A 122,778-nucleotide genomic window follows, 5' to 3' on the forward strand; every position below is an offset into this window, starting at 1 on the left:
AGATATGAACTGTAAGTTATTCAGTTGTCACTACAAAGCATGACCCAAGTACATGCTCAGTGTAGATGACTGATGGAGGTAGTCCAGGGACTGTCTTTTGAAAATTAGAAAAGAGCTGTAGAATGCTCTTTTGATCCCTTCAAGAAGAGCTTTAGAAGAGCTGTTTGCACCTGTGGCCATTAAAGCATAATGAATTTTAAGTATTATTCAGATTTCCTTTTACAAATTAACCATCACGTATACGTGCACGACGTCAAGCATGTGCATTGGACCAAGTGCAAATAATACGAGCTGGACGGCTACAGTACGCATAATTTGTAAAACGAAATCTGAATAATACTTTAACTAGTCATCTAGAGGAGCTATAAATCACTCTTGCAAATGCAACTTAAGAGGAGCTGTAGAGGAGTGATTGCTCTAGCTCCTCTCAAACGGCAGTCCCTGTAGTCTACCACTGGACTCAGAACTTGAACAAGATGGTCATATAAAAGCAGGCCTTAAGTACGACTACAAGATCACATAATGGCTAGATGAGGAAACATAACATCTTAATTACAAAAGTGAAAGCACCATAGTTCTTCTATGATCTATGATACACTGCAATTATCATATTTCTTCTAAGAAAGTCATAATTAAGTCACAATTTTGCACAAATAAAAACATATTCAAATATATTTTCAGAGCATGGTATAAATTCATATTGATAACAATCAGAAAGGTAGCAAGAAACATTACACAAGCACCTGAAATTCCTGATTTTAGTGATTTCAAAGAGTCTTTACAGAAATTAAAAAGTAATACTGAAAAAGGCGGCAAATTTGTGCATGAGTGTGCCAAATGAAGCCCAATTTTGGCTCAAAAATTCCTCAAATTGACTAACTGTAATTACAGAATTGTAAACTCTTGTGTGCCAATTTAATTTTCACTGGGCCAAAATGATAACATATGGCAGACATATTTTAATCATAAAATCCAAACAACATATTAAGGCTGTTATACTTCAAAAAGTTGGTTTAACTTTAAGGTTTCCACCAAACGTTCATTTTGAAAGAGTAACATGTTGGAGATGAGATTGCTAATATGCAGTGTTCGCAGGTTTTTGCAGCAGGTGAAAAAAAACACGGGTTTAACTGCTTGGCAAAAATGGCAAAAACTAAAAAAGTGATTGAAATGTTTAGATTTTTTATCTCAAACATGTCAAAACGAATAATTAAATTAAAAAATTAATTTCCTGTGTGTAGCAAGGCCAGATTTTGTTATTATAAGTTAAGAAATTAAATGTATTGCTCAGTACATTTAACAAAAATTTGGCATATCAAATTCAAAACTTTTTCATTTTAAGGACTTGATGAGACAAAAAAATATGCTGAATGATTCATTAAAAGTTGTATATTTACTGTTTATGAGCTTTCTGTGTTACTTGTTAATATTGAGTGACTATATACATGTTTTTACCATTTTTTGCCATTTTTGCCGGTTTAAACCATTATTGCCATTTTGCTGGCAAAAACCTGTTTTTGCCAGCAAAGTGACAAGAACGGAACCCTGCTAACAACACCATTCTCCTTCAATATAGCACAACACACATTTAGCATGAAATATCCTCTTTAAAAGTACATAGACAATTTACATCATGATAACTTATTCAGAAAAAAAAAGTAAATAGAGTCATCTACAAGGAAGAACCAGCTTCTATGCAGATTTTAGACTTTTTGTGGTGAGTGATAACTGTGTCTGGAACAGTAATATCACATAATTATTCAAATATTGGATATTAAAGTCAGCCTACATATGAAGACTGCTCTTCAATTATTAATTGCATAATATGGAATTTATCAAAAAGTTTACCAAATTCTTTTCAACTTGAACAATTTGTTGTGTTGGTACATGTACAACAAAGATGTATCTGCAGTGGATACCTTTATATATATTAGTTTTTGCTATCATGTATGCCAGTGGCACAGCCACGACTACGAAAATAAGAGAAGGAACACATTACACATGTATAACAAAAATTTGACAAAAATGTCATTGAAATGGAATCAACTACACCCCTGGCCAATTTTGTGCTTATTTTTGCATTTTTCTCAAAAATAATAGCTTATTGGTGACAAGTAATATATGTATATTATAGAGGCAAGGACTACAACTACTGCACTGGAAATTTTATTTCAGCACAGACAACAGTTGTGGAGTTATAGTAAAAATGAGGAAAACCAATATTTGATCAATAAATCAATAACTACTTGCCTTGAGTTGCTGAATATTCAGTGCAGTAGTTGTAGTCCTTGCCCCTATAATATACATATCTTATTTGTCACCAATGCACTATAATTTGTGAGAAAAATGCAAAAATAGGCACACAATTGGCCAGGGGTGTAGTACCCCCTTAAAGCAAAGTCCATCCTAATCAATTAATGAGGGCTAAATGTTTATGAGACAAACTGTAAAGCTTAATATGCATCTATCAAAGCATAACTTTAAAAGCACAATTGTAGAAGCTTTCACATAAGTACTGGGGCATATTATTTGATGCACAACACAATTAAAGCTTAAAACAACGCATAACTTTAAAAGCACAGTTGTAAAAGCTTTCACATACCCACTGAGGCATATGATGAAATGCACAATTAGTAAAGCTTAACACAATTGACCCTCATGAATATGCAAGAAAGACAGCTGCCATAACCAATCAGAATCCGCGTCAACTAGACTTGACAGCTTAAAAAGGGCAGTACTATACTACGTTCAAATTATAATAAAAGTCAACTTATGCGCATACAACGTTCTGTACTCACAATACAATGAACATTGTAGGACATAATACTAGCAGTACTCACAAAGGATAACTTTGGCAAACAGCTTACATAATATATCAAAATTTAAGTATAAATACACTATCTTTTGCATAATCATTTCTACTTGTTACACATAAATTGTAACCTTCATAGACTTTCGGATATGCCATTTCTATGGTTATGAAAAAATGCCCTTAAAATTGTTAAATTTGACCTTTTCATCTCTTTTTAATGTTTACACAGATCAAAAAACACAAAATTCAGGATAAAAACTAAAAAAACGCCATCTCAGTATTTGAGAACATACAATTTACAACACTCAGAATGTCAGAGAAAATTTTACTTTGAAAGTTGCAATTATCTATGGGTGACATCGTATGTGGTATGTCGTAATTCTTACAATGTAAAATTGCAAGATTCAAAACTGTCCCACGAAATGTAATCATAGAATTAGATTGGAGGAGGCATATTCTGCAGATGTCAATCATGGAGCGCCAAAAGTGTACCTTCTGCTTGTTTACAGCTTACCCAACAAATGTTGATTGATAGTGTGGGCTTGTTTGAAAACAGCGAGTATGAGCTTGTTTGTAGTGCGATAGTGCAAATAATGCCTGCTATTCCTAAGCCCTATATGCGCACATTTTTGTAACACTCATGATTTCTAAGACAATTATCAATTTGATTTCAGCCCTTATTGACAGATGCATACTTTTTAAGCCCCAAACATGACAGTCCAAAATGGTCAGTTCCTCCTCATATTATTTCATGTGCAACTATTATGGAAAGTTTTCTCCTTCATAATTCTACGGACACAAATACAGTTCTTGACAATCTATGAAACACTTATTCTTTAGAACCAAATCGTATATAAATGTACTAAAATATCTAGCAGGATTGCTTTTACAAGGAGTACATGCTTGACATTGGCATTTGCGAAATGGGAGGGGCTTAATACTCTTGATGACTATTGGTAGATCGTGACAGTGAGCAGTCAATCAGCAGCCCTGCATAATTACGAGTTCAAGTACGCACACTTTGTAAAAGGGACCCTGCTTTTTATGTTAGTATTTCTAAGTGTACTGTCACCTCTTCGTTTCATTTTTTCCATTTGTGACACAAATATAAGATAAACAATCAATTTGTTTAAATTTTGTCCAATAAAATTTGCTAACTGAATACACTATACTAATTTGCTAACTAAATACACTATCTTTTGCATAATCATTTCTACTTGTTACACATAAATTGTAACCTTCATAGACTTTCGGATATGCCATTTCTATGGTTATGAAAAAATGCCCTTAAAATTGTTAAATTTGACCTTTTCATCTCTTTTTAATGTTTACACAGATCAAAAACACAAAATTCAGGATAAAAACTAAAAAACGCCATCTCAGTATTTGAGAACATACAATTTACAACACTCAGAATGTCAGAGAAAATTTTACTTTGAAAGTTGCAATTATCTATGGGTGACATCGTATGTGGTATGTCGTAATTCTTACAATGTAAAATTGCAAGATTCAAAACTGTCCCACGAAATGTAATCATAGAATTAGATTGGAGGAGGCATATTCTGCAGATGTCAATCATGGAGCGCCAAAAGTGTACCTTCTGCTTGTTTACAGCTTACCCAACAAATGTTGATTGATAGTGTGGGCTTGTTTGAAAACAGCGAGTATGAGCTTGTTTGTAGTGCGATAGTGCAAATAATGCCTGCTATTCCTAAGCCCTATATGCGCACATTTTTGTAACACTCATGATTTCTAAGACAATTATCAATTTGATTTCAGCCCTTATTGACAGATGCATACTTTTTAAGCCCCAAACATGACAGTCCAAAATGGTCAGTTCCTCCTCATATTATTTCATGTGCAACTATTATGGAAAGTTTTCTCCTTCATAATTCTACGGACACAAATACAGTTCTTGACAATCTATGAAACACTTATTCTGTAGAACCAAATCGTAGATAAATGTACTAAAATATCTAGCAGGATTGCTTTTACAAGGAGTACATGCTTGACATTGGCATGTGCGAACTGGGAGGGGATTAATACTCTTGATGACTATTGGTAGATCGTGACAGTGAGCAGTCAATCAGCAGCCCTGCATAATTACGAGTTCAAGTACGCACACTTTGTAAAAGGGACCCTGCTTTTTATGTTAGTATTTCTAAGTGTACTGTCACCTCTTCGTTTCATTTTTTCCATTTGTGACACAAATATAAGATAAACAATCAATTTGTTTAAATTTTGTCCAATAAAATTTGCTAACTGATGTTGGCGACATTTGGATACATTGTACCCATAATAAAATGCCGTTCAAAATACACTCTACATCACAACTGACAAATGAGAATAATTTGCAACAGTTTGGTTTACTAAAATAAAAGGAAAATACATTACAATTTCATCTTAAACAATACAGGAAAGTACTAATATGTTACTAATACTTTGGGTCAGCTGTTAATGTGCCTACATGCTAGGACATACTCCTGATTCCGTTAAAAACAGTATTTTATATTTGAAGGACATATATTTGAAATGTCAATATAATAAATCATTTACATTTAGTTATATGAGCATGTAAAGGAAAAAGTTTACATCACGGAAAGTCAAATGAGTTTTTTATTACAGTGTTTTTTTTTCTATAAACAAAATCAGACTTGTGTCAAAGACTAGTTTCAAAATGCAATTTTAAAATAGTCTGTTATTGATGCATATTAAAAGAATTGTGCATTATTTAGACTCCTGCACAGTCTGGAACTTTCTTTCAAAATCCATTCCAAAATACCCAATTAAGTGCCAGTATTACAAAAAAAGTGCAGTGATTTAGAGTGCGCTACGCACAAGCACAACGCCTAGACGTTGATCCACAAGCCTCAGCACACTTTACAAAACAAACTTCATTTACAATTCACTCACACTTCAAAATTACCACTAATTATAGGATTTTGATTTTCACCGTTGCAAAAACATGTGCCTTTGCATTTTTTGAATTCAGAAAAATAAGTGTTTATTTAACAGGAATCTGGAATATGTAGCATTTCATACATTTTAGTACTGACTATACGCATACCGCCTGTCCAACTTGGGGTGGGGTCTAGGCGATGACGTCTGCGGTGGCGGTGTTTGTTGTGGAGGGGGTAGCGTTGACATGGATGCTGTCGGTGACACTGGAGTAGAACCGCCGGCAGGAGGCCACAGCGATGCCGACTGCTGCTGTCGAAGACCTACTGGATCGCTCCATTGAGGTTGCAGGGGTGCGTGGACATGAAGTTGCTCTTGTGGAGGTATTTGGAAGGACATGGGTGGGTTTTGCATTGACGGTGAGGTTGGCCGTTGCCAAGCAACCTTTGGTGGCCAAGTTCTCATTAAGGTTTGATCCTGAAAGGGAGAGTAAAAAGAAATCATTTGACAATGAACAATAATGATGTGCAATATTCAACAATTTGAGAAAGCTTGCAATTTCCGAACGTATGTTTCACACGTCCGTGCATCTATTCAAAATCACTCTCGTGTGACAGGATTTTAAATACCGTGACTGGCCAGTATAGTCCCACCCGCTTTTGGGTGAACATTTTTCAAAATTGGGGGTGGGACTATACTCAATTTCAAAAAAAAATGCTAGGGTCATTCATGGTTGACCTAAAAAAAAAATTAAAAAAAAAAAATTTCAAGATGTTTTGTATTTTTAATATGAAAATTGATAATTTGTTTTCATGTCATACTCTATTAATGATTTCAAAATGCATTTAATTCCATGCAGTCTTACACGAATGATAAACCAAAATCTTTTAACTGATACAAACACATATACCCCCTATATATACCCAACCCACCACACATATATGTAAACGAAACAATGAGGAAAACTAAAGAGTACCGACTCTGCCATGTTTGTGTGTCGCATATGGAGGGCAAATAGTGTACCTTCCAATGAGGTAGAACCAAAGAGTACCAACTCCACCATGTTTGCATGTCACCCATGGAGGGCAAATAGTGTACCTCCCAATGAGGTAGAACCAAAGAGTACTGACTCTGCCATGTTTGTGTGTCGCATATGGAGGGCAAATAGTGTACCTTCCAATGAGGTAGAACCAAAGAGTACCAACTCCACCATGTTTGCATGTCACCCATGGAGGGCAAATAGTGTACCTCCCAATGAGGTAGAATCAAAGAGTACCAACTCTGCCATGTTTGTGTGTTGCTCATGGAGGGCAAATAGTGTACCTTCCAATGAGGTAGAACCAAAGAGTACCCACTCTGCCATGTTTGTATGTCGCTCAAGGAAGGCAGAAAATTGTACCATCATATTATTTCACCTTGCGCCTGGCAAACTTGAACTCAAAGTGTTTGGTTGTTTGATATCTGTATGCAACACGCTGTGCAAAAAACTTGTGCAGAGCACTGCAGGTGCAAACTAATGTAACACTCAAGCTTAAGGGGGTACTCCACCCCTGGCCAATTTTTTGCCTATTTTTGCATTTTTCTCAAAAATTATAGCACATTGGTGACAAGTAAGATATGTATATTATAGGGGCAAGGACTACAACTACTGTACTGAAAATTCAGCAACTCAAAGCAAGTAGTTATTGATTTATTGATCAAATATTGCTTTTCCCTCATTTTTGACTGTAACTCCACAATTGTTGTCTGTGCTGAAATAAAATTTCCAGTGCAGTAGTTGTAGCCCTTGCCCCTATAATATACATATCTTACTTGTCCCCAATGCACTATAATTTTTGAGAAAAATGCAAAAATAGGCACAAATTTGGCAGGGGTGTAGTACCCCCTTAAAGACACAAATTACGCTTTGATTTCACTCTCTTACTTAATAAATGTCGGAGGTACACTAGGTGACCTCCATAAGCAACACAGTGGCAAATTTGAGTTGGTACTCTTTTGGTATAATCTCTTGGAACACACACATCCCTCTTTGTACATACTTGCCAACAAGGACCTTATTCTGCATATGATTTCATCCTATCTAACCGAGGACATACACATACCCGATTTCAATCGACAAACTGTGAACCACACACCCCTGACAACTTACTTTCCAACCGTGAACCATCCTGAACACTTTTAAATGCATTTTTATGTTATTTGCCCTGCCCTGGTTAAATCCAGCATCTGTGGATGTCCACGATTGCAAGTGTGTCCATGTTCGTAATGTGTGCATGCTGACCCTGATGTACACTGTAGGTCCACATTTGTAGGTAATTGAAAATGTACTATCCCCCAGACACACACAATGTTAAGAGAGATGCAACTGTGCTGACTTACTGCATGTATAACATCCAGATATTTCATTCCTGTGTCACTCGGATCATATGGTTTGCCATGTAAGGCATCTTCACCACCGCTACTATGTCTTCTACTGAAAGAAAAAAAAGGGTATCAGCCAACAAAATATATTTCCAATTTGGCATAATGCTACTGTTTCACATACCAGACAGTACTATAGTCCATCAACTCAGAAGTACAAAGTAAATAGATCTTGGATACTGGAGGTATGAGAATAATTATTTCAGTGCAATGAGTGTGTAAATGCTTCTTTGGCGCGCCAACTGTTGCGTGATTTGTACTTGCAGAGCGCACCACGCTCTTTATTTGTCACATTTTTTAACACGCAGTGCATGTGACGCAAAGCGTCGACCCCTGATGCCACAGATTTACTTTGTACTTCTGAGTTGACGGACTATAGAGAAATAATGTTGGTAAAATTGGGCAAAATGTCGGAGGAATGCTGTTTCAGCTAGAGATAAGGGATTCAGCTCACATCTGCATATGCAGCAGATGTATCGTTGTTACACGATGAACAACAGTGAAACATGATTGAATCCCTTTTAACAACAAAAACACACTAAAGATCGTCTAATTCACATGATTATTTCACAAAGAATATCAGTTAGTCATTGCCACTAACTGATCCATGATTTCTCTGTTGATATCAACAATAAAACTACAGAATAAAACAGCGATGTTAGCTACTTCCTCCATTAGATGACTCATCGCTGGAACTACCAGGAGAGTCATGTCCTGCATTCCAACTTTGTGGCAAATTTTCATGCTTGAGGCTTAAATTACTCCTTATTGTACTCACCTTCTTGTGACCGATACCACAAAGTTAGGTCCAGTAAGACCAAGACCCATTGAATAAGCAGTGTCACCGTTAGATGACTCGTCGCTGGAACTCCCGGGAGAGTCATGTCCTGCATTCCAACTTTGTGGCAAATTTTCATGCTTGAGGCTTAAATTACTCCTTATTGTACTCACCTTCTTGTGACTGATGCCACAAAGTTAGGTCCAGTAAGACCAAGACCCATTGAATATCCTGCACTCCAACTTTGCGGCAAATTTTCATGCTTGAGGCTTAAATTACTCCTTATTGTACTCACCTTCTTATGACTGATGCCACAAAGTTAGGTCCAGTAAGACCAAGACCCATTGAATAAGCAGTGTCACCATTAGATGACTCATCGCTGGAACTACCGGGAGAGTCATGTCTTGCATTCCAACTTTGCGGCAAATTTTCATTCCATGTCGCTTAAATTACTCCTTATTGTACTCACCTTCTTGTGACTGATGCCACAAAGTTAGGTCCAGTAAGACCAAGACCCATTGAATAAGCAGTGTCGCCATTAGATGACTCATCACTGGAACTACCGGGAGAGTCATGTCCTGCATTCCAACTTTGCGGCAAATTTTCATTCCATGTCGCTTAAATTACTCCTTATTGTACTCACCTTCTTGTGACTGATGCCACAAAGTTAGGTCCAGTAAGACCAAGACCCATTGAATAAGCAGTGTCGCCATTAGATGACTCATCACTGGAACTACCGGGAGAGTCATGTCTTGCATTCCAACTTTTACGCTTTTTTCATGCATGTCGCTTAAATTAGTCCTTATTGTACTCACCTTCTTGTGACTGATGCTACAAAGTTAGGTCCAGTAAGACCAAGACCCATTGAATAAGCAGTGTCGCCATTAGATGACTCATCACTGGAACTACCGGGAGAGTCATGTCTTGCATTCCAACTTTTACGCTTTTTTCATGCATGTCGCTTAAATTAGTCCTTATTGTACTCACCTTCTTGTGACTGATGCCACAAAGTTAGGTCCAGTAAGACCAAGACCCATTGAATAAGCAGTGTCACCATTAGATGACTCATCGCTGGAACTACCGGGAGAGTCATGTCCTGCATTCCAACTTTGCGGCAAATTTTCATTCCATGTCGCTTAAATTACTCCTTATTGTACTCACCTTCTTGTGACTGATGCCACAAAGTTAGGTCCAGTAAGACCAAGACCCATTGAATAAGCAGTGTCGCCATTAGATGACTCATCGCTGGAACTACCGGGAGAGTCATGTCCTGCATTCCAACTTTGCGGCAAATTTTCATTCCATGTCGCTTAAATTACTCCTTATTGTACTCACCTTCTTGTGGCTGATGCTACAAAGTTAGGTCCAGTAAGACCAAGACCCATTGAATAAGCAGTGTCACCGTTAGATGACTCATCGCTGGAACTACCGGGAGAGTCATGTCCTGCATTCCAACTTTGTGGCAAATTTTCATGCATGTCGCTTAAATTAGTCCTTATTGTACTCACCTTCTTGTGGCTGATGCTACAAAGTTAGGTCTAGTAAGACCAAGACCCATTGAATAAGCAGTGTCACCATTAGATGACTCATCGCTGGAACTACCGGGAGAGTCATGTCCTGCATTCCAACTTTGCGGCAAATTTTCATTCCATGTCGCTTAAATTACTCCTTATTGTACTCACCTTCTTGTGGCTGATGCTACAAAGTTAGGTCCAGTAAGACCAAGACCCATTGAATAAGCAGTGTCACCGTTAGATGACTCATCGCTGGAACTACCGGGAGAGTCATGTCCTGCATTCCAACTTTGTGGCAAATTTTCATGCATGGCGCCTAAATTAGTCCTTATTGTACTCACCTTCTTGTGGCTGATGCTACAAAGTTAGGTCCAGTAAGACCAAGACCCATTGAATAAGCAGTGTCACCGTTAGATGACTCATCGCTGGAACTACCGGGAGAGTCATGTCCTGCATTCCAACTTTGTGGCAAATTTTCATGCATGTCGCTTAAATTAGTCCTTATTGTACTCACCTTCTTGTGGCTGATGCTACAAAGTTAGGTCTAGTAAGACCAAGACCCATTGAATAAGCAGTGTCACCATTAGATGACTCATCGCTGGAACTACCGGGAGAGTCATGTCCTGCATTCCAACTTTGCGGCAAATTTTCATTCCATGTCGCTTAAATTACTCCTTATTGTACTCACCTTCTTGTGACTGATGCCACAAAGTTAGGTCTAGTAAGACCAAGACCCATTGAATAAGCAGTGTCACCATTAGATGACTCATCGCTGGAACTACCGGGAGAGTCATGTCCTGCATTCCAACTTTGCGGCAAATTTTCATTCCATGTCGCTTAAATTACTCCTTATTGTACTCACCTTCTTGTGACTGATGCCACAAAGTTAGGTCCAGTAAGACCAAGACCCATTGAATAAGCAGTGTCGCCATTAGATGACTCATCACTGGAACTACCGGGAGAGTCATGTCCTGCATTCCAACTTTGCGGCAAATTTTCATTCCATGTCGCTTAAAGCGGCTGTGTACTCTAGACATTGTTTCTTTCGCGAAATTGAGCTTTTTTGAAATGTATTTACTTTGTTATGTTTTTTATAAATACAAGGAAAGAAAATCCAGATTTGTTAACTCCAAATGCTCTTTTTGATGGATTTTATTTCACTATTTCACTCGCTTCCGCAATTTAAAAGGAAAGAAAATCTTTGTTGTACCATCGGGTATACGCTGCGAGACAACGCATCGCGTTTTGTAGACGCGCAATTTGTTAACGCACAGATACGCTACGCATACGCACCGCTTATCTGCATGCGCGGCGCATCTTATGGAAGCACCACAGAAGCACTGATTTCATAAAAACCTTGCGGTCAAATGGGTCCGTTTTAGCTGATAAAATGTGAATTTTTTCAAGTTCTTTCCCCCGATTTAAACACCAAGATATGAATAGATTTCGCTCAAACTTCTCAAGGGGCTGTGGATTTACCCGATGTTCACGTAATGTAAGGTAGAAAAACGAGAACTGCCGTATTCTCATGTGAGCTTCGATCAAAGTGCAAAATGTGACCTCTTTAAACTTCAACGGCCTTTATTTCAATGTTCATTTTCTCGGTAAAATGACGATTTAGGTACACGATAACTCAATAAATACAGCATCTATAGGTAAGCAATTATGCTCATCATAAAAAGCATGATCGACTTAAGAAACGGTTTTCTCATTTTTTTATATTTTGGTCTATTTCCGATTTTAGGCATCATTTTGTGCAAATAGGCGTTTGTGAATTTTAAAAAGTTCATTTTGATGCCTTATATGGTCAATATCTAAAAAAATAAGGTCAATATCAAAAACTAAAAAAAACGTTTTTGGAATGATGTCTGAAGATTAAGAAAAAAACAAAACAAAAATTTTTGGAAAGAGTGTTTTTTTGTTATGATGTACCCAACAAAAATAGCCAAAAACTCACTTTTTTGTGATTTTCTTCATAATTGTTGTTTTTACACCAAATCTGTATTTATATTAACATTCATTGATGTATTGCCTTTATAAAAATGTATACTTTTATATGTCTTGCGTTAATAATTACAAAGTTATGGCACTTTTACTACATGCATGTCTGAGAGTACACAGCTGCCTTAAATTACTCCTTATTGTACTCACCTTCTTGTGACTGATGCCACAAAGTTAGGTCCAGTAAGACCAAGACCCATTGAATAAGCAGTGTCGCCATTAGATGACTCATCACTGGAACTACCGGGAGAGTCATGTCCTGCATTCCAACTTTGTGGCAAATTTTCATGCTTGAGGCTTAAATTACTCCTTTTTGTACTCACCTTCTTGTGACTGATGCCACAAAGTTAGGTCCAGTAAGACCAAGACCCATTGAATAAGCAGTGTCGCCATTAGATGACTCATCGCTGGAACTACCGGGAGAATCATGTCCTGCACTCCAATTTTGAGGCATATGTTCAAGCCTGGAAGTATCAAACACATCAAGTAGAAAGATTGCAAATCAGGATCTGACATTATTATATTACCGGAAAAGTGGGAATTTTCTAGGTACAGTATTCCCTCTCATTGACGCCCCTCTAATAATAAACACCCCCCCCATCTTTTGCTTTTTTCATATAAAAAGTGACCGAAATGCAGACATTTCCACGGAATAGCATGAAAGCATGGTAAGTAAGGGTTACAAATGGCATGTCATGATCGAGAAATTGCATGATCGCGAAATTGAATGGACAAACTCTATTATAACTTACATTTTCATCCATTTCATCGCCACATTATAGTAAAATGTTCACATATAAATTGTATTTTTGCATAAAAAAATGCACTTACAAATCTAATTTGGTAGTATTTTCCAATAATATGTGGCCCCCGCATGATAGCCACCATGTTGTATTTCAAACTGAAAGTTGTATTTTGCAAGTTCCGGATGTAGTATTTTGCTAATTTTTTCATTGAAAATTCATTTCTAACGAACGCCCCCCTTTTTTGAAAATGTTACACCCCGGGGATGTTGAAGCAACTACCCCAAAAATAAAAAATGCATAAATATATTTTTCTTGTGTATAGGTCAATGTAAGAAAGCTTAGAATATAAAATTTAAAAACTAGTGCAGCAATTAAAAATTGACAAATGGCAAAAAAATAATCATGCAAAAATATCCACCGTTACAGTATCAGAATGATTTTTTTTATTTATTAAAAAAAAAAATTATTTAGAACATTTGGTACAAGGCCAGGCAAACCCAATATTGAACTAGTCGATAAACCCTTCCAATTTTATTCCTATTAGTCAACAATGACAGCTTTAGTAAACATCATAGCAGATGCTGTGTTATAAATTGGGAGGCAAATAATTTTTATCTTTTTGCTCCTAGTTACATGCAGCTTTGTAATTAACAAAGCACATACTATATGTAAGAGTGATGTTATTCTTTACTCTGATCTTTATTCTTAACTCCTTCTCTTTTCTTTTTGTCATAGTTAAACAAGGCAGTAACTGCAGTTATCTATAGGATCCACAACTTATAAGTTCCCCCTAATGCTTTTTGAAATAAATTGAGAAATATTTTACAAAATGTACAAATTTAAAAAGGTTTGTGTAGCCTTATCTGGACCAATTTATAGCACCACCCATCATTGCGTTCTGCCACAATGATTCTTTATGTAAAAAAGAGGCCATTTTAAAAGTTGCATTTAAGTCCATAGGAGTCAACATTCCTTTACAAACACATGAAAAGGGCTTGCCTACTATATTGTTTGAGAGTTGATACCTATGGACTCAGATGCAACTTTGGTTTAAAGCCTTAATGTATGATTTCCGTCAAATTTTGATTTTGTTATTCTTTATTCAAAATGTTGAAATAATATTAGTAGTAACTGACGAGAAGGGTTGCTGTCCATTTTAGGTTGAAATAACAAGGTAAAGTGAAAGAAATCCCACTGGTTCTTTTGGCAATTTAACACGCAGTTCTATGGGAGGACATATTATCATAATTTTTAAATTATGATAATATGTCGAACTTTGCTCTGTTGACCTACAAAGACAACAAATTTGGCCGATTCCATTTAGGTGCAAGTTGGGACATGTGTAAACATTACAAATATGCAAAAAATCAGGTTTGAAATTTTTTTTTTCATATTATAAGATCGTACATTATGGCTTTAAACAAGAGTTTTTTTTACATAATGAACCATTGTGACCAAACGTAATGATGTGTAATGCTATAAATTGGGACAGATGTGTAAAACAAATAAGGCTCACTTACCTTTTTACATTTAGTAAATTATTTTTTCCCGATTTATTTCAAATACGGGTAACTTATAAGTTGTGAATCCTATATTACCAGGTAGTGTTATCAGGATACTTACTCTTCATGTGTAGGCCATGTCCTATTCAGTCTATCCGGGTATCCCCACTGACCATGATTGCTTGCAACATTCAAATCTTCAGGGTACCCTGTTGCTCGCTTCCCCAGGAAATTCGCTGCGATATATTGCGCAAACTCTGCATCGTTATTGTTCTCAATGGCCGACATCACCCTCGTATTGGGGTCGCCGAATGCATGCGGAGAAGTAGCTGGCTGAAGCGGGCTACTTGCCGTGGGCCATGTGCTGCCCCCAAGATGATGCACGTCAATTTGGCCAGGGGATTTAGCCATATCGTGGCTTCCGTCGCCATCTTGAAAAACAGGATTATAGTTGCCAAATTTGGCAGAGTTTCTTTGATCTGGTGTCCATCCACCCGCTCCTCCTCCACCTCCGCCACTGTCCTTGCTGGAGCTACTGGAGCTGGATGTGGGTGTGATACTGTCAAGCTGTGGGGACTTGATATTAGGGTCAAGGAGGGTCGGTGGTTTACGTACGCCTGATAGAAAGTCTACAATGTCTTGTACCTCTGCATCAGTTACCAGGCGTTTTGGATTAATTCCAGCATCTGTAAAAGAAAGAATATAAATCATGAAGAGCAATGATGCAAATGTGTGTGTGTGTAGGTGGAGTATTGGTATTGGGGTCGAGTAATTAGTACTGTATAGCATTCATACACTCTGAGATAGCGGGAGCCAATCAGAGCAAGCGTTAGAAAAATGCAAACCATGCATTGATTGTGTATAATTGTGTATGCTGTATATAAACCCCCAACATGGAAAAAGGAGGCAGGGAAGACAGAGAGTACTTATCCCCAGAACATCACAATCTTAATCAACAGGGCTGTTACTCTTTCCCCAGCTGACATCAGAAATACAGCTCAGGACAGATCTTATAGGAGGAAGCTTGTGACTGACTGCTTTACAGCCCACTGATGATGATGATGATGATGATGATGATGAGTTGAAATCCATACACTTCCTATAGCAGACATGACTTTAATCTCCCAAACAGGGGTGTAGATTTCAAATAGAGTCACCCATTTAGGTAACCCCATATGAAATTCATACTCCCTGTGTGGGAGATTCAGGTCATGTCTTCCATAGGGGGTGTGTGGATTTCAACTGCAATAGACCACTGTAAATATAAAGTGAAATATACACCACTGGTAGAGATATATCTTAAGGTAAGGCTACCGAATAAATCAATGAAACTCTACTTACCTATCGATATGGGCGTCTTGCTCCAGTGATAATGCTCCTCTGTTGGGCTACTCTCTGATGTGATAGTTACCGTCGGGTTCACCATGCCTGGTTTCCATCCGGTACTCGTAGGTATACCGCCACTCATGTCGTTGTTGTTATCCTCTGGAATCTGAAAATACAAATTAAGTAACCGATGGTTAGGCGTAAGTCAGTGACTAAATTGAACACACAATTTGTAATGTGCGATTATGTCATCGCTATCATCCTACGTGTCATGTGTGACCCTTTGTGACCCATGAGATGAAGCTTTTACATTGTTGTCCATCTTCTGTCATACGGTAGAGGGCATTGAGAGAATGTCCTTTAGCCAGTCCATCTGAGCATGGGTCTTCCTAAACATATTTCTCTCCTCAACAATGTCGACCTATGTGCAGAACTACTTTCAGAGCAAGATTTTCTGCTTGAATAGGAAAACATTGATGTGTGATCGAAATAGAAAGGACTGTCTCTCTCCTTTTACAAACTTACCTCTTGGTCAAATGAACTAATACTGAGCTGTTTCAGTCTCTATAGAAACACTGAATCTCCAACTTGTCTATAATTTATTCCTACAATTATATCGACATGGACGGCAGAGAGTCCTGTACATCACCAACTTAATCAATAGGACTATAATCCTTCTCCCAGCTGAGATCAGATTGCAGCTCAGGACCGGTGTAATTGGAAGCGTATCATGACCAACTGCTTCTAAACAATGTTTATATCGTCTGCTTGACAATGTAGCTACCAACTCAAAATGATAAACCACTTATTTGAATATTCATCACTTTCTAAGTATGACAGGGGTTTTCTCCTCAAAAGGCTATTCCACATGAAATCTCCCCTCCCCCTGGAAGATAGTACTGTCATCTCCATTTCAGTTGCATAAAATGATCAAATCAGCTGAAATTTTGCCTGTTGAATGGTACCTTTCGGTGTTGGCAGGAAAAACCTATGTGTTAATTGGCCCCTGAACATGTTTAAAGCAAAACCTCCTATGTAACCTCTTTGCAGTTTTGTTTTAAACATGTTCAAGGGCCACCAGTACATAGGAGGTTTTTCCTGCCCAACGACGCCTTGTAGCTGATTACTTGGGAATATTTATAATCCTGGTGGATTCAATTGACCAAATTTGTTCCTACTTGCTCAGGAAAATTTTGCTTTAAAAACTCAACCTTCCTTCAATGTCTTGAATAACTGTTGGTTTTTACAATGGTTCAATCTGTTAACAGGGGGAGGGGGAATTTCACATGGAATAGCCTTTTGTACTGTCTGTGCATCAACATTGAATCTAGATGTGAACCCTGGATGATCAACAGGATGTACACTTTCATGAATCTGTAATTCTTGCAATTCACACCGACCACTGCGTGAATATTTGATAGTAAACAAGCAATACAGATACTTGAGAACAAAACATCCTTCTTCACTGCTGCGTAATTAGCATATTCTGCTTTAAGTGTGAAGCAGAAATAGCTTGTTTATTTTTGATCTTGATTTGTGCGGGTTTTGACAACCCTGGATAACCCAAGAAATCCTCTATTGAAGCTTATTTCCACTGGGGTCCATTTGAACACCGGGGCAGGTTGGGAGCAGTCAGGGGTTAACACCCTGCTCTTTTTTTAACTGGCTGCGAGATACATGTCCAGGTATGGCTCTCTGCACACGGCGCCGACGGCTTAAAGGCCCCTTCACGGAGTACTTTCATGATTCATTTACCCAATTCTAAATGAACCATGGGGAGAGCGGAAGTCTGAATTTAATCTACAGAGGTTGCCAAATAATTTCAGACTTTTTTTTCCAAGTCAATATCCGGGAATTGAATCTGGGACTTCATCCACTAAAGGCAAGTACCCTAATTATAACCATTCGGCCACGCTCTCCACTTTGAAACAGTTGTACAGTTACAACAAACATGACAGTATTGAAACAATTGCTCAATTTAAGTGCATGTTCTAGTCAAGGGAGTCATAATACCTCCGTTTCCTGAACCCCGAGCCAAAAGCGTATTTGTCAGAAACTAACTGAGACTGGTCAACATGTACAGTTGGCAGCACCAATTTTCAGGATCTACACATCAAAGTTTACTTTTGAACAAAAATAAGTGAATGTGTACTTGATTATCTTCTTTTCAACGGAACGAGAAACAATCCATTTCATTGGTTGGATTTTAATTCTACCAACTCTATCTGCACACAGTATGCGAAGTGTAATCATACATTTTCAATACACTCCACATATATTTCTAATGTATATCCTGATTGGCTATATGGTTCATGGAGTGTTATCTGTACAAACTCACTGCATTTTAAAATGGTACTTAAAATTGATTATGTTTGACTATGGTAATCATCTAGGGTTTCCTGCCTTCTACGAAACCATACATGGCAATAGATTGAAGTCAACTATATATGGCACTATTCGTCCCTGGATGTAGTTTAGCTTTACTCTTATGGGCTTGACTTTTTTTATCAAGTCACATGCGCGTAGCTGGCGGGTGGGTTGAGGGAGGGGAGATGCAGGAGTACAAGACCCCTTCCCCTTTCAGCTCCACAAAACAACATACTTTTATGTTCACATATATGTTAAATAATGCTCTAAAGGGGCCAGATTTAGAAGACAAATTCACAAAATGTAAATTTCCATGAGTATTAAATGCCCAATGACCCTGAAAAAGTTGACTTCAGTTATGCAGAGATGCCAATGGGTTATGAAAAAAAAATCTGAAAATTGCGAGCGTAGGGAGGCCAGCGACAAGTCTCGCCACCACGGCCGGGGGTCCAGGGGCCAGCTTAAGGGCCCCTGGTGGGATCAGGGGCAAAGCCCGTCAGGGGATGAGGGGCAAGCCCCCAAAGCCAGAGGGGTTCTACACATTTTACACTGCAGGAGACACCATTTCTGAGGGTAAAATTACATTCAAATGGATTAAAAAATAAGGTTATTTTGAGAAAACAAGCCTAGATAGCAGTATTGAAGACTATCTATTATACATGTAATATTCTTCAAGGCTTGTTTTCTCAAATTTTAGCAGAATTAGCACCCCAAAAGGCCATTTTTAACATAAAAACCAGTTTTAGACTTTTTTGAAAAAAATGCTTCCTTCATCCCAAAAAAGTGGTTTTAAATGTTCAGTTTCCTATACTTTTGCACATGAGAGACCATTTTCCAAAGTATTTTTTGGCCTAATAACATGGCCTACATGGCTGAAATGGATATATATAATGCGTAATATAAAAACGATGATTCATCAAATTTTTGACCCCTTCCTATTTTTTTGTTAAATTTTCAAAAAAATCCAGTTATATGCCCTAAATTACTTGTTATTTAATGTTGGAAACCATAGAAATACTGCTACTTCAAAAAAAAAAAATTGCCAATTTTATTTTACAAAGTTGGATAAAGTTGTACATTTTAATTACTTTTACTTCTACTGAACAGCTAGCAATGTATATAAAATTCAATGTGTTCCTGACTGTTCAATAGAATCAAAAGTAATCAAAATGTACAACTTTATCCAACTTTGTAAAATAAAATTGGCAATTTTTTTTTTGTTGAAATAGCAGTATTTCTATGGTTTCAACCTTGAATAACAAGTAATTTAGGTATATAACTCTTTTTTTACCAAAAATATTTTTGAAAATTAAAAAAAAAAATTTTTTTTTTTTTTTTTTTTTTAGAAAATCTGATTTTTTTTGGAAAAATACAAAAAAAATCGGAATTCCGATTTAAATCGGAAGATTGGCATCTCTGGTTATGCAAAATTCTTGCCGGCCTTTCATCTGCTCCTAATGTATTCACTCCTCATTCGCGTTCCAACTCAAGATGTAACCATTCCCGAGCTCTTTACCCACCTTTCAGCCGCCTCACACTTTGTCAAAGAAGTTTCTTCCACCTTGGTCCTATGTTATGGAATGCGCTGCCAGAAAATGTTGTCTGTTGTCCCACCTTGTCCGCTTTCAGGGCTGCAGTTAAAACCCTCCAATAGTTGTCTTTTTTATCTTGTTTTTGCTTTTCAGTTTATTTTTGTTCGCTTTGTATGTAGGGCTTCCTTTAATTTAGTGCTCTTTGAGCACTATTGGGTATTGCCTGTGCTTTTTGCCAAATGTTATAAATGCATCAGCATTTAAATCCACTTTCAAATTCAAATTTATACAACAATGAAACACAGCAAAAAGTAGCATTTTGAATAAAGAGGCATAGTCTGAGTTTGTATGCTGTTTTCTATCTTATATTAATGCCTACCATTATGAAAACATGTTTCCAAATATTTTGAGTGGTATTGTTCCAGCAGTTTTGATATGAGAAGCAAAATCATGAACAATGCCCTATATTATAGTACATAGATCCTTCCGGTTGTGGTATATCACTATTCACAACGTTTTTGTTCACAACGTTTAAACAAAAATTATCTTGGGCGTTAAATTTTACTGAGATAATGAAAAAAATATCAGCTTTCTTCTGATACCAAAATCTACGCTCCCAGTTTTGATGAAGAAAAATAAGGATTGAGGCTGTCAATCAGGTGAAGGACCTTTGAGGCAAGAAAAACACCATTTTCAGAGATTTTGCATGCTTGGCATGGAATGACCATTAAAGTAAGTAAGCAAACAAACAAACATACAAACACACAAACAAACATATTGAAAGAAATCATGTAATACTCACATCCCCATGATCCTCTGTTCCCTCCTTGGCCCCCTGTGCATTCCCAGCAGGTTCACTTAGTTTAATATTCTCAGAACTTGTAAACTTGGTGTGCATTTTGTGCAGGGATCTACGCAGGTGACTTGAGGTACACATCATATCAGGTTCCCGATGCGCAGGTGGTGGCGCTGTTTGTGTTGACGGCTTGGTTTGTTCATTTCGGCAAAGTTTGACTTTGATTGTTGGCAGGTCTTGTTTTCTGCATAAAAAGGCAAAGTTCAAATACTGTTTAACCCCTTGAGCACTACCAGCCGATCTAACATTGTCTATGATTGGTCAATTATGTGATATCTTCACTTTAATCACCAATCAGAATGGAGCTTTGCAAATAATTCACCCCAATTTTTTTTGTGTGGTGAAATTACTCTAAAAATGCTGCTGATTGGTCCAATCGATAATGAAAACTTCTTTTTGGCCAATCGGCAGGTAGTTCTCACAGGGTTAAAGTGATAAGTTAGGGGAGGGGTTTTATTTTGGGCTATGATTGTTGATCAAAGATCACCTTCTCAGAATATTCTGGTATCCTGATTCCTGAAATTGCAAAACTTGTTTGTTTTTAATATTCTTTTTTAACCAGTATGAGAATGGATGAATTTTGCCATATAGTTAAAGCTTACCGTATGCCATTTTGCCCTCATTATATGATATACCACAATGTTGGAAATAGGTGGCCCCTCCCTGCAATTCACACTGATCTTACTACACACAAAGGTGCAGCTGCACAGTATTCTTTTGTTCAAAATTTCCTTCTGTAAAAATTGTGGACAAAAAGGTATTTTTCCCTAGTGTAACCTCAGATTGTTCTCTCCTATAGAAGCCTTAGAAGGCATATCATGAGCTTAATCTCCTAGATTTCAAATGGAGTCACCCATCCAGGTAACCCCAATCAACGTTAACATTCCTTGTGTAGACGATTTGTCATGTCTTCCATGGGGTGTATGGATTTCAAATTGAATAACCATTCTGCAACCGACTCTAAACTTTAGAATTAATACCATCACTTTAAGAAATGAAGATTAGGTTTTGATTTTTTAGGATAGGGTTAGGCCAAAAAAAAAATTGTTTGTTTGTCCATAGAGGCTTATGAAACAGTTGGGTCGGTAGGTTGGATTTTTTTTAATTTTTTTTTACAGATATTGCACTTGAAACTGACAATTTGAAGACTGGTAAATAAGTCAAAACACACAGCACTTCACTGGTTTAACTCTTGAGATGGTTCTGCATGTTATACTGTTCATTTTCTTTACATTTTCTTTCTTTAAATTTGTACTAACCACTGTTTTATACGATGTCCCATCGATGCCAAAAAAAAATTAAAAAAAAAAAAAAATTAAAAAAATTAAAAAATTAAAAATTAAAAAAAAAAAAAAAAATTAGAAAAAGAAAAAAAAAAAAAAAAAAAAAAAAGACACAGTCGGGACCAGGGTACACGGTCGGTCGGACGTGGACAAACAAACAATTTTTTTTTTTGGGCCTTAGCTTTATTTTTTAGGTTAGAATAGGTGATTAGGGTTACTGTTATTACAATTGTACATGGTGACCAATATTTTAAAAAGTTGCTCTGAAAATTGGCATTGCACTGCTCTGAAAATTGGCATTGCACAGCTCTTACAAGATAAAAGCGATACCTCCCACCCACTTCACATTTATCCAGCTGACCAGCTCATTTCATCTGGAACCCCTCACATTGTGCCGCTAACAATAATAAGCCATAATGGGCTATTCCAGTTGAAATCCATATACCCCCAATGGAAGACAAGACCTTAATATTCCACACAGGGAGTGTGAATTTCAAATGGGGTTACCTGAATGGTTGACTCCATTTAAAATCTAAACCCCCAGTGCAGGAGATTAAGGTAGAGTCCGAAGTTTACCGTTTTCTAAAATCCATTTTCCGTGTTGTAATCTGTGTTGTAAAATTTGTAAATCTGTGTCATGAATAAAGCTTAAAATGTATAAACAAAGTGTTCCAATATCGCGATCAATATGCTCTGATTGGAATATTCTCACGATAATAGGCCGACTATTACGATGTTGGGAGGGATATATGGGATTCATGCCTTGGTAATATACCTTTATTTTGGTATTATTAAATGGTATTTTTATCATAAAAATTGACATACACAACTCATGATTGTTTTTAACATTCATTTCTCGTATCTTTTAACAATTTTTGTCACATCATAATAAAATGTCATTTTCCGTGTTGTACCTCCGATTCCGTGATTTTCTTCCGTTTTCCGTAAAACGGAAAACTTCGGACTCTAGATTAAGGTCACATCTTCCATAGGGGGTATATGGATTTTAAATGGAATAGCCCAATGATATCATCCTCAATGGCATAGTTCCATGACCCCTATTAAACATGCACATTTCAAATTTTGACCTCAAGTTGTAGAGCATGAGTTTATGTACCCAACGCATCAAAAGGTTATTCTTTGTGTGCAGAAGCATATTGGGGTTAAGGAACTGTGTCCTAGAGATTGTAATGTTTGAGACCCAAGTGTATAACTTAAATAACAGTCTGTGATACATCTTATCAATTTGTTTGCCACATAAGAAGGCACTACCAATCGCAATAATCAAAGTGACTTACCAGTAACTTCATTGTCTGCGGGGCACTAATGCAATGTTATGAAACCTCTAATTAATTTAGCCTATGGCGAGCCAACACATTTTCCTGTGCTGTCTTCTTGGTGTGGGTGATAAATTGTTTGCTCCCAGTGATGCCAACGCTGTGTTTTAGGTGCCAAATTGGGCTACTTAAAGAGAGTTTGCCATGATCATGCTGTGACTTGCCTAAAATTGGGCTACTTTTGTGAGTATCAGGGCTGTGTTAGTGGTTGTGATGTATTTTAAAATGTGATGTGATCAAGCAAAATCAGTCAGAAGTCAGAAATATTGATTTTTAGATATAACCAAATAAAGGAAATATTTCCTTTTGTTTCCTACTGTTTTGGAAACTCTTTAACTGCTCATATCTTTTGAACTGGTTGTCCAATTTCAATGGGGTTTTCTGCAAAATATAGCTTTGAAAATTCCTGTTACAATCCAATAAGAAACTGAAAATTGTTTATGACTGACTTCAGACTGATTTTGCTTTATCACACCACATATGATTTTCCTTTTATTTTGTTGGATTATTAAGTTTTTTGGAGTCTCTGAAGTTCAAAATTGCAAGTGTAATTTTACCATTCAAGTGATCTTCCCACCCAATTGGGCGATTTATGTTCTAAATTTGGGTAAAACCACCCAAATATCCTGTATTGGGTTACTTGAGAGTCAACCACTGTAGCACAATGAGACAATTTGCCGCGCCTTAGTACTGAAAAGTTCTGGCAACACTGTTTGCTCTAGGGGCTTCTGTGCTGCAACTCTGCTTTATTACTGGTGTGAACTTGAAATGGTAAACACATTGGTTATAAACGGATTACTTAATTAGATACTGTTAAAGTTCTATGTGTCTTGTTTGAAAAAATCTATTTTGTCATCAACAATATCGAAAGTGATCAATTGGGCAGAGGAAGTTCTGCATGTCTCGTTCAAAAAATCAATACTGTCATCAAAATTAACAAAAGCGATAAAATGGGAAGGTTTATAAAAAAAAAGATGAAGTTAAGGAGTGTATGAGGGAGCAGGCAAGAGAGAGAGAGTGTGACTGAGAAGGAAAGAGAGGGTGAGAGTGAATGTGAGAATGCAAGTGAGAAAGAGAAAAGAGTGAATGAAAGCGAGAGTTACAGCAGGAGTGGACAAGAGGAGGAGGAAGAGAATGAGCAATGGAGAGTGATTGTGAGAAAGAAATTAAATAAATAAGAGTGGGGAGAGAGTAAATGATAGAGAGAGGGGAAAGAACGGTATGGATTTTAACCAAAATTGACCAACTTTAGAAATTTGACCCATGTGTTATCTTTTTATGTCAAATTTGAGGCCTTTTGACAACTTTTATGAAAGTAAAATAAAAGATTCGGAATCACTAACAAAGAATCACTCTCAAACCTTTTGTGGCTTTCTGTGTAGACCCCTTCATATTTTAAAAATGTCTGAATTTTTTATAAAAAATTTCAGTCAAAATCAAAATAATTTCATACAGCTATAAAAAACACCCCAAACTGCAAAATCTGGGTCGGTCAGGCAGGAGAACAGGGTTTTTCCGAAGTCACCTAAGCAACAATCCATTTAATACCACCACGGTGTTAGCTAGCTACTCGTTCCCCCATAATTTTGGATGGGCAGTTTGCTCCTGGGACAGGCAAAATTAATGGCTGTGACATATGCTAAATTCTATGCTTGAAAAACTGTTGTGAACTCAAAACAAGACCAGACTAATAAATGAAGGTTATAACAATCAGCTATTTGAACTGACTGAACCCCCAGTAGGGACAGAGGTCTGATCTATGTTTTCAGCGTCAAATTTTGGACTGGCAGTTTTGGTGAAAATGACAGGCACTTGGTAAAATCCTAGCTAAGACCCTTCCACTCACCTGCCATCCAATGCTTCAGGTAAACTGATTCTAGCACAGTAAACCACCTCGGCTTTAGCCAAGTTAGAGTCTACACCTGCTGTCTGCTGTAATTGTTGGCATTCTGAGTGACCTCCTATGGTCCATAATGTTGGCACTTCTATGGCAAGGCTGCCCTCTTGTGCCGATACCTGGGCATATTTCTGATAGCCTCCTTCAAGTTTGGCTGGTCTCACTGTCACCTGGAAATTAATTAGATACAAAATACATCCAAGGTTTAATTGTATACACATTTTATGTCACACAGACTACCACATGTACAGACTATTCACCAACAGGCAAAGTCCCTGTGCTTTGTATGCTGTAAATTCTCACATATTCATGAGGGACAATCACTGAATAGGCCAATAGACTAATATCAGCAAGAGTTTTCACTGGCATAAAGAGAAACACACCTGAATGTGCATGCTGGGGTAAAACTGGAAATTGCTATTAATTTTACAAGCACTGAGGTGATTTTTAACCAGCAAACTCGAAATAACCGTAAACAGTAGGTTATCATCGGGAATTTTTCTAGAAAGCATACCTGAATAGAAATTACAAATTTCTGCATGCTCAATGGAAAATGTTAATGGCCCAACACAATGTTTTTTCATTGGATATTTTTTATTGGATATATATTGTTGTGGCGTGTGGTGGTGAACTCAACGACATGTAATCGTGAGTGCGCACTGGTTTGAATCCGAACGGTTCTGATTTTCTCTTTCCTTCATTATAATGTCAGTTTGTCGGAGACTGAGCTCCATTTCTTCATTTTTTTAAGTGAACAAAAACTTGGAATTTTTTTTTTCTTTGGAGGTCTTGCACCAATTCTTGAAAGCTCTGGGCCAATTGTGTGCCTAATAGTCAGGAACACTGGTGCAACACTAATCTTGCCAATAATGACACCTAACTGTTATTAGATTGCTTACCAGATATGATCTTCCAAATAATAACTGCACAGCCATCCTACTTTGATGATGTGATACACTTGGGCTAGCGTGACACAGGACACATAATGTTGTACTATCTACATCAGCACTCAGACCACACTGTTGACAAGCTTCTTGGACGGCAGTCTTCACAGCATCCTGAAATAAAGGATCAATGCTATTATGCTTCATGTAATGCTTTCCATATCGTCACAATGGTTACAGTACTCACCTTTGGTACATGAGGTAATGCTCCCATGGAAAGACCCCTGGTTTGGGATCGCTCAGCTCCAAATTACCCCCAAGTTGACCAAAATAAAGTACTGAAAGACCCCTGATTTTGAAATTTCAGGTCTAAAAGACTCATAAATTGCTCATTCCTCACATTCTGTTTTTAAGGTGATTTTCAACCAGAAAGTCAAGAAAAAAACTTTGATCATTCGCAGCCCCAAAAGACCAACCTTTACCAGTATGCCTTCAGCTTTCAAAGATCCATCATCTCCAAAATCAGGGGAGCATACCACCACCTAGATTTACTTCAACAAACCTCAGTTTTAACCCATCACAATCACATACTGTAAGAAGCTCATAGAATGCTATGTACATAGGCCTTGCTGTCTAAATTTTAAAGGTGAGTGGTTAATCACTTGCTAGCATGATGCTATGCGAGTGGTTGAATCCCTCTCCAGTATGATGCTAGGCGAGCGTTGCCATCTTTCCTCTTGATATTGGATTCAGTGGCTGCAGAAGCTATAAGGGGGAGGGGCAAGCATATTTTGTTTGAAGCACGAAAAAGTTTGCATTTTTCCTCTATTTTGGCCCAAAACACACTGTTTTCCTGCTAAAAAGGAAAATGTAGAAGTCAATAAATATTGTTTTATTTTTTCTTCTTAGAATTGTTTTTCGAAGGTTCAAAACACTGTGTGTTTTTCCGGCTAAAAAGGAAAATGCAGAGGTCAATTATTGCTTTATTTTTACTTCTTAGAATTTTTTTCAAAGCGTGCAAAAGTTTGCAATTTTTTGCTATTTTGGCCCAAAGCACTGTGTTTTTCCGGCTGAAAAGGAAGATGCAGAGGTCAATTATCCCTTTATTTTTTCTTCTCATTTGGGGGGGGGGGACATCGCCTATGGTTGTATCCAATCCAGTTTTCTGGCAAGGTCTGCGTACAAGTATGTGAAAGTGGTCATGAAAGAATTCAAAAGATAACCTCTGCCCCAATAATCCCAAGCTATTGTCTGAAACTGTTCCACAGAGTATGTATCATAAGAACTCAGTCTTCAAATGATAGTCATTTAACGACCAATAGATAAATGACTGACTATCATTGAAGACGAGTTTCACAGCCTAATGGTCACCCTCAATAGCTTAAAACAGCTTTCCAAAAAATTGCTACATGTATAGACCACTTGATGCATGTGACATCATTGCCCAGCAGTATGCGTGCAAATTATGGCAACGTACACCTTGTAGTTTGGTCAGGCCACATGCATTTTAAATCGCCCACCACATTTCATAAAGTACAAGAAAGCCATTGAACAGTGTAGCGGTTCCTTCAAGCATATCGATAGACCAGTCCTTCACCTTTGTTGTTAAACAATGATGTCAAGTAGTCTATAGCAATCAAAGTTAAATAACCTTACCCATTTAAACTGAAAGCTTTCTGCAAGGTTTGCTCCCTTTTTACACGGCTTCCCTTCAACCTGAAGCACTATATCCTGTAAATCCTTCTGAAGTGCACCTTTCAAATCATCCAAAGACCTGCCTTGTGATTGGCTACCTGCGCCGGATCCCATGGCAGTATGTGACAAGATGTTTGATTGGTTGGCTGCAAGTTCTTCAGCCTCGCTTTGTGTACATATTCCTTTAAGCACCAAGGCAAGGGTTTGTGGGTGGAGGTGGAACCCTCCCCGAAGAGAGTACTCTGTGCTAGGTAATGTGGATAACTCATACCTGTAGACCTGTAAAAAAGCAAAGAGAAGAAGCCACAAAAGCTTGGTTATTAGAGTCATATGTTATGCTTTTTGAAGCCCATAAATATATGATCAATTTGGGTGCAGACCAATGAAGTAGAACCAAAAAGTACCAACTCTGCCATGTTTGTGTGTTGCTCATAGAGGGGAAATAGTGTACCTCCCAATGAGGTAGAACCAAAGAGTACCGACTCTGCCATGTTTGTGTGTCACTCAAGGAGGGCAAATAGTGAACCTCCCAATGAGGTAGAACCAAAGAGTACAGACTCTGCTATGTTTGTGTGTCACTCATAGAGGGCAAATAGTGTACCTCTCAATGAGGTAGAACCAAAGAGTACCGACTCTGCCATGTTTGTGTGTCACTCATAGAGGGCAAATAGTGTACCTCTCAATGAGGTAGAACCAAAGAGTACAGACTCTGCTATGTTTGTGTGTCGCTCATGGAGGGCAAATAGTGTACCTCCCAATGAGGTAGAACCAAGGAGTACCAACTGAAATTTTGATGAAAAACATTGAACTAAGGGCACATTTTCCACATTTTAGGAGAACATTTTGAAAAAGCATGCTTCTCTAAATCAGTTTTCTGACATATTTGACCTGAGTATAAACAAATCTTAAAATCCCTGTACAGTACCCACACCTATACAATCAAAATCACCCCCCCCCCCCATCTCAGCTGTGCTAGTGATACAGTATAGCGGGAAATGTTCAAAGTTTTTAATTTTCATGCTCTTCAAGGTTATTGTTAGAATCACAAATTTTAAAACCCCAAAAATATTTTTCACCCGTAGGCATTTATATGTAGCTGTTTGAAATCACGAATACAAGAAACTGTAAAACCGCTCCTAACCGGACTCCTAACAGTTCAAATCACGAAAAATTAATATGGCTAAAATACCAGGCTATACAGTACTAGTCAGGCAGGCAAGTAACTAAGGTTTATGGGTACCTCACATACCCAGTCATTGAATTCATTGTATGTTACCATTATGCCCACACAGAGGAGCAAGACAGGTAGGAGATGTTCAACATTATCAAATTCAGCGACATGTTTTTATTGCTTTCTTGATTTTTATCACAATTATAGATGGATGTACATGTAGTGTGTTGAATCTGTTGATGTCTGTGAAAAATAAATTCTTCTTTGTATGTTTTTGATTTATCTGATCCCCCTGTCGGAACCACTGTAATTTAAAAAGAATAATATAAAATAAAACTCATCAAGCAGAAACCAAAGAAGATATCTTACACTTCCCACAATGCATTTCTTCAATTTTAATTTTCTGTACTGATTTGCTATCTAGTACAACATTAGTCGATAGTGACAAAAAGTACCACTATGAACAGAGCATATATCTCGATCTTGCAAATTACATTATTTCTTGACTATGGACCCATGTTTAGCCAGTCTACTCTCAAAATGGAAACAAAGGGAACCTGCACAAAGTAATAGGAGTGTCATTTGAAGTAATGAGATGATGCATCATCTTGCAAAGGATTCTGGGAAGGGTACAATATCTTCTCTGAACAGACACACTCTAGTGCACTTTTGCCCAATCCAAGAAAATGGTTTGCAAAAGCTTTTACAAAATATGTAACATGATCAAGGGATCCAAGTCTAATGTCAAAAGTATTAAATCTCAAATTGTTTGCATTATATATATATATATAGTCACAAGCCCTTCAAAAATACTATGCAAACCTCATGGAAACTACATTTTGGTACCAAGTTATAGTTGATTTATCATATGTAGTAAACAATAAGTAAAAAAAGAATTTAAGCCCATTTTTGCCAATAAATCAAGATCAATATTAACAACAAGGCTCATTTTTCCTTCAAAGCTCTTTTACGACACAATTTTGATCCAATAGGCTGTTTATCCAGAACCAGTTCACGATGTCGACTGCACACATCTCAGTCAGAATGCAAAGAAGGCGTCTAAAAATAACCTCGTCATATTTAACCAAACCATTTTGTCTCTATATTTAGCCACTTCCCATGTTTACATTTCTGCACGGCAGTGGCAGTAGGTACTATATCCTCTTTTATCTAACCGACAAGATCGAGTGCTCGCCAAATCGTTCCCACTTCATCCAGGAAAAAAAATTGCAAAAAATCATTCTAAAATTTGATTGTCTGCAAAGTTGTGACTGATTATTATGTACACTTGATCAATCTACTTCAACAGGAATTAAACTGTAGAATTTGCTTTGAGGATTAAAATAGGAAGAAGGAAAAGACACGATTCGGTTCGTATAGGTTAAAAGCATTTGGTGACTACATTTCATCACTTGCTGCATTAAATCTAATTACCTCCCACTTATGGTATACGCGCATACTTAAGGTGATGCCGAGCTATACGTTTTGATTATGTTTAATGATCTTTTTAAAGAAAAATTTGCAATAACAGCTTGATAAATAATAAATTGATTTTACTGTTTAAAATGATTCCATGATATGAATTCATAAACTGCATTCACCAGTCATCAGGTCTTGCAGTTCTTGATAAAAAAGTTTAAAATAAAAATTAAATGGGAATTTTTGCATTTAGCTCAAGAACCAAAAGACCTGTCTTACTAGATAAATTTCTGCACCTACCTGTTTTTATTTTTTATAGAAAAAATTTTTTCGTACAAATTTGTTAAAAAGCTGTCCAATAAGTATATGACGTAGGTTGATTAAAATCATAATGATTTAAATTAGCAATTTAAATCAAATGTTTTTTGTGATAATCATATATGCTTTACCCTGACTTGAGTGGTTTTAATGTGGTTGGGAAGGGTAAAAAATACCGTAGATTTAAATAAAAATTAATCTTATTCTGATTTAATTTTTTCTTTTAAATCACCACCCTGGTATGCCTGACCTTAAAAGAAATTCCACCACAGAAAGCGCCTGGTGAAGACTTACCAGCTTTGCGATAAATCATAATAATCCACCGCCTTAAGGTAGAACAAACTACGGTCCGGTGTTTAGTCATATAACGGATGACTGCACGGACTTACGGCAAGAGGCAATGGATTATTCAAGTTGAAATCCATAAACCCTCCATGGAAACCATAACCTTAACCTTCCACATAGGGAGTGTGAATTTCAAATGGGATTACCTGAATGGTTGACTCCATTTGAAATCTACATCCCATGTGTGAGAGATTAAGGTCATGTCTTCCATAGGGGGTGTATGGAACTCAACTGGAATAGCCAAATCACTATGAGCCATAATATCCTCATAACCAGTGACACAGTCCATTAACCTCTATTTAACAGCCATAGCTTAAAAATTTGACCTCACACTATGGAGTATGAGTTTTTGCACCCTACTCATTCAAAGGTCATTCAATGTTATGTACACACATATTAGGGTTATTGAACTGTGTACTGATAGATGAGCATGCTTACAGCCCCAGTGAATATTACAAGGTGCAATAATTTGGTTTACTCTCCAATACTTGCATCATAGAAATTCAATGATGACTTTGATTTATTTTTGCCATCTCTGGTTCACATGGTTAGAGGGGATGTTGGATTGCATGGATGAAGCTTGTTTAGATGGATGTTGGAGGCATCAGCGTTCGTATCTTGGGGACTGTGAATCCATTGTTGATGTGCGTTTGGCATACTGTAGCTTGTCATCAACATAGGGCAAAAATATTAAATGGAATAATACACACACTGTGACATGCAATTCATTTGGCTTGTAGATATGGCCACAAAAATGATTTTCTTATTGTCAATTTAGATGAGTTGACAGCGTGTAGTATCGCAACGGAAATGGTTTTAAATTTCCTAATTTGACAAGAATGCACTACTGTTGGTATCATACCGACACTATATGGAGAATGTTATTTTGGTATCACAATACAGTGAAAACTCATGTAGTAATACCTTGGAATAAACATACTGTATATGTGACACGATCTCCTCCACGGGGGCCAAAGAAGGCATTTTTGACAATTATGTTACTATAATAATTACCTTAAAAGACTATAAATACAAACATCAGGCCATCACATATTGAAAACACCAAAGGTCTAGCATACTTGGTTCTAAAGTTCTGAAGTTTTGTGATGTCTATTTTCTTATGTATTTTATTGGTTTTTACTAAATATTTTGACTTTTTCTGAATTTTAAATGTGTCACATTTGGCCCCCATAGACCACTCACAATCTATTAGTACATGTCATGTGCCTGTCAATAGACCCCCCCCCTTTTTGAGGCAAACTCTACACACAATAACCCCCTTTTTCACAAGCTTACACGCAATGACCCCCTTTTTAATGACGATAACAAAAAAACTTTTTTGCATGTGAAACTTAAAACAAATTCCAACATTTTGATTACATGTGTCCAACAATCACGCGAGCGTTGCGTGCCTTCGCGTATACATTGTGGAGAGACCGTAAAAATATGTGGTATGTGCAAGGCAGTTTCGTCTGTCCCATTTCATGGAACGATTGGCCCTCATTATCGGGTGATGCCGGGACTTTGACTGATTATAGTTCATCTCAGTTAGTCTGTGATAACGCCATTTGTTTTCTATGGTTTTATAAGTTAACATCTGGGTTATATTATTTTTTTCTTTTGCCCAACTCAAGTTTTGTGATAGCGCTGATAATTTGACAGACTTGATGGATTAAAAGGAGCAAATTTTAAGCGTTATCATCTTCTTTAATGATAAAGGCACCACATCCATCACAATTTCTCCATTTTTAAACCATCAGGCACCAATGGTGTAATGAAACATTTAGTGTACATCATATTGTTATTAATCCATTGCAAACCTTAGCACACAATGGTTCTTATTTTCACTTAGTGCCAGTGCCTATTAATTCACCAAAATGGACTAATTTTTTAAGTATTTTCATCTCAAAGGTGCTATAATGAGGGGCTGAATGCGAACCAGACCTCAACAAATGATCAAGGGCGCCACTCAATAATAACAGCCCACAAAAAGTTAATTAGGGCAAATGTCTTGGGTTCATCGTCCGGATCATACAACCCGATTAGCGGTATAAATATGTCATACAGTACTGCAAGCCACCATCAGTGCTGAAGAAGTGTTGCTCAGATGAGCCATGAATATTTCCTTGCTTGTGAGAAAAATTCTTTTAAATCTCTCTTCATTATAGATGCAAAATACAATGTATTTTGGGGAAAACTTCACTGATCATGCACTACCGCAAAGAATCACATGATAATGGCGCTATGGGCTCCCACCAGCATGCAAATAAGGATACAGAACCTTAATTCTTGTTTGGATTAAGAGGAGGGAGCTCTCTATTTGCACATGAAATTAATCCAACGGCAAAGAAGCCTAAGTGCATCATTAGGTGAATCTTTAGGGTATTCAGTGGCGGCGCCACGGGGACATGAGGGGCAAATGCCCCAGTAAGAACTCTTGCCCCTGTTGCCCCCCCAGTAATAACCCAAATTACAAAATTTCCACTTTTTATGGCAATTTTGCATAAAATTTGTTGATTTCGCCCCCTGAAATTCACTTTGCCCCTCAATGCCACCCGAAAAAAAATTTCCTGGCGCCGCCACTGATGGTATTGAAGTACTGGAAGTATATATTTTTTAAAGTGTTCTTCTGATCAAGTACATGTATGTGATTTACTTGCTGCCTTTGGGGTAAAATAACCCACATTGGGTTATCCGAGTGCGCCTTTGTAAGATTCCTGGAAAAGAGGGGTTCTACCGTCATGTATTAAAGGATGACGGTAAGATTTAAGGTTTAGAGTTCAGGGTTTGAATTAAGGTTAGGGTTCAGAGTAAGCATTAGTGTTATAGGGTTAGAGATATAAAATTTATTGGATGCTTACATTAAGGTAACACCAAATTATAATTGAAGTCTGAAAAAAAAAAAAAAGAGGGGCTTTCAGGGTTATGTGGAGGGCTTAATGGCAGGGTTCGCAGGTTTTTGCCGCAGGTGGAAAATCACGGTTTTAACCGCTTGGCAAAAACAATTTTTGCCAGTTTTTGCCGGCAAAAATGGCAAAAACTAAAAAAGTGATTGTTAGTTAAGTTTTTTCCATCTCAAAACAAATCAGTAAGTTACAAGAATCATTTCCTGAGTGTAACAAGGCCATAATTTGTAATTATAGGTAACATATGAAGAAATTAAAGGCATGCGTTTTCATTGCTCAAGTGCATTTTACCGAAATGTGGCATATATCGGATTCAAAACTTTTTCATTTTAAGGACTTGATGAGACAAAAATTATGTTGAATGATTCATTAAAATTTATGTGCTACTGTTTATGAGCTTTCTGTGTTATTTTGTAATATTTGAGTGACTTTATGTGAGTTTTTGCCATTTGTTGCCATTTTTGCCACTTTAAACCAGGCGAAAACTGGCAAAAACAGGTTTTTGCCAGTTTTTGCCACCGGCAACGGCAAAAACAGGTTTTTGCCGGCAAAAACCGAACCCTGCTTAATGGCCAAAATCCCCCAAAAAGGCTGATTTTACATGATTTTTAACAAAGTGTGGGGGGCTTTAGCACTCAAACCCCCCTGGACAGATGCTCCTGCATTTAGCAGGATTAAATTTTCAGAGGGGTCACAGTGGCCATTAAAACTTACTCCAACAAGCATTCACACGATCACTACTCCAATCAGCATCTCCGACCAGAGCTACTCCCAACACTTATGAATGCCTTACTTCCGACCGTGTGAACATGACTTGTGGCACATTGAGGATCTGGTAACACTGCTCTTCTTTACTTCCTGTTTCAGTTCTGTTTTGGGTTTGTCGTCATTAGAATCAGCAAAATCACCCAACATTGATGGTTTGTGTGTGTTTTTTGGATGCCCAGTAACAAATTGGGCTTCTTAACAGCCATTTGCCATAGCTTGGCAGAGTGATTTGCTGCACCAAGGCATTGCAAGTTCTGGCAACACTGTTCATCCTGTGAGTGCAGTTTCCTATCTATATGCATCCCCAGATCATCACGTTACTGCACATATGCGTGGGTGATGCATAAAGAGTCATCACACAAATACTCATTATCTACTGAAAACAACAAAGTTATTTTTACATTTCTTTCTACTTTCTATAGATACTAGTAAGACTACAATTTATTTATAATAATAAGGCTTGTGAATAAATTGAGGAAACACTGCGAAGCAAATATGTACAAAACATTTTCATTTCTGGATGTTTTAGTTTTAAGTAAGACTTCAACCAACACACCTGAATGAGTTAAGGAGATTTTAGGCAGTTTTATCAACAGGAATTAACCAATCTTGCAAGTCAAGAGTATGTAAAAACAGTCTGTTGAATCGAAGCAATTAATTAACTACCATGTTTGCTAGTTTTCATCTCAAATTTTGCAAGGTTTCACAGATCATGGATATAATAATGAAACCAATGAAACCTTACATGAGAGTTAAATTTATCTTGATCCCGGATCTTGATCTACTAGTATTTGACTCTTCCCGCCAAAGTATTAAATGTGACAAGATCTGCTCCATGGGGGCCAAAAGAGGCAATTTTGAAAATTAAGTTACTATAATTATTACCTTGTACATGTAGTAACATTAGGCTATATACTGAAAACACCAAAGTTCTAGCATACCTGGTTCTGAAGTTATGAGGTTTTGTGATGTGTAAATGTATTTTATTGTTTTTACTCCATTTTGCCATTATCTCAATTTCAAATATGCCGCCTTTGGCCCCCATGGACCAGATCATGTCATAAATTGAGAAAAAATCACAAAATGTCATCTGTGTTGTAAGTTAAGTCTTATCATTCATTATGTAGTCTTGCCTATTACAATTAGCTGGACAAAGTGTACTACGGATGTACATCTCTAAACAAGATAAAGCCTTGTATTTCTATAGCTCCCATCTTGCTCCTCACATGTCCAGGGTTACAAAGTACTTGTTTTCTTTCATTGTTTATAATAATCAATCAACGAATGAATTAGCTGTCAAAGCTGTACACACAAACCCGTCTTATATTAAATGTTTCCTGTGTCGGCCCACAAGTTCCGAGGTGAACGAAGACAGCAAGAGATGCTACTATATCTGTGTATAGGATTGTGTTACAGCCTTAAGGCTAGGCATTAATCTGTACATAATTACTACCAGACCTTAAATGAGCTGGTATCACAGTATCACAGAGCAATTTCCTCTCCAAAATTGACCTGTTGTGATGCACCTTTCGAATCTAAAGTGCGCAATTGTGATAATAAATAATAAATAAATAAATTTTGGATTTATATACTGCCTTTTTTCCAGATCTTTGAGGATTCAAAGCACTGTAATTTTGCTCTCATGGTGAATCATCACAATCAGATCACATCATCTAGGCCAGTTGCAGCCGAACCTGGCACAAACCTATCTGCACTTCTACCAATTATCTGTGCAGCTCCCCAAATTCCATTGGGTGATGAAGGAAGTTTTTTGATAACCAAACAACTAATCACCATTTTTTTTAAAGCAGGCGGAAACCAGAGATCCCAGAGAAAATCTGTGAGAGTGAGCATGAAATCGGGACAAACCAAGTGCACATACAATCCTTGGGCATGGCCGGGGCTTGAACCCGGGACCTCAGTGGTGCAAGGTGAGGGAACAACCGCTGCGCCAACTCGCTCTAGTTCTTTTTATGAATCTGTTGCATTTTGCATTCCTCTTTCGAAGCAATATTGTGAACTAACAGACCACATGTCACAGCGTGAAAATTTGGGAAAATATGCAAAAGCATCCAAATCGCTTTAATCACAATATGTATACAAAAAAAGCTTACAATTGCATAAAATTGTGCTAAATTCTACTACATGCATATCATGGCTAGTACTCAAGTTGGATATATCACATGAGATCGTGCTAAAATGTGGCAAATATCAGGAAATTGCATCAGATTCTGATATATTACCTAAAATCGTTATAAATCGCATTTAGTCTGCAGTACAAAATGTACCTTGCAACCGAATTCTGCAATATTCTGCTAATAAATCAGTTCAAATGGCAATATATTTCATGTCATTTCCCCAGTGACATGGCACCAACTTAAGTTAAAACTGCAGATGCAAATTTGCAACACATCATAGAATACAGTTATTATTTTCATTACATTTGATGAGGCATTTGTACTAAGTTGAACTGCAGAGACCTGATGTTTGCCATCTGTACTAAGCCACACTGCAAAAACAATATGTTTTACATCTCAAGGACCAATGAGTCAATTACAATGGCATGCATTGCCATAAGGGGAAGGTGGGCGTTTGTTCCCTCTGCTAAAGGATCACCCAACAAAAGTCTTAGCATTGAATGTCTTATGAGAGTAAATATGTCATGAAATTAGAGTCTTTGGGTCAAAATGTGGCCACAATTTTTTAAAGAAGATTTTATTTAAGATTAGCAACTATTTTAAACTGTTGTGACTTGGTAGTTCACAGCATCTTGCGAATGGTAGTGAGCTTTGACAAAAATTGCATTGATCATTTCATAGCGAGTGTGTAGAAGATTATTCAAATATATACTTTTGTAGGTCCTGCGGTTCTTGAGTTATGTTGTAAAGACGGCTGAAACAACAACACTTTTGTAAAACATACATAACTCATTCATAACAATAAATCAAGCAAGTTTTCAAAGTATATAATTTGTAGAATAACTTTTGCAAAACATCAAAGTGTTATCTTTCAATAATATATTGATTTTGATAATGAAAATTGATTTTTTTTTTGGCTGCTTCGACTAACAATACCTCGTCTACCCTTAAGAACCTCTTTGTCATGCCAAATAAAGTCTACCTTTTTTTAAATCCCCTTCCCTTTGTTTTTACCTGTGGCTTTATCTTGCAGTGCTATGTTAAATTGTCCACAAATACTATACATTTTGTGGTGTTCTTGGTAAAAAAATCCAAGGGGTTACTTTTTGGACATGTGGTGCTCTACATTGTATAACCCTAACTCAATCAGGGTTGTTTGATTGGAGTGCCCTATATCTTGCCCACACCCACCCTGCCGAAGGGGAGGTGCCCATATTGTAGTATGCTGTGTTGCTAGGGTTAAACCATAGGTCTTCAAAAAGGCAGGGGTGATGGTACACTGTGTAGGCTTTAAAATGTAGACACCCACACATTATCGTTATTAAGCTTTGTGATATCATCAATCATCGCATAATTGCAAAGAGGTTGTATAGACATGGTAATGAATTTGTGTCATATCATGATCTGTTTCTTATCAGTGCAAACTAGAATTTTCCACAACTTTATTTTCACATTATTTGCTGATGTGTATAAGCAACAATACTTTGGGCTATTCCAGAAGGTACATACACCCCCCATAGAGGAGTTTGGATATTTGGAAATCCAGGTTTTTCATTATTATGTTTTGATGAATCCAAGTGTGTGAAAATATTGGATCCATAACGTAATAATGATAAAATTGGATGCTTTACGCCCAATATTTATGGGTCTCGCTATGAGTTTTGAAATAATGGACTAGACTATGTCTTGCCCAATATTTTAAAACTTCATAGCCCGACCGGACTCAATCGATCAAATTTTCATCAATAGAGAGGAGTTTGGGAATCCTTGATTTGAGGACTGAGAAGTCCACTTTATCTCTAACCCCACATGGTTGGTTTGGATGGGGTGTCCATTGTGTTACCTGCTCCTGCCTCAACTTAGGGGTGGCACCCAGGGTGTGAGATTTTATAGGATTGGGTGAGGAAAGTACTTAGACTGGGAGATTCCAGTTGAAATCCATATACCCCAATGGAAGACATGACCTAATAATCTTACACACAGTGGGTGTAGATTTCAAATGGAATCACCCATTCAGGTACCGGTATCCCCATTTGAAAGTCACACTCCCCTGTGAGGCAGATTAAGGTCATGTCTTCCATAGGGTATAGATTATAACTGGAATAGCCCAATTTTGGCCTATCATTTTACCGGACATGGAATCACTCAATCAGGTACCGGTATCCCCATTTGAAAGTCGCACTCCCTGTGTGGGAGATTAAGGTCTTGTCTTCCATAGGGTATACAGATTTCAACTAGAATAGCCCATTTGGTCTGTTATTTTACCGGACATGGTTCCTGTGCCAGTACTGCCAAAGGTATCTATGTCATAATAAGTTAAGGTTTTTTGGGGGATTTTGTTTTTATTTTTCAGGAAGACATACATATACAATTTGGATATATATATAACAATATTCTAGATTTAAGCACAAAATTATTATACTTGGTTCATGGATGCTGTGCTTTGAATTTGATATTGGAGAAAAAGGTTGAAGCTAGCCAAGTTGAGTGCCGGCTAATTTTACTGTCCAATTCATGAATTAGAGCGCAGGCTTGGAGCACAACCTAGTGAATGTGAGAGATCAGGGAATAAGCTACGGGGCAATCACCCTCCCCCAAAATGTTGTTTTTTGTTTTTGCCTTTTTATGATATGAACAAATCATGTGTTTTGTGCCGGTTGGCCAGCGTCAGTGCCGGCCGGCCCAAACCCCAGCCAGTGTAGCTACAACCCTGTTCGAGAAATGCACAAATTTAGTTTTTCTACAACCTCTTTTCAGACTGCTTATTGTCTGTCTCTCTTCTAAGTCTCCTTAGCCTTGTTTTATGCATTCCTCATCGATTTGTCTCTCTCTCTCTCTCTCTTCCACTTTTCTCATCTTTCTATCCTCTTCTAGATTCATTACTTTCAACCCTCTTTCTTTAAATAGACAACTTATGTCCTCTCTTTCTCTCTCCCTCTCTATTTTCCACTTTTCTCGTCTTTCTCTCCTCGTCTCCTTTCATTTTTCAATCCTCTTTCTTTTAATAGACACTTAATGAATAAGTAATTACAGTGTCTCCTACGGGGCATCTATATTTATACTGTATATCTCTCCCTTGCTAATTTGCTAATATGTAACACACACATCACGTTTTTCTTCGTCTTAATCAGAGTTGCCAGTACCGTGGATTAGTAGCCCAAATCGGAAGGCTCACTTCTTTGAACAATGTTAATTTAGTTATCTTTTAAAGTATACAATAATTTTCCTTTGTTTTTGCCTATTGTTTACTTGTTTCTATTTTAACCTCTTACCAGAGGTGCAGGACTGCCACTTGAAAACATTTTATACCCGTTATATACCTTTTACATAATCCGCCATTTCAAATATTTTCTGAAAAACGTTTTGTGTTTTCTGAGTAACCAATACTATGTTTTAATTGCGCTTTTCCATTTAAATTCCACACTCCCCCTGTAGAAGATTTAGCTAAAGTCTGCCACAGAGGGAGTATGAATTTTGAATAGAATACACAATTGGGTAACTTCCATTTGAAATACTTACTCCAGTTGTGGAAGACATAGGTAAAGCCACAATACAGGGGGAGTATGGGTTTCAAAATGAATAACTCTGACCAATTACATTTGAAAAACATACTCCCCATGTACATACATATTTCCAAAATCTTCCACAGGAGTAATGTGGATTTCAACTGGAATAGCCCAATTTGGGAGAAAGACAGTCTTGATTAGTTTATTTCAAAAGCCTCCAAGTATTTTTTTTTCTGTATCAAATTTGTACGTATGTAAATAGCCTCACTGTGAAATACATTCTTTTAATTGTTTGACTACAGCTCGGGAGCTTTTGGGGTACCTCAAAACTTGGGCTACATGTACTTGAGATTTATTTGTCATGGATTTGCAAACCAATTCACGGCAAATTGACATTCACCGAGGGGTTCTAGCAACACTGGTGCTAATGCACAGCGATGCAACAGTGCAGCATTGGCAGCTAGGTTAGCATGTCTTCTTAAATGTCCGGCTGCTCCTCGACCCAACTGCAATATGTGTAATGGATCTTTCTAGCTATATTTAGATGAGACTTAGGAAATCTTGAAATGATAGTCAACTTTATTCTCTTTAATTACAAACTCATTCAGGCTTTTACATGAACTAGCATGTTCCTGGTACGCAAGAACGATTTCTAGGACGTAACAACAACCAGTTCAGATTTTGATTTATTCAGTATGAATTTTGGTATGGAGTTTTGTTGTTGCTTTTACTGTAGTGTTGTTCCAATCAAACAAAAAGAAACTAGAATTTTAATAGGACAAATTTTCCCATCTAGTGAATTTTAATTATCATTCTCAAAATGCATCCTTGGACCACTACCAATCATTAATCGATTGATCAACCAATCGATCGATCAATCAATGCATACTAGAATTTTGCGGTTCTCAGCTTGCATAGTTCTCGACGAAAATGCATTAGTTACAATATGCCCCCACCTTACCTTTCGTAAATGTCACAGGTGAGGAAGAGGTCCATATGCCTCATTCTACCCGGTTTCGCTATCATTTGCCTTTTGCCGAGAAATCATGCTCACAAGTTTTGATTTACACCAAATTAGCAAATTTTGCGACAAAAACCTAATGGAATTTGAAGACTGTCAATTTTCACCCCTCCACCAATTAACATCACCTTGGAGGACGGACGGAGGGAATGACGGACAACCAGGAAACATAATAAAAATCAATGAATCGATAAATCGATATGTTAACTAGTGCTATTTGATGTGACTTACCAATGATAAAGCATCCACCTTCTGCCTTATTTCTGCCAATGTTTGCTCCGTCTGCGTGGGCACACCACTACCACCAGACCCCCGCAGCATTTCCAGGTCACTACTAGAAACACCATCTCCTCTTCGTAATGAACTCGTAGCCTAGGGCAAATAAATAAAACAAAAATAAAATAAAATCATGCCAAAAATCAATGACCTATCATGTGTGGTGCATAAAATTGCTAAACTAAGGTGGGATGTAAATGAAATTGGGCTGTTCCAGTTGAAATTCATACACCCCCTATGGAAGACTTCACCTTGATCTTTCACACAGGGGGTGTAGTTTTCAAATGGAATCACCCATTCAGATAACTCAATTTAAAATACATCCTCCCTGTGTGAAAGACTAAGGTCAAGTCTTGCATATGGGGGTGTATAGATTTCAGATGGAATAGCCCATTAGTTTCACATCTCTCACTATGAACCAAAATGGCCTCACATCCAATGGCAGAGTTCAATAACCCTTATTTAAAAACCCAAGTTCAAGATTTGACCTCAAGTTGCAGGATATGATTTTTTGTATCCAAATTTTCAAAGGTCATTCTATTTTAAATGTACAAAGTTTTGAGATATTTTCTCAAAATATCAAGTGCTATCTCAAGAACCACTGAACCAAGCTTGTTTGTACTCATTTTAATGCATTTTTCATGCCGATTCCAAATGTGGTCATGAAAATGTACAATTCTGAAATTTTTGAATTTTTAAATTTTTTTAAAAACTTGTCGTCTGCAGTTGACACCTGCTTGGGGAGGGTTAAAGAGTAAGATGAGTATGATTTGTGATCCTAGTGTCTTCATCCATGATTATCACATAGCATCGCACATACGGACATCGTCAAACCTTAAGAACACCTGAATATCACAGCCATACTAACTAGTGATACTACTGCTTTGGAATTCTGATGCTGAGGTTTTATTGCAATAAAATTGCAATATTATGCTACTCCTTACTTGTTATTGCTGAAGTTGTTATGAGGAGATGTGTTATATTACAAAAACAAATAAAAAACACTCCTTTGCGTGTTAAACTAATACATATATATGAGCCACAAGGCGACAAAAAAAGAAATCTATTCTACAGGCGGAGAAACTTGCCAAATATTTGTCAGCCGTTTGGGATTTTTTCTGGAAGACGCTAAATGACTTTAAAAAAACCCACAGAAAGCTTTAAAATCTCAAATCTGAAAGAAAAAATGCAAACATAATTTGAAAATTTTCTGAATTTTTGAAGATATCCTCAATGTCCGACTGATAAAAAAGAACTCCATGCTTCCTTTAGACTAGGCTCACACTCTTCACCAAGTAGTATATCCTCAATATCCTGGTACCTGCCCAGGGGAAGGAAGACTTCTGAAGCTGACTGGAATACTTGAGTACCTACCTGTGAGGCTGATAACCAAGAACTGCATGCCTCCTTTAGACAAGGCTCACACTCTTCACCAAGGAGTATATCCTCAATATCCTGGTACCTGCCCAGGGGAAGGAAGACTTCTGAAGCTGACTGTAAGACTTGTGTACCTACCTGTGAGGCTGATAACCAAGAACTGCATGCCTCCTTTAGACAAGGCTCACACTCTTCACCAAGGAGTATATCCTCAATATCCTGGTACCTGCCCAGGGGAAGGAAGACTTCTGAAGCTGACTGGAAGACTTGTGTACCTACCTGTGAGGCTGATAACCAAGAACTGCATGCTTCCTTTAGACTAGGCTCACACTCTTCACCAAGGAGTATATCCTCAATATCCTGGTACCTGCCCAGGGGAGTGAAAAGTTCTGAAGCTGACTGGAAGAATTGCAATTGGGTCTGCAGCATCAAAAGGAAATAGTGAGCCAACGTCTGAAAAAGAACATAAAATAAATATTGTTTTTTATACATTTCCTTCATGAATACTTTCAAATCAAAGCACTTGTAACATTCAGTCCATTTTAAGGATCCGTTATTTTCTTCTCTGTATGTGTATCAGACCAAAGAGTGAAAGTGAACGTACATACATATGACACACTGAACTAGACAGGGTGTCTGACCGACAGGACCCATTCTCCTTTTTCCACCCATGCATACCATTTGATTTTATAAGTGAACCAATATGACACTGGGAACCATACAGTCACAGGTTTTTGGACTGGCAGGACCCATTCTCTTCTCCCCACCCATGCAGACTGTATGACATTAAAAGTGAACCAATATGACACTGAGAACCAGACAGACTGCGGTAGTCTGATTAGCAGGACTCATTGTCTTTCTCCATGCACCCATGAAGACTGTATGACATTAAAAGTTAACCAACATGACACTACCCATTCTCTTTTCACCACCCATACAGACTTTGTGACATTAAAAGTGAACCAATATGACACTGAGAACCAGACAGACCGTCGTGACTGCCATTAAGTTTTTTAAGTGAAATTGCATTTTTATTGTATTTTTAAGAAAGTAAAATTTTATTTTTTTTTTTCATTTTTTTTTAAAAAAAAACCGATGTTAGTACAGGTTATTCCTTGGAAGTTAGAACCCGGAGATATACTACTTCTATTGAACAGCTAACAAATTGACTTCTAGTAGAGAAACCCACGATCCACGCATTGAATTTAACTTTATTCTAAATTTCGTCTGAGAGGATTAGCATTAATTTAATCAATTCATACTTGGTGTTAACAGTCAGTGGGATTCTAAGTTCACAATAATAACAATATGACGTCTGTCCACATGTTTGCGACTTTGGGCATGCAAACAAGGTATTAAAACATTACGTCAAGTATAAGGCAACAAACACGGGTGTTGCCTTTACATTTTCTTAAAGGGGAACTCAGAGATTTTGGTTTGAATTTTTGTACACATTTTGTTTTGTAGAGAACATACATTGTACATGTTACATATTATAAAAGTTAAAGTGTATTGTAACATTTGCTGAGGATGACACCCCTTGTCAAGTTTTATCAAAGTTATGATTTTATGTGATTAAGGGGGTACTACACCCCTGCCAAATTTTGTGCTTATTTTTGCATTTTTCTCAAAAATTATAGCGTATTGGGGAAAAGTAAGATATGTATATTATAGGGGCAAGGACTACAAATACTGCACTGGGAATTTTATTTCAGCACAGACAACAGTTGTGGAGTTACAGTCAAAAATGAGGGAAAACCAATATTTGATCAATAAATCAATTACTACTTGCTTAGAGTTGCTGAATTTTCAGTACAGTAGTTGTAGTCATTGCCCCCATAATATACATATCTTACTTGTCACCAATGTGCTATAATTTTTGAGAAAAATGCAAAAATAGGCACAAAATTGGCCAGGGGTGTAGTACCCCTTAATTGTAATGTACATTTAAAATGAACTGCATTAATTTCCATACAACAATCATGCCTTTAGGTGAGCTGTATTTGTGACAAAATCCAAGTGACATGCATCAAACTTTAAAAAGGGACATTACAGTAAAAACTAAGATTTTGTGGAAAATAAATACAAATCTATTTTTATGGAAATGTCACAATTTGGCCATAATGTCCCTTTAACACAAACCGGATGTACATTGAAGAGGCAATCTGTATTAATGATCTGAGTGCCAGCCATAGGCTTCAACATAAAAAGTCTAAGTTTTGAGATATTTTCTGAAACTATTGTAACCGGCATCAGAATGGTTGGTTTTAATAATAAGGGTAGGGTTTGAAATGTTAGTACTTAAGGTAATATCATTATTTACCATGTTTATTATTTTGTTTATTTTTATTGTGTCATTCTTAATTAATGTAGGTTTTTGGTTTCATATCAAATTATATTTCTATCTGTTGTGTAATTAATCGATCAGGATCATCATCAAGTTAAATTATTCTCCATCGTAATCATTATTGTATTTAAAATTGTTTTTAATAGATCATGGTTTATCTTTCATTTGAAAAGGTCATTTACCCCATTGATTATGAAAATGTAGGCATCCTTTGATTTTCAAGTTTATGAGTACTTCAAATATTTATGTCTTCATTGTTTATTGTCTTCCATTCATAGAAGTTTTAAGAGCACTTTAGCAAGTGATTCCTTTTATATGAGTGTTGTATTGTCATCCCAATTAGTTAAGTGTGATGGAATTTATGGCCACTTATCTTTTGGCTTGAGATGGTAGGTGATGTGCTTATGAATAATTCATGAGAAAGTTTTATCTCTTTATCAGGTTATGTATTGTTAAGATTTGTCATTAAGTAAATGCTTAGTTAGGGATATTATTTAGGCTGTTGTAGAGATGGTACTTAAGTTGGTTTTCAAGTGTTTTTCCCATATGAACTTGTCTTAGATAATTTACTTCACTTCCATCTTAGCCACCAACTGATAAACATCAAATCTTCCATCCTAGCCTGCAACTGATCAACATCAAATCTTCCATCCAGGCATCCAACTTGTCAACATCAATTCAATCATCATTATTCATTAAATATATTTATATTGCATCCATCTTCATTGTTTCTACGAATCATCATCTATTAAGGCCGAGCATAATAACAGCGTATATATCTTCAAGTCTTCCATCTGTGTGTATTTTATTTTGTGTAACGGGATTGGACATTTGATATCGCCCGAGTAAGTCCCTGAATCCAAAGTTGAACAAAAAGAAAATCACCCTAAAATCTCTCCCGTTACATTGGCGTCTTCAACGTGGGGCTAAGCTTGGCGATAACTATCTTCAACAAATTGGATCAGGGCACCCACGACCCTCGGAATCATCATGATATCTAATATTATTTCACGACTAGAAGCCCTTGAAGCTGAAGTTAATCATCTTCGTCATCTCCATCACATTAGACAGCGTTTAACTCCATCATATAGGCCTACAGGACCAACATATCTTGCCCATCAGATATCAGGACATGTTAAGTGGTTCAACGTCAAGAATGGATATGGATTCATCACTCGCGATGACACCAGAGAAGATGTTTTTGTGCATTGGCGAGGTATCACCATGAACAATCCAGCAAAAGTTCAAGCGAGTGTAGGCGACGGTGAAGCGGTTGTATTTGACATTGTGCTTATTCCCGGACGCACTCCTGAAGCCATTCATGTCACCGCCCTGGAGGCGCCTGTGTTCTTGGAAGTAGCTTTGCAATGGACAGACCCTGCTTCATCCATAATGTACAGTATCAACCTGCATGTGTTGCTTCTCATACTCAAACTGATCCAACTGATGAAAGTCATGCAATTGAGCCTGAATGTGAACATACATGTAGTGAATCTGACTTTGAACCTGAGCATGCTGATAATGATAGTGATGATGATATGTTTGAATACAATTCTGACGACATTCCGTGTGGTAGTGATGTTATTTCTGAACACTCTATACCTGTTGATGATAACTTGCCACCAGCTGCTGATGATATTGCTCCTTTGGTTGACATTATTTCTGAAGAATTACCTCATGAAGATCCATCACCTGTTCATGATGACTTGCCACCATCTGATGATAGTGCTTCCATACATGAAGTTGATACTATTTCTGAAGAATTACCTCATGAAGATCCATCATCTGAACCATCTAAATCTGATTCATGTAGTGACTCTGAACTGAATGTTGCTAAAATCCACATCAAACAATATTTTCATCATATTTTAAAGTGTCATAATTATACACGTACATAAATGTCGAGGACGCCATTTCCTCGCAGCAGAGTTGAAAGTAGCTGTCACCTCTGAGTAACTTCATATTATGTTTGTCAAATAATGTTTTTTGTTAAATGCTTCATTTTATGATCATGATTAAGTTTGTTGTCTTTGTGTACAACTTAAATTCTTAAATCATTATTTTAGAGGTATTTATCATGTTTATATACGTTTTGCAAAGAGTAGGTTTGAAGACGTGCACTTATTCAAACTTAGTTCCTCTTTCAAATTAAGAGTTACGGTCCTCTTTTGCGATTCTATTATTTTGCTCATAAAAATCTGAGTATGTCATGGCATTTTATTAATCATATTATTGCTTTGAGTTTGAAGCCATTGTTTACTTCACTATTTTATTTCACTCAATGTTTTATGTAGGCCAAAGGAGTTAAGTTGAGCATCATAATTGCTCAAATCCAATTTCTCTTAAAAACAGAGTTTTTGATAATCTCCTGTTGTTTTACATGTTTATTGATTTTCATTATGCAAACTGATGTTTTATTAATTGATTTGAACAGGTTTTCAAATTAAACCTATTGTTGTGGTATTTTGTGTTTTGGCATATTTTAGATCATTACCAAAAGTGATCCAATTTGCATGCAATTGTCAATCCAAAATTATCATCAAATCATCTGAATATTTTTGTTTGGCATCAGTTATTAAAAAAAGCATTTTTCATTTCCATCATGATACCATCTTGAGTAATTTGCCAACCAATTTTTCTCGTAATTTATTTTTCTTTAAACATGTCATTTGATATGACCTAACCTAAGTTATGAACCTTAACATTGTGTTCTATTATTTTGTTCAATAATCATATCATAAAGATTATGGTTTGCTAGGATTGTTTTTAAAAGTTATTACATGTATAAGGTTATATTTAAGGACCTATTTGGTTCACTATTTTGTTTGAGTAGTGTAGGTTTTATAAATTAAGCCTATATTTTATTAATTATGTTTTTGGCATGAGGATCACAGAAAAAGATGATCTTAATTTGCGCAACATGTCATCACATTTTTAATAGCTACTCATCAAATGTTTTTATTATTTTATGATATCATGTCTCATTCATCATCATGATATTGATTTTATTGATATGTCATCTACATGAAAGAGTTATGTGTAGAACCACAATCAATGTGTTCTGTTTTGTTCTTGATTTCATTATCAGGAATATCAATGATTAGTTAATTATGTATCCTCCATCTTAACTTAAGTTCATTAAGTTCATAATTATTATGTCATCTTATAATTTGTTTGTTTTCCATCGTATACATGCAAAGTTATTCACTTATTTATTTTTGATCTGTGTCATTTTCACATGACTAAATTAAAAGTAGAATCTCAAAAATGTATTCTACATGTCATTGATGTAGGCCTTTATTTTCTTCCAAATCAATCTTGTTTTAATATCATGCTTAATTTAAAATGAGGCATTGCATTCAAAACATTGTGAAGTTTTATTTCTTCCGAAGTGTTAATTGGTTTATCATGAAAAGTTTCTTTTGATTTCTAAGTCAGATTTGGATGTGGTCATGAAAGTCATAAAAGTTGAAGTGTGGTTATTGATTCTTTTGCATTGTTTGGTATTTACAGCAAAATGTACCTTTTGGATTTCATACCAAATTAACAGGTCATAAATGCACTTTAAGTTGGAAAGAGATAGTTACCATGGTTACATCACTTAAGTATGTACATGTATTTGATTATTATGTTTTTGTTGAAATTTGCAACATTCAAATTATCATTTTCCAAATTTCATGTAAAATGCCGCGGACGTCATTTTCTCTGCAGCAGGGGTGAATGTAACCGGCATCAGAATGGTTGGTTTTAATAATAAGGGTAGGGTTTGAAATGTTAGTACTTAAGGTAATATCATTATTTACCATGTTTATTATTTTGTTTATTTTTATTGTGTCATTCTTAATTAATGTAGGTTTTTGGTTTCATATCAAATTATATTTCTATCTGTTGTGTAATTAATCGATCAGGATCATCATCAAGTTAAATTATTCTCCATCGTAATCATTATTGTATTTAAAATTGTTTTTAATAGATCATGGTTTATCTTTCATTTGAAAAGGTCATTTACCCCATTGATTATGAAAATGTAGGCATCCTTTGATTTTCAAGTTTATGAGTACTTCAAATATTTATGTCTTCATTGTTTATTGTCTTCCATTCATAGAAGTTTTAAGAGCACTTTAGCAAGTGATTCCTTTTATATGAGTGTTGTATTGTCATCCCAATTAGTTAAGTGTGATGGAATTTATGGCCACTTATCTTTTGGCTTGAGATGGTAGGTGATGTGCTTATGAATAATTCATGAGAAAGTTTTATCTCTTTATCAGGTTATGTATTGTTAAGATTTGTCATTAAGTAAATGCTTAGTTAGGGATATTATTTAGGCTGTTGTAGAGATGGTACTTAAGTTGGTTTTCAAGTGTTTTTCCCATATGAACTTGTCTTAGATAATTTACTTCACTTCCATCTTAGCCAGGGTTGCCAAACCCGCGATTTGGTCGCCCAATTGGGCGATTTCCGACTTCCGTCCCGCGACAAAGAAAGTGCTCCCGCGATTTCGCGACATTTGGGCTACTTTGAAAATCTCACCCTTGAAATATATTAAATGTTGGGCGATTTGTGACAATGCCGACTTCAAAACTTATTTTTGACCATGATTGCCAATTCTTTCAATGGTCATTCAACAAAAGCACCAAACAACTAGTTCAATAAACAAAAGTTACAAAACACTTTGTGGTAAGTGTGCTTCCCATGATGCCAATGGCACGCACAGGGAGGGGGGCTGGTTAATCACATCACATGTTGTTGCTCAAGACCACTTGAGCTGGAGGATTATCCTTAAAATATTCCCATCTAAATACTCACAAGTGGTTTAAGACGACTTAAGTAGCTTCTTAGATCTAAATCATCTTAGTGTCAGCGGGGTGGCAAGTTTCTTCTTCTTCAACATAAGTTTTTTTCCGTTGGCGGTTCTTTTGAAATAAAATGTGCAAACACCTACCGCATATTTGAGTCATTATCCACGGACCTGGCCATTTTGGGGTTGATTATAAATATACATGCACATGTTGTTATCACTCAGCTGAAGGCAAATTTGTGTAGGCCTATTGTAATGAATGGCATGTCTATATAAATAAATGTGTTTGTTTTCCTGGCATTTTTGTAAAATAATTTTTGTTCGTTTGTTTATAATTGTTTCAGCATTTCCCAAAAATTAAAAAGGTAGTGCAGAACCCCGTCAAAAGTCAACATTTTATTTTCCTTGCAGTTTATTTTTTCTTAAATTTTTGAAAATGTTTGTTAGTTTTTCATTATTTCAGCATTTCCCCAAAATGTCACGTGTGTTTTCTTGCAGTTTAAACATTTTTTTTTTCAGTTTTATTAGTTTATAATTTATTTCAATATTTCCACAAAAATTCACAAATAAATTTTTCTTACAGTAGGCCTAAGCCTATAACAAAAAATCAGTGTTTGTTAGTTTGTTATAATTTATTTCAGCATTTAAAAAAAATAGAAAGAAAGGGGTGTAGAACCTCCTGAGCCGTCTTTTAATTTTTTTTTAAACTTTTTTTTCATTTTTGTTAGTTTTTATTTCAGCTTTTCCCAAAAATTCCAAAATAAAGCGGGATGTAACCCAACCCCCCCCTTCAAATCGACCTTTTCTTCCACTTTTTTAATTTTTAATTTTTTAATTTTTTTGAGTTTTTGCTGTTTTTTAGAATTTATTTCAGCATTTTCCAAAAATAACAAAATAAAAGGGGGGTGTAGAACCCCCCTAAATCGACTTAAAAATTTTGGGCGATTTTTTGGCTATTTGGGCGACATTTCAAGGCTAATACCCGCGACTTGGGCTAAAAGTTTTGGCAACCCTGATCTTAGCCACCAACTGATAAACATCAAATCTTCCATCCTAGCCTGCAACTGATCAACATCAAATCTTCCATCCAGGCATCCAACTTGTCAACATCAATTCAATCATCATTATTCATTAAATATATTTATATTGCATCCATCTTCATTGTTTCTACGAATCATCATATATTAAAGCCGGAGCATAATAACAGCGTATATATCTTCAAGTCTTCCATCTGTGTGTATTTTATTTTGTGTAACGGGATTGGACATTTGATATCGCCCGAGTAAGTCCCTGAATCCAAAGTTGAACAAAAAGAAAATCACCCTAAAATTTAAACTGTAACACTATCAAGAGCTATCTCCAGAACCACTGAACCAATATTAGGTTTGTTTACACTCAGGGATGAAAACAAGTACTGACATAATTTCCTGAAACTGCTTTAAAATTTTCTGAAAATGTGTATTTCCCTATACTTTGTACAGGGACGATTGAAGCAAAATTTCCTGAAATCAGGAAATTTCCTTAAGATTTACATGCCTGATTTCTCATTCAAATGCATTTTCCATGCTTAATCTAAATATGGTCATGAAAATTTAAAAATTCTGAAATTTTTGAATTTTTGAATTTTGAAAAAAAAAATTGAAACTTGTCGTCTGCAATCTGCAGCCAACACTACATGTACTGTGGAGAGTTAACTTGTTAACCTGAGTAGTTTAATTTTATTCCATGTCATATTCTGAGTAGTTTAACCCCGTGAGCACTACCTGCCGATATAACATTGCCTCTGATTGGTCAATTATATGATATCTTCCCTTTAATCACCAATCAGAATAGATCTTTGCAAATATTCTGAGCAGTTTAATTAGACTTGCAACTAAGACGTCCAAAAATAGATAATAAATTATTCCCCTGGCAAAACAGGAAATCCATGTTGAATTAAAATCAAAGTTTTGAATTTCAAAACCGAAACTGTGTCTGTGAGTGCAGGATGCTACACGTGTTGTGCATTATTTACATTTACTGGAGGCGGGTTGTCAAACATCTTTACTTGGTTGATGATACAAATTTATATTTGGAAAGTGTTACAAAGAATATGCACCAAAAAGTAAATAAACAACCTCTGATAAACAACTACGTGTTTAGGAAAAGACAAACAATAAAAGGAAGAATTAGAAAAAGCTATGAAGTAGAAGTGCCAAAGACGAAGTACCGACTCTGTGACATGTTTGTGTGTCGCTTAAGGAGGGCAAATAGTTTGCACAATTTCGCTATGTGCCAACCATGGACTAAAGAGATACAAACTCTAAACAGTCAAAGTCTCAGCATCACCCAATGATGAGGGTCGATCGTTCCATGAAATGCGACAGACAAAACTGCTACACACATGTACCACATATTTTTACGGTCTTTTGCGTAAACGCAAAGACACACAATGCTTAGAATTCACAGCATACAATGCACTGGGACTTTGACTGTTGCAAAATAGTCTGTATTATTCTATGGCGCCAACAAACTTCAATTCAAAATGCATTGTTGTTTGCGTTCTGTGTGTAATGTGTTAAAAATGCGCGCTAAGCGCTGAGTGTGCAAACCTTCGTAACGTTCGAGCTTAAAAGACCCATCTTATTGTTTGAAGAAAGTAAGAACGAAAGAACAAATGAGAGACAAAGATTAAAAAAGATTTAAGAAAGAACAAAGGAACTAATAAACGACGAACAAACAAGCGAAAGAAGGAAAAGAAAGAGAGAAAAAAAGAAAGAAAAAAAGAAAGAAAACCAAGTGATCATCCTGTTTTCGAACGTAACTTACAATTATTGTTTTCTTTCTTTTAAATTGACATAGTCCCTTATTGCGCACACAAAACACAATATACACTTGAAATGTATCCTTTTCATTATCAGAAGCTGGTGTGCTGTTTGTCATTTAATTCTCCTAGTTTTCTGACCTCTCTCTTGCTTCCTTTGCTGGCCCTAAATCAGTTATTGCTGTAGTATAACATTTACATTTCACTGCAGGGCTATTACAATAAGTAAAAGCTACTCCTTGCCACTGCCGAGTCAATAAAATAAACAGCTCAGGACGAAATTCGAGGAAATTCTAAATCTAATTTTTATGGATTCTCTTGAAAACGTTCAAAGAAAAAATTGCTCCATGAATATCAAGAAATTTGGACAATGTGGGAGTTTCCTATAACCAATGTTATGAATAAAATAGAAATAAATACAAGGATTGATGACATATAACTTAAGGCTGCTGGGAATACTTGATTTTGAGGCCAAAATATGCACCTTGATTTTCCAAAAAAACGCAAAATCCAAAACAAACAAAAACAATTTTTTTTTGCGATTTTAATTTTTTTTGCCGATTTGAAGAGTCCCAAATTTTAATGCCAAATGTTGCAATCATTCATTATTGATTAAAATAAATTTGGAAAAAAAATCACCAAAAAATTACATTGTATCCAAAAGAGGCAGATATATGTAACTTGTATTCACTGTATAATCTATTAAAAATCTAAAATGCATTGGGTTTGTACATGTTTCTATATCTTTAATCGATTCTGGATCCAAAATATGTGATTTGCGCCGAGGTGTCATTTGGACGTCCTGTTTTCAATTTAGACACCCTAAAATTCTGATTTTTATAACATGGAGTGAATAGAAAGTGCCAGTGGAGTGAGTGGACACCCCGATTTTGTAGAATAAGGTATCAACCATTTTGGACACCCTAAAGACACCCCTCGGACTAATGCCTTGCGGAAAATTACGAGTTGCTGATATGATATGAAAAAATGCTGAGGTTTGTTATTGTCCCAATTTCTGGAAACAGTCAGTTGACAATAAATCTGCAAATCAACTTTGACTTCAAATTTCTTCAGGTTCATCACTTAGCGAAGTATAGTATTAACAAAACTGTAAACAAAGTACATTTCGGAGAAATATGAATTGCTGATATAAATATGACAAAATGCTGATTTGTAATAGGGTTGTGGTGTTGTGTTTTTGCACTTACCGTGTTCATTCCAAGTCATTTAGGGTGGGCGCTTATTTTTTGCCTCGTTTATCTAATTTTTTCGTAAGGGGCATTTTTAGAGACAAATTTACGTATGTTATAAAAGGGTCCTGAGACGTTCTGATAGCTTTTCTGATGCAGAAAATGTATTGCAAGTTTACACAGGACTTGTAGTCCTGCAGCTATTTCACTGTATCGACATCTATCTGTCACTTCAACATTAATAATAATGGTACCCTTTAGCAAATTGAAAATACCCTGGGTGGGCGCTTATTGGGGCATGGGTGCTTATTGGAACGAATACAGTACTTGGAATTCACTCAATGAAAACTGTAAAGTCTCCAAAGCATATTCTTGAAATTGTAGCTTTTATAAAAAAACAATTCCAAAGAATTTATACGTATCATGTGAATTAAACGGAAAAATGCTGTAAACAGGAAAAAGTGTATCAAATACATGTAATGGGTGTATCTTATATGATATTCCACTATTACAGTGATACACTTTTTCCTGTTTATACTTTTTCTACTTTTTCCACCAATTCTTACCATATGTTAATTTAATTCAAATAATTACTTAATTTTCAGCCTTTGGACTTGGCGTAATTGAAGAGAACGACATTTAAAATCTATACCAAAAATTGAAAAAATTGACCAAAAATCACGATATTTCACTATATGTGACGAACCTGTCAATTCATGTATTCAGTAGATGTATGTCAAAATCATACCACAAGCAAACAAGGAATATTAAAGTTGGAATAATCAGTTGTAACCATGGTGACAAGCCGTTTTCCAAGTGTAGGGTCTTACTAATTATTGATGAAGCTTCTGATTAAATCATGTATAAAGTCACATGTGGATAATGTAAGTTTGTAACATCATTTATTCTAATTAATTTGTACTACAGCTGAGGGAGCTAATTAACTTTCTAATGGACGAATCTTTAAATAGTTTTTCGAAGATGAACATGTTTTGACAGGTAAACAGACAAGATAATTAAATCAACATGAGTAGGCATTTAACTCCATGAGAACTACCTGCCGATTGGCCAAAAAGAAGTTTTCATTATTAAGTGGCCCAATCAGCAACATTGTTAGAATAATTTCACCACTCAAAAAAATTGGGGTGAATTATTTGCAAAGCTCCATTCTGATTGGTGATTAAAGTGAAAATATCATGTAACTGACCAATCAGAGGCAATGTTAGATTTGCAGGTAGTGTTCAGGTGGTTAAAAAGTATTAGACATACTACTAGTCTACTACCCAGAGGATGTTTAAGGACATTCCCACAACCCAATGGGGTTTCTGACCTTGTATGTCTGGCTTTTGTACATGTGGTATAGTTGACCATGCTTTGCATTGGGATTGTGTGCAAATATCTGGTGTTTTCATCCTATTATTTAACATTCAAAACATCGAGACTTAGGAATAAAATTAATGCAGTGGGACAATATGAATGTTTCCTGTAAGAAAATAAAATATCAGTCCTAAGTCTCAACTATTAGCTCGTTGGCTGCAGTTTTAAAATTACCATTTTGTGTGTGTGGCAATGGGGACTTTGCCTTTAAAATTAGGTTATATTGATCAAATTTCCCAATCATAGTGCATAATAGGAATGCCTTTAAGCCTCCTCTGTCTACTACCAGTATAAAGTAGCTGTTGAAAAAAACACCCTGAAACGGTGCTAGCAAAGCGAGCAAGCTTAATGTTTGATCGGAGCATGCTAGGGATCGAGGAAGTGACCTAAATGGGTGACTCCATTTTAAAAATCTGTACCCTTGTGTGGGAGATTAAGGTTATATCTTCTTTAGAGGTGTATGCATTTCAACTGGAATAACACCTTACGTGTGCCAAAACAATAACAACATGTATTGTAGTTTTTATTAGCAAACAGACAGGCCGCTCTATTGACTGACCAGTGACATCCAAAACCCTTTCAGCATTGCTTCTAACAGCTCTTGCTACTGCTGCATATGTCGTGGAGGCACTGGTGAATCAGTTTTTCTCAAATTACACAATTTACAATACACTGTATGGTATAGAGTTTGATCAATGCTTCACTTGATGTTCACACTGACCGAGACAGGAGGCAGATGTTAATCGTATAGTCACTTTTTCAACCAGCAACTTATATTGACCCTTACCACCCTAGAGTGGCCATTTTCATCAGCATAGCATCATTCCCTCACCCTCATTTTCATACCCTCATCATCATTATCATCATATCCTCATCATCAGCATCATACCATCATCATATTAAATATCCCCATCTTCTTGGTCCTCATCTTCACAGAAAAGCGCAGTGATTTATAGTGCGCTACGCACAGGCACAACGTCTAGACCTTGATCCACAAGCCTCAGCACACTTTACAGGTTGACACGTTGTAGCTGACCACTACGGCCCCACATCATTCCATAAACCATTAAACAACAATTCATGGACTTCGCTGCTTCAAGAGCGTACACCCTAGACGCTTATCCCATCTTCATCCCATCTTCCTCATCGTCATACTCTCATATCATCCTCATCTTCATCCTCACACTCTCATTTTCATCCCCTCATCCTCATACTCTCATCTTCATCCCCTCATTATCATCTTCATACTCTCATCTTCATCCCATCATTATCATCTTCATACTCTCATCTTCATCCCCTCATTATCATCTTCATACTCTCATCTTCATTCCTTCATCCTCATCTTCATACTCTCATCTTCATCCCCTCATCCTCATCATCATAGCCTCATAATCATCCTTTCATCCTCATCTTCATACTCTCATCTTCATCCCCTCGTCCTCAGATCATCTTCATACTCTCATTTTCATCCCCTCATCCTCATACTCTCATCTTCATCCCCTCATTATCATCTTCCATACTCTCATCTTCATCCCCTCATTATCATCTTCATACTCTCATCTTCATCCCCTCATTATCATCTTCATACTCTCATCTTCATCCCCTCATCCTCAGATCATCTTCATAGTCATACTCTCATTTTCATCCCCACATACTCATCTTCATACTCTCATCTTCATCCCCTCGTCCTCATCATCATAGCCTATAATCATCCTCATCTTCATACCCTCATCATATATATCCTCATCCTCCATATTCTCATCTTTATATTCATCATATTTAATTCAATCATCATCACTAATTCAGCTGTTAAATTATGTTTATAAATTACTATTGTTCATGACAGCTGTTGCTACATGTATACTATATGTAGATTCACCATCATTATAGGCAAATTACATGCATCCTTAAATTGTTTTTGTATAGCCATTGGATGTGAAAGGGGACTGACATGAAGTTCAACGATGTTTTTATACCCTCTGTGAACACTACACTGTTCAGTCACTTAGATTGAAAGTCAAAGGCTCTCATTAGTTGCAGAACATATTAGAGCCAACAAATTGTGATGTGGTATATATCGAAAGGAGACACTTTTGGGCAGGATCTTAAATGAGAAATAGCAAAAAATCTGTCTGGGGGTGATTTTTTCACAAATTTGTTGCAAATTTTTGATGTTAATAATGTTTAAAATTCTGTCTCACTGCTCAGTCAAAGGCTCTCATCACTTGCAGAACATATTAGAGCCAACAAACAATTGTGACGTGGTATATATCGAAAGGAGACACTTTTGGGCAGGATTGTAAAGGAGAAATAGCAAACAATCTGTATGGGGGTGATTTTTTTCACAATTTGGGTTTGTTGCAAATTTGTGATGTTAATAATTTTTAAAATTCTGTCTGATAGTTTCAGACTGGAATATAATTGGCATCTTGTATTTTTTCAGACATTTTTCAAGGTCATTCAGGACTACTCTCATCATTGTCAATAACATTTTTAAAGACCGATATCTCAATTTACAATTTTATAATACCATAACTTACAAACTCAATATCTTAGCTTAGGAATGTCCGATTTCATTGGGGAAAACGGTGTATAACACTCAAAATTGTTAACCTGCTTAAAAGTGTCTCTTTTTGATATACCACGTCACAATTTGTAATTTTGATAAATAAAGTTCATAATACACAAGGTTTAAAGAATATAGGCGTAATTCTAAAGCCATGATTTCTCTGTGATACCGTACGGAAAAACAGACAAATTCACAGAATTCAGGGTTTGCTCACGGAAATTTGAAAATGCCACAAAATAGTGAAAAACTGTGTAAATGTCTAACTTTTGTGTTGATTTGCAAAATAAAACAAAGAAAAATGATTATTAAGCAGTCATCAACCATTAAATGATCATTAGCATTAATTCTAGGCCTACGATGCAAGAATCTGGCTATACTACAGTAAAATGTAAGCCAAAATACGCCTTTAAAGCATGTTTGTTTTAACCTTTCAGCACTTTATAGTGGAAAACGGAAAATCACAGAAATCGTCCAATTTGTAACACAGATTTTACATTTTGTAACACGGAGAAATCATGGCTTTAGGTAATTCCCCCCCCCCCATATTTTCAAATAGCCCAGTAAAATGTGCAACTCTAAAAAAAATGGGTAGGGTGATTTTCCAAAGAAAACTGATAAAATACATTGTACATGTAGCCCCATAAAAATATTCATTCTTTGAGCCCTTTAATACACAGGCAGGAGAATACGCTTTCATGAAGAAGTCTGGAAATTGATTAAATAGAGCTGGAAAAGAGAGTAAAAATTGAAAAAAAACACCTAAAAATGGGCTGAAAATAAATAAAATTGCAGAAATTTTGACATCACAAAAGTCTGGTTCCAATGTTTTGGCTGTAAATTTTCATGCCTGAACACACTATAGAAAATAGATGTGTTTCAAAGAATCTCTCAACAGGAATTATTACAGATTTTTTTCCCTCTCTCTCTCTCTCTCTCTCTCTTTGAGCTTTGAGGAAATATTTAATTCTAAATTTGGGTTCTCATACAAAGCTAGCAAAAGAGCAAAAAGTACAAAAATATAATTCACAGTTGGTATAAGGTCATTTTCACAGTAAAGGGTGTAACTTTTTATTTTTAGGGTCAAAATTTCAAACCACTTAAATATGTTTCTGTTTACTGAAATCATGCATAGAAGCAACTTAAATTCCAGTAAAATAATGTTTCAAGGCTTAAACCTTTTGATTTCTAATAAAAAATTGACATTTCCATAACATTTTGGTTAAAATCTAAGAAAAATGTATTTTACATAACCTCAGAAAATTATGACATGAAAGCTGGAATACATGTGAAATCCCATTCCAAAGTAAGTCAACAGATATAAGTTAAATTTTATACCATGTTTTGCTATGTTTGTAATTGCAGTTTTGAAAAATTTTAACATCAAGTGTCATTTACAATGGAAATTTCCAAACCTTAAACATATTTTTTAAGTTTTAATTGGGTTCCTAAAATAATTTGAATGTCTAACTTCATGTACAAATACTACTTGATGAAAGGAACCTCCCAGCCAAGTTTCACAGAAATTGGAGTTATTTTTTAGAAATGGCAATTCAAGCGATTTGTGTTTCGGAGGCTTCAGTTAACAACACAGGTGATCATAAAAGTAAAATATTTGGCTAACTACTACAAGTTGACATAAAAAAATAGGTAAAAAATATCACAATTACCAATTTTCATGCTTTGCTTCTAAGTATTGAATTTCAGGTGTGACAAAAATTAAATTATCACAGCAAGTCATTTTTTTTTTGTTTCGGAGGCTTCATGTTAACAATTGTTAAACATTGCAGAAGTAGTTTTTTTGAAAACAACAGTGTTGGGATCATCTAAGCTGTTATTTTCTTGTGTGTGCGGCAGATATTGTAGATTTATAACATGTTAATTTTTTCACCCATTTGTTAAGTATGGTGTTTTTTGCATGTGAAGCCTCCGAAACAGGCTTTTTTGGGTATCAGTATATTTTCCAAACATTAACCATAATGTCAAATTTTTTTTTAAATTTATGACATTCTGCACATATCAAGTAATAATTACAATGCAGATATCAGTATGAAACACACCAATTTAGATATGCATAGATGATAATTAATCTTATTGTTGTTTCGGAGGCTTCATTTGTTTCGGAGGCTTCAATTGTTAACGGAAAGTTTGTATTGGGTCCCATTTTCAAACGGTGATATATATCTCCACGATTTAAAAACATGTGACTTGAGGATCTACTTTGCTACATTTTGATAAATAGATTGGATGAGCTCTTTTATTTATATTTGCACAAGCTTGCTGAACAGTTTGTTTCGGAGGCTTCAAAAAAGTTAACGGAAAAACGGCTCTTTGAAGTCAAGATTTTATAAAAATTTTAAAAGCTTGCAAATCGACTAATTTTTGTTACCCATTTCAAGTTAAGATAACAACTGTTATGAATCAAGAAGAAGTGAAGAAATAACCAAGAATTATGAACCAAAGCTACACCCACAAAGTTTGTTAACAATTGTTAACGGAAAATGAAGCCTCGAAACGCGACAAATATCAAGTCCGGTTCTCAAAAATACAGGGCTGTTCACAATTAAATCTAATGTGGCAGTGTTTACTGAACATATGACTGTACTTTCAGGATAAGAAAAATTATCCATGAACTAACTGAAGAAAACACAGGGTTTTACAAAAATGTTACTGTTTTTTATAGTTTTTCAAAATGGCAATATTAAGTACATTTAAGCCTGGTAAAACTGAACGCAGTAACTCCCAAAGCTGATTATGCTACCCAAGGTAGCTGCTAACTAGATGACTTATGTGGCCAAAAATCATGGAATTCTGTGGCTTTATTAGAACACTACGGATTAAAATGTTAAAAATCCAAAGTTACACCCTTTACCGTGAAAATGACCATAAACAAACATGCAAAGATTATATACACGTACATCCATATCAAAAGGATGCACTTGTCGGCTGCTACATGTGTCTCATTTCACATAATAGCTAGAAATAAATACCAGACTCATATCAAGTGTAGGTCACTTCAAATCATACCCAAGTCAAATTGTTAAGGTATGTTCTCAGTATTCCTAAACCATGTGACTTGGGATGATTTAAATTGATCTCCACTTCGGAAATTAAATGAGTCTGATATTTATTCCTAGCTATTATGTGAAATGAGACACATGTAGCAGCCGACAAGTGCACCATTTTGATATGGATGTACACATATAGAAAAAAGGCAAACAAGCAAACAAAAATAACATTGCCAACAATTGAATACTTGAAAATTCGAACTTAAAACCGCCAAAACAATAATTTATTTACCTGCATACTTTCATCGGTTTTATCTTTGGTTCCTCTCTCTATCAGTCTTGATACCATAGCAACGGCATCTTCTTGTACCAACGTACTAACATTGTGTGTCCTTGCGGCAATATCCTGCGACACTTGCCTCATTCGCATTGAAACCTCCGCGAATGGCGTATCATGGAATGCGGCCGTAAATGCCTCGGCCATTTGGGTGCTTGACTGACACAATATATTCATCGCCGATAAACAAGCATCGCTGTGTTGTTGGACGTCCTCCAAATGAGCCCGAAAACTGTTGGGGAAACTCCGGTGGAAACGACTCCTACTATCTCCCATTGTTTCAGTCTTCATGATGACGCTAAATCAAGTGGAACAAAATTTGATTCTGCTCACTACCATATATAACGTCGAAAACAATAATCATCGCATAAGAGATCAATTATTATGCGTTTATCATGCAATCATTTGGTAATTTTCATTTTGTATGCGCTCACAATATCACCGGTTACCCGTCATCTTTCATTTCATTATATCGTCAAATCCTGACAGTTTCCTTTCTGCCTCTGTTTGCCTAAGAATATGCAGCGGAGGCTGACAGCACACACGCTCTTGCTATATATATTCAGCAGAGAGTGTGGTTGAGAGGAACTACTGCCCACGCACTGCCTGTAATTCTCTCTCAATGTTTCCAACTCAATACCCTGACGGCAAAAGCTTATAAAATGAACCTCACATTTACACTTGCATTGATTAGGGCCTGCTACTGCTGCTGGTATGCTAAATATATATCATCGAAATATATATAGATATATATATATATATATAATATCAAAAAGGGTTGAATTCCATAGTGTGGCTTTGATATGAATCCAGTGCACTGTGAATGGCCACAATTTAAACCCCTTGAGACGGTTTTCTACAACTCCACAATCTTACGCGGATAGTGAATCGTGTGTTCCTGCAGTCCCAGGGATACTGTCACTAGCTATTTTTTTTCACCGACTGTAAATAGTGTGGGGGTGGAATTATACGGGAAAGACCACTCTGCACTCTTAAGAAATCATCATTAGGCAAACTTCACTTTTGGTAATATAAAAATTGCATAGAAATGAACTTGATGTTCTACTGGTGAGGTTGTTACTCCCACGCAGGTAAAAGTCACAGTTCAGTTGTGTTTATCAGATTGCTGCAGGTGTATTGAACTCAGTTCTCTAATAATGAGATTGGTATTTATCTGGTGTTTGAAGTGGTATCAAAATCAAATCCCCAAGACGAAGAACTGTTGGATTACGAGGACCTCGGCATATCATATTTTCCCGGAATTTGTTCAAAAGATGTTGACAGTGCACGCCACTTCTATTCAGTTCATTGTAGTGTTGTGTGTAGTTCATCACGCCGAGATATTTGCAGCTTTGGATATGCAACCATCCTTGCAAAATGTAATATTGTCAGCTCCATGATTTAACACGTCGTGACTTCAATGGGGCTATTTACCACATGACATCTGTGAGGAAAAATTGAGAGAACAATTTACACAACGTTAAAAAATAGCTGAGTGACTGTCAATTTGTTTGAGTGGAGAGATTATTAGTTATCGTCTGCTATTTTGAAGTTAAAAGAGTGGGTTTAATTCATCTAAATAAAATTGTTGCCGGTTAGTGGTTGCTATGATGAATTGGCTGAAAGATGAATGCTAAAATGTATGTAGGGTTAAAATTAGAGAAAATAAATAATAACAATAAACAAAAATTTGCATATTTTATTTAAAGATAGTGAAAGAGCTGAATATATATTTTTATATTTAGCTTTTTACACCATCTTCCTTTTATACTGTATTACTGATCTCTATAAAATACTAATTGGTCAATATCAGAGCTTAGAATTTATAAATGAAGTGAGCAAGTAACCAAATAAGTATGCAAATAAAAATATAAACAAACAAATAAATAAAAATTAATTACCTGAAATAAATATAAAGAATAAAAGATAAGAAACAGACATAAAGAAACAGTCAAACAGAAAATGCAGAAAAAGAAGAAAAGGGAATCAAGCAAGCAAAGAATAAAAAATAAATAAATAAATAAAAAATATATAAATATATAAATAAATAAATAAATAAATAAATAAATAAATAAATAAATAAATAAATAAAGAAAGAAATAAAGAAAAAAAAAAATAAAAAAATAAAGAAAGAAAGAAAGAAAGAAAGAAAGAAAGAAAGAAAGAAAGAAAGAAAGAAAGAAAGAAAGAAAGAAAGAAAGAAAGAAAGAAGAAATAAAGAAAAGAAAAAACAAAATGAAAATAAAAGAAACATTAAAAAACATAGATAAAAACAAAGAAATAAAAACAAAAACAAACAAACAAACAAGCAAATTAACAAAAAAAGACAAACAATTACCAGATCCAGAAACACCAACCTTTCCCTTTCCACTCTGTCACTCGAATGCCCAAAAAGACCTAATAATAATTGGATTGCTACAATAATGACACCAAAGCATTTCCGCTCTTGAGTCACAAGGCGTAACAAGTCACTGTGTGCTACAAAAGGAATTGAATTGGTTTCACATGCCAATAAAAACTAAAAACTAACAAACAAATAAACCTACACACAAACAATTAGAAAAATAAAGAGAGTTATTAACTGTTCTGTCTTATGACCTTCAATCCCTTTTAGTAAGATGTTAAAAATGTGAACACCTTTCTTTTTGTTGTACAGTAACCAAATTGCTAAGACTTTTGGGTGGAGATAGCATTTTTAGGATGGGTGTATCCCATCTTAACATGCATGAGTACTTCAGGTCTAAAAAGATTTCTAGTACTAGTAGTAGTAGGTCTACCTCCACCACTATTATTAATAATTTAATGAAAATGACAATATACATGTAAGAAAGAAAACATTAACAAATAAATAAAATAAAAATTTTTTTAAAAAAGTAAACACAAATTAAGAATTTTTAAACACCTTTTTAAGGCATTGGATAGCAACGTTTGGACAGCATTTTTTGTGGGAACTGAATACGAGAAATGATCTTCTGATTATCATTTTATCAAATAATTTTGCTTTTTGAAATTCAAATTTTAGGGCAAATTATTAAAAATTGACATATTTAATATTTTAAAATTATTTAACAATCCTCAAAGTAAACTTTATAAATCTAATATGTACTTAAGACGTACTGTAGAAGTAGTAATTTTCACATGTGTAATATTTCGCGCTTTGCCGATTTTGAACTACATTGCTTGTTTTTTTATTTCGCTATTTTCAGTTTTCTTACATAGACCTATACATTCAAAAACATATTTGCATGTTTTTATTTTCGCGGTACATGTAGCTGTGCTGTGCGCAAAAAGCGCAAAAATTTATGTACCGCGAAAATTTCCACTTCTACAGCATGTAGCTGGCAGTAAACCTATATTTATTTGATGTGTCTGATGTGCTCTCATGTCCCACAAAAAATACTGTGCAAACATTGCTATCCTATCCCTTAAAAACACCTTTTGTTGTACAATGTATGCAGCAGGGACAAAATTACTGTGAGTTTTGGGCGGAGGTCAGAATTTTTAGGATGGGTGGATTGACTGGATTCCATCTTCAACATGCATGAGTCATTTCAGATTCAAAAAGATTTATTGAAAGTTTACCAAGAAATACTATTATTAATATTTTATAGAAAAATCAAAAATGCCAAACTAAGTCTTAGAACTATAGAAACATTCAAGAATATTATAGAAATTTAAAAATACATTGTGTATCAATAACTACTCTACATTTTTGTAGCTTACTCTAATACTCTACACTATAGGTAATGTAAACACAGTTATAATTCTGTTGATCAGAGCGTTGTGGATATTCCAAGCCTTAATGTACGATCTTTTTAAATTTGTAGATTTTTCTTTTTTTCTTCCAAAATGATAATATGCAATCATTGTGAAAGTTCTCAATACATTTGGACGCGAAAAACATTGGAAATTTGCAAAGAAACAACATCATAAACTTCACCTTTATCACTCGAAATATCCTGCACTTTTTGGATTAGGACACCGAGTGCGGCCTCAGAGTTAGTCTCCTATGCAGCCAGTTTGGTTATGCTCCCTCCACATGTTTGGAGGGAGCGTAACTAAACTGGCTTTTGCGATCGTTCCGACATATTATCATAATTTGACAATATTATGATAATATGTAGGACCAACAGATAATCAGCCCGTTTTACTACAAATAGGGTGAATTTGACAGTTTGCTCATAGATGTGCCGCATTATTTTGAACATGGCCGCATAAAAAACACAGCTGGCTGACTAAGTCCTTGTTGTTCCATCTATCTCACTTACCCATTTCTCACCTCTGTCAAAGAGGACACCCTCTCAAAATCAGCCCGACTCTATTCGAAGAGTGACCATTAATTGCGAGTACTGAAGCAGAGTGTGTTAGAGTCTGTGCAATAAACAATTTAGGCTCCGCTCAGGCGATATCTAACTCATCAATAATATTTTTTGTGCACAAAAGATATGAAGAGCCACTGAGAAAGGTTTAATTTTAAAATGCTTCATAAAATATCATTTTCACATTACTTGGTGTTACGAAAACCACTTTAATGATATCATATATTTTGTACCCTAATAATCATAAAAAAAATCATGTCAGATTTAAAGTGTGCCAGGTTACAAACTCCCGTAATGGTGGCTCTCATAGCTGTACTACTATTGAAGCCCACTTGTCATTTCCCTATCTTATTTATTCCCTGTTCATACTGCGGAAGACAAACTTCCACCCACGAAACCAGGAACAAAATGTTTTTTTAAGTTGAACTTTTGATACTATTTTAAAGATGAGACTTTCAGCCTTTAAGTTTAAATGAAAAACTATGGCTATGGTAAATCAACTATATTCTATCGGTCCAACATCCGGGGTATTAGCAGGACCCTGACAGCAAGTTCAGAAAGGCTTGTATGTTACTGCGTGGAAGTGGCCATTGACCCTATCATCGCGTATCAGGAACTACCGGACGCTTATGGCGCACTGGAATGCGCCCTATACGCGTTATTGATCGCGTAGAGGACGCTTGTGCTGGCGATGCGGTCGTTGGCATCCCGGTGACCCCCCGTGTTGCCGTTAGCACCCCCAAAATTGAAATGAGGCAAATTAGTCCCAAACAAAAATGTTTGGTAGACTCATAACCGGTGCGATCTTACCTTTCCGATGTTGATTAAGATACTTCTTGCATCGATCCCGAGATGCGGAAAAAACCAATAGTCATTTTGTCCCACATAAATGAATAAATAACAAAACCCCCGATCCCCGAGTGGACTCACCCATTCGGTGACGTCACACACGATAATCACCCCTTATCCGACTTGGGCAGCCCCTACTCGGCCAAACTTGTAGGGGCGGCGGGTCGGATAATCAACATCGAAAGGTAAGATCGCACCGGTTATGAGTCTACCAAACATTTTGTTTGGGACTAGACTCAGTACACCGGTCGATCTTACCGCTTCGATGTTGATTAAGATACTTCTTGCATCAACATCTGAAAGATCGATCTAGCAAGTAACCGACGGATGGAGGTACAAGATTGGCCAGCATCTGATAAGGATCGGGAGAGTGGGTAGCATGGTAATCGCGAGGTCAAACTATTTCCCCCCCTCACGGCCGGGAAACAGAAAGACTACGTGAACAGACAAAACCCCTGAACTGAAAGTTCAGTGGTTAAGAATAGAAACACTGGTTCTTACCATGTTGGAATTCTGATTGTCCGCAAAACACCTGATACCCAACCACCATATTATCTCCGCAGAATAGCCCTGGAGAACTTATCGCCTGGTCGTTGGTTTACGTTGTTGTAGTAAACCGTGGAAAAGGACGACGGTTCTTCCAAGACACAGCCTGACAAATCTCTTCTATGGGGACCCCCCTATGGTAGGCCCACGAAGATGAGATAGATCTGGTTGAGTGGGCCTTGGGGCGGCGTCTTTTGCCGCCCCGAGTCCACTAACACCTGGACCAGCCACCGTGCCAGAGTCTGTTTAGCGGCTGGACCGTGCGGTTCTGCGTGAGTGATAAATAAGCGGTCATGAGCCCCTCTTAAGGTTTGTGTTCGGCCAAGGTAGTGCTGTAGCGCCCTCACCGGGCACCACAACCTGTCTTCGGCTATTGACGAACCCTGCCCAATACTGGGGAGGAAGAGGGGCGAGTGTCGGAATGTACTTCGCTCATTTTTTGCAAGGAAATCCGGGCGAAGAAACAGCGTCGCTCCGTTGTTAGTGAATACGGAGGCTGACTTCGAGACTGCGTGCAACTCTGAGCAGCGCCGTCCCGAAGCCAACGCCAGAAGAAAGGCCGCCTTAAGAGTGACGTATTTAAGGGTCGCTTTTGACAGGGGCTCAAAGGGGACCCTTAATATACTCCAAGACTGTGTTGAGGTCCCATGGAGGGACCACCTTCCTTTCGGCGGGCGCTCGTTGAACATACCGTCGAGAAGAAGACTTAGGGACCCATCTGAATTGATAGTCGACCCGTCTTCAAATCCCGATGAATCGAGAGAATGGCTGACTTATAGTTGGCTATCGTTGCCTGCTGAAGTCCTGACCTGAACTTTTCTGTCAGAAAATCTGCCACTAGAGGCACAGGGGCTCTAGTGGGAGATGTATTCTCTCATCGCACCATGCGTAGTAGGGCGCCAAACGCTGACTATACGTACGGAGGGTAGCCTCGCGTCTGCCCCGGCGATGAGAGAAGCAGCTTCTGATGAAAAGCCTCCCTCCGCCGCACGTTCCCTGATAAGGGCCATGCAGCTAACTGCAGGTGCTCTAGTGGTAGACTTGGTACCTCTCCTCCGGGCATCCGGAGTAGATTTGGTAACTGGGAGTACTCGCGGCTGAGCCGCTAGTAGATCCACCATCGGTCGAAACCACAGGTGTTTCGCCAGAACGGTGCTATCAGAATGACGTTGCAATCCTCCTCCCGATCTTGGTCACCACCCTTGCGAGCAGTGAGATCGGGGAAAGCGTAAGCAGTCATTCCTCCCCAGTCTACGGACAGAGCGTCCACGGCGAATGCCTGTGGGTCTGCGACCCTTGAGCAATACACCGGCAGCTGATGATTTCGATGAGATGCGAACAAATCTATCGAGGGTGGTACATCACCTCGAAGATCGTCTGGGCGACCTGCGGAGCAAGGGACCATTCTGTAGGTCCCGACACCTTTCCTCGTGACAGATCGTCCGCGAGGTTGTTGTTGACTCCCGCTGTGTGCATCGCTCTCAACGTAATCTGCCTGGCCTTGCACCACCCTATCAGGCGTGAAAAGCGTGCAGGCATAACCGTGGTGACCTGGTGCCCCCTTGTCTGTTGAGGTAGGCCACCACGGTTGTGTTGTCTGTTTGGACAACGATATGAGATCCCACGATCACCTTCTCGAAATGCTGGAGAGTTCTCTCCACTGCCCAAAGTTCGAGAAGGTTGATATGGAACTCCGTCTCCGTGGCCGACCATAGGCCGAGACTGAGTCCCGTGGATGTGGCCCCCCAGCCCAGCTTTGACGCGTCGGTCGTCACTACGTGGCCTTTTCGCTGGTGCAGAAACCTGACACCTTGAGTCAAATTGGGCTGATGGGTCCACCACCAGAGTTCTCTCGCGCGATCTCCGACATCGGAACCGCGAGGGATATTGGTGACGACTGGGCCTGTAAAAGGCTAGAAGGTGTAGTTGTATAGGCCTCATGTGAAAGCGGCAGTGCAGTGCGAGGTCTACCATACTGGCCATAAGGCCCAAAACCTTCATCCATGCCACAGCGGGTGCCCCTCTGACTCGGCCAAGAGTCGGGCACACCTCGCCATGTTCGTCACCCTCTCGGGTGAGGGCACCGCGATCCCCTCCTTGAGGTTGATCTGGGCCCCTAAGAATAGTGGTGTCTGCGTCGGGACCAAATTGGATTTCTTGGCGTTGATCAGAAATCCCAGGTCCCGCACCGTCGGACTACTAACTCCACGAGACACTGTGTCTCCAGCGGGTGCGTCCGTAAATGAACCAATCGTCCAGGTAGCAACACATGTTGACTCCCCTGCGCTTCAGGTACGCTGCCACCGCCCTGACCAGGAGTGTAAACACTCTGGGGGAGGGGGACAAGCCGAATGGCAGGCATCGAAACTGGTAAGTTTGACCCTGTACCTTGAAGCGTAGAAACCTCTGATCTTGAGGTGCGATCGGAACATGCAGATATGCGTCCGAGAGATCTAGCGATGCCGCCCACATACCCTTGATGGGGCAGGCTAGCACCGAAGCGAGAGTCTCCATTCTGAACCTCTTGGGCCTGATGAACTCGTTCAACGGCTTGAGGTTCAGAATGGGCATCCAGTCGCCGGTCTTCTTTGGAGCCAGAAAAAAGCGTGCTCCAAAACCCCTTGGTGAAAGGGGGTAGACCGGGACAATCGCTTGCTTCGTGAGAAGCTGAGTGACCTCTGACAGTAGTGCCCGACGCTGGGGGCCGTCTGGCGGCACTACCGTGGACCTCTGAATCGCAGCAGGCGCCACGAGGGTGGCTGGTAAATTCCAGCCTGTAACCCCCACTGACCACTGACAATACCCAGGCGCCCGGTGAGATGGCATGCCATCTCTGGGCGTAATGCAATAGCGGCCGCCCACAGGGGAATCCCCCTGTGGGAAGTCCAAACCTGCCGGCATGGACTGTCGACCGCCCGTGCCCTCAGGACCGATCTGGTTTGCCACCCTTAGAAGAACGGCTCTTCTTAGGGGGCTTGCCATCGGTCCAGCACTACTCTTGCGCTTCCCAGTTTTCTTGGGAGGTGCTGGAGTAGCCTCGGCTCGGGTGTAGTCTGTGGTGCGGCGTCCTGCTGAAGCCGGAGCTGGCGCTGAAGAACGCTTAGAAGACTTCTTCTTCTTGTGCTTCTTCTTCGCCTTACTGCCCTTCCACTTGGTCAGGGCAGCCTCCGACTTCTTCAGAGTGCTCTCATTGGTGGCCTTCTTTGCCCGGTCCTCAACCGTAGCGCAAAAGGCCTGTCCAAAGAGTAGCCCCTGTCCCACCGAGTCTGACTTCTTCATTGCATCAGCAAAGTCGGAGCCGTAAGTTGACTGGAGGGACAGACAGGCATTCTCCGGCGGCGAGATGACATCCTATGGGCTAGGCCCATAGAACTCTCGTTGAGGTTAGCTGTTAGCACCGCTAACAGATTAACCTCGCGGAAGAGTTCCGACGTGCCCCGTGGTCGTTCGCTACCTTCCTACCGAGGTGCTCGGCAAGCGTGGTAGCGACGCTAGAGACTCTGATAAGCGAGCGTGCTCGCTTATCGATGAGCTTTAGCTCCTCCTCCCACTGGGGGGAGAACGACCCGTGCGCCTTGGCCGCTAGCGGCAGGCGCTTGGCAACGCTCTGGATCCATGTCAGGGACCCTGAGGTAGGTTTCAGTAGTCCTCCTGCGAAACACGCAGTGGAAGCGTGCAAGCACGCGGCGTCGCAGCTCCAGCGAGCCTGACAGCCCTACGAAACCTACCCTTGAGGTCCGCCGGGAGTGCAAGTGCGGGCGACCCTTGTGTGGACGCCGCTAGCTGGGCATCCTACTGAAAAGATGCCCTGGTCCTCCTGAACGGACTCCTCCTGAGAGAAAGCCAGGCCCAAACCTTGGGCCACACGGCTCATCACCTCAGCGGTGTCCGCAGGCAGACCATTGCTAGCGAGTACCACAAGGGGAAGGGGGGAAGGATACCTGAAGCTAGCTGCACAGTCTCATCAGACTGTGAGTCGCTACTGGTTTCATCTTCCGACTCCTTTCCCTCGCCTTCAGACTCTGACTCACTCTCTGATGAGGAAGAGATCTGACGACGGGCATCTGAAGGTGGACAGGGAGGTGTCGCCACCGTGTGGCTAGCCAACTGAACACCAGCAGAAGAGGGAGTACTCCCGCTAGACCCCGAGATGCTAGCTATAGCACCCCGGGAGCCGCACGCTCTCGCTGCTGTCGCCCTAGCCATAGCAGTGTGCGGCCTACCCTGAGCTGTATCAGGGTTAGCCACTCGCCGCCGGGTTGGGTAACAACTGGTGGTACTGCTTGCCCAACGCTAGGCGGCACTTGCCACGGTGGTAGACCGTGGAAGAAACCACCCTGCGGCGGATACCACGGGCATACCCTGTTGGTAGCTGACCCTGAAAGGATCCGCCACCAGGGAAACCCCATGGAACGGTAGTACCAGTACCGCCTCCCCCTGTTGCCACAGAGACTGTGGTAACCAGGACGAGTACTGCGGTACCTGCGTGGTTGTAGCGTAGGTGCCCGGTAGGGCTCCCGGCTGCGTACCACTGTACCCATGCCTCACAGCGTTCCCCGCTAGAGGATCAAGCCGTGTGTATGGGTACCCGCTATACTGGCTGTCCCTTGGCTAAAAGGAGCTTGCCTAGTATCACGGGTAGCTGAGCGTGTATACCCTCGATCAGTCACCTCGCTACCTGAATAGGCAGTATCAATCAATGGAGCCATGCTCCGCTGAATAGATAGTGATCGATCATAAGAGGGTAATTGACCCATTGACTGTAATGGATCACCCACGCTCTGCTGGCTCTCGAGGACATAAGTGGGTTGTTGATCAGCCAGGCTGTTCAAACTACCTACCCTAACCTCTTGAGCCTCGCCCAAGGTCGCTGTGTGTGGCGGACCACTCACGGCAGCTATGGGCGCGTGCATAGTGGCTACCACTGAAGTCAAGCCGTAGCTCGTCTCGGTAGCTGCCACTGTTTGCACTTGGGTCGCTGTCCCGTGAGAGACTGCGAGCCCAACCCCGGTATAGCCGCTAGCCAGTCCCGGAGGCCAGCCGGCAGCCATTCCAAGGCCCAGGGAATCACTCGGCGGTCCCACCATGGAACGCTGCCGCAGTGACAACCCCAGTTGGTTCTGCTAAGACTACACCTGAAGCGTTAGCCCCGGTATTGTCTCTGCTAAACCCATGCACGCCATCATTCGACCCTTGCGGGAACGAAGAGCGTGCTGCGTGTCGTGGATCAACCCAGGCAAGCCCGGGTTCCACTGGCACGCTGCGTGCTACAGACCGGCCGAGGCAAGTCCGCTGCACGCTGTATGCTAGGATTCACCCCCGGCAAGCCCGGGGTCCCCTTGGCATACTGTCCGTCGCCGGCTACGTCCGCGGGTGCTAGCCCCGCTCGTTCGCCAGCAATAGACGGGTGTCCACCTGCAAGAAGCTCGCTAGAGATCTCACTGGTAGACTGGTACTCGCCTGTTAGGGCAAGTACCGCCTGCTGCCTGCTACTAGCTTAGACGTTAAGTCAGTGCTTTCGCTGGCTGCTAGGCCTTCGGGCTCGCTAGCAGTCCCCGGAGGGTCCGCCTGCTTGCCCGGGACCGGAGCCCCAGAGGTTACCTTAGCGTGGCCCTTGCCGGCCGCGCTAGTACCTACCATATCAAGCTTACCTGTAGGCTTCTGTTTCTTAGTCTTCGTCTTCTGTCTGTGTCGAAGACCTAAACGAAGCGCTACTTTCTAAATCCTCAAGTGGATGTCCGATAAGCCTATGCAAAAGGAAGCACACTTATTTGATTTAGAGCAATCCCTGTGGGTGTAGCAGAGTGGATGCGGGTCCCACTCTGCCACAAGGAAGGGCATGATTGACAAGGCCTAGACATTGTAGTAATCGGGAGCGTACAGCACTACCCCCCGAACACAAGCTCAAGCCCAATAAACAGACCCACACGCACAGTGGCTGACGCTGATGTAGTGGTATGATATAAAAATATATATACAAAGGGATGAAAAACTGAAAACCTTTTGGGGAAGATTTGTCAGGCTGGTCCCTTCGGAAACCCACCGAACTCTTAGCAGTAACTCGTCATCAGACGCGTACTGAAAGATATAACGATAGAGCACACCATAAACATAGCGATAATCACTCACCATACATGTATACACAGTACTGTACAAACATCTATTGTAACTTACTAGTCTGCTATAGTTGTTTTACGTGAGAACAAAAATAAAATGGCGTCCTAAGGACAAAAAAAAAAAAAACGTGTGTCCCGTATATGAACGGAAACACACATACAAGCTAAGTTTTTGGATCGTTTTTCACTTTTCTAGCGAAAAATGTCGTCAAAACTATCTCCCTAGCGACTATACTGGTTGGTTTTTACCTCAGTGTAACAAACAAACTGTATATCTCAAATCCTTTGGTTCGTAATGATACTTAGCGTTGGTAAAGAAAAATCCACACGCCTATCTCATCTAGAAACCAAGGAGGATAAGGGTGATTATCGTGGTGACGTCACCGAATGGGTGAGTCCACTCGGGGATCGGGGTTTTTGTTATTTATTCATTTATGTGGGACAAAATGACTATTGGTTTTTTCCGCATCTCGGGATCGATGCAAGAAGTATCTTAATCAACATCGGAAACGGTAAGATCGACCGGTGTACTGAGTCTTAATGTAATTAAAACGTTATAAACACATTCATGCAATGCATTTATAAACACATTCATGCAATGCATTTAAAAACATTAACTATATATAGGTCAGATTTTCTGTCATTTTCAGGTGAAATAAATTTCTACCCTAATTCCCTTTTGGGGGTAAGGGCAAGGGTTTTGGGTTATGTTAAAGGTTAGTTGGGCTTGGGTGGTTTGAATACATGCAGTAAGGTTTGTGGGTGGGTAGGAAAACATTTCAAAAAAAACTTAGAAAAAATTTAAAAAAAAAAAAAAATAAATAAAAAAAAAATCGATTTAGAGGGCCTGTATATTACTTATAAAGGCGGCTGTACAAACATGTATATATGTAAGACCAATCTATTGCAATGTTTTTGAGAAGGGTATTGGCCTTTCATATCTTTCGTTTAAAAAAAACCTCGTTTAGAGGCATACCGTATTGTTTGTAATAAACGCTCCCCCTCTAATAAACGCCCCCCTCCAATTTTTGTGTGAAAAATTGACAAAAATGCAAACCGTTCCATGCCATATCGTGTAGGTAAGCTTAAAACTTGCATCAGTAATGGCAGTCACGATCGCTAAATTGCATGGAAAAAAACCTATTTTGACTCAACTCCCATCCATTCATTGCCTAATTATGGTAAAATTTCACTAATTCCATGCACTTACAGGTGTGATTTTGTTGTATTTCCCACGAAATTGAAATTTTCAGTAGGCGCCGCCATCTTGTATGGTCGTAAATCCCTCCTTTTAACAGGAGCACCAACGGGAAATTGAACCCGATTTTTAAGTTTTTTTCACTGACAATTCACTTCCAATAAACGCCCCCCATTTGGAAAAATGCAACGCCCCCGGGGCGTTTATTACAAACAATACGGTATATGCTTCTAGACGGAATTCTACTGTATCTAGCTCTTTTTTGTATGACAGTATTTTTTGTGGGACATGAGAGCACATCAGAAATATCAAAATTACATTCTGAATACGAAGATTAGAATGTCCATCTGATATCAAAAAAAGTTTGATTTTTTAAAAAAATTTGTGATACAGTACAATTTTTATGACAAATGATTAAAATTTGATTTTTAAATTTTTTTTTGATATATAACGGTCCTCGAAATAAACTTTATAAATCTAATGGTACCGGTATGTTTTAAAATGTATTTAAAAAAGTGTATGTAGCTGGGAGGAAAAGCTGACAGTTTTTGGAGGTTGGACTCGGAGGAAAGGCGACAATCAGTTGACAATTTTCACATTTCATATTGGGAGATATATATACATTTTGGGGGGGGGGGATCCATATCTTCAATATGAAAGGTCAAAATTTTCAATTGATAATCAGCTTTTCAACAAAGCTATATACACTTTTTAAAAGTAGGCCTACATATCATCCGATTTATAAAGTTTACTTTGAGGACTGTTATATCAAAAATATCAATTTTTAATCATTTGACATAAAATGTGTATTACATTGCGAATTTCAGAAAATCAAAATTATTTGATATCAAACAAACATTCTTTGTATTCAGAATGCAAATCAATATGTCTGATGTGCTCTCATGTCCCACAAAAATACTGTCGAAACGCTCATACCCAGCCAAGTCATTAGGGGTGTCTTTAGGGTGTCCAAAATGGTCAAAAATACCTTATTCTACAAAATCAGGGTGTCCACTTCCTATTCACTCCATTATAAAAATCAGAATTTTATAGGTGTCCAAATTGAAAACAGGGTGTCCAAATGACACCTGGACAGTTACACCCCTCTGCATACCCCATCTCTTAAAATGAGAAATTACTGTCATTTTCACACCAATTTTTGATTAGCGTTGCCATAGCAATGAGAACCATGTGGATCCTCATAATGATAGGATGAAATTCTTTGTGGGGTTTTGTACAAAATGACCAGGATGACTTTTTTAAATTGACTACCGTATTTAGTCAAATAGTCGCCCCCCCTCAAATAAACGCCCCCACCACTTTTTTTCAACCAAGATGTTTCAAAAATGCCATGCCATCTTGTGTACAGTAAGCTTACCAAGTTCCCCACATGGTCGATAATAGCGTCAATAATTGGCGAAAATCTGGATTGGAAACCCGGAAGTGAGCCAGAAGTCAGTGTTTTTAGTTCATATTTCATCATTTTAGCGTTTTTTATCGTTCTAAAATTGACCTTGAATAAACGCCCCCTTGGGAAAATGTAACGCCCCGAAGTGTTTATTTGACTAAATCGGTAGGTTCTCTGCTTGATGTAAACACCCTGACCTCATCAGAAAATAATTTATGCTAATCCTTGGTCGCAATATGAATTTGATGTCGAATATTAAGTAGACTTCTCTCTGTGTAAATGGGGTCTAAAAGCACTTGGAAAAGTGACACATCATGGCCCTAGTACTAGTGGTTCCTTCCTCACCATAGGGCCATGACCTCGGTACTATAATAGCAGCCTCACTGAACTCAAGTCGCCATTTCAAAGGTTCACCTTGCATAATTCATAAAAGTACTCACATGTTCAGTTTTGTGATACATTGTATAAACCTTAAAAATAACAATGAAGACTTCCTGCATCTCTTTTAAATCTCCATTTCACAGCAAAAAAAATTATGCAAATTTTTTGCCACCATGTTATCTCTATGAGACATTAAATTTTGTTATGGTGACGATCGATACGGTCACAAATTTGGTCATTTTACACAAATGTACTACTCAAAATTTACACACATGCACCAAATATTTACAAGCCTTATCTTTTCCTTTAGACCGAGCTATGTTTGTATCTAAGGTTAAAATTACGAATTTATCAAATTAAACTTTCGCATCAAGGTTAAACATGTCTTTAAAGCTGACAAACATACCTTTTATTTCGTCAAACAAGCTTTATTTTGTTCCAAAATCCATGGGTTTTTTTCGCAATTTTTGACGGATGTAAAAGAGCTGAATGCAAAACCAGTGATGCAAACTCCAAAACTTTCGCGTACAGTACCGGTAGCACGGACGCTTGATGTACACTCGTTTTGACGTCAATTTCAAGTGCGTATCAAGCATTTCCAAGCGTGTTTGACAATTTTTTACTGTGTGACACAATTCTGCATTTTTTCAAGATGGCGAAATTCTCGAAAAACGTGATGTATTTTTGTTTACAAAATTACTTACTGTCACAAATTCTTAGCCACTTTCCACTGATCTGATCATCTTTTTATGTGATGGAAGTGATGCTGATTTCTTGAGGTATGTTTCTTGCTTTTCCGATAATTTTTATATTGTTTTTTTGAGACAAAACCTTCCTAGCAAAATAGCCGTTTTCGCTTCTTTTCAAAGTTGTTTTAACCTTGTACTTGTACACCATAATTTCTCTCATTTATCGAAGCCCTGCCCTCCTTCCAATACATTAAGGATGCACACAGGATCACTGAAGTGTTACATGGCCAAAATTGAGTTTTCATCATTAATGTCATCTTCAAACCGTATTTTATCTTGTCATTAATAGATTTTAAAGAAATATTAAAATTTGAACCATAAGAAAAGCTATTTTAAAGACCCTTTTTTATTAAAAATTCGTCAAAATGCAAAAGCAAATAAATCATTGTTTTCCCGCAATATATCGCGTTCTCGAAACGCGTACTGCGGCGTACAGCTAGCAAAGACACGCACACATGATAAACTGGATGGGCGAGGTGATTGCTGATTGAGGCGCTGGAGAGAATCAGTAGGCCTACTCGATAAATTTCGCCAAAAAAAGTGCTGATATAGTGGTATAAATTATAGGTTTTTTATATGAACATAATTTAGTGAATTTTTTGTTTGTTTTTATTTTGTTTTTCAAGTTTCATTCTGAACTTGAAAAGATGAAATTTATCTTTAAGAAGTAGTTACCCGTAAGAAGCCCTGTAATGATGACGCAATCTGGTAGATATCGATAGAAAACGTAGGCCCTAAATATTTTGCTAGTAGGCTAGACTTAGCCCGTACATCATTAGGCTTATTGTTTTATGTTTAAAAATTTGTTTTATTTCATTCATTCATTCATTCATTCATTCATTCATTCATTCATTCATTCATTCATTCATTCATTCATTCATCATTCATTTCATTGTTATTATTTGATTTACCAAGTTGGTGTAGTTGGACAAGAATATTGGCCTATTATATTAGCTTATATTTATGCAGTCCCAGCCTTGGTTCGGGGGCCTCTGCGGTCGTTCAGTCTCGTCTTAATTTTGAAGACCATAAAAATAGGCAAGCAGTTACTACCGGTAGGCCTATATTAGATACCTAAGGCCCTGAATAATGTTTCAAAGTGTTATTAAAACACGGATTTAAGATTCGTTTTCAAACGTTCTCTCTCCTGATTGATTATGATTGCGATAAAAGCTTTTGGTTTTACAACATTTTTCGTGAATGTTTTCATGCAGTGTTTTAAAACGCTCTTTACAGCATGATGCCTATACGGTAGGCCTACTGCGCTGCATAAACCACAATCTAATTTAAAGCCACAAGTGTTCCGTTTTCTACTTTTGAAATTCGGTTTTGTTAGGCTATGTCAATTTCCGTGTTTTTCAGTTTTCTTGTGACCTCTCCGTGTTTTGCCCGTTTAACATAATATATAGGCCTACTTTTTGTCCGTTTTACAAGAAGTTTATTCAAGACATATTACAACTTTTACCCCAATTTTTACACGTTTATTTGATTGAAAACAACAACAGACACACTTTTTTTATTTTTGTTGTTGTATTTTATTCACTTTTTATGCGGTACAAAATATTTTACAACTTTATTGTAGCTTTAGGCCTAATAGGCCTATGACCTTTATAATGTGTTTGACATTCCGTAAAAAGTTAAAAATAAAATATGATAACTACAAACAATTACAATAACAAAAAAGGAATAAAAAGAAATGCGACACATCAGAATCTTTTCAAATTTTACTTGGGATTCCTGTGGTGTAGGCCTAGCTATAACGGGCGTTAAAATCTCATTGGCGCAGACGGGCCGTTGTGGTGCCTCTCAAGCACTAACTAAAAAGAAAAAAGCAACAGTAGTAACAACATCATGTTTGCGGTTCAGAAAAGGACAATGAACATAAAATGCAATATTTGTCAACACCAAAAAAAAAAAAAAAAAAGGAAAGAAAATAACCAAAAGCGATAAATTAAAAACATTGCATTTTTAAAGCAAAATTAAGAAAATTAGGACAAAACAGAAATCACAATTATAATATGTCTCAATTTATTCTTCATTTCATAAAACTTCCTGATTATCTGCTAAAATAATTGCTTGTCAGTTATTCTATGCTACTTTTAATGTTCTGATGTCCGCAAATGTTAATACAGAGCATGATCTTTTTTTGTACGGAACAGGACAAAATTGTGCTTAAATAATCATGGTTTCGTTCATGGCAACACTACCATGCACTGTGCAACTTATTCACGTAACCTGTCTGTCTGTCCATGCGCCCTGTCGCTCCTCAAACGCTGACGCTTGACGCTGGCGATGCCAGCATGCCTTGCCGGAAGCTCTGCTGCACCATGGAAACAAGACTGCAGTAAATAAAATGATTACACCATGTGGATAAATATCTGCGAATGTGCACGGATAATTTAGTAAAATTGTATATTTTACCTTCTAAATCACCAAAAAATGCCAATCTGCTGCAGTTGGGCGCCCTTCTCATTTTCTTACTTGACCAAACGTCACAAGTCACCGGATTATATATTTATGGAATAATCTTCAAAAATGGACCTAAAATCCGCTGTTTTTTTCTAAATCGCGATTTTCGGCAAGTTCACTTTTGACCACTTTTAACCATTTTTGGTCCGCCATAGCGTCTAAATGAAGCATCACTGAGGTAAGTTTTTAAGTCAAACGTTTAGATATGGCCAAAATCTAGATAGTGTTTTTTTTTTTTTTTTAAATTAGGGCCTAGAACTTTTTTTATCACCCATGTTTCAAAAATTTTGAACACGGGTCATACGTTTTTACTTATTTTTTGCCTATATTTTAAAAACTAAGCAAAATTTCGAAAAAATAAAAAAACACTTTCTAGATTTATTTGTCTAAATTAATAAAATGTAATGTTTTACAGTTTTTGATTTTCAAATAATTTTTATATTGCGGACCAAAAATTTTTGGTAAAAAAAGCCGTTTTTGGGATTTTCTCGAAAATTGTACTTTTGACCCAAAACTGACATTTTAAATGGATTGATGAGCTCATTTCCGTTCAAAAATGTATACTTTTATATACTTTACATAAATAGTTTTCGAGTTATGAGGTGAATAATAATGGATAATTAGTGATCCTGTGTGCCTCCTTAAACCTTGACTTCAAAGTGTCTGGCAACTGTAAGGGGGTACTACACCCTGCCCAATTTTGTGCCTATTTTTGCATTTTTCTCAAATATTATACCGTAGCGCATTGGTGACCAGGGTTGGACTTTTGACCGGTCAAAACATGTTTTGTCCACAAAGCGGTTAAAACCAGGTTTAAACCGGTCAAAACCGGACAAAACCGGTCAAATCTGGTCAAAACCTAATTTGTATTCTAGAATTAAATGAAGTTGATGTATCATGTATTTTCAACATATAACTATAATCACTACTTGGATAATAATAGCATAATATGATTTAGTTAAAATTAATCAATAAATAAATCATTAATTGAGAAAATATAGATAAAAAATATACGTCCCTTCAAAAGCCAAGTTCTTAACATAAAAAGTACATGGTGAGTTGCAGGGAATAACTTTGAAGATCTACATGGTATGCAATGCAAATTATATAACTAAATTGAGTATTGTTATCTGCTGTCAAATAAGACATGTAGTGTTAGGTTACTGTCACAGTAATGAGTTGAGGAAAAATTGCAAATGTGCCAAATAACTTGGTCTCAACATGGACATGTTAAGAAGTAAAACCAAAACCAATGGGGGAAAACATTGTACTTGACACTTGAAAATTATATAGGCTAATGGATTTAAACTAACTCTAGCATAGCCACTATGGAGTACGGTAACAAATATTACAGCCTTCAGTGATATCAATTTATATGTTTGTTACACTTGTATGATACTGGCAACATTTTTGAATGTTTGTATTGTCAAGTAAGGTAAATTATCAGTCTTTTTCCTTTAATTTATTTTATTTTGGAGCATCAAAATGGTTTTGACCAGTTTTGACCACTTTTTAGCGGTCAAAACTAGGCGGTTTAAACCTGGTTTAAACCGGTTTTAACCACGGGGTTTAAACCGGGGCGGATTTAACCGGCCAACCCTGTTGGTGACAAGTAAGATATGTATATTATAGGGGCAAGGACTACATGTAATGTACAACTACTGCACTGAAAATTCAGCAACTCAAGGCAAGTAGGTTTTGATTTATTGATCAAATATTGGTTTTCCCTCATTTTTTACTGTAACTCCAAAACTGTTGCCTGTGCTGAAACAAAATTACCAAGGCAATAGTTGTAGTCCTTGCCCCTATAATGTAGCCTACATATCTTACTTGTCACCAATGCGCTATAATTTGTGAGAAAAATGCAAAAATAGGCACAAAATTGGGCAGGGGTGTTGTACCTCCTTAAGCTTTTAATGCAAAAGTAAACCTTGATGTAAAAGTAATAATTTAGTCCCTTATACTAGCGAGGGTGGTCTAAAGGAAAAGATCGCCAAATTGTCAATGTCATGTTAGAGATGTGCTTTACATTTTTGTAGCCTGCTAGTACTAGTAGTAGCTCTAACAACCGAAAGTCGTGTATTTGAAACAAAATAAGGTATTTTACATGAATCTGTAATATACTTACAGTATATGTATTTGAATGGGGCTTCAACTTTGTCAAAATAGTCAATACTCATATCTATGATGTCACAGTGCTGTTTTCTTCGTTTCCATTTTTTGCCAAATTTTTCATTCCAAAACAATTTGAATGACTTATTCTTGACTTAAAAGGGCATTTTGTGATCCACAGCCTCATCCCCCCACTTTTCTCAAAAAAAAAAAAGTTGAGATTTTTAAATCACTGGAATACTCTGGATACTAAGGCTGTGACCTATCGGGTAATGACGTATTCGGGTACCGTACCCGAGGTTAATTTCGGGCGGGTTTTTTTAAAGTTATTTATTTTTTCGGCTTTGTAGTGTCCCTGGACCTAGAGCTAAACGCTAGGATCATTCATGGTTGACTTATTCAAAAAATAAATAAATAAATAAAATGTAGGCCTATGTGTTTTGAATAAATTTGTACTCATGTCATTCTCTATTAATGATTTCAAAATGGATACAAATTCAATGCATTTTGAAATCATTAAAAGAGTATGACATGAGTACAAATTTATTCAAAACACATAGGCCTACAACTTTTTTTTTTTTTTTTTTTTGAATAAGTCAACAATGAATGATCCTAGCATTTAGCTCTAGGTCCAAGGACACTACAAAGCCAAATTTTTTTTATTTTTAATTCGGGTAATCCGTAAATGGAATTTGTATCCGGGTAGGGAAAAAAACGGGCGGGTACCCGAATATCCGGGCTTGAGTCACTGCCTTACTGGCTACATAAATAATGTTTATGTACAAAATATTTCTTGCAGATTAATTCGTTTAGCAAAGATATCACGAAATTTGAATTTCGTTCTGGTGCACCAGAACGAAATTACAACGTATTGTCTATGGAGCAGTGTAATACACATAATCATGCATAACTTGTAGTTCGCAACGCAAACTTAAAAAACCGGGCAAAACAGACACGTCATTTATCGGTATGACATTTTCGTATTGGTGCCGCCCTATTTAAGTTTGCACTGAAGTGCCATCTCAATCTGGGTGCGCCGATTTGGATCATGTGCTAATGAATTTTTATTTATTCTGGATAAATAATATTAAAGTATTAATTACAATTTCAAGCATAGGACGGTGTTTAGGCAAGAAGTACAAGAAGCTGCGTAATTAATATTATGACAAACATGCAACTATTTAAGCCACAGGAGCCTTGTATTTTTTAGTGCAAACTCTAATTGAAATCATGCAATGACGTTGCACTAGCTTTTTGTATACAGAATTACAGATCATCCCATACCGTACTACTGTCTGTTCAATTAGCTTAGATTCTTGAATTTTTAACATATTTGAAAAAATAAAAAATTGTGGACAAAGTCATCAAAGAAAAGTGTTAGCACAGCCTTAGACCTAACATGATTTATACTTTTGAAATTCTAAAGTTTAATTTAAAACCCCATTTCTTTTCAATTTTGGTCTTTTCCCGCGATATTTTTATAAAAAAGCCGTAGAACGTCGGGTACCATAAACTTTTTTGAATCAATCCATTTTGAGCAATGGGGATGAATGTCATAATGCGCTGAGTATTTATTCGACCATCCGCATCAGGAAGTTTTGTCCAGCTAAATAGCTATATTTGCCAGTACAATGTATGCCTAATTTGTGTTGAAACCCTAATAAATAGACCCAGCTTATATAAACATTCCTTGCGTATTTATTTATTTATTTATTTATTTATTTATTTATTTATTTATTTATTTATTTATTTATTTATTTATTTATTTATTTATTTATTTATTTATTTATTTATTTATTTATTTATTTATTTATTTATTGTGCAAATGGGTGTGAGAAGGTGTAGGCCTATAGGCCTATTATAAAACTACACACTAATTTTCAATTTGTTATTTCGTTTTGTTTGTTGAATACCATAAACTATATATGAGAAGGACATTTGGAAACAAAAGAACTTTTATACAAGAAAATATTATTTAAAACAATCGGGTTACAGAAAGCATTTCTTGTAAATTCACTGTATCTGAAAAAGTCAAGCGAATGTTGATATTCTTGGGAAGGAATGATGGTATTAAACAAAACTAAATTTACATTGTAAACCAGTTGAAATAAGAACGAAATCCAAAATTTTAATGTCATTTTTTAGGAAAAAAATAATGCTCAGAATAATGTTATGCATAAAACGTAATCGCGCCATATAATTTCGTGTAACAAAAACCGGTGAACCATCATCACCTATAGAACCTATCCAATAACCGGAACGGTATAACAATTGAAATGGCAGGACAGATTGGTGGACAAATTGTTTTGCTAAATTGGATAGGGTCTATGCCCTAAGTTGTGAATGGACCGTCCCACTCGATTTATATTAAGGTCGCGAACCCTTTTGGTGGACCCAAGTAACTGCTTAAAATGAGGCAAAATTGAAAAGAAATGGGGTTTTAAATTGAATTTTGGAATTTAAAAAGTATAAATCACGTTAGGTCTAAGGCTGTGCTAACACTTTTCTTTGATGACTTTGGCCACAATTTTTTATTTTTTCAAATATCTTAAAAATTCAAGAATCTAAGCTAATTGAACAGACAGTAGCAGAGCTAAGTACGGTATGGGTTCCTCGTACTACATAACTCGCAAACGCAAAATCGGAATCAACTGAAATTTTGGGGATATGCTTTTTTCGTGGATATAATGTACTGACATGACTGAAAAATGTCATAAAAAGAGGATGCTAGGATCACGAAATCCTCCTTTAAGCAATTTATAAACAATTTTAATGTGTTTACACTTGCACTGGGATCACTGAATGGGACTTTAAGCATGTTAAGTGATGCAAAATTGTATGTTCATAGTGTATTATTTTGTGTGTACAATCTGTACATGCATGCATCATGATCATGCATCATCATGTTGATGCATGGATGAGAGCAACTGAATGGCAATGCAAGCACAGCACGTCGAGATCATGGAGACGAGATGCATGGATGGCGATTGAACAGCCGAGACTAAAACAATGGATAAATGATACTAACACAAATCTAACATAATAGATCAAAAGATTCTTTACCTTTGCACGTTGGTTCTTCACAAATTTAAAGTGTCTTTCGATCCAAATACCACATAAATAGAGACGGTGTTTTCAACGAAGATGATCCGAATTTGTCAACCTGTTACCCGGAAATACAAACGTTAGATTTGCCTTATTTGGGCAGAGGTCAAATTGGTAAGGTCAAAGGTTAATTGATATAAAACAGGGTGGAAAAAAAGTTATGTTTGTGGTCAATAGAAATTATAAGAATACAGGGTGAGCTGGTGTGAATATAAAAAGCCCGTGACTAGGTCAGAAAAATACAGCACTAATTTTGTGGGATTTAAAAAAATGCTATTCTGTTTTGCCAAATGAAACAGCTATAAAAAAAAATGCCTAAAATCATAATTCTTCTTCAGATTTAGTGGTGGTGCAATAATTATTAATTATGTGTACCCCTGGGGGGGGGGGGTGAATTCTCAAAATGGTCTGCCAAAAACGCTTGCCCCCCTTTGGCCATGCCAAAAAATCTTTGCCCCCCTTTTGACGTGCCAAAAAACCTTTGCCCCCCCCTTTTGATGTGCCAAAAATTCTTTGCCCCCCCCCTTACACATGCAAGATTTTGGGGAACCTGAATTTAAAACCTTAAATTCTCTTATCATATAATGCGAGCGCAGCGAGTAGGAAATTTTGCATATTTGAATGTGTTCCTAACGTTTTCCTATGCCTTTTTAGGGCGTAATATAGAAACGATACCCAAAATATCTGTGCCAAAATTGCCCCCCCCTTTCGACCTGCCAAAAATCGCTTGACCCCCCCTTTGACCTGCCAAAAATGCTTGCCCCCCCTTCTGGCCTGCCAAAAATCTTTGCCCTCCCCCTATAATTCACCCCAGGGGGTACACATAATTATTGCACCACCCCTTATAGTCTTCCTACAATAAATTGTTAATTGAATATATAATACAAAAGCCACCCAAGTCCATACGCTGGCCAAATTAAGTTAAGCATGAGAAATTGTTGCTATACATAGGCCTGTCATATGTATGAAAGAACAACTCAAATTCATCATCTGTGTCTATTGAGCATGTGAGAAATAGCATGTATGAAAGAACCACCCAATTCCGTGATTTGAGTCTTGTAACACATTGATTGAAACCCAGTATGTATAAAAGTCCACTTATAACACATTCATTGCTGGAGAGTGGCTTTTGAAAAATAAATGGGTTTCATAAAGGAACGTGTGTGGTTTACATTATACACTCTCAGAAAAAAAGGTGCTACGTATTGAGTACGTAGAACCTTTTTTTGTCCTGTATGTAGAACCCTAAGCAGTAATAAGGTTCTAAAAAGAACCTTAAAAGGTTCTATAAAGAACCATCAAGGTTTAAATAGGCCTGGGGACATTCTAATTCATTCATTCAGGGACTCATTACAAAGTTAAGAAAAGTAAAACATAGTGTTAGCCCTTTTTGGTACTAAAAAATCATTTTCTTGGATAAAAAAACCTTTTTTTTCTGTTCTACGAAGAACCCTTTGAGGGTTCTTTCTTTAAGATTCCTTAAGGGCTGGGGTATGAACGTTTGGACAGTATTTATTTTGGGACATTAGAGCACATCAGACATATCGAATTGCATTCTGAATATGAAGAATGTCATTCTGATATCAAATAATTTTGATTTTTTGAAATTCGCAATTTAATACACATTTTATGGCAAATCATTAAAAATTGATATTTTTGATATTTAACAGTACTTAAAGTAAACTTTATAAATTTGATGACTTATACTTAAAGTGTATGTAGGTGGGATGAAAAGCCGACGATCAATTGAAAATTTTGACCTTCCGTATTGAAGATATGGATTTTTTTCCCAAAACACCAAAAAAAATTAGGTCTTTTGGGAAAAAAATCCATATCTTCAATATGAAAGGTCAAAATTTTCAATTGACCGTCGGCTTTTCCTCCTGCTACTACATACACTTTAAGAATATATCATTAAATTAAAATAATTTACTTCGAGGACTGTTATATAACAAAAATTAAAAAAATATCAAATTTTTATAATTTGTCATAAAATTTGTATTGTATTGTGATTTAAAAAAATGAAAATTATTTGATATCAGAAAGACATGCTTCGTATTCAGAATGCAATTCGATAGGTCTGAGGTGCTCTCATGTCCCACAAAAAATACTGTCGAAACGCAATAAACGCTCATTTTGGATCCCTTAAAGGGTTCTTCAAGCTTAAGGTTCTACAAAGAACCATTTTCTTGGCTACAGAACCTTTTTTGGTTCTACAGAGAACCCAATTGAAACCCAATGGGGTTCTTTGTAGAACCAAAAAAGGAATCTTTAAGGAATCTTAAAGAAAGAACCCTCAAAGGGTTCTTAGTAGAACAGAAAAAAAGGTTTTTTATCCAAGAAAATGATTTTGTAGTACCAAAAAGGGTTAACACTACGTTTTACTTTTATTAACTTGGTGATGAGTCCCTGAATGAATGAATTAGAATGTCCCCAGGCCTATTTAAATATTTAAGGTTCTTTATAGAACCTTTTAAGGTTCTTTTTAGAACCATATTACTGCTTAGGGTTCTAAATACAAGGACAAAAAAAGGTTCCAAGTAGCACCTTTTTTTCTGAGAGTGATGGCAGAATGCTTATCAACATTATACATACCTGTGTGCTTTATTTTGTATTATCTTACTAGTGGTAATCTCATTCCAACGTTGTTGTCTGATGATTCAAAAAACCACCCAAGTCCAAAATTTAAAATGAACCCTACAAAGTCCCTGAAATGCTAATCGTCATAATTAATCAACTCATTTGCACGTAAAACTTACCATATTGACCAGGTAAATCTAACTTAAGGAATTAAAATGATACACAGGTTTTTCTCTCAAAATCACTTCCTATGGACTTGGGTGGGTTTTGTATTCATGTATTCAATTGTATAGGCCTACACTTCAGGTAGGTCCCTGTTGAAAATTGCACACTGCAATTAATCAGGTGCTGTGCAATAATCATGAGCCTCCCTCCCTCTCAGCCTGCCAAAAAATCTCCCCCCTTACACAATTCTTTTGGGATCCCAATTTGCAAACTTTAAATGGTCTAGATAGGCCTATATGTTATGAGCGCAGCGAGCAGGAAAATTTGCATATTAAATCGTTCCCTACTGTTTCCCGTTTTCCTAAGCCTTTTTAGAGCGTTTTAGAGCGCCACATGAATGTGTGCCAAAAATTGCTTGCCCCTTTCGCTTGCCAAAATTTTCTTCCACCCTGAACGTTACCCTCCCCAGGGCTCATAATTATTGCACAGCCCCTTATAGTTGGTTACTTATAACTGGAAATAGAAAAAATTACAAGTTAAATATTATTGTATAATATTTTGCCAATTTTTAGACAATAATGGCCAAAAACATGGGTTTTATGGTGTTGTATGCTGTCCCAATAAAACTTGTACTGAATTTCAGGTTATGGCTTCTAGTTTTTGGAAAATACATTTCCTAATCATGCTAATAGGAAATAATCTTTCTAATCTTTAAAAACCAATTTTCAAAAGTAACATAAAAACACTAAATTTATTAGCAAGCTCATACTGATCATTAGTCCAAATTTTGAAAAATACCGGGGGTAGGCCTATTATACTGGGGACTGAGGAGGGGCCATAAATTTTTGGAAAGAAAATAGGGGGGGGGGTCATAAAAATTTTAATGACCATTGAATTTAGAGAGTATTAAACAAGATGATTAGTGTGTTTATTTCAAAAAGACTGATTTCAATACAATTCTAGCCTGTTTAAGGGGTAAGGTGTAGGCCCTATCAGTGGTGGGGGTCATAAAAATTTTATTGCCGAAATAGCCTCGGGTCGCAATTTTATTGATGCTGACTTTTTGTAAATTTGGGACCCCCTTCTGAAGAAAATGCCAACCCCCTTATATTAAAAAGAAACAAAAAAGAAGTTCACATGACCGCGTCAAAAGTATTGTTTACGTCGAAAAATAGAAAAAGGAAAAATATTCATGAGGAACTGAGAATTGCAAAATGTAAATCAAACCGCTAGCCTGTCAATCCGCAGATGGTACCCACTGACAAAAAATGACATCATCGTAATAACGGCTATCGACAGATTTTGCGATAATTAGAATTACCATGGCTTATGGTATACCATCTATTTTCCCGTCGCGCAAATACTCTTAATTTTATTTTAATATTCAACCATTCATTTTTAAAAGACAATTTTAGGGCATTTGTTTCTACAATCTTATTAGAAATAGTTAATATGTAATTATTTATTAGTTGCTTTAAAAATAAATGTATATAGTATTTATCAAAATTGCAAATTAAATATTTCAGATCCGGAACGCTATAGATAACTATCTCGTACCAAGGTAAATTTATTTCAGCTGAGAAAAACAAAAACAGGGAAGTGTAAACAGAGAATTCCGGTTTAGTTTGTAATTTTCATGCAAAGATCTTACCGTAAAGTGGACATTTCAAGCGAATTCATGATTGAGAGAGTATAGTGATATTCAAGAGGAATCGTTTTCACTCTATCTGGAGTTGAAACAAGGAGGAAGAGGCAGCTGAAGTTGGTGTTTTTTGCGACGATTTAATTTGGGGTCTTCACCAATGGCGTTTTGTACAGAGGGATCAAGTGATCAGATTGTCAAACCAATTTCTTATACAAGTTCGTGTGAATCAATGTCTTTTGATTTCCCAAGGAACTGTTTGCCGAGTTGTGGACCTAGTAAAATGCACTGTAAAATGAACTGTCTATCGAGTATATATATAAAAGCGTAAATTTGAACTTTTTTCAACCGATTTATTTACCAATCAAAACAAAAGACACTTTGTCTTCAATTTCATCGATCAGCTGATCTTCTTGTTCTGTCTTTGGAGCTGTCAATAATTGCTGAGTGAATTGGGTAGCATTCAACACACTTTATAACCTCAGTTTATCTTGTTATTTGTGAACTAAAGCAAAATGAAGCTGCTTGAGAATCCCAAATTGGAGGCAGTCAGTGATGCCTTAACAATCGAAACTGGAGATTGCAAAATTTATGGGAAGTAAGTATGACTCTAAATCTAATTTTAAATAGTAATTTACTCAATCTGTTGCAAGGTTTTGTTTATTTTATGCGTTATCTATCGCTTATACGCATGCAACGACAACATCAAGCTTTTGCATATAGGAAGCTGCGGAAAATAATGTGTGCTGGACTGTAATTACTAGCAGTGCGCTTTTAAATTTGCGAAAGAAATTATGCAAAAAATGTTTAAACAGGCGATATTTTTTAGACCACCCAAATTACAAGGTTAAAATAATCAAATTGAACTTTCTCATCAAGGTTTAACAAGTTTTTAGCAGTACAAATATACTTTTTATTCCATCAAGCAAGCCTTGTTTTGTTCCAAAATTCATTTTATATATTTTGTTCTTTTAAATAAGAGCTGGATGCAAAACGAGTGATCAGTGCAAGCTGTACGTAGCCTAGGCTAGCACAAGCGTGTTAAGCACTTGTTGTACCGGTCATGCCGGTACGCGGCTTGTTTTATTTGTTGATAGTAATTTAGTATTTTCGGTAGTATATCATGAATTTTCAACTGTGTTTTACTTTAACACTTTTTTACTGCATGATGCATGTTTGCATTTAAATTCAAGATTTTATACCATGTTTTGCTATGACATGTTTGTAATTGCAGTTTTGAAAATTTTTAACATCAAGTGTCATTTACAATGGAAATTTCCAAACCTTAAACATATTTTTTAAGTTTTAATTGGGTTCCTAAAATAATTTGAATGTCTAACTTCATGTACAAATACTACTTGATGAAAGGAACCTCCCAGCCAAGTTTCACAGAAATTGGAGTTATTTTTTAGAATTGGCAATTCAAGCAATTTGTGTTTGGAGGCTTCAGTTAACAACACAGGTGATCATAAAAGTAAAATATTTGGCTAACCACTACAAGTTGACATGAAAAATAGGTAAAAAATATCACAATTACCAATTTTCATGCTTTGCTTCTAAGTATTGAATTTCAGTTGTGACAAAAATTAAATTATCACAGCAAGTCATTTTTTTTGTTTCGGGGCTTCATGTTAACAATTGTTAAACATTGCAGAAGTAGTTTTTTTGAAAACAACAGTGTTGGGATCATCTAAGCTGTTATTTTCTTGTGTATATTGAATCAATGATTCTATGCGGCAGATATTGTAGATTTATCACATGTTAATTTTTTCACCCATTTGTTAAGGGCGTACTACACCCATGTATTGGTTTGATTGGTCTAAAAAAATATTTTTTCATTTATAGCTAGGCAATATATGCACGGATCATGTGAAATAAAGAAAAAATAAAATAATAATAAAAAAGGTGCTTTTAAACCATTGTATAGTAAGTCATTTTAGCCCTATATATTTTTTTGTTTACATGTATCCTGGTAACTCAGATGCGTGTTTCATAACAAACCATAAATTGTCCATAATTTATTCTTTTCAACATGTTCAAGTAGGGGGCATGAATAGAATACATTAAATCCTTTGTTATACCATCTATAGAAATGTACTCACTGATTATAACACTGAATAAATTAAATAGGCCTAATCTCTTCCACATAGACAATTTAATAGTACACCATGTATTTATCTTCTATAATGTGGTGTTAGGAAAAGAGATTAAAAAAGGCTATAAGGTCATCAAAGGTCAGGTTATAGGTCAATTGGTTCAGGTCAAATTCAGGCATCAACATGTGGTAGTCTGTGATATCATACATGTCATAATGAGGCATCAATTTTGATATTTTGTCTGTTACTGGATATATAATGGAAATATGTGAGGTGGATATACTAAAATACCTTGGGATGTAAATGGTGAGTACAATTTAGATTGCCTAGTTGAGATGAATTGGGCAAATAAATATAAAATACACTACGCAAAAAAAGTTTCTTTATGGTTAGGAAATTTACCCACAATTAAAATCTAGCGACTAATTTTGTACGTGTGCTAAATAATCGCATGAGAGTGATAGACCTGCGCATTTTGAAACCTCAATCACTACTCTACGACACTCCTGAGAAAAGATATGAATGTTTAAGTAACACGAGTTCGAAAAATGAAAATTGCAAAAAGGCCTATTCAAGTTTTCAGCATAAAAGAACACAAAAAACAACAAAAATGCAGATAACATGTTTTGTTTAATTGCTGAGCACATTTCAAGCATCATACTGCCGCTTCCAACTTCACTTGAGATTAATCTCTTTCTTTACCAGATTTTCAATACTTTGTGTGTCCACCGTTGGCTTCCCTTACAGCAGCCACACGTCCGCGGCGTCTCATGCTCCTAATGAGGCGTCGAATGTTACCTTGCTCAACCCCGTTCCACTCGTTGATAACGATGCGACGCAATCCAAGCAGAGTTGTATCTGCTTTTATCTTCTTGTTGACTCGTCTCTTGTGCTGATCCCAAAGGTTCTCCAAGGGGTTAAGATCAGGGCTTCTGGAGGGCCACTCAAGTGTCTCAATTCCTTCTGCTTCCAGGAATGCAGCTGTAATCATGACCTGTTTTGAATTCCTTTTCCAAATCCATCTCTCAAAACGTAAATGTCTTAGTACACACTCACCTTTGTCTTTGATCATTCATCTGCACAATGAGCAAAGGATTATCCAACATGCATCAATTAAGATGCTTTAAATTAAAATTGAAAAGGCGGAACAATGAAGCCGTCTTGGATCAGTGAATCGGCTCTAAAACCATTGAATAGGCTTCTTTGCAATTTTAATTTTTCGACTTCGTGTTACTTAAACATTCATATCTTTTCTCATTAGTGTCGTAGGGTCGTGATTGAGGTGTCAAAATGCGCAGAACAATCTCCCGCATGCGATTATTTAGCAAACGTACAACATTGGTCGCTAGATTTTAATAGTGGATACATTTCCTAACCATAAAGAAACTTTTTTTGTGTAGTTTAGTTACCAAAATCACAAAAATGAAGCTTACGGCAAACTACCTAATATGGTGGTATGGGTGACAAAAAATACAATCTTTTTCAACATTGCTGTAGTGTGGTTGTGGTAACCTGTTACCTATGGCTTAATTAAGTTTCAGTGAAATAGTGTCGCAAGTTCAAAATACAAAATATAGCTCAACATTGAAAATAGAAGCATTTTAACCGGTTCGTTTTTGATAGTTGTGGAGCACCAAGTTCATGAAGTCATAAAAGAGATCAGGGACCGCTTATTCCCATTTTACATATCAACATTATTTCCCTAATGTGTTAGCAACACATATCCAAAATTTTAACGAAATCCGTTGATAGTAAGCTTTCCAAAATGAAGTGAATTTAAAACATCAGTGATGTACCATCCACCTTTTGGCTTATATCATTAGAAGCATGTACGCTTCATTGATACTGATGCCACCAATTGAACGAGAAGATTTGCCCCTTCATTTTGCATACCACTTTGTCCAATTTCTTTTTCTCATTTCTTCACAAAATGCAAAAAAAAATGCATGGGTGTAGTACCCCCTTAAGTATGGTGCTTTTTGCATGTGAAGCCTCCGAAACAGGCTTTTTTGGATATCAGTATATTTTTCAAACATTAACCATAATGTCAAAAAAATTTTAATTTATGACATTCTGCACATATCAAGTAATAATTACAATGCAGATATCAGTATGAAACACACCAATTTAGATATGCATAGATGATAATTAATCTTATTGTTGTTTCGGAGGCTTCATTTGTTTCGGAGGCTTCAATTGTTAAGGGAAAGTTTGTATTGGGTCCCATTTTCAAACGGTGATATATATCTCCACGATTTAAAAACATGTGACTTGAGGATCTACTTTGCTACATTTTGATAAATAGATTGGATGAGCTCTTTTATTTATATTTGCACAAGCTTGCTGAACAGTTTGTTTCGAGGCTTCAAAAAGTTAACGGAAAAACGGCTCTTTGAAGTCAAGATTTTATAAAAATTTAAAAGCTTGCAAATCGACTAATTTTTGTTACCCATTTCAAGTTAAGATAACAACTGTTATGAATCAAGAAAGAGTGAAGAAATAGGCAAGAATTATGAACCAAAGCTACACCCACAAAGTTTGTTAACAATTGTTAACGGAAAATGAAGCCTCGAAACGACAAATATCGAAGTCCGGTTCTCAAAAATACAGGGCTGTTCACAATTAAATCTAATGTGGCAGTGTTTACTGAACATATGACTGTACTTTCAGGATAAGAAAAATTATCCATGAACTAACTGAAGAAAACACAGGGTTTTACAAAAATGTTACTGTTTTTATAGTTTTTCTAAATGGTAATATTAAGTACATTTAAGCCTGCTAAAACTGAACGCAGTAACTCCCAAAGCTGATTATGCTACCCAAGGTAGCTGCTAACTAGATGACTTATGTGGCCAAAAATCATGGAATTCTGTGGCTTTATTAGAACACTATGGATTAAAATGTTAAAAATCCAAAGTTACACCCTTTACCGTGAAAATGACCATATCTATCATGTGTTGGCGTGCGCACGCATGCTGCATTGATGTGTGCGCGAAACAACTACCTCAATGCATTGTCGAACTTGACATCACTACCACATCATGATGGACAATGGTATCCCCATTGTCAATGTCATTGACTAAATAATTTGTGAGAATCAAAACCAAAAATTCCCAAGTTAAATCAGAGAAGATGTGAATTTTTAAACCAGGCTCAAAGCTGTGCAACAAAATTTGAAAAATCATGAAAAACAATGGCATTTAGTGATTGTCTCTACAATTAAAGAGATTCCGAATGTCTCAAAGGCTGGAAATATTAATTACCTGCATAACCATTTGAAGTACAGTATGTTGATGATACTTTGGCCTTGTTGCAAACTTTATCATGTCAAGTTAGTAATTGGACAAGGACATCATCGAGGGTTGTGAGCCAGAAAGCCTTTTAAAACTCACGAAGGATTCCTAGTTCTCAACCCTCGACATGTAGCATGAATAATTGAATATTGAATACTTCCAGTACCGTATGTATAAACGGTATAGTGGATCCGTCTCATCTGTGAGAAGCCAAGTCCAGAAAGAATGTTTGACCACAAAATCATGTGAACTTGAAAAAAAAATTTAGTTGGCATCCTGTCTAACTACATTATTCATTCAAGGTTCATACGGTTCATATAACAATATTAAATACAGTACTTTAGTATAAAATATTACAAGGAAAAAATAGTTCTAAAAGTTATCTCTTTTTTTCAGAATTTTTGTTCATTTTGGTTTCGATGTATTAAATTACAAAGTGGCCAAAAAAAATAATTTAATCAAAAAAGCCTTATGTACATATGCACTTATTTGCCAAGACGTGTCAGATGTCTCTGCAGAGGAGTTTTAAAAATCAATTTTAAAATTCAATAAATTAAAATCAATAGTTTGGATAAAACATCCAGGGATACTCCCAACTCAAACTAAGGTCTAGCCTTGATTGAGTTCTCTGGTCAAAATAAACAATTGGATCCTTGCAATGCATGTACACAAACTCTATGGAATGTAGATAAGACTAGTTCTGAAGGACATCTGAGTCAGATTAATCACTGGCTGTCAATTAGTTACAACTAAAGAATCATTTGATACAATTATTGATCAAAACCTAAGTTTTTATTATTTCACTAGCTACACATTGGTACTGTCAGTGGTTTTAAAATTTAATTAATTCCAGTTTCTTAAAAAAAATTTTTTTTTTAATTGCAAAATATTTACCTACTAAAGTCAAGGCAAGCTCTGAATCCAGCTTACCGTATAAAATGGCTGCCTGTCTTGTTGTTTGTTTTTATTGTTACTAATTTTATTTTCATTTTTTCATTCCCCAGAGTGGAGAGCTACTCGTGCAAGATGGCAGGCAACGACAAAAGACTCTTCAAGATGCTGAGTCAGGAGAACGGCCACTCACCAGATGATCTCCAGGCTCTGTCGCCACCCGAGAGTCAACTGTCTTTGAGTCCTCTGCAGTCCTACAGTCGCAGTGCAAGCGAGGAGGAAGGCGGCCCTTTGTGTGATACGTGCAGCCGTAAAATGATCTTCTACCTCATATCAACTCTGAATGCTTCATTTCACCCAGATTATGACTTCAGGTTAGATACTGGCTTGTTGCTTAGTCTGTTTATGCCAGAGATCCTCAATCTAGGTGGCCTGCCAACCACTTTTGGTTGGCCCTTGGACAGCCCTGAAATGTGCAGTAAACATAGCAAAGTAAGGTGTTTTGGGCCCTCAAACACAAATCTTTAAAATGATTTGGCCCTCTGTGGTCCACTAGCTAAATATAGTTTGAGAACCTCTAGTTCATACCCTCATTGAACCCCTGGTTCATACCCAGTGGTCTTTGGCAAAATAAAACATTTTCTGGCGAAAATCATTTTTGAAAATTGAACAATTTGCAATTTTACACCAGTTTACCCCAACAGGGATGTAACTTTTCAGGATTAATCTGGAATTCCAGATTTTTTTGTCCAAATTTCCGCACCCGTTTGGGGGCTTTTTACCCCAAATTCATGCGCTTTTTCCAGATTTACAGTACACTAGGGTTTTTTTTTTTTCTTCAGGCTTACTTTCATCCCAGGTCCAAAATCCAGAAGGCGGGTCTCTTAGTGGAAATGAGGGAACATAATTTGTTTGTTGTCCTTTGCTTTATCAGGGAATAATCAGTGACTGTGACCTTCTTTTGTATAATCCTGTTTCTAAAGCCAAGAATGATTATTGAATTTACAACTATGTACAATGTAAGGCCATATTAATTTAATTGTTTGTCTCAGCAACAGCCTACAATGTATGTTAATAAATGATGCATGCACATAAACTATACAAAAAAAAATGTAGAATTGGAAAAAGTTCATTTTTATTTCCCATTCTTCATTTTATTTTCTATGAAATTACCCACCAAAAATAGGAAGCCTGAATGAATCCCCAGCACTTAGTTTATGAACTGTAAAACCAGCTTGTCTACATGTATCTCCAATATACAAAATGTATAAAATAAATTTGTTCAAACCGGTTGACACACACAATGCCTCCGTAGCCTAAATAAATAATATAAAGCAAAGTAATTATACAGCATTCCACATGAACGTAAGTTTCTGACAAGCCATTAATTATGGCCTAATTCAAGAAATTATATAAAGAAATTTCAAGTCAAACCAAGCTCAGTCCCAGGACCTATATTAGGTTTATTCATGGAATTTTTTGATAAATCCATTGAAAAAATGGGGACATACTACCATATCATCCTCTCGCAGGACAATGCAATATGAGTTGAGGATCTCACATTGAAGAAGAGGCCTTTGGTGCAATGGTAGCTTTGTCAATTTATGTTCTAAACCATAAATCATCTCCTGTCATGACATAGTTTAATTACCTTTTCTTTATTTCTGATTTCAGTGATGTAAAAAGCCATGAATTCAGTCGTGAGCCAAGCATAGATTGGACAGTGAATGCTGTGGATAGCAACCTGTTTTCTACAGCAGGTGAAAGCTATGCGTCACAAATACGACATAACCTGTGGTCAGTGGTTAATGAGGAGATTAGTGTCAATGAGTGTGAAATCTACAGGTTAGTACTCAATACTATACATGTATGAAGGGACATTTTCACAGGGGTTAGGGACTGTTCACAAACACTTGTTAGGGGGGCCTGATGCAAAAAAATTCATCGCGAACATTTTTCGGCCCCCCCCTTTACAGACCTCACAGGGCCCCACTTTTTTGCATCAGGCCCCCCTAACAAGTGTTTGCGAACGGTCCCTTAAGACTCAGTACACCGGTCGATCTTACCGTTTCCGATGTTGATTAAGATACTTCTTGCATCGATCCCGAGATGCGGAAAAAAAACCAATAGTCATTTTGTCCCACATAAATGAATAAATAACAAAAACCCCCCGATCCCCCGGTGGACTCACCCAAAAGGTGACGTCACACCATATGATCGCCCCTTATCCTCCTTGGTCTCCGACTGACACAGACGTGCCTATCGATTGTTCATAGCACTGTGTATCAATTTCTCGACCAAGGCGAGATATACGGTTGTAGTTTCACACCTTAGGTAAAACCAAACCGGTATTGTTCGGATGAGGATAGTTTTGACGGCATTTTCTGGCGAAAAAGTGACAAAAAAGCGATCCAAAACTTAGCTACATATCGTGCCTCCGTTTATATCACGGGACACACGAGCAATTCAAAATGGCCGCTCGTTGACGCCATTCATTTTGTTTCCCACGTAAAACAACCATTGCAGCCTGTAAGTTACAATAGATGTTTGTACATACATTGTATTTCATGTACGGTAGGTTATTGTTGCTATGTTAGGGTGATTACTCTATCGTTATGTCTTCATTACCGTCCAATAAAGGCGAGTTAATCAGATATTCATACGGTGGGGATTGGTAGGGACCGTCTGACATTTTAGTAATAAAGTTAGCCAGTCCTTACTTTTACCACTAACGTTAGCGACCAGCCTCCGTGCTCAGGTTTGCTTACTGGGCTTGAGTCGCGTGTTGGGGGGGTAGCCCCCTCCCTTTCTCCTCGCTTCGCCTCGGCCCTGTCGGGCTTGCCCTTCCCTGGTGACGGAGCGGGACCCACACCCGCTCTGTTTCACCCACAGGGAGTGCTCACGATCTTCTAGATGTCTTTCTTTTGCTTAGGACTCTCCGAGTTCCAGCTTGACGATTGGGATAGGCTCCGTCATCGCCATAAGACGAAGAAGAAATCTACCAAGGGCACTGGTAAGGTCGACACGGTGGATTCTGCTGTGACAGCCCCTATGTGTCATGGCAGGTCTGCTTAAGGGGCTCCGGTCCCCGGACAAGCAGGCGGTTCCTTCGGGACTGCTAAGCGCGTCAAAGGCTCAGCAGCCAGCGAAAGCACTGACTATACGTCCGGAGCAAAGTAGCAGGCAGCAGAGCGGTAACCACCAGCGGAAACCCTAGCGGGTTTTGCAGCAGGAGGATACCAGTCGACACGGTAGATTCTGCTGTGACAGCCCCTATGGGTCATGGCAGGTCTGCTTAAGGGGCTCCGGTCCCCGGACAAGCAGGCGGTTCCTTCGGGACTGCTAAGCGCGTCCAAAGGCTCAGCAGCCAGCGAAAGCACTGACTATACGTCCGGAGCAAAGTAGCAGGCAGCAGAGCGGTAACCACCAGCGAAAACCCTAGCGGGTTTTGTAGCAGGAGGATACCAGCCCTCTAGCTTAAAATCCTCACGGGTTTTAGCAGGAGGACACCCGTCTGTTGCAGGCATGTCTCACGGGCTCAAACAGCCACAGTAGTAGCCAGCGACGCGCAGCATGCCAGGGTACCCCGGGCTTGCCTGGGTTGAACCCTAGCATGCATGGGTTCAGCAGAGACGATACCGCGGCTAACGCTGTGGGTGTAGTCTTAGCAGAACCAACTGGGGTTGTCACACGGCAGCGTTCCATGGCGGGACCGCCGAGTGATACCCTGGGCCCTAGAATAGCTGCTGGCTGTCCACAGGGACTGGCTGGCGATTATTCAGGGGTTGGGCTCGCAGTCTCTCACGGGACAGCGACCCAGGTGCATTCGTGGCAGCTACAAAGGCGAGCTACGGCTTGACTTCAGTGGTAGCCGCTATGCACCCGCCCATAGCTGCCGTGAGTGGTCCGCCACACACAGCGACCTTGGGCGAAGCTCTAGAGGGTACAGTAAGTAGCTTGAACAGCCTAGCTGATCAACAACCCACTTATGTCCTCGAGAGCCAGCGGAGCGTGGGTGATCCATTACCGTCAATGGGTCAATTACCCTCTCTTGATCGATCACTGTCAAATCAACAGGGCATAGCTCCATTGATTGACGCTGCCTATTCAGGTGGCGAGGTGATTGATCGGGGTATCTGCACGCTCAGCTACCCGTGGTACTAGGCAAGCTCCCTCTAGCCAAGGGACAGCGGTATAGCGGGTACCCATACACACGGGCTTGATCCCTTGCGGGGAACGCAGTGAGGCATGGGTACAGTGGTACACAGCCGGAGCCCTCACGGGCACCTACGCTAGTACCGCGCGGTACCACGCCAGCACACAGCTTGATCCCCAAACAGGGAACGCAGTGTGGCGAGGTACAGCGGTCCACAGTTGGGAACCCTCACGGGTACCCACGCTGATACCGCACCGGTACCGCAGCACCGCTTTAGTCGCCACAGTCTCTGTGGCAACAAGGGGAGGCGGTGCTGGTACTGCAGTACCATGGGGTTACCCTGGTGGCGGATCCTTTCAGGGTCAGCTGCCGGCGGGTATGCCCGTGGTACCCGCCGCAGGGTGTTTCTTCCACGGCCTAGCACCGTGGCAAGTGTCGCCAGCGATGGCCACGCAGTACCATCATCAGCTGTTGACCAGGCCAGCCGGCATGGGGCTAACCCAGATCTTGATCAGGGTAGGCCCCGTGCTGCTAGCGCTAGGACGACGGCTGCGAGAGCATGCGGACCCAGTGGTGCCATGGCGGATACCTCAGGGTCTTGCGGGAGTACTCCCTCTTCTGCTGGCAGGTAGTCGGCGAGCCACACAGTGGTTATGCCTTCTTACCCGCTTTCAGATGCCCGTCCTCAGTTACCGTCATCATCAGAGCATGATACGGATACTGTGGGCGAGGGAAAGGAGTCGGAAGCTGAGTCCGGTAGTGACATCACTACAGTCTCCTTCCCCCGCTGCCCCGCGAGGGGAGCAACAGCACTGATCTTCCTCCGGACACCCCCTAAGGGGGAGTCCATGGAGGAGGACCAGGGGATCCTTTCAGTAGGATGCTCAGCTGCTGCTTCCTCACAGGGGACGCCTGCACTCTCATTCCCGGCAAACCTCACGGGTAGATATCGTGGGCTGTCGAGCTCAGTAGAGCTATGACGCCGCTGCTGCACGCTTCCTCTGCGTGTAACGCGGGAGGACCACGAGACCTACCTGAGGGGATCCGAGAGGGACCCAGATGTCGTCAAGCGTATCACGCCAGACAACATCTGAGCTCTTCATGAGGTGAGCCTATTAGCGGTGCTAACAGCTAGCCTCAACGAGAGCTCCATGGGCCTAGCCCATAGGGTGTCCACTCAGCGCCGGGGGGAGGGGCCTGCCACTCCAATCGCTCAACGCGATGGAAAGGCAGGGTCCCTTTTCTCTTTGGATGCTTCTGCGCCACGGTGGAGGACCGTGCAAAGAAGCTACCAACGGAGCACTCTGAAGAGGTCGGAAACTGCCCTTACCATGGGTAGGAGCTCCGACTTCAGCAGGCCGTGCACCACCAACAGTACCCGAGCCCACTACCTCTGCAGCACCCATTTCTGGGAGGCGCAAGGGTAGCACAGGAACAGCTGGCAAGCCCCGAGGAAGAGCAAGCGCTCTTCCAAGGGAAGCTAGGCAGAGCATTCCTGGGGGGCTCAGCGGTTTTTCCACAGGGGATCTCCCAGTGGATTCTGACCGCTTATGGCTTTCACCCAGAGGTGGGAAACCATCTCTTTGAGCGCCTGGGTATGGTCAGTGGTGAGTGGGGGTTACAGACTGGCAACCCAGTCTCCCCACATTCGTCTGCACATTTCAGAGGTCCACAGTAGTGCCGTCAGACGGCCCCCAGCGTCGGGCACTACTGACAGGGATCACACAGCTTCTCACGAAGCGGGCGATTGTCCCGGTCTACCCCCGTTCTACGGTGATCTTGGAGCCATTGGCTCCAAGGAAGCCCGGCGACGGGAGCCCCATCCGGAACCGCAGGCCGTTGAACACGTTCTTCAGGCCCAAGAGGTTCAGAATGGGGACTCTCGCCTCGGTGCTAGCCTGCCCCATCAGGGGCATGGGAACAGCATCGCTAGATCTCTCGGACGCCTATCTGCATATGCCAATCGCCTCTCAAGATCGGAGGCATCTGCGCTTCTAGGTACAGGATCAAAATTACCAGTTTTGATACCGCCATCCGCCTGTCCATCTCTCCCAGGGTGTTTAACACTCTTGGTCAGAGCGGTGGCAGCGCACCTGAAGCACAGGGGTGTCAACATCAGTTGCTACCTGGACGTTTGGCTCATATACGGACGCACTCCACTGAAGACTACGGGTCTCATGGGGTTGATAGTCCGTGGGGTGCGGGACCCTGGATTTTTGATCAGCTCAAAAAAGTCCAGCGTGGTCCCGACGCAGACACCACTATTTGTAGGGGCCCAGATCACCCTCACGGAGGGGTTCGCGGTGCTCTCACCCGGCGGTGATTAACATGGTGCGGTGTGCCTGACTCTTGGCCGAGTCTCGGCAAAACCCGCTGTGGCATGGATGAAGGTGGTAGGCCTAATGGCCAGTATGGTAGACCTCGTACTGTACTGCCGCTTTCTACGTTAGGGCTTACCCAACTACACCTTCTAGCCTGCTTGCAGGCCCAGTCGTCACCCAATATCCCTCGCGGTTCCGTTGTCGGAGATCGCGCGAGAGGAACTCTGGTGGTGGACCCATCAGCCCAATTTGACCCAGGGTGTCAGGTTCCTGCACCCCCGGTATGTCACGTAGTGACGACCATAGCGCCAAAAGCGGGCTGGGGGTCCACATCCACGGAGACTCCGTCTCGGGCCTATGGGGCCATAGAGACAGAGTTTCACATCAACCTCCCTCGCTTACGAGGAGGTGATCGTGGAATCACATACCGTTGTCCTGACGGATAACACAACCGTGGTAGCCTACCCCAACAGACAAGGGGACTCCGGGCCACCACGATTGAGCCTGCATGCACGACACCTGATAGGGTGGTGCAAGTTCAGGCAGATTACGATGAGAGAGCGATACACATCGCGGGCGTCACCAGCATCCTCGCGCACAATCTGTCACGAGGAAGGGTGTCGGGACCAGCAGAATGGTCCCTTGCTCCGCAGAGTCGCTCAGACGATCTTCAAGGGATGTACCACCCCTCGAAAGATCTGTTCACATCTCATCGCAATCATCCACTGCCGGTGTACTGCTCAAGGGTCGCGGACCCCAAGCATTCACCGTGGACGCTCTGTCCATAGACTGGGGAGGATGACAGCTTATGCAGTCCCTCCGATCTCACTACTCATGAGGGTGGTGGCCAAGATCGGGTGGGAAGACTGCATTGTCATTCTGCTAGCGGCAAGGCGCTGGCACTCCCCGAGTACCAGATCTACTCCGGATGCCGGAGCGGAGGTACCAGTCTATCACTAGAGCACCTGCAGTTAGCTGCATGGCCCTTACCAGGGAACACGCAGCGGAGGGATACTTTTCATCAGAAGCTGTTTTTCTCATCGCCGGGGCTAGACGGAAGTCTACCCTCCGTACGGATAGCCAGAGTCTGGCTCCATACTACGCTTGGTGCAATGAGACAAATAGCTCTCCCGCTAGAGCCTCTGTGCTGCTAGTTCCGGAGTTTCTGACAGAAAAGTTCCAAGCAAGACTTCAGCGGGCCACTGGGGCCAGCTATAAGTCAGCTGTCCTCTCCATTCACCGAGGTTTCGACACGGGTCGACTATCATAGCCGATGGTTACCTTATTAGTCTACGCCTCGACGGTATGTTCAACGAGTGTCTACCAAAACGGAAAGTGATCCTCCTAGGGATCCCAACACAGTCTTAGATTACTTTAAGGGTCACCCTTTTGACCTTCCGTCAAAAGCGTCCGCTTAAATCGTAACTCTCAAGATGGCTTTCCGGTTTGGCGTTGGCTTCGGACGGCGGTGCTGAGTTGCACACGGTCTCGAGGTTAGCTTCCGTGTTCACAAACACTGGAGCGACACTGTTTCGGGCGCTCTGTTCTCGTGACTCACGAACGGCGCGGTGCATACCGACATTCGTCCCTCTCCAATCCCCAGGGTTGGGCAAGGTTCGCTGAAGCCAAAGATAGGCTGGGGTGTCCGATAAGGCGCTGCAGCACTATTTCTTCCGAACACAAGCCTTGCGAGGACTCACGACCGCATTCATCACCCTTACAGAGCCTTTCGGTCCAGCCGCTGTCGCAATGGCTGGTCCAGGTGTTGGTGGGGTCCGGGGTTCGCGGGTTTCGCGTCCCACGACCCACTCGACACGAGCTATCTCATCATCTTGGGTATACCGTCGGTTGTCCCTTGAGGAGATCTAGCAGGCGGTGTCCCGGAAGCCACCTTCGCCCTTCTCTACGATACTTCCGTTTACGTTAGTAATCAGAGACGGGCGGAGGTTTACCGGGACATTGTTCGGCGATCATAATACGGTGGTGTACGGGTACCAGGTTTTCAGACTATACAGAATACTCAGCATGGTAAGAACCAGTGTCGCTATTCTTAACCACCAAACTTATTAAGTAAGGAGGCTCATGTCTGTGATCGCGTGGTCTTTTGTGTTTCCCGGGCGTTGGGGAAAATATTTTCTGACCTCGCGAAAACCATCGTTACCCGCTCCCGATCCCTGATCAGATGCTGACCAATCTTGTACCTCCATCCGTCGGTTACTTGCTAGATCGATCTTTCAGATGTTGATGCAAGAAGTATCTTAATCAACATCGAAGCGGTAAGATCGACCGGTGTACTGAGTCTAGTCCCAAACAAAAATGTTTGGTAGACTCATAACCGTGCGATCTTACCTTTCCGATGTTGATTATCCGACCCGCCACCCCCTACAAGTTTGGTCCGAGTAGGGGATCCCAAGTCGGATAAGGGGCGATCATATGGTGTGGCGTCACCTTTTGGGTGAGTCCACCGGGGATCGGGGGTTTTGTTATTTATTCATTTATGTGGGACAAAATGACTATTGGTTTTTCCAGCATCTCGGGATCGATGCAAGATGTATCTTAATCAACATCGGAAAGGTAAGATCGCACCGGTTATGAGTCTACCAAACATTTTTGTTTGGGACTATTTTCACTGTTAAACAGGCAACTGCAACTGGGTATTTAAAATTCTTAAATGTTATTAACCCATGGGCTTCAATACACGGGAAGAGGTTTACAACCGTGAATAACAGTGAGAAACCCCAAACGTGTTCAGAACAGGTGAAATCATTGAAATTTACCCTGCAAAAATAACATGTTAATAGTAAAATAAAGTAACTGGCTAGTATGTTCTGTATTGCACAATTACTAAATGATAATAAATTAAGGATTAATATAACTGTTTGATATACTTTGATACCAATGGCACATGCCCCAAAGAAATTAATCATAGTATAAAGTATATCGACTGCTCAGTGCCAGAAGTGGGTAGACTCAGTACACCGGTCGATCTTACCGTTTCCGATGTTGATTAAGATACTTCTTGCATCGATCCCGAGATGCGGAAAAAACCAATAGTCATTTTGTCCCACATAAATGAATAAATAACAAAAACCCCGATCCCCGTGGACTCACCCAAAAGGTGACGTCTACACCATATGATCGTCCTTATCCTCCTTGGTCTCCGACTGACACAGGCGTGCCTATCGATTGTTCATAGCACTGTGTATCAATTTCTCGACCAAAGGCGAGATATACGGTTGTAGTTTCACACCTTAGGTAAAACCAAACCGGTATTGTTCGACTGAGGATAGTTTTGACGGCATTTTCTGGCGAAAAAGTGACAAAAAGCGATCCAAAACTTAGCTACATATCGTGCCTCCGTTTATATACGGGACACACGAGCAATTCAAAATGGCAGCTCGTTGGCGCCATTCATTTTGTTTCCCACGTAAAACAACCATTGCAGCCTGTAAGTTACAATAGATGTTTGTACATACACATTGTATTTCATGTACGGTAGGTTATTGTTGCTATGTTAGGGTGATTACTCTATCGTTATGTCTTCATTACCGTCCAATAAAGACGAGTTAATCAGATATTCATACGGTGGGGATTGGTAGGGACCCGTCTGACATTTTAGTAATAAAGTTAGCCAGTCCTTACTTTACCACTAACGTTAGCGACCAGCCTCCGTGCTCAGGTTTGCTTACTGGGCTTGAGTCGCGTGTTGGGGGGTAGCCCCCCTCCTTTCTCCTCGCTTCGCCTCGGCCCTGTCGGGCTTGCCCTTCCCTGGTGACGGGCGGGACCCACACCCGCTCTGTTTCACCCACAGGAGTGCTCACGATCTTCTAGATGTCTTTCTTTTGCTTAGGACTCTCCGAGTTCCAGCTTGAGCGATTGGGATAGGCTCCGTCATCGCCATAAGACGAAGAAGAAATCTACCAAGGGCACTGGTAAGGTCGATCACGGTGGATTCTGCTGTGACAGCCCCTATGTGTCATGGCAGGTCTGCTTAAGGGGCTCCGGTCCCGGACAAGCAGCGGTTCCTTCGGGACTGCTAAGCGCGTCCAAAGGCTCAGCAGCCAGCGAAAGCACTGACTATACGTCGGAGCAAAGTAGCAGGCAGCAGAGCGGTAACCACCAGCGGAAACCCTAGCGGGTTTTGCAGCAGGAGGATACCAGTCGACACGGTAGATTCTGCTGTGACAGCCCCTATGGGTCATGGCAGGTCTGCTTAAGGGGCTCCGGTCCCCGGACAAGCAAGCGGTTCCTTCGAGGACTGCTAAGCGGCGTCCAAAGGCTCAGCAGCCAGCGAAAGCACTGACTATACGTCGGAGCAAAGTAGCAGGCAGCAGAGCGGTAACCACCAGCGAAAACCCTAGCGGGTTTTGTAGCAGGAGGATACCAGCCCTCTAGCGAAAATCCTCACGGGTTTTTAGCAGGAGGACACCCGTCTGTTGCAGGCATGTCTACGGGCGCAAACAGCCACAGTAGTAGCCAGCGACGGACAGCATGCAAGGGGACCCCGGGCTTGCCTGGGTTGAACCCTAGCATGCATGGGTTCAACAGAGACGATACATGCGGCTAACGCTGTGGGTGTAGTCTTAGCAGAACCAACTGGGGTTGTCACACGCGGCAGCGTTCCATGGCGGGACCGCCGAGTGATACCCTGGGCCCTAGAATAGCTGCTGGCTGTCCACAGGGACTGGCTGGCGATTATTCAGGGGTTGGGCTCGCAGTCTCTCACGGGACAGCGACCCAGGTGCCTTCGGTGGCAGCTACAAAGACGAGCTACGGCTTGACTTCAGTGGTAGCCGCTATGCACCCGCCCATAGCTGCCGTGAGTGGTCCGCCACACACAGCGACCTTGGGCGGAAGCTCTAGAGGGTACAGTAAGTAGCTTGAACAGCCTAGCTGATCAACAACCCACTTATGTCCTCGAGAGCCAGCGGAGCGTGGGTGATCCATTACCGTCAATGGGTCAATTACCCTCTCTTGATCGATCACTGTCAAATCAACAGGGCATAGCTCCATTGATTGACGCGCTGCCTATTCAGGTGGCGAGGTGATTGATCGGGGTATCTGCACGCTCAGCTACCCGTGGTACTAGGCAAGCTCCCTCTAGCCAAGGGACAGCCGGTATAGCGGGTACCCATACACACGGCTTGATCCCCTTGCGGGGAACGCGGTGAGGCATGGGTACAGTGGTACACAGCCGGGAGCCCTCACGGGCACCTACGCTAGTACCGCGCCCGTACCACGCCAGCACACAGCTTGCTCGCCCACACAGGGAACGCAGTCTCGCGAGGGTACAGCGGTCCACAGTTGGGAACCCTCACGGGTACCCACGCTGATACCGCACCGGTACCGCAGCACTCGCCTTAGTCGCCACAGTCTCTGTGGCAACAAGGGGAGGCGGTGCTGGTACTGCAGTACCATGGGGTTACCCTGGTGGCGGATCCTTTCAGGGTCAGCTGCCGGCGGGTATGCCCGTGGTACCCGCCGCAGGGTGTTTCTTCCACGGCCTAGCACCGTGGCAAGTGTCGCCTAGCGATGGCCACGCAGTACCATCATCAGCTGTTGACCAGGCCAGCCGGCATGGGGCTAACCCAGATCTTGATCAGGGTAGGCCCCGTGCTGCTAGCGCTAGGACGACGGCTGCGCGAGCATCGCGGACCCAGTGGTGCCATGGCGGATACCTCAGGGTCTTGCGGGAGTACTCCCTCTTCTGCTGGCAGGTAGTCGGCGAGCCACACAGTGGTTATGCCTTCTTACCGCTTTCAGATGCCCGTCCTCAGTTACCGTCATCATCAGAGCATGATACGGATACTGTGGGCGAGGAAAGGAGTCGGAAGCTGAGTCCGGTAGTGACATCACTACAGTCTCCTTCCCCGCTGCCCCGTGAGGGGAGCAACAGCACTGATCTTCCTCCGGACACCCCCTAAGGGGAGTCCATGGAGGAGGACCAGGGATCCTTTCAGTAGGATGCTCAGCTGCTGCTTCCTCACAGGGGACGCCTGCACTCTCATTCCCGGCAAACCTCACGGGTAGATATCGTGGGGCTGTCGAGCTCAGTAGAGCTATGGCGCCGCGTGCTTGCACGCTTCCTCTGCGTGTAACGCGGGAGGACCACGAGACCTACCTGAGGGGATCCGAGAGGGACCCAGATGTCGCAAGCGTATCACGCTCAGACAACATCTGAGCTCTTCCATGAGGTGAGCCTATTAGCGGTGCTAACAGCTAGCCTCAACGAGAGCTCCATGGGCCTAGCCCATAGGGTGTCCACTCAGCGCCGGGGGGAGGGGCCTGCCACTCCAATCGCTCAACGCGATGGAAAGGCAGGGTCCCTTTTTCTCTTTGGATGCTTCTGCGCTACGGTGGAGGACCGTGCAAAGAAGCTACCAACGGAGCACTCTGAAGAGGTCGGAAACTGCCCTTACCATGGGTAGGAGCTCCGACTTCAGCAGGCCGTGCACCACCAACAGTACCCGAGCCCACTACCTCTGCAGCACCCATTTCTGGGAGGCGCAAGGGTAGCACAGGAACAGCTGGCAAGCCCGAAGAAGAGCAAGCGCTCTTCCAAGGGAAGCTAGGCAGAGCATTCCTGGGGGGCTCAGCGGTTTTTCCACAGGGGGATCTCCCAGTGGACGACCGCTTATGGCTTTCACCCAGAGGTGGGAAACCATCTCTTTGAGCGCCTGGGTATGGTCAGTGGTGAGTGGGGGTTACAGACTGGCAACCCAGTCTCCCCACATTCGTCTGCACATTTCAGAGGTCCACAGTAGTGCCGTCAGACGGCCCCCAGCGTCGGGCACTACTGACAGGGATCACACAGCTTCTCACGAAGCGGGCGATTGTCCCGGTCTACCCCCGTTCTACGGGTGATCTTGGAGCCATTGGCTCCAAGGAAGACAGCGGCGACGGAGCCCCATCCGAACCGCAGGCCGTTGAACACGTTCTTCAGGCCCAAGAGGTTCAGAATGGGGACTCTCGCCTCGGTGCTAGCCTGCCCCATCAGGGGCATGGGAACAGCATCGCTAGATCTCTCGGACGCCTATCTGCATATGCCAATCGCCTCTCAAGATCGGAGGCATCTGCGCTTCTAGGTACAGGATCAAAATTACCAGTTTTGATACCGGCCATCCGCCTGTCCATCTCTCCCAGGGTGTTTAACACTCTTGGTCAGAGCGGTGGCAGCGCATCTGAAGCACAGGGGTGTCAACATCAGTTGCTACCTGGACGTTTGGCTCATATACGGACGCACTCCACTGAAGACTACGGGTCTCATGGGGTTGATAGTCCGTGGGGTGCGGGACCCTGGATTTTTTGATCAGCTCAAAAAGTCCAGCGTGGTCCCGACGCATGACACCACTATTTGTAGGGGCCCAGATCACCCTCACGGAGGGGTTCGCGGTGCTCTCACCCGAGCGGGTGATTTAACATGGTGCGGTGTGCCTGACTCTTGGCGAGTCTCGGGCAAAACCCGCTGTGGCATGGATGAAGGTGGTAGGCCTAATGGCCAGTATGGTAGACCTCGTACTGTACTGCCGTTTCTCGTTAGGCTTACCCAACTACACCTTCTAGCCTGCTTGCAGGCCCAGTCGTCACCAATATCCCTCGCGGTTCCGTTGTCGGAGATCGCGCGAGAGAACTCTGGTGGTGGACCCATCAGCCCAATTTGACCCAGGGTGTCAGGTTCCTGCACCCCGGTATGTCACGTAGTGGCGACCATAGCGTCAAAAGCGGGGCTGGGGGTCCACATCCACGGAGACTCCGTCTCGGGCCTATGGGGCCATAGAGACAGAGTTTCACATCAACCTCCCTACGCTTACGAGGAGGTGATCGGGAATCACATACCGTTGTCCTGACGGATAACACAACCGTGGTAGCCTACCCCAACAGACAAGGGGACTCCGGGCCACCACGATTGAGCCTGCATGCACGACACCTGATAGGGTGGTGCAAGTTCAGGCAGATTACGATGAGAGCGATACACATCACGGGCGTCACCAGCATCCTCGCGCACAATCTGTCACGAGGAAGGTTGTCGGGACCAGCAGAATGGTCCCTTGCTCCGCACGTCGCTCAGACGATCTTCAATGGGACGTACCACCCCTCGAAAGATCTGTTCGCATCTCATCGCAATCATCCACTGCCGTGTACTGCTCAAGGGTCGCGGACCCCCAAGCATTCACCGTGGGCGCTCTGTCCATAGACTGGGGAGGATGACAGCTTATGCAGTCCCTCCGATCTCACTACTCATGAGGGTGGTGGCCAAGATCGGGTGGGAAGACTGCATTGTCATTCTGCTAGCGGCAAGGCGCTGGCACTCCCAGTACCAGATCTACTCCGGATGCCCGGGCGGAGGTACCAGTCTATCACTAGAGCACCTGCAGTTAGCTGCATGGCCCTTACCAGGAACACGCAGCGGAGGATACTTTTCATCAGAAGCTGTTTTTCTCATCGCCGGGGCTAGACGGAAGTCTACCCTCCGTGCACGTATAGCCAGAGTCTGGCTCCATACTACGCTTGGTGCAATGAGACAAATAGCTCTCCCTTCAGAGCCTCTGTGCTGCTAGTTCGGAGTTTCTGACAGAAAAGTTCCAAGCAAGACTTCAGCGGGCCACTGGGGCCAGCTATAAGTCAGCTGTCCTCTCCATTCACCGAGGTTTCGAGGCGGGTCGACTATCATAGCCGATGGTTACCTTATTAGTCTACGCCTCGACGGTATGTTCAGCGAGTGTCTACCAAAACGGAAAGTGATCCTCCTAGGGATCCCAACACAGTCTTAGATTACTTTAAGGGTCACCCTTTTGACCTTCCGTCAAAAGCGTCGCTTAAATACGTAACTCTCAAGATGGCTTTCCGGTTTGGCGTTGGCTTCGGGACGGCGGTGCTGAGTTGCACACGGTCTCGAGGTTAGCTTCCGTGTTCACAAACACTGGAGCGACACTGTTTCGGCGCTCTGTTCTCGTGACTACGAACGGGCGCGGTGCATACCGACATTCGTCCCTCTCCAATCCCCAGGGTTGGGCAAGGTTCGGCTGAAGCCAAAGATAGGCTGGGGTGTCCGATAAGGCGCTGCAGCACTATTTCTTCGAACACAAGCCTTGCGAGGACTCACGACCGCATTCATCACCCTTACAGAGCCTTTCGGTCCAGCCGCTGTCGCAATGGCTGGTCCAGGTGTTGGTGGGGTCCGGGGATCGCGAAGGTTTGCGTCCCGACCCACTCGACACGAGCTATCTCATCATCTTGGGTATACCGTTCGGTTGTCCCTTGAGGAGATCTAGCAGGCGGTGTCCCGGAAGCCACCTTCGCCTTCTCTCACGATACTTCCGTTCGTTAGTAATCAGAGACGGGCGGGAGGTTTACCGGGACATTGTTCGGCGATCATAATCACGGTGGTGTCTGGTACCAGGTTTTCAGACTATACAGAATACTCAGCATGGTAAGAACCAGTGTCGCTATTCTTAACCACCAAACTTATTAAGTAAGGAGGTTTATGTCTGTGATCGCGTGGTCTTTTTGTTTCCCGACCGTTGGGGAAAATATTTTCTGACCTCGCGAAAACCATCGTTACCGCTCCGATCCCTGATCAGATGCTGACCAATCTTGTACCTCCATCCGTCGGTTACTTGCTAGATCGATCTTTCAGATGTTGATGCAAGAAGTATCTTAATCAACATCGAAGCGGTAAGATCGACCGGTGTACTGAGTCTAGTCCCAAACAAAAATGTTTGGTAGACTCATAACCGATGCGATCTTACCTTTCGATGTTGATTATCCCGGACCCCCTGCCACCCCTACAAGTTTGGTCCGGTAGGGGATCCCAAGTCGGATAAGGGGCGATCATATGGTGTGGCGTCACCTTTTGGGTGAGTCCACCGGGGATCGGGGTTTTTGTTATTTATTCATTTATGTGGGACAAAATGACTATTGGTTTTTCCGCATCTCGGGATCAATGCAAGAAGTATCTTAATCAACATCGGAAAGGTAAGATCGCACCGGTTATGAGTCTACCAAACATTTTTGTTTGGGACTAATTGGCAATAGCTGTTATGTGTAGCTGTCATGCGTAGATGAGTACAATATACTGTGTGTACTGTGTAAATTACCAAATATTCACAGGGCAGCTATGGCACTTGCCCACTTTTGGCACTGAGTAGTCGATATATATGTGCGATTTGGATGCAACCTAGAATTAGCCCAGTTCTCACACTGCAATGTCTCTTGAATAGCAAATATTGTTGGGATATCTTGGTATCAGAGTCCCTGCACAAAGCAACCAAAAGCTATCCTGTTCAGTTACACAAATAATCTTTACCTTGAGTTTTGCAGACATTTGACTCATGTGCACATCTTTTGATGAGCTTTTACACATGACTAATAAATCAATCAAATAACGATAAATTAAAATTTCATTTTGTTTCAATACCAGTTACAATCCTGACTTGGAATCAGACCCATTTGGTGAGGAAGGTGTGCTGTGGTCCTTCAATTACTTCTTCTACAACAAGAAACTCAAGAGGATCTTATTCTTTACATGCAGAGCCACCAGGTAAGAGTAAATCAATTATTCAATGGGGTTGGTAGCATTTTGGGGATGGTAAGTAGCTGGGCAGGGAGGATGAGGGAACAAGCAACAAGAGTTGAGATAAGGTCCAAAAATAATATCTGATATTAAGTTTTGATGTTTTTACTAGAGTTGGGCGACTATCACTTTTTTCCTAGTCGACTAGTCGGCAGCAAATAGTCACGACTACGACTATAGTCGCGACTATCTGTGGTTAGAATTGGACCAAAAAATCGGGTGAAAGTTTGGTGCAAATTTACAATAAAAAGTCAACAAGACCAATCTAATGATGATTTATAGACTTTATGATTATTGTTTGTATAGTGTTACTATTGGTAAGACAATGACTAATGTTTTATCACATTTTCACAGTTTATATGTAAGTATTTGGTTGGTTTTAGTGCAGATATCTGGCGCTTTTAACATGATTTTGTAACATTTAAATATAGTTCCATTTGACGACTTTTGGTTTTCAATAGTCGTAGTCGCGATTACCAGTAATAGTCGCGACTAACGACTATTGGCGACTTAGTCGCCCAACTCTAGTTTTTACTAAGCTATCTTGAGATATTTTGACCCCCTTGAAGGTAAGGTTGCACCAAAATGTCATTAGATCCCAATTCCCATTCAAAGTTTTGAGAGGTTTTACTTAAATTGAAGTATACTGTTGAAGGTTAAAAGAAAAACACAATATAGGCACATACAGTTATACATACCCCCTATGTGCATTCACATGCGACTGTGGACCCGTAGATTTTACACAGGCAACTAAGAACATGAAAATTTTGACATATCACTATTGAAACCATGGACTTTTATTCATGTACGCAAATCTGATAATTAATCGACACAAAGTGACCTGATATCTCGATTGGGGACCTATAGGCTAAATTATTTCTGAAGTATGTAGCACTCTCTGGAATAGGTATTTTTATTTTTAACCATGGACATTCACTGTGTTTGTGTGTGTCCGTGTTTTATGAGCTTAAATTCACACAGAAGTCCATGGTTACAGGTGAAAACAGATGCACACACACCCTCCCACAAATGTGGGATGTGAAAAGTGAAATATTTTGAATTTGTGTTAAATTTATACTAGGTGTATTTGAGGTGCAATCTAAATTTGTTGATATTGTTTTTTGTTGCAGTAAATCGTCTCAAGTTGGGGCTGACTCCGGCATTGGGCATGACTTAGATATGGTCATGGACGATGATCTGGAAGATGATGCAGAAGACAAATCAGAGGAATCTGAATACTATGACGGAGCCTATGCACAGGAAAGGTAGGTACAATAAGAGATAGGGTAACATATCTTATATTCTTATTCAGTGGGAGTGGTCTAGTTCATGGACACATAATCTAATTGGACAATCACATGATTTTGGGTGTTCTCTATCAGGCTGTAGACGATCCCACATTGTCACAAGTAATTGATAACATGTAACACACTTGTAAAGGTGCGTGTATGTAGCGCGTTGTATGTGTAAACCAGGGTGTCAGCTTCAGCTGATTGAAAACTTCTTTGGATCAACTCTGAACAAATTCATCAGGATCGTTCATAAATCACTGGTTAGCAAATGTTCTCAGTACAGATCCAAATAAGTAAAATTAGGTATTCACTAGAAATATTTTGATTCCTATCAGGAAACTTGTTCACTCTGGTTTGGTGAGTGGTGGTGTTTCTAGTTGTTATCGGCAATCTTTGTGACTGATTTTGATGATGTCACATGGGTTGCTTGCCAATTGATGATCTGATCGTAGATTCGATCAAGTCTGTACACCCCCTCATCCTTGTTCATGGTGGTGTTGCCTCTGCTTCTAATCCAGATGGCCTCTTTGAGCCAACAGATTGTTTTGTTAGCCTCTTGGTCGATCACTTGGGCATGCAACCCATGTGACGTCATCAAGATCAGTCACAAAGATTGCCGATAACAACTAGAAACACCACCACTCACCAAACCAGAGTGAACAAGATTCCTGATAGGAATCAAAATATTTCTAGTGAGTACCTAATTTTACTTATTTGGATCTGTACTGAGAACATTTGCTAACCAGTTCTTTGGATCAAGTTTTTAGCCTGTATCAGAATGTAAGGTTTTGTTTGGTGCCCGCTTTGGTCTTTCGTCCATTCATTGCATGAATTCTGATGGTGTGATGTTTAAGCATTGCAATCATAGTACAGCATAGGACTGAAGCAGTTTCTATTTTGATTGCGGGACACCAACCCTGGATAAGTCAAGAAAAATAAGGAATCATAATCTGGGCTATTCCAGTTGAAAGTCACAGCCTTAAGCTTCCACACTGGAAGTGGGAATAGAGGTGTGAATTTCAAATGACATAGCCAAGCATAATTATTTATACAAAAATGGTGTGTAGTAAACTTTTTCTTTCTCATTGCAGAGTGACACCGATATTGTATTAAGTCTTGGAAGAGTCGACTAAAACTGATGTAGAAGAAGTGTGTGAGAAAAATAGGAATGGTTTGGAGCAGATTTATATGTCATCTATGAGCTGGACTTGATGGATCAAATTATGGACTGAAATAATACATAGCAAAGTGTGCATCAAATATTAACTGGTTGAAAATGGAATTTATTCTGTACATACATACATATTTTTTAAAGAAGTGGTCGGTTTTAGTATACCTCCTTTTGAACGTGTGTCCACAAGTAGCCAAGTTCTTGAAAATTAAAATGCTTCTTGCGGATAAATAAAAAATAATATTTATTTTAGCATTAGAAAGTATGATGGTTTTTTTGATAAATCATTTTAGAATTTTAATCTTTAGTGCTCATCTTTACCAAATGGAACTGTAAGTCAAGTTCCCAGTAAGTTTGCTTATCACCGTTAGTGTCCTTTCTGTGGTCTAAAAAGAGATTAGATGCAAAGTGTCAAAATATGTAAAGTTTCTTTAAATTCTTTCTTTATTTATTAGTCTTGACAACATGTTCATTTGTCAATGGCTATACATACATCCTTATGTGCATTTGTATGTGATTCAAGTGAACAGTCTAGTGCTAGTGACTAGAGGTAAAAATTTGAGACTCACATTGGGTCCATACCTCAGCGGCGTTTACTTGTCATGCGAAGGGATTAAGAAACAGTTATTTACTGATTTTGCCTCCGTATATCTTGGTATACTTATGGATACAAGAATGGTGTCCATAAATTACATATACATGCAATTAGTTTGTTGTGCAGAAGTGTAGCAAGGCACTCGCAGTAAATTGTGTGCGTACAAAAAGCCATAATCAGACAAAGAGTGTTTGGGAAAAAAACGCTCAGCAGTCTGCATCTATAATCTTCTCTTAAATGTGACCTGGGATGGATTTCACTAATAATTGCAAATAAATTTATTGTAACTTAAGATGTGTTCAAGATTTGGTTGAACTAGGAGAAGCATTACCTTTCAAAAAAGTATAATTGTTAATTTGAATACTTATCTATATTTTTGGAGTAAATTATTACGACTAGTTTGTTGTTGCTATTACTTGGCATCTTAAACCGACACTTGATTTCTATCTCACTATTATCTTGGGATGATTGTGTACATTTTAGCACAGTATCTTGGATTTTACAGTGGACTTTTCCAGTTAAAAAACATACACCCCCTGTTGAAGACATAACTTTAATCTCCCACACAGTGGGTGTAGATTTCAAATTGAGTCACCTGTTCAGGTAACCTCATATGAAATATACACTCCTGTGTGGGAGATTAAATCATGTCTTTAAATGGGGGTGTATGGATTTCAGGTGGAATAGTCCAATAGTGGTAGAAGGTGCTTTTGGTCATCAATTGGTAGGTAGACTAGAAACACTGCACCAGTAGTTATTTTGTATATATGTTGGATATTACTAGTACATACTGTATAAACTTGTATAGACATGACTGTATATAGTGTATTATAGTTCAGTGTGAAGATGTTATGGATTTCAACCAAGTGAGGATTTATTTTGACTTGCGCGTGTTACCAATCAAATATCTTACTTAGACCCCTTTGAACTTTGTCAAAAGCATTTTGCGATAAGTTTTCTGGTGCATTTGAGTTAACGTTTGCTTGCATATATCTCATTTGGCAAATTTTGTATGATATGAGGTGGTAGGCGGAAATGCAAAGCGAAAGAGTTTGCACCCTTCCATATACCACCATGTTTACTATTGGGCATACACATAGTATGTAAATGGGTAAATTGCTATGATATAAGTAAGGTTTTGGATGATAGTGTCTCTGAATAGGGATTAATATTGTCTATCAAGAAGTGTGTTAGCCTGACAAAGCTTGCGTTAAGCAGAATGACTTATAATTTGCAGCAGCTCATACTCAGCTTTGCCTCAAGGCCAGGACTGAAGGCACTTCTTGGCTGCTAGCATTTTCAAAATCCTTCAGTCATATTAGTTATGCACTAATCGTGATGTGTGTGCACATGTGAGTGTACATATTAGCAAAAGTGGGCTGGTTGGTGATTAGCACGAGAGCAAAACAAATTCAGCCACTGTGGGCAGTTGAGATTGGATTAAAAATATCCTACCTCTTGACCCAAAGGCTAACAGTATTATTCACTTGATTTGATGGGAGTGGCCTTCTTTTCCTTAATCTTTATCTTCAAATCTGTTTCTCTCTTTTCTTTAAATCTGTCCACATATGCCAGCATGCATATGCTATTTAGCTTGGCTTGAGAGCATTTTGTTTTAGCCTGGTCCCATCAGGACCAGATCGTGTCTTCACAAGAGTAAAGTTAGTTGACCAATTGCGTGTATGCACATCGGGATTTCTAATTGCATGTACCAGCACATTAACATGTGAGGATCTGTGAAGGATAGTGAAAAGTGTTACTGTAGAAAATAATTGTAGTTATGGTGTCTTTCAGATGTTATCAGAAGTTAGCTGAGAAAAAAAAATGTATGAAATTTATTACCCCACCTTAATTTGTTGGTTGTGATATTCCTAAGAGTTGGTTGTGCATATAATGGACTATTCCAGTTGAAATCCGTGTACCTCTTTTAGAAGACACTCCTTTTAGGAGACACCCCTTTTAGAAGACACAACTATAACTTCCACACAGGGAGTGTGAATTTCAAATGGAGTTACCTGAGTGTATGACTCCATTTGAAATCAACATTCCCTGTGTGGGAGATTAAGGTCATGTCTTCCATAGGGGGTGTATGGATTTCAACTGGAATAGCCCAATTAATCTATTCTGAGATAGTATGATTAGCATCAGCACGACTCAAGCACAGTTCAAAACAAACACAGCATTAATTATTGGTGTGATCACACAGTGGTTTTGGCTGAGTACAGTCAGTGATTTCAACACATGGAAGCAGCTGTTTCAAACATGCATCTATGCATCATAATTAAATGGGCATGCGTGTACACTGTGCTTTGAGTCTAGGCTCATATGTTGAAGCTCAGCCCAATAAAATGGGCACTGTTGTCACTGACTGTACATGGTCAATTTGGGCTATTCCAGTTTAAATCCATACACCCCTATGGGAGACATGACCCTAATCTTCCATATAGGGAGTGTAGATCTCAAATGGAGTCACCAATTCAGGTAATCTGATTTGAAATTTACATTCCCTACGTGGGAGATAAAGATCATGTCTTCCATCGGAGATGTATGGACTTCAACAGGAATTGCCCATTCCACATTGATACCAAATAAAATAAAGTTTGTATGGTGTGTGCACATAATAGAACACATTAACTAGTGATGTATTGTAGTACACAGAAGTTGAACAATTTGTTCCATTCATTATATTGTTGATTCAATTATGCAATGGTTAGTACAAAGAAGTTCACAATTGCATTTTAAAGTGTATTAAGAATAATACTTCATCAAACTGCTATCCTAGGGGTCCATTTCACTAACGTCTACATCTCTTCGTAAGTCTCAAAATCCATGGCAAATTATGATGCATCACAAAATCCATTTCACTAAAATACTATACAATTGATAGCCTTTATAAGTAACATGGATTCACTACAGGGAGCCTTTGTAATGTTATGCAACTTATGACAAGTAAAAGGGTATTCGTAACTTGCGAATGGTTACCTGTAGTTACGAAGAGTTGATAGGTTAGTGAAATATGCCCCAGGAATTCTTGCGGAAGGAGTAAAAAAATGTGTTACAATGCTTGATAAGGAGCACATTTACTGCTAGTAGCTAGTTGTGGGTAGTTGGACTTATTAACACCACATCAACCCAGGCAGGGTATAAAGCAGCATGTTACAGAGTATTTGAATTTTTTCTTATCAGGTTTCTAATGTAGCCATAAACTTCTTGCCTCTTTGTGTGGTTTGGCGATTACCCAGCAGTTTTCAGAATAATGATAGCAATATTACGATTTGCCAGGATTTTCTAAAGAATCATTAATGTGAGCCATAAGCATATTGGCAAATAGCGAGTTCTGAATGTTTCAAACCATAGCTTAATTGAAAGCAAACCTGTTTGTGATGTGATCAAGCAAATTGAGTTTGATGTCAGTAATGCTGATTTAAAATGAGCAAACCAGCTACGCAATGTCCAAACTTGAAGAGAGCAATATTATGAACCTTGGTTCATTTTGTTTAATTACATTAGGCTAAAGAAATAAAGGTTTGTCTCAAAGCTTGCACGCGGATAAAAATACCAAATTGGGAATTTTAAAAAAAATCGCATTTCGCATTTGTCTTCAAACCATTCGTGAGCTTTGAGACAAACCTTTTATTTTTTTTTGGCATTACATAATCTCTGGTCTTGTCTTAAATCGATCATAACACATCTTGTGTGTGACAGAAGGTTTTTTTGTGTAAATTAAGACATGATATATTTGGGTGTATAATGGGTTAGGAGTTAGGCCACCTGCAGTGGCCCTGGAACGTCTCTCAATATTGCTGCCTATTCTGAATCCTGCTGGCTATAGTCATCATATTTCATGCATTGATAAAACTACAGTTTGTTATGCTGTGCTGTATGGGAATGTTCCTTATACCATTGAAATGCACCCATATTGAAGGGGGATGGTCCAGTCAATAACTTCATCTCCACTTTTTCTTCATCAAAATAGAGAATTTGGTATCGGTGGAAAGCCCATGTTTTTCTCATCGATCCTGTGAAATAAAGGACTGAAAGATTTTGTGAGCCAGTATGTGGGTTAACCCACTCTTTTTTACACATCATTCTATGGTCCTTAAAGTGCAAATGTTTTAGGGTTTTAAGTTCTGATATCAAAAACGAATTAAAATACCAAATAAAATGCGTGGGGTCCCAAGGTCATTCACCCAAGGTGGATTAAGCATGTAATGAAAAATTAAAAATAAATAGCAGATGCGTTTAGATATGTACTTTGCATTTTGAATTTAGGTTTCGTTGCTTTCAACTAAATTGTTTCTTTTATGTTTTACAAATGGTGTACCATGACATCTATTGCGAAATTAAGATTAAGGGTTTGACTTTGAAATGGTTTCAAGTGGGGAGTTGATTGGCCAAGTATATCAAGTTACAAAGTTTGAAATTTTACTTAAACTTTGAAATTTTACTTAAACAGGCTATTTTTGTGGATAAGCAGTTTACAACAGCTCACCTTTTAAAGTTACAAAGTTGTGATATTTCATAACTTGACCAATCACATACCACACCTCTTATTAAGTGCTACTGTGGATGCGTACCAGTGATACTGCATCATCATCACACTGCTGTGATTCAGAATCTAAGAACTGCATCAAGGAAGTTTGTTTTTCCACAAAGATGCTTGTGTGATTTATTTCTTGCAAATTGAGTGTGTTTCTTATGCTCTGCTATTTTGAAAATTTACAAACATCTGGAGACTGCTTTTTTGTGTTGCAGTGAATCTAGTTTTGTGTGTTTTGATGGCATTTGCAGTGCTGTTTGTTTTCCTGTACTTCATATCTTCGGCAAGAAAATTGACCATGTTCTTTTGCAGTAACCATGTAATGATGGTTTGATTCTTGCTACAAATGGATGACTTGCAAGTGAAACATGCTATGGCTCTTCGTGTATCATCATACTACTCCTGTGCTATTATATACTTGGTAGTAAGATTTTTTTTCCTTTTAGGTGGTAGTCCCTGAACCTATTTGAATTTGAACAATTTCAATGAAATCCAGACACCCCTATGGAAGACATGGCTTTGAACTATACATATTTCCATGTTGCTTGACAAAACCAAGTGGATTTTTAGTTCAGATATGACCATACCTGTAGTGAGTAAAAATTCACTTGGTTTTGTCAAAATGGAAATATGAATATATCAATCAGCAAACCTATGAATCTATTCAACATATGACCTTAAACTCCCACACAGGGAATGTGAATTTAAATTGGGTAACCTGAATGGGTGACTCCATTTGAAATATATACAAGGTGTGTGTGGGAGATTAAGGTCATGTCTTCCATAGGTGGTGTAGGAATTGGATTTCAACAGGGATAGCACAATGAGCGAGAAGTCTTCATGAAATTGGTGCACACTGCATTTGAATAGACACAATCAATGTGCCATTTCAGACACTCACATAATTGCACCTAAACCCATGAATACATCCAAGATTTTAAAACATCTGAATTTTCCATAAAAGTTTACTTAGTTTTTCAAATGTGTTGCCACCTAATTTTCTGGTCTGTATTGTATACTTTAGTTCCCTACAGTGTGTGTGTGATTGTGGGAATTTGATTTCTTCCCTGGTTCATGATATGTCTTATGATAAGATAAGATCTTTAGAGCAATGTACTCGTATATTATCAAAGTTTTCATCCAAAGGTTCATAATTCTGAAATATGCATGAAGTTCATGCTCCTGACATGTAAGTTCAATTTTCTTTGTTATGCCCAAATCATACTTAGCAATCGTATCGTGCGTCAAGCAAATCACTAGTGATCAAATGCTGGTAGTGATTGTACAATGTGAGGTAGCATTTAGTCATTAATAATAAACAGCACTATGAGCACTTACTGTAGCACATTTCCAGAACCTGAGGTTGCTAGAATATTGCTTTGTTGTGGTGTCACTAGAAAATTGCCATGTAATCAATTGGTAGCGATTGGATGGTAGGACATAAATTCTTACCGATATATCAGCAGTCACTTTTCAGATCAAGCGATGGAAATATGTAGTAAAAAATGCTATGCTCCTTGGGATTGATTGCTAAGTATAATACAGGCATTGGCTTGCTCAGTTACAAACCCTGTATATTTTGAAATCATGAGCCTTCGAAATAATTGAGTCTTTGATTTGTTAACTGTATATTGTGTAAACCAAGTGGAAGACCCTCACTCATCCTTTCTATGTTTGTTACATTTTTGTATTGTGTTTTTTTTATACATCTCGCAACTTGTTTATCCAAGAAAATTCATCTGTTTTAGAAGTAGAATAGAAATTATAATGTGGTAGTTCCAGACATTATTTTAAACTTGCAAGTGATTTATTTATTTATGAATAAATGAAAGAAAGAATTTTGTGTTTACTTGTGTAATTCTTATGTTGTATCTGATTAGAGGATGTGCAGAAAAGAAAACTGAACCTTATTTTTGGAGGCTGCAGTAAGAGAGGTTGACAATAATTTGTTATCTACTGATGATACCATTTGGAACTGTATGAACTAATTTTTAAAAAATCATAGAAGTCAGACATTTCATTTGGTAGATTTTTTTTAATACTTGTTTGTTTGCTTGCTTGTTTGTTATCTACTCAAGGTAGAATTTACGGTGTGATTTGCAAATCATTATAGGCCCTTTGCGACATCACGCATCATCTGCTGTCAAAAAACGCGCTCAAAGCCTCCTTACGGCCTGCATCATTTTCTTTCACCCTTGACTGCTCATATCCATATAAGTATCAGTCCTCTTTATCAGGGACAGTCTGTGTAGCTCAGTGGTAGAGCGCTCGCCCGACAACCGAGAGGTCTGGGGTTTTAAGTCACCGCACAATTCGTGTATTGCATGGAAATGGTAAAGATATACCCCTGGAAGACACTGCTGATGTGTACATAAATGCTTACGGTACTATAGCAATGCTATCTACTACTGATGGGGATATTGATAACGTACTAGCAATGCTTCCTATACAATTGCTTTTGGGTATATTAATGACTTTCTGCAATGGTATCTACTGCGGATGGGGACATTGATGACTTACTATCTAGCTATATGCTATCTAATGCTGATAGGGGTAGGCCTATTAATGATCTACTGCTGATGAGAGCATTGATGACCTACTAGCAACGATATCTACTACATGCTGATATAGGTACATTTATGACTTGTACTAGCACTGCTATTTACTACTGATGAGAGCATTGATGACTTA

General features: G+C 39.1%; 2 protein-coding genes across 2 annotated transcripts; one reads left to right on the forward strand and one right to left on the reverse strand.

Moving 5' to 3' along the window:
* Positions 1 to 4,852: 4,852 nt before the first annotated feature.
* LOC140172616 (uncharacterized) lies at positions 4,853 to 84,827 on the reverse strand. Its single transcript, XM_072195752.1, has 20 exons — positions 84,731 to 84,827; positions 61,476 to 62,964; positions 43,374 to 43,547; positions 41,673 to 41,813; positions 27,811 to 28,128; positions 26,170 to 26,328; positions 25,220 to 25,440; positions 20,700 to 20,937; positions 16,014 to 16,164; positions 14,794 to 15,358; positions 12,748 to 12,888; positions 12,575 to 12,694; positions 11,286 to 11,405; positions 10,938 to 11,057; positions 10,592 to 10,780; positions 10,245 to 10,364; positions 9,897 to 10,016; positions 9,379 to 9,498; positions 8,090 to 8,180; positions 4,853 to 6,187 (listed from the first exon to the last, which is right to left on the reverse strand). The coding sequence occupies exons 2-20, from the start codon at positions 61,809 to 61,811 to the stop codon at positions 5,858 to 5,860; spliced, it is 3,774 nt and encodes a 1,257-aa protein (XP_072051853.1). The 5' UTR covers positions 61,812 to 62,964; positions 84,731 to 84,827; the 3' UTR covers positions 4,853 to 5,857.
* A 4,262-nt stretch (positions 84,828 to 89,089) lies between these two features.
* Positions 89,090 to 115,739, forward strand: LOC140135942 (repressor of RNA polymerase III transcription MAF1 homolog). Its single transcript, XM_072157637.1, has 6 exons — positions 89,090 to 89,757; positions 95,553 to 95,813; positions 97,114 to 97,284; positions 112,337 to 112,456; positions 113,620 to 113,754; positions 114,873 to 115,739. Exons 1-6 carry the CDS (start codon positions 89,675 to 89,677, stop codon positions 114,892 to 114,894), a joined length of 792 nt encoding a protein of 263 aa, XP_072013738.1. The 5' UTR covers positions 89,090 to 89,674; the 3' UTR covers positions 114,895 to 115,739.
* The last annotated feature ends 7,039 nt before the right edge of the window (positions 115,740 to 122,778 follow it).

Source organism: Amphiura filiformis, chromosome 16 (genome assembly GCF_039555335.1).
Source record: "Amphiura filiformis chromosome 16, Afil_fr2py, whole genome shotgun sequence".
Lineage (NCBI taxonomy): Eukaryota > Metazoa > Echinodermata > Ophiuroidea > Amphilepidida > Amphiuridae > Amphiura > Amphiura filiformis.

Coding starts and splice junctions, on each gene's coding strand:
- LOC140172616 (XM_072195752.1), bottom strand. CDS start 61,811: ATGAAGACTGAAACAATGGGAGATAGTAGGAGTCGTTTCCACCGGAGT. Junction 26,329..27,810: donor AAAGCTTTCAGTTTAAATGG/GTAAGGTTATTT, acceptor CCTTTATTTCAG/GATGCTGTGAAGACTGCCGT. Junction 8,181..9,378: donor GTGGCATCAGTCACAAGAAG/GTGAGTACAATA, acceptor TTCTTTCAGTAG/AAGACATAGTAGCGGTGGTG.
- LOC140135942 (XM_072157637.1), top strand. CDS start 89,675: ATGAAGCTGCTTGAGAATCCCAAATTGGAGGCAGTCAGTGATGCCTTA. Junction 95,814..97,113: donor CACCCAGATTATGACTTCAG/GTTAGATACTGG, acceptor TTCTGATTTCAG/TGATGTAAAAAGCCATGAAT. Junction 113,755..114,872: donor GGAGCCTATGCACAGGAAAG/GTAGGTACAATA, acceptor TTCTCATTGCAG/AGTGACACCGATATTGTATT.